The sequence below is a fragment of the Pteronotus mesoamericanus genome, unplaced genomic scaffold (genome assembly GCF_021234165.1).
Source record: "Pteronotus mesoamericanus isolate MK-2021 breed Mesoamerican mustached bat unplaced genomic scaffold, CSHL_Meso_final contig_22, whole genome shotgun sequence".
In the NCBI taxonomy this organism is placed as follows: domain Eukaryota; kingdom Metazoa; phylum Chordata; class Mammalia; order Chiroptera; family Mormoopidae; genus Pteronotus; species Pteronotus mesoamericanus.
The window spans coordinates 5,685,800-5,829,978 of NW_026555090.1; the positions used below are offsets into that span (position 1 = coordinate 5,685,800).

Genomic DNA, 144,179 nt, shown 5'->3' on the forward strand with positions numbered 1-144,179 from the left:
TTTAAAGGGAAGGGCAGATTTGGACTGAGAGAGGGGTGAAGGTAACGGGGAGAGCGGAAAGGAGGAGATGGGGTGAATTCCAGAAAGAAAGAAAAGTTTACTTGAACGACTTTCTTTCCTGGGGGGCAAAGCAGTGCATTTGTGAACTCCAATCAAACCAAAGGAGACGGGAAATTTAAATTAATATTAAAATAGTGAGATATCGCCAACTTGCAAAGCATACGAAATTTAGAGAAGGCAAAGGCAGGAAGGCATAGCTGGTTCTCTCCTCGGTCAGCTTCCATCAGTCCTTTTCTCTCTGCCTTGCACAAAGGCTTCCCCTCTGGGTTTGAAAATTGTATTTTAGCCCCCAAAGATTTGCTTGACAAACCTATGGCACACTTTAATTATTGTATATTTAGAATATCACTTGAAAACTGAAATAAGTTTAAGTGGAAGCTGTTAAAAGGAATTCATCTATAGTTCTATGTATATTTCCCTTTTTCTATTGATAGGAAAATACCTGTCAATTTATGGAGAAAGAAACAGATAAATAACTTCTAAAGCTGTCAGGCATTTAATACTCTTTATTCCTGTGTGGTTCATCTGACTAAAGTGCCTATATTATTGATTAAATTGTAAATCTGTTAATGCAACATTGATTCAGTGAAATATCTAGATTTGTTTCTTACACTGTCATCAAGAAAATTCTTCAGGAGAAAGACTTATGATACCTTTGCCGATGGCAGGCTGTCCCCCTTGCCCAGGATTTGTGGCCTATTTAATGCATGCCCCAGATCCAGGCTGACATCTGCAAGGCATGCCAACTCAAAATTGTTTACAGCTCTCACCCAAATGTCCTCTGCATGCCACCAGCCAGCATCACTCGCTTGAACAGTTCTGCTGTGTCACTATCCTCCGCATGCTAAGTGTCCAGGTCTCCACCTCCCACCCCTGTATCCTTCTAGAAGTCTCTTCAATCAGTGTTGCCCAATTTCCCTAGTGAAAGAATAGTCTGTAGTGCTTGTTAGAGAACTAGGAGAACCAGGGCCCTCCTTTGGAGATCCTTACTCAGCAGATACGGGCGGGCAGGGCTGGCAGCGTGCCTCGCAAGCGTCCCAGGCAAGTGCAAACAACAGAATTCTGGGGCATGTTGCCCAAGAGTGTCTTTGTGAGCAGACTCTGGGTGAGCAGGGGTCTGATGCATAACAGGGGCTACCTGTCCCCTGCGCCTTCTCTTGCGATGCTGTCTGTCCACCTTCAGGTGTTTGGGGCTACCTTGGACCTTTGAAACTTTGGGATGCTTATTTTCATGTTACTGCCATTACCTGGAATTCTCGGCTACTGTCTCCTGATATCTGGTACTCAACTCTCTCTCCTGGAGGTAGAAATTATATATAATTCTTAGATAGAAGTTTCATCATACACAGGTAAATAAAAAGAAAAATAAATTTAAGGACATCATACATGATGAAATACAGCTTTAATAATGATATTCTCTGGTATATTTTAGGGTATGCTTGCTTGACTCTTAAAAAAATAGAAAAAAACCCCACTCTGGATCCCTGAAACTAAAGAATGAGGAGACAGGATAAACTGAGATTAAAAGGGAGACTTTGGAGGACAAAAGAGGGTCTTGATGATAGAATCTTTAAAGAGTGATTTAAAAAATAAAAAATTCATTAGAAGCAGTAAAAACAAAATTTAGCCTCCAGAATATAGAATTGGAAAATAGAGAGTAAAGTCGTTATCCCAGGGTGGCAGGAAAAAAAGAATATGATAAAATATGACATGATAGAAATGGAGATCAAAGAATTAAAGATTGTGAGTTCTTCTCCAGGACAAATCAGACCAAATCAATAATCAATTTAAAATACATGAAAACTTTCTTGAGCTGAACAGAGCTAAACAAACAAAAGCACACATTCAGAATAAAAGGAGTAACAGATGCCAAACAAAATTAAGAAAAAGAAAATAGTTGGGTAAATCAGGTAGAAAAGAAAGGCTTTCTAAACATGATGAAAAATCAGCCTCAGACCATTCTACAACTTTAAATATAAATAATAAGGGACTTTTATAAAGTATTAAAGAAAAAACTATTTTAAATGTTTATTTTAAATATTATATACCTAATAAAGCTCTTTTTCCTGCAGAAAAGAAATATAAAGATTTTTTTTAATACTCAGGAACCCAGAAAACATTGTGTATTTATATTTATGAAAAAAAAAATCTTTTGGAGAACAAGTGAGAAATAAATAAGAACTTTTAAAAAATAAGAGAGTGTATATTGAAAAGTGAGTATTAAAAAAAAAAACATGTATGTCATTTGTTGTTGAAAACAAGGGATTCTATGGAAAGTAACTTCACAGGGCAACCTGATCATAAATTCCGAACTGGACATGTCAGGATGGGTATTCATGCCCCAGGCAGATAACTTCTTTAGTAAAAGGTTTATCTATGCCTTAAGCAAGCCCTGTCCATTGTTTCTCTGCATCTATGTGAGCACGCCTTTGAAATAAGCAATAACCATTCTTAAGAGAACACATCATCTTGTTAAGTATTCTGTAATTCAATCCCTCCTGCCTTGTTTTTTCCCACCTCTCTGCAATCTTCCTTACGTTTCCTCTTTCATCTCAAAGGCATAAAACAAGCTGCAAACTGTTATTTTCTGGAGGATTTGAGATCTTGCTCCCCTGCATTTGTCATGTGTGGCTCAGATAAACTCTTATGAAAATTCTCTACAGGTCTGGACGTTTCTTATGTCAACAGGTTAGAGAATTAAATTTGCATATGTTGGAAAGATGTGATATACATATATAACTTAAAAATTTCAAATAAGGTTTGACAAATGTTAATAAATTTCATAAGTGATCTTGACAAGTATTGAGAAGCTTCATATGTTTAATTTAAAATGAAAAATATTAGGGATGGAACTCCCATATACAATACCATCTGAAATGAATATTTAAAAATAGCAAAGACTATTTTTAGGGGATGTTAGATTAGACTGATACATCCAAGTTTATTTTTAAAATGGGCCCATGATCTGAAATTCATTTATGTATAAGTTCCAAGGGTTTTAAGAAAAATAACTTTAATGAATTAAGGGTGTCTACACTTAGTGATTATTAGATATGACTTAACCAGAATTCAAATAGTATAATTTATACCTATTTTCTTTCATTATGTCAATTTGGTGACATAAATTTAATGGAGTTAAACTTCAGCAACTCAAATTTGTAGGAGAAATGACAATGCATTTCAGTTATAAATGTTACTTGTTAAGGGATCCAAGTAAGTTGGAGGCACAGCTGGCAAAGTTAGTTCTACAGCAGGAGAGGGTGCTGGTGGCAGATGCTTGCTGCTCAGGGAAGTCACGTGTGCTAGCCAGATTGATAAAGAACATTTGCAAAAAAGTCTTCTGGGACATGCCTTTCGCTCTCAGACCACTGCAGGTGCAGTACAGTGGAAAATGTGCAGACAGATCTGGAATGCATCCCTATTTCAACCTATTCAACTTCCTGAACTCGGTCCAGCATCTCTAAAATCCTACAGAAGAGCTGAAAGGCTTAGCATTGATATAAACAAAGCGTCTAACACACAGTGAATACTGACTGCATGCTATAAGAGGTAATAGTGTGTATTAAAATTAATGTGCAATAATGAATAATAATTAAAAGCAAAAAAGGGCAGAAATCACATAGACTTAATATTTTGAGTTTTACAACCTTCCAGCTCTACCATTTTCTAGGTAGGTGACTTTGGACAAGTTACTTTATATACCTAACCCTCACTTTTTTAATCTACAAATTGAGGATAATATTAGGAGGAATGGTGGTGAAAAGAATTAGAAAATATATGTGTAGTGCCATTAGCTGAATGTGTGACAGAGTAAGTGCCCAATAAAATAAGAGGCCTGCCCTCGCGTATCTCTGTTGCCTCTTCTCCTTGATCCCTGCATAATACATGCCTATGTTTTTTATTCCTAGCACTTATTTAATATTTGAACTTATTTATTTCTTATATTGTTTTATATCATTCTTCATAGCGCATCTTTGGTGACAGCCAGAATTGCCCCTCTTGTTCATTACTCTATCTTCAGTGCCTTGCACGTGTAAGCTACCTAGCTGATGTTTGTTAAATAAACAAATTATTATTATTATTACTATTAATCTGGAAACACAGGACCAAGTGTGTACCTCGATTTTTCATATATTGTACCTATTTCTGTATTAAATTGTTTTTTTCAGAATTTCCACAAGGATTATTGTTCTTGGTATCTTAAATGCTAGCAAAAGATTTACATGCTCATTTGTCTAAAGTTCAACAAGTCAAAATTTATGTATGATGCTGTCTAGCCAACATAAAATAGGCCTTGACCTTCTTATACCTCTGTTCTTTAATAATAATGTCTTACATTTAATAACCGTGTATTGATGACAAAAAGATTCATGTGGGGATAGTTAATTACGGTGATAGGTAGATTTTGGATAAAATAGGAATATCTAGCATTGTTCTCAAGACATTATTGAACCAATCACTATACATATCAAAAAATTTAAGTGGAAGTTCTTTTTTGGTTTTTATGTTTTTGGGGTTTTTTTTGTTTTGCTTTGTGTTATTTTTAGAGAGAGAGAGAGGAAGGGGAAGAGAGAGAGACGTTTGTTGTTCCAATTATCTATGCATTCATTGGTTGTTTCTTGTAAGTGCTCTGACTGGGGATGGAACCCACAACCTTAGTATATAAGGACTATGCTCTAACCCAACTGTTCCCAATCTTTTTGGCACCAGACACCTGTTTCATGGAAGACAATTTTTCCATGGACCAGAGTGTGGGGGCAGAGCTCAGGTGAGCTTCACTTGCTCGCCCACCGGTCACCTCCTGCAAACTTCTCTCAGGGCCGGTCTCCTAACAGGCCACAAACCACTACCAGTCTGTGGCCCAGGGATTGGGGACCCCTGTTCTAACCAACTGAGCTACTGTGCCAGGTCTGGAAGTCTTTATTAAAAGTCTCCTGACATTAGCATACTCACCAGGAGGGAACTAGTACCATGAGAAGGAGAAAATGCACATAGGAAAGAAGTAGAAGGCAATGCAATTTTAAATTTGTTCCTGAAAAAATATTATTCAGTGACTGTCTCTTTTGGTCTTATCATGACCCAAATTTTTATAATATCAGATTAAGATTGGTGGTATGTGTTACCATGTTCTTTAAATTGGTTTTACCATTTTCACTGTATGAAACTCTCTCATGCCTGTTTTCTCCCATTCAGCTTAGATTCCATGGTTTTCATATAATCCATCTCTTAACTTCCTATTGTTGTTGTTGTTTACTTCATTCATGTTTAATAAATTCTACTATGGTTGGTCCCAAATCTTGATCCATTTCAGCCTACAGGCAAACAGCTAAACCTGGTTCAAGGAAATGTAACTATACTTATTTGTTATAGTTGAAATTCATGACCATAAATGCCAAGGGGGCTGCCTATACTCTGTAATCCTAGTAATATCCTAGTAATTTCACTTTCCTACTCTTAGAGAATACAATTTCACACCTTCTTTCCCTACCTCAAGTCTCCTTCATCAGCACCCTCACTCTGTCTTGAGGAAATCCAAATGAGCAGTGAAAAATTGGTAAGAGAACAATGTGTTGGATATAAAAGAAAGATTGACATGGGATGACTTAGGTGGGTTTGAACTGTAGAAAGTGGTGACATCAGAGGGAAAGATATTTCAAAGAATGCTGTGTTTCATCTTCTTACCACCAAATATTTGATTCGTCTGTATCTGTGCCTACATATTCTGCCTGTAAAATCTGCTACTGCCCAAGGCATTTCCTCCGCTTGGCTACCAGATCTCCTAATTTCTCACCTACCCAGGGACTTAGTTTCTATGATTATCTCCCTTGGACTGACTCATTCTCATCAACATAAAATATAACATAGCTCACCTTTCAAAACATTTCCTCCACCTTCCCCAGTTCATGAACCATTTCTCTATTACCTTTTCTTTGCCAACCCTCTCTCAAAGGTTTCCTATGATTACTTTGCTCTCTGTTAGATCCATTCCATCATGAAAAGAGACATGCTGCATGATATAATATTTCCTATCTGACAAAGATGAAACTTTCCCTAGACCCTACCAGTCGAATGAAATCATTCTTCTTAAGTTCAAGAAAAAGTCATGTCTGGTCAATTCTTACTCCTAACTCTACTTGACCAATAGCACCATCTGCGCCAGTTGACACAGTTGATGCTTCTCGAAACAAGTTCTTCCTCCACCTTACCATGCTAAACTCACTTTTCTCCAACCCCACTGGCTGCTGTTCCTCATATTTCTTTTCTGACTTCTCTTTCTTTACCCAGTCTTTACATATAGAATACCTCAAATCTCAGAGCTCGGTCTTCTTCGTTTTTCTATTTATGCTCTTTCTTCAAGCCATGATTGAATATATTTCCATGGCTTTCAATGATTTCAATAGACCGGTGGCTCCCACATTTTATCTTCAGTCCCAGTTTCTCCACTGAGCTCCAGATTTACATTATTCTATTTGACATTTCCATGTCAATGTCTAATAAACATCTCAAAGCTAGCATGACCGAAACTGTACTCTTGATTTCTGCTCCAGAACTATTATCTAATTGGTTTTCCTAAATATTCCCCATTTATATAAATGGCACAATCATCTTCTGAGTTGCTTAGACCAAAGACTTGGGGCCATCCTGGATTTGTCTTTTTCTTATACCCCATATTCAATCTTTCAGCCAATCCCATTGTCTCTACATTCAAAATACATTTTAAATATCACTTCTTATTATTACCTTCACCAATAACACCCTACTTCAGGAAGTCATAATTTCTCTCCTGGAAAACTGTAATAGCCTCCTTATTGGTATTCCTGCTTGTTTTCTCCACACCCTCCCCCCTCCTCCGCCAACAGTTATTCTCCATATGTCACTAGAGTGATCTTTTAAATATATAGGTCATATCATGTTACTCTTATTCAATATTCCTCAGTAGTTTCCCTATCACAACCAGAAAGGTCTCCATATTTCTTTTCCTGTCTTGAAATTCTCTAAATGATCTATCCATTACCTCTTCAGTGGCATGTTTTAATGAATGAATAAACGAATAAATATAAAAGCAACAGGATTTATGGTTATGAGCATGGGCTCTAATATCAGATTACCTGTGGTCATATTTTGGCTCCACTGAATAACAGTTATGGGATCTGGGGAAATTCAACTCTCTAAGGACTCTTCTGATTTTAAGTGATAGAAAATCATCTCAAGCAGCTGAACTAAAAATTCATTGGCCCATCTAATCTAGAAATTCAACAGGGTGATTCTGTCTTCAGATATTTTGGTTGTAGGTGCTCAGATATTATTGGGTATTTGTCTTATTTCTTCCATAAATCAGCACAGGAACCCTTATGTATTTTTTAATCCCAGGCAAACTCTATTCGCAATGGGTCAAAGATACGTTTTCATTTTGTTACATAGCTAAAAATTCCACAGAAAAGAATATTTTTTCTGAAAGTTTTAGCAAAGGCATGAAGGACTCTAACGGACTGGGTTTGGGTCATTTGCCTGGGTCTGAATCAATTACTGTGGCCAAATCCTGGCTCATGTGCCCACCCCTCTAATTCAGGCTGGATTCATGCTTCCCAAACCACACGGATTAAGAATGAGAGAGTGCTAGCTCCTTAAAGAGATATTTTGGTTCCCTGACATATAAAATGAGATAAAAGAGTTCTAAACTTATATATAAGGCTCACAACACAATGCCCAACACATAGCAGGTAATCATTAGTTAGATACAAATAGCACATTGAAAAGTTTTGGGATGTGGACAATGTCCTACTTAGATTACAAAAACTATAACCTTAAAAAAGTCTATCTATGAATAAGAAAAAAATAAAAACAAATAAAATATGGCCTTTATTCTTGCTCAAAATTCCAGAACAGCACAACAAAATTCATCTAAGGAAAGAAGAAAGGAAATAATCAATGAATCAGAAAATAGAAAATGAGAGTTGTACTATCAGTTGTTTCTTGGAACAACAGAAATAAATTCACATAGCCCTGGTAAGCTTAATTTTAAAAAGGGAGGATGAAACACAATGTACTAAATAAGAATTAGAATTATACTGTAAACATATAATATTTTAAAAATCATAATTGAATACTATGAATAATGTAAACACCTTGATAAATAGAATATTTTAGCATGTTTTAATGTTTATTAAGCAAATATTATGCAAATAAAACATGAATATATTGTTATTAAAAGAAATCAAGCAAGTATAGCAAAAACAAGAATGCCCTCTATCCCATATCCCTTCTCTTGCCTCTTCCTCTTAAAAATGACCAGTATCGAGAGTTGGGTGTTGTTTCTTTTCCCCACTGATTCATTTACATATTTGTGTATTTATGATTTCCACGTCACATGGGAAAATCTACATAAGGTATAATATTGCCCAGAGTGCTCTGGAACTTACTTTTCCACTTAAGCAAATGAGTTGATGATAATGTTGACATATGGATCTATCTCACCCAATTATACGGCCTCAGAGTGTTTTCAGGAAGGCAGCCTTTTAAATTATTTAACCACTTCTCTATTGATGGACATTTGGATGTTAGCCATTTTGCTAGGACAAACAACCTAAAAATCGAGCATCTTTGTATATACATCTTTAGGCACAAGTGCAATATTTCTTTAGCATAAATACCTGAAAGAATTTATCATTTTTGTTTTGACAGCAGATGGTCTGTCAAACTTGCCTTCCTTCAACACCGATATACTTTTCACATAACTCCTTTAGATTTTCTGCTGATTCCTGAAAATATTTACTATTATCAATGATTTTACTCTGCCGGTTGGATGATGCTTCCCAGTAATTTATTTTATGTTTTCACTGCTCCCCAGCAGTAATTTCTACTAATTTTCAATCAGAAGAGCCAAGCAATAAAGTTGCTATCTCATTATTCATCACTATAGACTTGAGAATATTCATAAAAATTCTCAGGAGTATGTCCATTCTAAAGAGTGGTTTCTGGAGAAATGAAGGCAGACATAGAGGCAGAATCACACCTTATTCCTGACTCTTTCTAATTGAATTAGGTTTCCCCTCTTTGTCTTTCTGTTTTTCTTTTTTTAATGATGAATTTTGGAACAGTAGAGAGGTAAATTGTTACTTCATTTTTACTCATTTTTTTTACATTCAATATTATTCTGTATCAGCTTCAGGTATACAGCATAGTGGTTAGAAAACCATATACTTGACAAAGTGTTCCCCTGATACTTCCAGTACCCACCTGGCACTGTACATAGTTATTACAATGTTAGTGACTATATTCCCTGTGCTCTACTTTGCATCCCTGTGACTGTTCTGTAACTTCCAACCTGTACTTCTCAGTCCCTTCACCCTTTTCACCCCGTCCCCAACACCGCACCTCTCTGGGAACCATCAGGCTGTGTTCTGTATCTATGAGTCCATTTATGTCTTGTTTGTTTGTTTGTTTGTTTGTTTATAGTGTCCTTTATATTCCACATGTAAGTGAAATCATATGGTATTTGTCTTTCTCTGACTGACTTATTTCACTCAGTGTAATACCCTCTAGGCTCATTCATGTTGTTGCAAATGGTAAAATATCATTCTTTTTTATGGTCAAGTAGACTTATGTACCACTTCTTTATTCACTCATCTATTGCTGGGCACTCCGGTTGCTTCCATATCTTGGTTGTTGCAAACAACACTGCAATGAACTTAGGGGACTACATATTCTTTTGAATTAGTGTTGTGGGTTTCTTTGGCTATATACCCAGGGTGCATTTGCTGGGTCATAAGGCAGTTCCATTTTTAAATTTTTGAGGAATCTCCATACTATTTTTCATAGTGGCTGCACCAGTCTGCATTCCTACAAACAGTGCATGAGGGTTCCCCTTTCTCCACATCCTCACCAACACCTGCTGTTTGTTGATTTATTGATGATAGCCATTCTGACAGATGAGAGGTGATATCACATTGTAGTTTTAATTTGCATTTCTCTGATGATTAGTCACATTGAGCATCTTTACATATCTATTGGCCATCTGTATTTCTTCTTTGGAGAAATCTCTATTCAGATCTTTTGCACATTTTTTAATTGAGTTTGTTTTTTTTGGTTATTAGCTTATTGTCAAATGTATTATTGGTGAATATGTTCTCCCATTCAGTGCATTGTTTTTTCATTTTGTTGATGGTTTCCTTTGCCTGAGGAGATATATAGAAAAATTTTGCTAAGAGAAATTTCTGAGATTATCTTTTCTAGGATTTTTATGGTTTCGAGCCTTACACTTAACTCTTTAATTTATTTTGAGTACATTCTTGTATATGATGTAAGAAGGTAGCCTAGTTTTATTTTTTGCATATATCTGTCCAATTTTCCCAACATCATTTACTGCATAGACTATCTTTACCCCATTATATATGCTTGCTTCTTTTGCCAAATATCAATTGACCATATAAGTGATATTTATTTCTCGGCTTTCTATTCTGTTCCATTGATTTGTATGTATGCTTTTAAGTCAGTACCATGCTGTTTTGATTACTATATCTTTGTAATATAGGTTGATATCAGGTAGCATGATGTCTCTAACTTTGTTCTTTCTCAAGATTGCTGTGGCTATTTGATGTCTTTTGTGGTTCCATATAAATTTTTGGATTATTTGTTCTAGTTCTGTTAAGTACACCATAGGTATTTTGAAAGAAATTGCACTGTATCTATAGTTTGCTTTGAGTATTATAGACAATTTAGTGATGGTAATTGTTCATATTCATGAACAGAGTATATGCTTTCACTTATTTGTATCTTCTTCAATATCTTTCTTCAGTGTCTTATCATTTTTTTAAATATAGATCTTCTACCATCTTGGTTAAATTTATTCCTAGGTATCTTATTTTCTTTGACCCAACTATACATGGGATTGTTTTCTTAGTTTCTCTTTTTGATAGTTCATTATTGGTGCATAAAAGTGCAACCGATTTCCGAATATTAAATATGTGTCTTGCTACTTTACTGAATTCATTTACCAGTTCTTTTAGTTTCTTGGTGGAATCTTTAGGGTTCTCCATAACAGTATCATTTCATCTACAAATAATGATAATTTTGTTTTTTCTTTCCTATTTGGATGTCTTTGATATCTTCTTCTTGTCTGATTGCTGTTTTACTTATTTCTTCAGGTATCAGGAAGGACATTTTCTGAGAAGAAATTTAAATCTGAAGACAGAAATCTAGTTGATGATTTTTCTATAAATGCAACATTCCTCACTGATGATATTAACTTTACTTACTGGAGTGTTTTTGCTGTTGTTATTTCCTCTGTTAGCCATTTCACCTACAGGTATTGATTCTTTTCTTAATGCAATTAAATATCAATCTTCTCTGGTGGTTCAATTCAGGTTAAGCCAAATGTCATTATTGATGTTTGGCTGTTTTGTAACTTACAAAAACAACCATTTCATATTTGGCAAGTCTTGTAAGTATCTGTTTTCTGCCTATGCTTTTCTCTGTACGTTGGCCACTGGTAGCAGTTAGGAGCTGTTTTTAGGTGGGGTATGCTGGCAAATATGAATCAGAACCTCAGAGAGCTCTCCACTGCTGGGCGGCACAGCAAGCAGTTGGGATGGGAGGGGTGGAGGAATAAGTTGAGTGTCACTTCCCATTCCACCAGGAACCCTCCTTGTGGCTAAGGCATTGGGACTACATGGGACCATTCTCATCTCTGCAACAGTTTTTTCCTACAGTATTTTGGACAGAACTTGCCTCCATTTATCTAATCTATTCTTCCGTCTTGCTTTCATGCATTCTGCAACATGTCTGACCTACTTGTTATACTTTTTCCTTTTTTCTTCTCTCTGTGAGGCAATGTATTCACTTTGAGTGGATGAAAACATGGGTGACTATGCTCAGTTTACTGTCTTGATGTAATTTCTCATGAATGATTTCAAGGAATAATTAAGAATTCAAGAAATGGTAGAAAAACCTGAATATAATGATCATATATTTTTAAATTGTCAGCAAGTACCCTTAAACATTTGGGCTCTAGATCTTAATTATTTTGTGCATAGTTTTTATATTACATTCAAGAAATATAGCCCATAAATTATTTATACTCTTGTAGAGCATGAAAAAATTGTAAAAATCGCTCATATTCTAGAGAGCTAGCTTAATTGTACTAAGAAACCTGATAAAAGTGAACACAACAAAAAGCTAGACTGTTTAATGAACATAGATGCAAGCATTCCAAATAAAATCTTAACAAAACACATAAAATAGCAAAATAAACTAGTAATAACAATACCACATTAACAAGGTAGGTAATGTGAGTGCACTTCAACATCAAAACAAATTCATGTATAAGTACCATAGACAAACCAAAGAGAGAGAGAGAGAGAGAGAGAGAAAGCAATTACATCAGTATATAAAAAAGGAATTAAGGAAAATCCAACAACTATTTATAATTAATATATATTCTTAATATCAGAAAAAAGTTAACTAATTTCTTAATAAGATAAAGACACCATTGTGGATAAAAGGATAAATGTCATGCTTAAAGATCAAACTATAGAAATATTCCATTAATAACATAAGGAGAAATGGCTATCTGATATCTTACTATTATTTTCCATAAATTTTACAGTTTTAACCAATGCAACATCACAAGAAAAATAAACGAGTTAGACATTTTGGAAAGAGGATTTAAAATTTTTATCTACTAGAGATTAGGTGATTGCCCTCTAAAAAAATTAAAACTAATAGGAGTGCCCAGCAAGTGTGCTAGTTATTAAATATACACAGAAAGTTTAATAGCTTGCTTATATACCAGGAAAATCATGAAAAATGTCACAGGGGAAGACTTATTCACAAAACAGTAATACATATAAGTCACTTAAGCATACATAGCAAACAACACAGAAATTTATAAAGATAAATATTTTTGTGTCATACAATAGAATAATTATATATAATAAATTATATAATAAACCATACAATGTCCTTTGAAGAGATTATATTATAATTATATAAATTTTTCTTTGAGCTATCAAAAAAGGTAATAAATGTCCAATAAAAATGTAAATAAAAATTTTAGTATTGATTTGGCCTAATAAGCCTACAACTTCTGAAAAATAAATGCATGAGAATAGTCAAAAAATTAGATACGGTAGTTCAGAATTTGGAATCCTTCAATAAAAGTATATAATACTCATAAATAGTATAATAATAATATGTGGTACTGATGAAAATGACAAATTCATAAAACAAAATAAAATGTTCCAGGACTGATTCAAGTATGCATCAATTTAAATATCTCAGTTGGTTGGAACATCATCCCATACACTAAAAGGTTGTGGGTTTGATTCCCAGTCAGGGCACATACATAAGCTGCAGGTTCAATCCTCCGTTGGGTGCATATGGGAGGCAACCAATCGATGTTCCTCTTCTCTCTCTCTCTCAAATCAATAAGCTTATTATCGGTGAGGATTAAAAATGATCATAATAATAAATAAAGTAAGCTAAACATGTCATTTCAAGTCAGCAAGGAAATAATAGGTATTAGGAAAACGAGTTTATTATTTAGGAAAAGAAAATTGTATGGTTACCTTACGACAAAGAGAGAAATTGATTAGGTAAGAAGTTTATTCAGAATATCTGTTTCTCGGTAACTTCCCTAGTCTTACTCATGGTCCCTTAGCATATTTAGTACGTTAGCTTAAATTTCCCTGTTGATGAACAAAAAGAAGAGCTAATCATATACAAACAAATAAGGGATTATTTTTTAAAATTACAGCTTTAGCCATGTCTAAAAATGTTTCTATGTGTAAATGGTCTATAAAAATCACATTCTTATATAGGCTGGGATTTAAGTTATTCTAAGCCCTTTAAAAGAGCGAAACCTGTGTTAGAGGTCAAGTTGTAAAAAGCTTGGAGTGAGCTTGGGCTTTTAGTGTTTAATTAGTAAAGATAAGCATTATCTTTGCAGCCCTAGCTAATATTATTCCAATAGTTAAAGGGCAAAATGCTAAAGAGAAGAGGTGGTTGGATGGATAAAATGCTCCTTTACCACCAGAGAGGTAACATTAGCAAATGTGAGAGTGTGTGTGTGTGTGTGTGTGTGTGTGTGTGTGTCCCCCTCTCCCCATCTCTCTCTTTCCCCCTTCCTCCCTCCTTCCTTTTTATCCCCCCTCTCTTCTTCCCCTCTCCTCTGGTTTCTCATCATGGAAAAACTGCAAGAATTATAGAGATGATCAAGTTTGCATGAAAATCAATTGCAGGTTTTTCCTAGGAAATGGCAAAGACAGATAATGAGAAAGAATGAGCAGAAGCTCCAAGAAGTTTGTACAAGTTCTAACATCTGAGGACACTTCTAGCAGTCCTACACATGTGAACAAGATACAACCCAATTGGAAAGGTGTGTTTACAGAATTCTGAGATGAAATAAGAGTCCCAATGAATCATGCTGAAAGACTTTTAAATATGCTGTTTCATTAAGGAGATGCCCGGCCTTATTGGTTAAGAGCATTGGCTCTGGAGTTTAACAAAGGTATGTTAGAGTTGATCCTCCTACTTACAAGCTGTGCAATTTGTCTACTTTGAGCCTCAATTTTTCCAATTGTCAAGTAATGGTAATAAAAGCTAATCTCAGGCAGCCATGTGAAAACTGACTGAGATCCTGTTTGCATGTCACTTAACACACAGTAACAGCTCATAAATGTTAGCCGTTAGCATTAAGCTAATTGCATTGTTACGTGTTTATTATGGTTTGAATTGTGTCCTCCCAAAAGGTGTTCAAGTCCTAATCCTTAGTACCTGTGAATCTGATCTTACTTGGAAATAGAGTCTTTACAGATGCAATTCAAATTAAAATGAAGTCATCCTGGATTGGAGGCCCTCATGAGAAACAGTCGCACAGAGAGGGCAGATGGCCATGTGAATGTGGAGGCAGAGGCTGGAGTGACGCATATCCAAGCCAAGGAACAGCGAGGATTGCGGCACCCACCAGCAGCCAGAAAGAGGCAACGAAGGATCCTTTCCTGGAGACTTTGGAAGGAGCATGGCTCTACTGACACCTTGATTTTGGACTTTCAGGTTCCAGAACTACAAGAAAGTAACTGTTGTTTAAAGCCACTCATTTTGTGGTGATTTCTAATGGCAGCCCTAAAAATATAACACAATGTGCTGCTGCTTGATGATATGATGGAAAAATCTATATTATTATGTAGGAAATGATCATTAGAACTAAAGATGTGCATTTATTTTACTGTTGTACTACACATTTTCATTTAAAAAAAGGATGAACTCATTTTGTTTCAGAAGTTCCAGTACAACTTTCAAAAAACTAGTAGATGAGAAAAAAGAGAAAAGATAGACATTAGTTTTTTGGGTTGGCATCATTTGTATTTCCCCGTGGATGGTAAAGACACAACCATGAAAAAAACAGTAGAGGATGGTGTATTTGCAAATTTTACTATAAGAAATTGAGCATTTATTTGACCTAACATCTCCATGGGGGACAGAAAATAAAACATTTCCTCTTTGTAGTCACTGTCTACTTCCTGTTCAGTCACCCACTGTGTAACATGCTTTTGCTTTTGTGTGCATGTGTGTGATTTTGTAGGTTATTCAGTATTTTCTTTCATCTATGTAATTTTATTTATTTTTTACCATCACCATGTATTTTACATGCTTTATGGACCAACTTGCTAAAGGTAAATTTGCTTAAGGGGAATATTACATAACCCGAGAAGCATCTGCAATGATCAGTCTAATTCCAGTTACTCTTCTTGGTCAGCTGTATTAGTTATATTTTTTCTTTTCTGTAAAAAAAAAATCAGTCACTAGCAGGAGAAATGACATGGGTCCTAAGAGAACCATCAATTTACATCTCTTGTCTAAACATGAAGCTATTTATGTTCATGTGTCTGTATGTTTATATGTGACATGCACATGTCTTATCTAGGTTTTCCAGTGAACAACAAAGAAGAGATTATTTGGGTAAAGAGAGTGGAAGAGATCTCTCATTTTGAATTTAAAGTATTAAATCTTAAAAGCCTTGTGAACATTTATTAATTCGACCAAATAAGACCTGTTTAGACTGTAAGAGATTAAATCACCCAAACTTTAAAACTGTAAGATTTAATTTTGACCAAGTCAATGGGCATTAAAAATCAGCAATAATGAATCTTGTACTCTTAGTTCTTTAATATTATGACTTAAAAAGCTATACTAAAAATAGAGTTAGCATATGACCCAGCAAACCCTCTTCTGGGTAGCTACCCAAAAACTTAACAACATTTATTCACAAAGATTTATACATCCCAATGGTCATTGCAGCATTATTCACAGTGGCCAAGACATGGAGACCATCAAGGTGTCCTTCGATAGAGGACCGGATAACGAAGATGTTGTACATACGTACTATGGAACACTAATCACCGGAAGATGGAATAACTGCCATTTGTGGCAGCATGGATGGACCTTGAGAATATTACGCTAAGTGAAATAAGTCAGTTGGAAAAATCTAAGGACCATATGATTTCAATTATATGTGGAATATAAAACAGGCAACAGTATGGTGGTTACCAGAGGGAAGCGGGCAGGCAGGTGGTAGAGGGTAAAGGGGGCCGAATATATGGTGACGGGAAATGATTTTACTTTGGGTGGTGGGCACACAATGTAATGTATGGATCATGTATGTTTCATAGAAAAGTGCCCTTGAAACCTATATGATCTTATTACCCAATGTCACCCCAATAAATGTAATAAAAAGAAAGCTATATGATTGTGCAGAAATCATATTACAACTAAAAAGAAAAATTAAAAAAGCATTTGTTGAAAGAAGTGGTATCTCTAGGCATTTTAAGGCATGCCTTGTATGTTCTTATGAGGAAGCAGAGGGGCCGACGCCTGCTTCCGTGAGTGCACGCACACGGATCTCCGGCTGGGGAACGAGTGTGCAAAAGGTAACCCAGTTGTGCTTTTGAAAACTGAGCTGAATTTCCATTTTGAGTGTCTGTTTTTCTAATTGTGACAGATGTAATCTCAGGCCATCCCGGGAAAGCTCAGGGTCTCCCCCGGCCTCTCCCCGCCCCCACACTGTTATCACTTCCTCTGATCTCTCTCCGCATCTCCCGTTTGGTCTTAGAGAATGCCGAGATACCATCGGGGATCCCACCCGCTGTTACCCACCCACGGGCATCCGATGGGCTGCACTTTTCCGACCTGTTCTCTGTCACTAGCCCTCTCCTGTCACAGCTGTGCCGTGGGGTGCCTGCGCCCCAGGCTTCCCCAGGCCCTGCTGTGTTCCCCAGACCCTGGGCCCTCGCCGCTGTTTCTGGGCCCCTTTCCAATGTCTCTGGAGCTTTGAGGAGCCGCTGGGAAGCAGCGGCGGGTGCTTTCTGCTAAGTAACACCGCGGCCCTCCCTCACTTCTCCTCTTCCGCTCTTCTGCCTCCGCGAGGTGCGGGATCTCTTTGAGGCTTGCCCTTCCCTGGGCCTCCCTGAGGCCTGGGCACAAGTCGCTTTTGTTTTCAGGTTCTTTCAGGCTTTTCGGCAAAGTCTAGGTCTCTCCTCCAACTGCTGTTGGATGTATGTCTTTGGAGTGGGAAGGATAGGAAGCACCAGAATGTCTCCACATTCCCTTGGACTCACGTTTTCCACAACACAAGGAAGAGAAGTTTTTAAATCTCGATAAAGGCCAGGCACCCAGGAAACTCAGACTCCCCTTCTTTTTCCCATCTGTTATTTATGCTCCACGTTCTTCTAACGTTCACCGAAAAGATTAACTTGTTTTATCTATTATTATAAGTATATGATATCTTTAAAATAAAACATGGTATCAATATTATAATAAAACAAAGGAAATTATGGACTCAGAATCCTCTACTTTCAAAAAAGAAACTGAGAAGAGAATAAATAAAATATTACATAACCCTCATGGATTCAACTTTTAGCTCTAGGTTACTAAAACAAGTTCCGTTTTTTAGCTATTAGTTCCTTTTCCTTTTGTTGCTTAATTTTTATTGCAGCCAAGAGATTTTGGAAACCTGGATTGTCAGTCTACTGGAAAATGTTTCTTGACACTTTTGTATGCTCATTTATTTCTTGATGAGGTATTTTTCAAAACCTGCACTTATTTCTTTTATATGTCACAGAATCTAAAAGAATTAACTCAGGGCAGAAGCAAGAAGCATAAGGAAATTTATGTAATTATCAACCTTTCCCATTATTTTTGGCCAAATCAATAACTCATGAAAATTGCCACTTGTCAAGACATTAGTTAAAACCCTGTCCCTTGGGGGATGTCGGGCCCTGGAGAAATAATAGAACGAAAGAGAATCCCAGGTAGTTGGTGAAATGTCCCCCACCCGGCCTCAAAGTAAACCTCGGCCTCCCTATGTGCAGCTGAGGCCTCAGCAGTTTCAGAAAACCTTTGTTCGCTGAGGTTCCTGACAACGGCAAGTCCTGTAAAGCTTAGGATTCTGCTTCTAATGCGTGTTTGTCAGAGCAGCGATGTTCCTGGATAGGGCAGGGATAAACAGGGTCTGTGGTCTGGAAAGCTTGGAAAACATCAGACTAAGCAAAATTGAACTGGTTTCTTTACTGAGAAGTCCCATCAGAGACTATAATGTGCTCCTGTTCATCAGGAACGCTCAAGAGGTAATATGCTTTTCCAACTTTACTTGGTCACAGAATACTTTGTTATGGAATATTTCCCAGGACTAGGGTTATCTTTAAGGAAAGTCTGGCCTCTTCCAGCACATACATGACAAGGGAAGACCTGAACATCCACTCAGAATGGGACCTGCCAAGCCCAGCACACCTGGCCTTCGCTGAACATTAGCCCCTGTTTGGTCCCTCTCACTCATTATCTTTTGTCCAAACTACAAAGAGTTTTGCTCACTATTATAGGTACAAACACTTCTTAGTATTGTCTTGCAATAACTTTTTGTTTTCTTTTGTTTCTCAACCTGAAACAACCACTTTGCTCATCTTCCTCTGAAAAAAAATCTTACTCCTTCTTCAAAAAAGTCCTTCCATTCCACTTACTTTGGGAAGTCTTAGTGATACTTCTGTTTTGTTTGAATTCTCGGTAACTCATAGCTTAACAATTAATACATTTTTAATCGCCATGTGACTTGAGATTGAGAAAATAATTCTGCCCCCACCATGAAATGAGTAAGAATCATATGTGACTTAGACAGAAAGCTACTGTGATCACAATAGCCACTGCTATCTCATTTAAAACCCAATCTTAACTTCTGATGAGCTCTGACTTGTGACCAAGGTTGTATCGCTACTTCTGATAGTGACTTGACTCAGCTTCCAAACACTCTTTCCCACTTGCCTGCTACCCACTAAACTCCATCTCTCCAGTCTCACTGGCATGTCCCTGTCCCCAACTCTATTTAGAGCTAGCACCAGCATCCTAACTGTAAAGGCAGATAAATAAAAAAAAAAACAACTAGCAAACAAACATCGGGCCAACTCTGAAAGGACCAATTCAATAGAAACCCTTGGAGTAGCTTTTGACTTTTCTTTTCCTCCATTTGCTCTTTCTACCCTATCATAAAGCTTTATGTTTCTCTTTTTGTAAGGTAGTTTGGATTTTCTCTGTTTGCGCCCTCTACCAAGGCCGCAGCGTGCCATTCTGTGATTTCACGGCCAGCGTCTCACCCCGGCCTCTCCACTAGGTTATCTGCTTCAAGCTTTCCAAACCTGAACAGCATTCGGTTTTCAAAGTAATTTTCCAAAATGATACTTTTATAATTCAAGGGGCTGAGAACAAGAAATCAGGCACTTGAATTTGAGATCTGAAGTTCTTGGACCCCAATTTTTGTCAGTTTTTGTTTATTTTAGTTATAAATAAATCAGAGATTATAGTATTAGGTAGTTTTATATGCCCAGTAGGGGTAAATCAACCTTCTCGTCTCCTAGTATTGTTGAGATTGAAATAAGTTCAGAGAGGCAAAAGCTTTCCACTCATGAATAATAAATCTTTTAAAACCCATATTGGAATTGCATGTACATGTAATTGAAAGCAATAGGTATATGTGTTGTATGAGTCATCTATTGAATTTCAAAGCAAACATTCCTTGTTTATAGTAAAAAAAAAATTAGTAATATGTTAAACCTTGCGTAAGGAGAATAAAAAGACAACTTAAGATGCCAGAGTTAACTTGCTGCATTTGAGCTAGTCTCTCTGAGTCAGGCTAGGCGGCCACAGTTTTGGCCGGGCTGACATGCTGGGGGCAGGAGAATAGATACAAGCCAGCAGGTGAGAGCAGGCAAGAGCTAAGCTGGTGAACATGAGCAATACAGGTTGAGGGCATTAATAGGACCACCAGTGGCATTATCTGACCAGGGGGCAAGAAAGCCTGTGTGGTGGAGTGGAAAAGCGGATCTGATGAAATCGAGAGAGACGTGCGGCTCTAAAATCCCAGTGAACACCGAAAATCACTCCAGGGTAGAGATGAATCCGAGATCAGACCAAGTTTCCTGGCCTCCATCTCAATTCCTCCCTCACCTGCATATTCCTGTGCTGATTCCATCCTCAGTAGACTTCACTTCCCAGAGAAAAGTATGGCCCCGGCAGTTCAGGCTTCTGTCCTGCCAGCTGGGCAAACGGAGGGCAAAGGCCAGGCTTTTCCAGTAATTGCAGCGCAGTCCTCTCATTGAACCTCTCAGCCTGGCTTGAGTTACTCATATTTTCTAAACTAGACCCTATGGACTGGAAGATGGACTACTTTGACAGCTAAAGCCAAAGGGTGAGTTTAAGAGCATCCAGGTTTTATGGCAGACATACAAGGCGGAGTGTCTGCCCAGAGGGAAATCCAGGTGTTGTTAGTAGAAGAAGAGCAGCAAAAATTATGGCTCTTCGCCAGGCTATGTATAATAGCCTCGTATCACTAGTCTGGCTCCTCAGCGTTTATGGCAGAAACACGTCTTCCCAGGACCCCAGCCATGTCAGAGGCAAACTTCATCTGGGGCAGTTCAGCACCATGTGAGTCCTCTTGACATAGATAAAGATGCTTCTTTTTCAAAATGCTGTCCTGCCATTAGACACAAAATTGTTACAATAAATCACAAGTCCACAATGATTGCCAAGTGAGCGATGTCTCCGGGACTTAATGAAGGTGAGCACAACGGGCAGAACCAAAGTAGGACCCGAAGGTTGAGAGTCTTTGGTTCTCACATCCCCTTTCAGATGAACAGAGGCATTTGGGGGAGGTTCCTTGGTCATTTCTTGACCACGGTTTATCCTTTTGGGTCTTCAGGAGAGTTTCTGGCAACAAAAGCTGATGCAAATCTTTGGAGAGAGAACTGATGGAAGCAGCAATGTTGGGTGAGAACATGGCTTCTCATCTGCTACCTTGATTCTCAGGAATGCTGAGTATCCTAGAGGAAAGACTGCAATGTGTAGTCAGACAGAAACTACAACATAATGTAGAAGCCCGAGACAATTTCCAAAGGCTGCTGAAACCACACTTCTGCTTCTAGGAAACTGTCTTAAGCTATTAGAGAAATAACTGAAACACTATTTTAGGGCCAGAATAAGTATAAGTGGACATACGGTCGCAGTGAGTGATTCGGCATTTACTGACTGCCTCTTGTGACTGTCACATTGCTGCTAGTCTCTTGTGACTCAAAGTGTCATGCTCCTTCAGCCGGTTCCTCAAGGTCCATTTTCAAATCCACCACCTCCGCCCAATCTGCCTCCTTAATTTCTAGCTAATTATTGATTATCCCATTTTCTCTGTCCTAGTATGAATTAGAGTCCTGCCCTCTGGCCTTGACACTTTCAGGAGAAAGCTTCTGCAGGAGACACTGTCATCAAAAAGCAAATAGAGTCATTTCAGCCTCCACAAATGTGTGACAAAAGCACAGACTGCAAAGGAAATCATACAGGGCCCTCTGGCCCTAGCTCCTGTTTCTCCTCCATTCCGATTTTATGCTACTCCTGGCTCCCTTCGAGGCCTCTCCCAGGCCAACCCACACGTCATTCACACTGACACACGAGCAGGTGACAACACACCATGCCCAGTCCTGTTTCTTGGCTTTTCTGTGCACTCTCTCAGGCTGAGTGTGCAGCCCCCCACTCTTCCCTGGGAGCACTATTTCATCCACAAATCTTTTACTGGTGTCCTTGCACCAGGTAATATGCTAGGTGTTCCAGGTGAACTATTTGTCTGAGGCTCCCTGGAGTGTACGTATAGCCTAAAAGGGAAGCATGGACATCACCTTACACCTATAATAGTGCACACCCTCCCAAAGTCTATAAGGAAAACCAGGAACTGTGAGAATCTATACCAGGAGACTCAATCAAACCCAGGGCAGGGGATGGGCAAGGAAGACATCTTGGAAGATGTGTTTTGAGCTGGTATCTGAAGGATAAAGGGATGCACACTCTAGGCAGATACACCGTGTGCTTCAAGACAGGAAGGGACAGGGCACAGCTGAAGCTAAATGTGAATCTGGTGAATGTGTAGTAGTTCAAGTCGAACATAATGCAATTATGCATTCCAAGGAATGTACGCACGTTTTGTCTCATTAAGATTATAAGCTCCTAAAGCCAGTGTTTACCCACATGCAGAACATAGTTTGCTTGCTCTTCCAGAACATTTTACTCTCTGAACCTTCTTTAGGGGGCTGGCCTGGGTACTTACATCAATGGGCTCCAGGTTCTCTGGCTTCTCTCTTGGTTTGACCCTGGCAGGAGATGGAGGCAGGGATGAGAAGGAGGCACCGAGAGGAAAGGACGAGGCAGCGGAGGCATGTGGGGTTGTTTCTTGAAAATACTGGGTTTCTAGGGTAAGGGAAGATAAAGTCCAGTGAAGAACCCAAAATTCTTTGAGCAGAACCATTCGTGAGTGCACATACATCAACGTTCTCATTATTATAGGTCACAAAAGAATGCATTGCATATTCTCCACATAGCCAGAAAGTCTTAGTCTTTTAAAAAAAATATCTATCTCTAATCTGGCTATAGATGAATTATATATATATATATAATTCATATATAGCTATATATAAATTATATGTCTATATATAAATCTTATTACATATTATATAATGCATACCATAATACATTATAGTATTTTATATATAATAAATTATATATTATTGGGTTGGTCAAAAAGTTTTTTTTCCTTAAGATGGCTCTAGTAGTGCTTAGTTGCCTTTAACTTCATTCAAAACATTTTTTTTAGATTTTATTACAACAGCTATCATACCGGCATCCATTAAAAAAAAACTTACCAAAATTGGTGAATTTTTGTGCAGCCATTTTAATATTGAAAACGGAAGAAAATATGCAACATTTTTGGTATATCATGCTTTATTATTTCAAGAAAGGTAAAAATGTGGCTGAAATGCAAAAAAAGATTTGTGCAGTGCATAGAAAGGGTGTTGTGACTGATCAAACATCAAAAGTAGGGTGCAAAGTTTTGTGCTGGAGATTTCTCACTGGACCACTGGACGATGCTCCGCAGTCGGGCAGACCAGCTGACGGTGATAGCAATTAAATCAAGACATTAACTGAGAACAATCAGCATCACACCATGTGGGAGACGGCCGACATACTCACAATATCCAAATCAATAAAGTTATTGGTAAAAATGAAAAAAAAAAGTCTTTCATTTTATGGGAAAAAACATATGAAATTTTTGACCAACTCAAAAATATAATAAAATATATTATAATTAATTACATATCTATATCTATCTTTATATACAAATGACCCTTGAACGATATGTTTGAACTACACAGGTTCACACATATGCAGATATTTTTCAATCAATATCTGTGCTGTTTTTAATTGGGGATTAGGAGTCTGTGGATGAGGAAGACTGATTATATATGCGTTGTTCTAGACTACTTTATGTAGGGTACTTGACCATCTGCAGATTTTGGTAACTGTGGTACTCCTAACTGTATTGTTCAAGGTCAACTGTATTGTTCAAAGGTCAACTGTGTATATGTATATGTATGTATATATGTGCGTGTATTTATGTATATATTCATTCACATACATACACACATATGTATATATACAGATATATAGACACATACATATATATGCACATGTATGTATATATATAAAATTTTAAAGGAAACTAACCAATATATTAATCATGGTCATCTCTAAGGCAATGAAATATGAAATTGTGAGTGTGCTTTGCTTTATGTTATGCTTTATACTTCATTGTACATCAAGTGTTTCAAATGAATGTGAATTACTGATTCTAGAAGAAAGCCATTTAAAATATATTTCTAACTTTAAAATGTAAGCACTCTGTGAGTGGGGATGAAGGAAGACAAGCGATCTTTTGTACAGCACAGCAGATGAGTTTATAAGATCCAGGGCTTAGAAGGATGTGTGGGTACGATACCTTGGAGAACACAGGAGCAGAAGTGAGCGCCCACTAAGGTGAGGCAAGGCTGCAGAGAAGGAAGCTGGAAGGCATTGAACATCACCCTCACCTCTCTCAACTCCAAGTACAAGACCAGCGTCTATGATAGCAAGAGCTTCTCCTGGCAGCAGCTAATCACTGGTAAGGAGTGGCTATGTACTCAAACAGGAGAGGACAAAGAGAAAGGGAGAAGCAGGGAGAGACTGACGAAGTTCACAGTGCTTGTTGATATTTTGGTAGGAATTTTTCTCCCTTCAAAGTTCTATTATAACGATTAGCTATGACTGCTTTCCATTCTAATAAATGCCCCTGAATGGATGAAAAGAAGCACTTTCTAAAGGTTTGTGGTGTGACTGTAACTAATGTTATCATGGGACTTCATGGAACTTCAATCAATCTCAATTTTTTTCATGATTAGACACAATGCCACATATATATCCCCCACTGGTTTTTGTTTTGTTTTTTCATTTTGTGGTGTGGTTTCTTTGGTTTTGGTTTTTGTTTCTGGTCCCCCCCCCCCCCGCCACCCTCATTCCTTCAGACTTAAAGGTGGTAAAAACTTCAATGCTACTAGTCCAGGGTTATTGAATTGTGCCCTGGTCTTTGCCTTTCCTACTACTTTGGAAACAAATATTTTGTAAACAAAGCTTTCAAGAATTATCCTGATTTGAATGTGCTACCTGTTTTCTGTTGGGATTCTGAGAGCTAAGCCCCCTCACTAAAAACAACATACTACCTGTACTGTCAAATACAGTGGTCACCAGCCACAGGTGGTATCGAGCGCTTGAAATGTGGATGGTCCCAGTAAAGAAGCGCTTGAAGTATAAAACAGCACTGGATTTTGAAGACTTGATATGAAAAGAAAGACCAAAAATGACCTCAATAATTTTTATACTGACTACATGCAGAAATCACATTTTTAGGTAGATTAGCTATATTACTAAAATTAATTTCACCTGTTTCTTCTTTTACCTTTTTTAAAGGTGGCTGCCAGAAATTTTCAGTTGTCTCTGTGGCTCCTATTTTATTTCTAATGTACAGAGAGGCCCTAGATAACAAGGGAGTAGTCCTGGGAACCATGTCTCCTACAGAATATGTATTTTTAATACCCACATAAAGGAATCACCTGTGCTTGAGATATGAAAGCAGAAACACAGTATCCTACCATGTGGGAGCTCAACAGGAGGTTGGTGACCACCACTTTCAGGGTGAGAAGACGGAAGCATGTTTTAAGCATTTACAGGACATATGCCTTCAGAATAACTTTACAATGATCTGATCTTTCTTTCTTTCTTTCTTTCTTTCTTTCTTTCTTTCTTTCGTCTTCCTTCTGGAACGCAGACTGAAATATCTAGAGAAGAAAACATTTAAAATATACTAAACCTCGAGTTAGTATTAAATCTCAACTGGTTTGTCGATATCCAATTCTAGCACACAAACAGGCATTAAAGCTTGGCCGGACTTGTTTGTTCATCCTTGTAAAAGCCCATTGCTTTATGGCATCAGAATCTAATAAGCTCTTCGCTGCCTTGTAGACCAGGCTGGGACTGGTACTTCATAAACATAAAACCATACCAGGCACTGAGTATTTATCCAGGGGGCACACATAGACCGGTTTCACCCAAGCAGAGCTAGAACCACGCAGGCCCCTTTGCAAGGTTAAGAAGGACTTCCCTGTCTCCACTTGGGTTGTCAAACAGAGCGCAGGAGAGGGGAAGGTTGCAAGTAGCAACACTGGGCAACAGGAGTTGCTCGACTTTCCTGCCACACTGGCGCTGCGCTCGCAGAGGCCCGGTCGGCGCCCACGGTGGGCGCAGGCAGCTGCCCCCACAGCTTGCAGGGTTTGGGGTGCGGCGGCCAGGTTACCGCCCACAGTGCGCGGCGCCCTGCCGAGACGCGGAAGGCAAGAAATCAGGAACAAATCGGATTGGAATAAGAAACCACCTCAAGCAGGTTCCACGGGCCACCTCCCTCCATTAAACAGCAAGGCGATTTGTATCCCTTCCTGACCTGCTCTCCCGGGAGCGCAGGAGGAGGATGTGGGGTCAGGGGAGGCAAAGAGAGAGAGGAAATCGCCGTTTAGGAGGGACACTTAACTCCTTCTCTCTCTCTCTCTCCTCTCTCTCTCTCTCTCCCCCCCCCCCCTCTCTCTCTCACATTTAAAAAAAAATTTCCTTTATCAAAAACTGGGCATATGGATTTGGAATCAGAGCTGATTTCTTTTTTAAATCTTAATTTCTCCCCTTGATTTACTGGTTTATTTCCTAAGAGGTTGTTCCTTTCCACGTCCTGGGGAACACTTGATCATTCTGAATTAACAGAGTGGAAAACAATCAAAAGGAACAACAACAACGAAACACTGCGGAGGGGAGAAAAGGCTCCGCTCCAGGGCCCTCTGGGCAGTGGAGTAGGTGCGAGTCGAAGCCTTTCCGGAGGAATTCAGTTCGCCGGAGACAAACGGGGGCGTGGCGTGCGGCCGCGTACCGGGAACTGCTGCCAACAAAACTTCCAAAGGTTCGGGGAGGTGGCCAGGGCTGGACGCGGGAAGGATGGAGCTACGGAGGCGGGAGGGAAGAGGAGCGCAGGGGGCTTGGAGAGGGACAGGGCTGCGAAGGGCTGAGCTAGTCCGAGAGGCTGGGAACCCCTAATCCGGTGAGTCGTCCGCTGGGTGGAAGTCAGGCCCCCGGGGATCCGGCCGGCTCTAGCTGTCAGTCAGACAACCCGGGGCCGCCGCAGCCCCCAGCTCCGCTGGAAAGGGGCGAGGCTGCCGGCCGGGGTAGGGGTGGGGGTGGGGGGGGAGGCGGAGTGGGGAAGGGGCGTCACCTCAGTCGCCCCCGCCCTCTCCGATGTCATTGGGCCGCCGCTGCAGGGTCCGCGCCACCTTTTCTCCATCCCACCCCACTCGTCCGGGGGCTGGTCTGGCCCGGGCCGTTGACGTCACCGCCAAGTTTGCTGCTCGGGGCGCCCCACGTGTGGCGGCGGCGACGGCCCAGGAGGCGGCGAGGGAGTGGCCGCGGCCGCTGACAGGTCCCGAGCAGCCCGACTCCACCGCGCCGCTCCCAGGTAGGGCGCGAGAGCAGTTCGGAGCGGCCGGGCGCGCACCGAGAGGGGCGGGCTGGGGGAGCGGGCCTTCTGGCTCCCACTCCCGCAGCGGGACTCCGGGGGACCTCGCATCAGTGCCGAGAGGGAGAGCCCAGGCGGACCAGGGGACAAGGAAGCCGGGGTAGAGAGGCACAGTCGCTCGCCGCTGTCTGGAGCGCACCGAGCTCAGCAGCGCCGGAGCAACGCGTCCCCTAACCGGGACGGAGCGAGGGATGCACGGTCGCTGAGCGGAGATCGGTGCCGAGTGGCCGCTCGGGGCCGGGACTGAGACGCACGCCTTTGCCACCCCCGCCAAGACCCCCATTTCTGCGACTCTGAGAGAACTGGGGCGCCGAAACCTGCCACAAGACTCAGGGCTTGGCGAATCTAAGACGATGGTTTCTTAAGCACAGCACCACATCCCCCTTCCCGCCCCCTAGACCGGAGGCAGGGATCCCGCGCCCGGTTCCCGGGGCTGCGTCTCCTCGAGGAGCCCCAGCTGCCGCCTCCCGGGACAGCTCGCACGGCTGCAGGGACGCACGGGCGATGTGGCCTCCATCCAGTGCGCAGGCCCTCCTGGAGGATGCCATGGCACCTGAAAGAGTCCCGGCCTAGCATGGCCCTCACGCTTCCCGACGTCGCCTCCGGCTAGGATGGCCCCTCCGGGCCCGGCCGGTGCCCACCTCGCCACGGCCGAGCCGCTGTCCCGCAGCATCTTTCGGAAGTTCTTGTTGATGCTTTGCTCCCTGCTCACGTCCCTTTACGTCTTCTACTGCCTGGCCGAACGCTGCCAGACCCTGTCCGGCCCCGTCGTGGGGCTGTCGGGGGAGGAGGCGGGGGCCCCAGGTCGAGGCGTCCTGGCCGGAGGCCCGAGGGAGCTCGCGGTGTGGCCCGCGGCGGCGCAGAGAAAGCGCTTCTTGCAACTGCTGCAGTGGCGGAGGCACCGGCGGCCCGCGGGGCGCGACGGCGGCGAGGAGGCGGCCTGGGAAGAGGACACCCCCAGCCTGACCGGGGGTCCCGGTGGCTCCGGGGCCGGGAGCAGCGTGGCCGAGGCCCCTCCGGGGACCCTGGCGCTGCTGCTGGATGAAGGCAGCAAGCAGCTGCCGCAGGCCATCATCATCGGCGTGAAGAAGGGCGGCACGCGGGCGCTGCTCGAGTTCCTGCGCGTGCACCCCGACGTGCGCGCCGTGGGCGCGGAGCCCCACTTCTTCGACCGCAGCTACCACAAGGGCCTCGACTGGTACCGGTGAGCGGGCGCGGGGCACTGGAGGGGCGGGCAGAGCGCGGGGCTGTTTGCGGTTGGGGGGAGAAAGGCTTGAGAGAGCCCATGTTGACCGCCAGTTCACCTCCTCCCCGTTTCATGCAGAAGGCGAAAGGGCAGCAGAGGTTGTCCTTAGCTTGAGGGGTCTCGTTTTCCTCCCTGCCTTTTTCTTTTGAGGACAGTGGATGCCGTCCACTTCCCAGGTGGGCGGGTGGGCAGTTTGGGCCTTCATGCTTTTTTCTTTAGTCCTCAGGATTCCCTTTCCTCCAAATATCAATCTGATCTGTTTCTTCTGCTCTGTGAGGGGCTCCTTGTTGTTAGCTAAAGGGAAAAACAAAAACAAAAACAAAAAAAAACTCTCCTAAATCAGAACCTGTTCATCAATTATTACTGGATTTATCCTCTTTCCCGGTCAGGCTGGGGGTCTCCTCTTCCCAGGCCGCCTTCTTTACCTTCTGGGCAATTCCCTGTGGTTAGTGCAGCCTTTGCCATCAGGTATTTATTTACCTTGACCCTTTGCCAGATAATTATCCTAGGTGGTAAGTAATATAGAAACTTAGTAAAAGTGTCAGGCACCAGAGTCTAGGTAGTTGGGAAATATATGTTGGAGCAAGTGCCAGCAACCGGTCACTGTGTTTTAAAGAAGGCTTCCTTGCTTGGCAAAGACTTTTGTTAGGGGCGAGGAATGAGTTTTATAAAGTGCTATCTATAATTATAGGGAAGAGTACCTTTTGTCTCTGGACTGGCAGAAACTTTCCAAAGCTCTTCAAACAATTTCTTTAAAAGCGAGGTAGCCAACTGAAAAAAAAAAAAAAAAAAAAGAAAAAAAGAAAGAAAGAAAGGGAGAAATATAGGGACCCTGGTTACAGTTTAGGAAACAAGTCTGATTTAGAGTTTAATCATAAATTGGCCAGTCTTCTCAAATTCAGCCCACTTTTAATAATAGAATCAGCTAAACTTTAATAAATCCCAGTATCACCTGGATTTTGTTCACCATAAAATACTGGCTATTTTTTTTTTTCCTCTGAGAAGAAGGAAAAATCACGTGGCCAGAATTTTCCATTTTATAGTTTTATCTTGTTCTTTAAATGTGCAGTGTCCTTGTCATTTTAACTGAAACAATATTACAAAAGTTACAATACAATTTAAATATATTTCAAAAGCCCACTAAATCAACCATGCAGCCCCCAAACAGAAATGGATATGATTTGACAAGTTTATTTACATGAGGGGTCAAACGCACCCTCAGATAGATTTCAGGAGCTGAATTTACAGTAACCCAACTCATGAGAAAACATTTGGTCCTAAAAGTCAAATTCAAACATTAAACCACTTTAAAACAGTAACTTTCCATTTGTTGGAAAGAAAAACAAACAACCTTTCCTTAATATAGAATATATATCATTTAAAATCATCAGCCTCTTAAAAAATCCCCTTGTGTTTCTGTCATTTATGTTGTATCCTCTGGGAAGTTCTTATAAAAATGACCTGTTGAATCTGAAAACAACAGGTCCTTCTTTTTCGCACAAAGGCAGCTCTGTTTTTTCCATCAAGGACACAAGAAAGAAGTGATTAAAGACCCCTAAAACTCTTATCTATAGCAGTTTGCATTGAATTCGGCCTCGTACAGTGCATAAGTGAACACATTTCAAGCCGACTGCCTGGAATATCTAAGACAATGTTTGGCTCTGAGGTGCTATTATTTGTGGTGAAATATTTAGTACTAAAACCCTTTATTTAAATTTTACCATTTAGACTTTATTTCCACAAAGTAGGATTGTTTCTTCTTATTCCAGAAATGAGTGTGTGAGGGCACCGTATATCTGGAGACCTGGATCTTATTTTCTGTGGACCTTTCTGGGTTTGTATAAGAGAAGGAAGGCTTCAAGGTAACTAGAAACACAAGTACAGAAAAACAAACAAAAAAAAAAAAAGGGAGAGAGAAGGAGAAGAAAAAAGTCACAAACATTTAGAGCATTCTCTCATTTGGAAACTGGATGCGTGCTGTAAAGTAAATCTTTCCTTGGATTGTTTACTCCAGCAGAGGAGTTCTATAAAGCAATTTATGGTGGTTACAAAAATAACTGCACAGTAGACTTCATGGTTTGGTGAATTTAATTTTCTAAGTGTTGGAGCAATGTCTTTGTTTTACCATTTGCAGTGGTTTTTTATTGGATGCATAAATTTAAGTTTAACTCAATTACATAGAAAACTCTTATTAAAAAAAAAAAATCCAAGCTATGGAACCTGGATTATGTGATTATTTAATGAAATTTTGCCTCAGTTCTCTTTCGTTTGGCCCTGAAGTTGGGGTTTGATGTTTGTGAGAAAGATTGAAGACCTTAGCCTTGAAAAAAAACTCCCACACAGAACGCCACTTCACTATTAAGTGCGTTTTAGCTGCTTTTATTTAACTTCTGTTTTAGAATGAGGGAGTCAGCTAGACTTTCTTGAGTTAGCCCAAAATTTGTAATATGGGGTTTATATTGCACATTTGTGGCCACACATGCGCATTCACAGACACACACAGAAAGAAAACCCCAGTATTTGCACCCTGGTGTGAATTATGTAAGAGAAAAATGTGTATAATATCCTTCATATGAATAATTTTTTCAACTTATTGAATTTGAGAGAGAGAGAGAGAGAGATATGAAGGGAGACAGAAGGAGAGAAACATTGATTTGTTGTTCCCCTTATTGATGCATTCATTGTGTCCTGACGAGGGATCGAACTCTCAACCTTGACGTGTCGGGATGACGCTCTAACTTAGCTGCCCAGGGCTAATATGTTTTAGATGCTCATTGACATGGGAAAATCATAAGTAAATATCTAGCCTTGGTTCTCTTTTGCCCAGTGAAATCTCATAGTCTGCGGCAATAGTTTGTTGTGGCAGTGCCCCCTACTGTCCTGACACAGGGACAAGTCTGCTGCTGTTAGGAAGTTTCAGGGAATCCCTTGGAGAACGAGTTTGAGATTTAGACATGTGTTGCCAGGATGTTTCAATAAACTTATCATGCTGGGAAAAACATAAAGTACTTCATAAACTGCATCCCAAGAATCGTGTAATCAACTGTTTCTTTGTTTGGACAAATTTGTAGTAAAGGCAAAGAAAATTAATTTATTTAAAAACTTCACAAAGGAAAATTTCTAATTAATTTAAAATATCCTAACATTAAAATAAATGAAACAAAGGCAAATTTTAATATGCCAGGAAATTGGTTAATGATAATTTAGGACGCGCCAGTGTAGTTTTCTGGATGTGAAACTCTCCCCTGATGGGGTTTAAAAAACATTCCGCATTACTTAATTTAGCAGACATGATATCAGCCCAACAAATGTCTGCGGCTTGCGTGTCATGGGAAAGCAGTCGTTTGCAGTGAACAGTCTCCACTTCCATTGTGTGCGTGGTGGGTTCATCAGCAAAACAGTTCCATTAGCTTCTAAACATTCAGGTCTTTTCTGGGAAATCAAGGCCAAATGCCTCTACTGTGTAGTTTAAGAGCAGGTGAGCTTAGAATTTAATAAGGCCTCCCTCTCTCCCTGTATATATCTGCACCAGAGAGAAGGTGAGCTTTTTTGTTCTTGTAAGACAAAACATACCTGTTTATGAAGTATTGAAAGATATGTGTGCATTTATATATGTGTATATACATATGGGCATGTGTATGTATACATATATACATATATACACATTTATGTATGTGTATACATATAAATGTTTGGTTTCTGTAACACTTTAACCCTGTATTTTGGGACAAGATAGTGAGTATTTATTACCTGATCTTTTATACTAGCACATTTATTCCTCACGTTTTGAGTTGTTTTCTTCAGCAAGACTGAACAATTTCAGCCAAGATCAGTATCACTTTAATTGTTTTACTCCATAGCATTCAGGAAGATCAAAGATTACTTACCTTGGTATTTAGGAGTTAGTTCTCCCCAGACTTCATCACAATTTGAAGTTTTCTGGCCTCTAGTGATCATTGCCTTGTTTTTCAAGTCCACCAGAGAGGCGGGCTGAACAGAGGAACTTTTGGTTCCTATCAGGAGGACCCGGCATTTCGTAGCAGCTGGGAGCAGCTGCAAAGCGCCCCCATGTGCAGTTTCCCACCCTCCTGAGCCACGAGGCCCTTCTGCGTGAAGGGTTGGAAATGAAATTTGAGCCAAGGGAGCTGCAGAGTCTGGCTACCCATGCTAGGTTATATGGACTGAAGTCCAAAGAGGTCTCTCTGTCCTTGGGGCCTAGTTAAGTTCATGGGGATGGGAAGAAGCGGAGGAGAAAAGCAAGAAGAAGGTGCTTTGGACACCGAGTTGGAGCACATGTCTGCAGGGGGAGAGGGTATAATTTCTCTCATACACAGAGTTCCTGGGAGCTCTCGGTGATGGGCCACTCCGTCCCCTGAGGGGCTGCAGACAGGCCGTGCGGAAGCTGTGGCACTGTCATTTTGTTTGCTGAATGTCTGAGCTCTGGGATCATCCTCACAGGAGACTGCCCCGCAAACAAGTCAAATTGCCTAACTCCTGTGCGTCGGTGGGTTGCATACCTGCACACCCTTGCGTGTAAGACCAGGCACCTAGTAGGAGGTGAAAATGATGGAATTGATAACAGGAAAGTTATTAAGTGGTTAGGGGACTTCTGAACAACATCTGACACCAAGAGTATAGAGCAGGCTTCGGGACTACTGAGTGCAGGCATTGAAAACAGTAACAACACCCTGGCTGGTAGCTCAGCTGGTTAGAGCATCATCCTGAGACTCCAGGGCCGCGGGTTCCATCTCCGTCCCCACAGGGTGCACACCAGAAGCCACCGATAAGTGCATGAATGGGTGGAACAGCAAAATCAATGTTTTTCTCTCTTTCTCTCTCTCTCTCTAAAAGGTCAATTAGTAACAAAACAACAACAAAAACCACATATAGCCTGGCCTTGGAATACTTCATGTGAATGCATGTTCCTTCATACCAATGAGATGTGTCATGTGCTGATATACTTTATGTCAAATGCGTAGCCATCTATGAGTGAAAATCCTCAACAATATCGTAATCTCCTGCCTTCCCCTTAAAAAAAGAAAACACTCTAGCCAAAATATTTGTCTCATATAAATAAGTCTGCTAGTTGGTTAAGAAAGAATATGTGCCAAATCCGAATTTTGTGTCATGAGCATGAGGTCAGCCTGTGCGGTTAATGACAACAGGGGCCAACCTTACAGAGACCAGATGCGCACAACATGAGGGGACGAGAGTCACAGAGCCAACAAAGTATGTGATGTAAACAACAAAGGCCTGACATCTCTAAGGGACGCATTTGAACAATTACAAATTGCAATTACCGTCAGTCAAATTGCTGGCCTGAGTTGGGAATTTTATATACTCAGCACCTTTCCTCAGGGAGACATCTTCCTCCACCAATAGTCACTTGGCTGCTAAAAACTGTCATTTCTCAGTTTGTTTCCCAATGATGTTACATGGACTCCGAGCTTTCAGAAATTAAGTGATGAGATACAGTTGTGAAATCGAGGTTTCTTATTAAATATGTCTTTAATAGATAATGAGAGGAAATTAACACCTAAGTAGAGTTTTTAACTCCCTGGGCTTTGTATTTATAAGAATGCCTTTAAAATGCTCGCCAGCACTTTAAATTTGATACAGTTTAAAAATCTCTGCAGGGAATACTGATATAGTTAATAAATAAACTTATGTGAAATCAGAACTTAGAAATCGAGGGAGTGCGAAGTTTGGTGAATGGAAGCGTCTTCCCCGTTTTTTGCCTCCCATGACGGCACCTCTGGCTTCTTGCATCACTCACGCGCCGTCATGACCGTCGTGCCTCCAACATTTACATTTATGCTATGAACATTTGAGGAACGTATTTCAGAAATTCAACTTTGGCTTATTTCAGAAGTTGTCAGATGACAGTAAATGTAAAAAGAAAAGGGGAAGTGTTTATTAAGAATGAAGTTTAGTACTTGACATTAGGCTTGTGATGTTCCTGAAAAGATTTTCAAAAACCTACTCACTGGCTCTTGCTAGCAGCCAACTTTGAGTATGACCTGTAGCGCCACCTTGTGGAAGGGAGAGTCAGCAAGGAACGGGAATGGCTAAATCAACTTTGAAAACCTCATCATTATCAGAATACATGTTTAGTCTCCAAAAAAAAAGGGGGGGGGAGGGGTTGTGTTAGGTAGCACTTACAGCAAGTAAGATCTGCTCAGTGTGGCTGAGCTGCACTTTGACTCTCTGCCTGAGCTCACTTTCTTGAGGTAGGGAGTTTATTCTTTGGAGAGGAATAAAAGAAACTTGCCTTCACAATAAATCTGAAAAGCAAGATATAAATGATTAGGAGATTTATATTAGAAATGCACATGACTGAAAGGAATGCCATATGCCCCAGATTAGTTTTTGTTAGTGTGTTTTGCCTCTGTTTCTGAAGCCAGCTTCAAATGAAAATACTTCCAGATGATTTTATTTCAACAAGCAGCCTTACTCCTTCCCCGTCTTGTACAGGCTCTGGAGGAGGGTCCCATGATTCTTAACAGGCAGCACACAGAAGTCTGTTTAACCCTTAACTACCTGAGCTACACTGTTGAAAACCCTGTTCACGCGGGGCAGTTTTTTAGGAAGGCGCTTTCCAAGTTCGCAAAGGAGGCCCCTTCCTGGATCTGCGGTCCATAGCCCGGGAAGGGAGATGCGGTGGTTGGGGCAAAAGTAACATGGGAGGAGGGGGAACAGGAGGGATGTTCCAGTGGAGAAAGCTGGCAGGCACGGCCCTGACCGCGGGGTGAGGTTAACACCGCCTTGTTACCCTGTCGAGGTGCCCTCCCCCCACCCAGGCGCAATGCAGTGAAGAGGGCACCTCCCCTGTGGGGGATTCTACCCCAAGTCCATAACCCCGCTCTAACCGAGAGAAAAGAGCCCAACCCAAATGGAGGGGCATCTACAAAACTCCGGACCGGTATTTTTGAAGAACGTCAAGATCATGAAAAACAAAGTACGACTGATAAACTGTCACAGATGGCAGGAGACAAACGAGACTAATCACTGGAGAGTAAGTAAAGTGTACCCTCGCCTGGATCCTGGAACAGAAAAAGGCCGTTCATGGAAAAACTGGAGAAATGCGAATAATGTGTGCAGCCTAGTTAATAGTATCCTACCGAGGTTAATTTCTTGGCCTTGCTCGTTGCACTAGGGTTATGTAAGACAATAACCTTATGAGAGTTAGGGCACAGTGGTATATGAGAATTCTCTCTGCTCTTTTCTTACAAGTTGAATACCTAAATTTATTATAAAACAAAAGGAAATACAGCTACGTCCACAAAGATGGCAGGAGATGCCCGCCTTCACCAAGGGATACGGGCTCAGACTGAAATGCTCTGCCGCACCAGCTCCCTTTTACTCTGCCATCCTTTTCCCTCTCCTCCGAAGGCCCCAGCACGGGCCTGCCAGCTTCGCCTCCGCTGCCAGCACCTGTTGCCTCCAGACATGCTGAGCTTTCCCTCGGCCGATTTCATAATAAAATTGGCTCACGGCTCCCCTCCTACTCTCTTGTCCCTGACACAGGCACAGAGATCGTTTTGTTTTTCTTCCTTCCTCTGGCAAATGTAAAGTAAAGAAGGTGTAAAAAATTGCCCAACCCTGCCTGAATCCCACTTGTGCTGGACAGCAAAAACCGATATAAGTGACAGGTTTCTGGGAACACAAAGAGCTGAAGTAGGGGTCAGAGGAGAACCAGGCGTGGGCATCTGGCTCTTTTGCTGCAAACATAGGAGGAGCTGTTGTCCAGGGCCAAGGAGCTGGTTGGTTATGGGGTGAAGAGATGGGTTCTTGGCTGTGGACGTTCCTTGTGGCTAAGACAACGCAATCCCGATTTCCTGGGCTGGCTTACATGTTGTCTCTGCTTAGCCTTGTGCTTTCACCTTTGGCTGAGCCACGGTGGCTTATGAGAACAGTCACAGGAGCAAAACCGATCTGGAGCAAGCACGGGGTTAAAGCACAAGGGAGGAAGACAGAAACCCTAACCCCAGGGTCTGGAGGACAGGGACCTGGACATCCTGGGTGGTTCTTCCTGCTGGAACTGCTAAGCCTGGGATGCCAGTGTTATCAGGCTCAAAGTTCCTGTCTAGGTGGCATGCTGGCGGTTTCTGCTTCTGTTTTTAAACACACAGTTGTGCAGCTGAGAGTCTGATTTAATGGAGTAATGAAAATCTGACTTGAAGCATTTCCTTTGATATTTTTAACAACTGTAAAAATAGTTTTATCCACATTACATTTTTACTTAAGCAAAACAGAACAGCACACAAACTACATCTTAAGACTCAAAGAATTTAACAGTATTTCCTATTAATCGTTGAGTCACTCATCTTTACTGCATCTGTTTTATGAACCGATTTCATGCAAAGGACAGGCTACTTATGCTAATGTAGATAAAGTTAATTTCTGTGGTTTAATACCATTCCCAACTTGTTGTTTAGTATTTTTCTATCTTAGTTGGTATACACCAACTAAGTGTATCTCGAACCATTTTTTTTAAATAGCAAAATATTTGAGACCTGCAACATATATTTGATAGAAATCTATCATTTTTGTCTCTATTTTATTCATTCTTACTGTTTTTTTTTCTTATTTTTCTGGTTTCTTAAAGGGTAAAGCTAGATGGTTTGAGATCCTTTTTTTCTCCTAACATAGGCATTTATTGCTATAAACTTCCCTCTGCCAGCTGCTTTTGTGGCATACCACAAGTTTTGGTATGTCGTATTTCCCTATTCAGTTGTCTCCAGATATTTTTTGATTTCCCTTTTGATTTCTTCTTTTGACTTGTTCAGGAAAATTCTCACAATCTCTATATGTTATCCTCACAATCTCTATATGTGAGAATTTTCCAGTTTTCTTCTTATTACTGATTTCTAGTTTCAAGTATCAAGAAGACACTTGATATGATTTCAGTCTCCTTAAATATGTTGACACTGGTTTCATGGCCCAGCATATGACCTGCCCTGGAGAATGTTCTGTGTGTTCTTGAGAGGAATGTGCATTCTATTGCAGTTGGCTGTAATGTTCTGTGTGCGTCTGTTAGATCCATCAGGTCTAAGGTATAGTTTAAGCCTGTGTTTCCTTATTGATTTTCTCTCTGGATGATCCGTTATTGTAGATGTGTAATAATAGCTACATTTGTTGATCCCTCCCTGTGTGTTGGATGATGTTGCATGGTTTCCTGTACAGAGTATGGATATTTTATTAATATGATTGATATTATTAGGTAAGCTCAAAAAGAGGAGGTAACTTGCCTAAGGTCACACAGCCAAATAAATAGAAGTGGTGCTGGACCCAGGTCCACCCACCTGCAGCATGCAAATACTTCACCACTGTGATATCTATTATGCCTCACCAAAACTGCCCATGTGGGTTCCTGCTGAAACAACAAGCCATCCGTGGCTCAGCGATGGTAGAAACTGAAGGGCCGTCCCATGTGATAGAGTGACTTGAGTATGTTGATTCTGGGTCTTGAACCTTCAGTTAAAAACAAGGCAACATATCAACATATGGCTGAAAAGTAAAATTTTTTAAGTAGTTAATAAATATGTTTTGTGAGCTGATTGGCCTATATAGAATAATTAAAGCCACTTGTTTTTTGTGTAATTTTTTAAAGTAAACTAATCACAGAACTCATCCTGCCGAGCATATCAGAAATCTTGGTCCCTTCAATGATTTTTTTTCCTCATCCATTAAAATATAACAATAATCATGGAAAAAATTCAGCTAGCAATTGGTCCAAATGAGCAAGCTGCTTCCTCCTAAATAGCTGCATAGGAAAGCCAAAATGTTATCAGAACTATAATCAGACAGTTGCTTGCTGCTCTTGGAATTGGGGTAGGATGAGTTGGTGGCTGTACCCCTTTGCTGCTTTCATCAACAACCTGTGCTCACTGTTCACTGTAGAAATCCCCCACAATCCCCCTGAATGTGGCTAAGTCATTGCCAGAGTCCATCTTTCTCACTCTTTTATGTTTGCATTTTTTGATTGACACTTTTTTTTATTCTTTAGATATATTAATACTCCCATTGAGGGCATGGCCCATTGTCACCTTCAAACCCTATTCTGTCTGTCTTCATTATTATTGTTATTAATGGCTTTCATCTAATTGATTTCTTGCCTGCTGGTCGTTATTAGTGCCAGGCCCTTTACTATAGCGGTCAGGTCCTTGACACATCAGACACAGCTCTTGATTTGGACTTCCTTTGGTTCTAGTCAGATGCAATCATAAGTTCTAATGGATGTTGGAATTAAAATGTACGTAAGAGCTTATCTTCTGCATGTGAACAAGGTTATCTTCTGCATATGCCTAGGTTAAGCCTAGAAATACACTTGACTTTTAACTGTGAGGCTACAGTGTAGCTGACAATACAGTATCTGGAGAATACAATTGGGAAACCAATTGCATGCTCTGAGTTACATGAATTTAATTTTGGAGGATTTGCACCAATGAATAAAAAATATTCCAGAGAATGGAACAAGTGATTAGCATTATTTTTTCTCCTCCCAGAACTGGTGAATTAAAGCATTGAACTGAATTAAGTTGGTGCTCAATTCATCTTTACATTTCTGGTTTTTTCCTAAATGTTTTCCCCAGTACGTTGATGCCTGCACATTTTAGAACCCCACTAGCATGATTGGCCTGTGGATCCTTGCGAGTAATTTGTGTTTTATGGTTGTTGCCTGCTTGTAAAGATTAGTGGGAGAAATCCGAGTACAGACAGGAAAAAGTTTGCTTTTTCTCTCTTGAGTGTTCAGGGTAGGAAGTAATCAATCAAATTATGGGAATAAAATTCCTTTTTCCTTTTTCAGAGTTCTTACTTGGATTAGCCCTCTCTTTTCAATAGAAAATATCAAAGTTGCCAGGCTGGTTTGAATGACAAAGTCAAAAATGATGTGTTTGCTATGGTCATAAATCTTTGCAGATTCTCATTAAGTTCAGGTATTTTAAAAAGGAGCTGGATTTAGCTGCAACTAAAGTTCCATTTCCAGAGCAAACTGTTCGCCTTACCACCTTTCTTACCCGAAGCCATATTTGCTCACACTCAGTGTTCAGAAAACTTCTGGCTGAGGGAAAATGCTGCAGCAATGAACTGATTTCATTTCACAAACAAAGCTTTTAAGTAAACAAAGACAGGCATCTTTTTTTTTTTAAATTTCCTGGTGGACTCTAATTATTTTTGTAGTTTCTTTCATCAGATGTTGTGGGTGGGTGGGTGGGTGGGTGTGTGTGTGTGTGTGTGTGTGTGTGTGTTTGTGTAAAGAAATAAAGGCCACTTGTTTTTCTTTCTAATGAGAACTTACTCTTTCTTCTTGGTGTAGGAGGACTTGGGATTACAACAGTATCTGTTAAAACGGCTTTCCCCAAAGCCAGAGGGTCTGCTAGAATGCCCTGCTAGGGTTTAATGATGGAAAGAAAACAAATTGGATCTGTTTTATATTTATATGGGAGGGAAGTCATGGGGAGTTAATGCACGTGATAAAAATTCTTGGGATTTTCAGGTGCATTTTTCCTGTGGCAAAGGATGGCAAGTTGGAAGTAAACATTGGATTGAGTACTTCTCAGCTGCAGCTGGTGGTTACCAAGTAAGGAAGCAGACTCATTATTGCCGTCCCTCTGATTTCTTTGAAATAACCCTGGCACAGTAATTAAAAATGTATTAAGAAATATCTAAAACAAAACAAAACAAAACACAACTCGGCATGGGTGAAGCAAATCATCCTTACCTAGGGGTGAGTAGCTGCTAGTTTATAACCTGCGGCTTGTGGCGAAGACCAGCGCTAGACAACAAAACGCTTGGGGACCAAGAGTTTTTCATTCTGTGAGTCACAACACATTGCTGTATAATGAAATCAGTTTTTTAAATAATGGAAGAGCCTGTAGTTGTATAAAACAGGAGAGTGAATCCTCTAGCAGAACAAATATTATCTTGACAAACATGGTTCTGCTATGTGTGTGTGTGCAGAAAGGGTTGGGTATAAAATGTATTCGTTAGAGTGGCTCCCAATAGTAGAAATGTTTGAAAAACACCAGCTAGCATGCACAGAGGGCCTGTTTGAAAAGACTAAAATGAACACGCCTCAGGGTCCCTCGAGAAGCTCAGTGTGAACATTCTGTGCTGCGGATTCTAAAGCTCAGTCTCTTTCAACCGTGTACCCCCAGGGCCTGGAGCTGTACCTGTCACATAATAGATTCACTATTTGTTTAATGAAAAAAATTTAAAATGACCTTTAGGGCAGAGGTCAGCATTTTTTTTTTCTGGAAAGGGCCAGATAGTAAATATTTTAGACTTCGTGGGCCATATGGTCCCCATCACAATTATTCAGCTCTGCTTTTATAGCAGGAAAACAGCCTTAGACAACACGTAAGTGGATGGGCATTGCTGTGATCCTGTAAAACTGTTTCCCAACACTGGCCTGCGGCTCACCGCGTGCAGACTTCTAGAGTTGGCTACAGGCCGTTTTCCCTTCTCATCTTGTTACTCTCGGGTGAGTATCCACCACCAGCATTCGTGGCAGGCGTTGTGAATGCATGAGGCAGGCGATCAGCCTCCCACTTGGAGATACGACTTGGAAATGACAGAACTCGTTGCAGGTGTGTGAGACGGGACAGTTCATCTCGGGGCTGTGTGGGAGCGACCTGTGGGAACTTTCTGACACCTGCAGAGTTGTTTGCGACAGTGGCATTTCCTGTAAAGGTGATTATGTGCTCCACGACAAGCATTTTACTTTGGAAAAGACACTACGTAAACACAAATCAAAGCAGTCTTTGGTCTTTTTTTTTTAAAAAGCTTTATAATTCATTGATATTTTGATACTCAACTTTGTACTTGGGTACATGTTTACTTTATAGATTTCCCCCTTCTTTTCCATGTTTCCTTTTGTCTTTTGGATGCTGGGGCATTCTGTGAAGCATTTGGTGGGAGTAATAAAGGACACAATGAGGTAATTCCTCATTATCTGATCCCCGTCCTGAGAAGCAGTCCCGCCATGTGGCTTAGTTCAATAGTCTGCCTTAGTAAGTGAGGACTGAAGCATCAAGTTGGGATCAAAGCACAAGGAAAGATCATTGAGGGGTTTTTTTTTTAAAGATTTTATTTATTTATTTTTAGAGAGAGGGAAAGGAAGGAAGAAGGAGAGGGAGAGAAACATCGATTGGTGGCCTCGTCTACGACCCCCGATAAGGGACCAAACCCGCAAGCCAGGCACATGCCCCAAATGAGAATTGAACTGTCAGCTCCTTGTTTCAATGGGACGACACCCAACCGACTGAGCTGCACTGGACGGCTCATTGAGGCTTATTAAATAGCATGTTTAGGAAGTGTGGACTTTATTCTAGAACAGCATTGTCCAATAGAAATGCAATGGGAGCCACACATCATTGAAAATTTTCTAGTACTTGCCTTTAAACAAGTGAGAATGAAGTGATGAAATGCGTTTTAATAATTTTTATGTGAGCCAGTATGAGTGAAATACTATAATTTCAACGTGTAATAAAAAATAAAACATTATCGATGAGGCATTTTGCATTTTCATACAAAGCGTTACAAATCTAGGAGGCATTTTGTACGTGTAGCATGTCTCAGTTCTGACCAGCTCTGTTTCAAGCGTCTCAGAGCCCCCCGAGGCCTGTGGCACCCACACTGGGCAGCGCAGCTCTGTCAAGAGGCAGGGACTAGGGAGGGCGCACGGAGACTTTCAGTTAAGGACTGACTCCCGATCTTCTCTGGTTCCTCTGTGGAAACCCAATGCTAGGTGACACTGGAAGGGTAGAGGTGACACTGAGCAGGGTGGGTGGCTGTTGAGGAACCTGAAGGAGAGATGATGGAGACTTGAACTAGAGCAGTGCGTAGGCATGGGGTGTGGGGGAGGAGAGGTTTGCCAGGCATTTTGGTAACAGGAGTTCTAAAATTTGAGGTGGAATGCCAGCGATGAGGAAAGCGGGAGACATTGGAAAGTGTTTCCAGCTCAGGTGTACTTACTAGTATCTGTGGCTGTGACAGGGCACAGAGAAGGAAGTAACAGGTGTCAGAGAGAAGAACAAACAGCTTTACTTTAGAGACGGGAAGTGGGAAGTGCATCAGGATCAGCTGAAACTCACCAACAAGGTCGGGGTGGGAACCTTGATAAGGCACGATTGTTGAGGTTGTGCCAGCCGCGACCTTAGCCAGGATGTGCAGGTGTGTGGCAGAACACAAGGAGAGGGCAGAAGGCGAGCAGGACCAGGGAAACATGGTTATATTCTTGCCTGAAACGGAGACGGTTTCTATAGGTTATGCCATAAAGGCAGAAGTGTTTAGAGGGAATTGTACTGATGTCTGTAATTTACTTTGAAATGCATTAAAAATGATAAAATGAATTGATGGATGGATGGATAAATGATAAAAATATAGAAAATATAAACATATATTTAGAATTTAGCCAGTGGGTGTATGGTGCTTGTTGCACAAGTCTCTCCAATTCTTTTCCACATTTCAAATTTTCGTAACAAAATGTCGGCGGTGGTAGGGAGGAGATGGCTTCAGGGCCAGCGGCATCAATTGCTACAGAGGGGTGAACAGAGGTGTCTTCATTAGGAAGCTATTGGTGACCCTGGGCCCAGGTGGGCTATTCTGGTGTGACAGAGGCCAGCCAGCGATGGCTGATGAGCAAATGGAAACACTTCACAAGAGATAGGGAATATAGTGAATGTTGGATCTCTGCTGCCTCCCTCTTCTCTGCTAGACTTGAGTTGACCAGTGAGTTCCTCATACCTGTCTTGTGACCATCGTGGCTAGTCATCCATGTGAGTAGAACTTCCCTCTATAGAAGGAGGTTTTAAATGCCTTTAGTGTGCTTTTGTCCTAGCTGCTGCATTTGTATGTCCTGTTTTCTGCACAGATAAGGCTGCATATGCATGGTGACTTTTTTTTTTTTTTTTGAGAGGGGAAGGAAGGGAGAAAGAGTTGGAGAGAAACAGCAACATGTGGTTGCATCTCACGCGCCCCATCCTGGGGACCTGGCCTGCCACCCAGGCATGTGCCCTACACTAGGAATCGAACCAGTGACCCTTTGGTTCGCAGGCCAGTGCTCAATCCACTGAGCCACACCAGCCACGGCTGCATGGTGACAAACAGCTTTTTAACCAGAAGCTTCTGGCCAGCCTTTTTTTTTTTTTTTTTAATTGCAGAGTATGCTCTTTGGATGGATGCTAAGTTTTCAGCATTAATTACTGGACACGATAATTAATGCTGTTGAAAATTTGGGGAAAAGTGTAGGGGCTTTTTTGCAAGGTGCACCTCACCAGGCAAAACCCCATTGTAAGTGTGGAAAGAAACATAAACGTGCTTCAAGAATCTCGGTCTTTCGGAATCTCACTTGAAAGGCCCATGAGAGAATGAAGAAATTTAAATGCTTTGTGTTTTCTCTCACGAACATTAAAATTAAAAAAGAAGTTTCAACCATTGAGTATTTTTTCATCAGTGATATAGTCTTATTTTTCCTCTATGAATGTCAAATATCAAAGATTCTTTCTTACGTTCCTGATATCTTCCTTTCCCCTCTCTGGAAATTTTGGTGATGACGAGAAAACACTAGAAAGAAAGAGAGAAAGACCTGAGAATATCAAACCGATTTATTTCTTTACTGTCTGACTCACAAATGTATTGCTCATGGGAAAAAAATTTGTAGTGTTTCTCATTTAGTTGATGGTGACGATTTCTCTCCAATTCATAGAAGCTCATAGAGAAAGGACTTGGACATGTCAAGCTGAAAGTTGCTTAAATAAGGGGACTTGCTGTGTCTGATGTTCAGGAATTATTTCCATAACATCCTTCTAGATTTAGTATTGGAATATTGCACACAGTGAACCCACACCGCCATGGCTGTGCTCCCCAGTTCTGCTGAGCTCTGCGGCAGGGGGTGGGCCTTGTGGCAGGTTAGGGGGTTTGTCTGGGCAGGATGAGTAAGGCGAGCAGACAGACTGTGTGACATCTGGAGGCTTGAGGAAGGAAAAGGCTGGCGGGCTTCCGTTTGTACAAATAACTGCATATTCACTTGGCTCAGCTAATACCCTGATTCAAATAAAGCTGCTGCCATGTTACCCTTGGTAGATGGGTGACAGAACTTTGAAAAGTCTCATTGCATGACCAGAACTTGCCATCATCACAGCAGAAGAGAACGTAGAAAACTGGAGGAAAGAGAATGCGAATCAACACCGAACAAAGAAACGGGTCAGAGGGCACCAGTACGGGGCCGAGAGACCCACGTGCCGCAGAGGCGGAGGGGGCTTTGGAGGCAGTTTCAGATCTCATTCAAGGTCAACCTCGTATTTCCCGTGGGTACCTCTGGAGACTTTCATGAGTCCTGACGTCCCCAGAGGTGGAAATGTTCCTACCTGCTCCTCCACGTCTGTCTCTCTGGTCAGGTCCTTTCTATGGCTGTGGGTTTCCAGTAAATTGCCTCAGACCCTAAATTTACTGCCTTTTCGGTTTCTACCATGATTTTGTTCATTTGATCTTTTTTTGATAAGAAACGCTTCCCATGTTTGCAGAGACTGAATAGCTTTGCTGTCTTTACAGGAATTCAGGTCATCTGCCTCTACAAGATTAACAAATGACAGAATCTTATGAACTGTACAGACTAACACATCATCAAAGTGACTGCCGGGGGCTACTCTATACAACAATGCTAGTTGAAAAATAAGGCATTTTGAAAGATATGACAGTATTTCAAATATGGTTTCGTAAAATAGAGTATTGATTTCTCAGGAAGAGGAAGCACCAAAATAATTAAATGATCTAATGTATGAGCAGTGCTATGCTAATGTAAAAGGTGAGTGTTATGAAATGCTTAGAAACCCATTGGACGTTGTATGTCTCATTCCATGGACAACCCCTTGATTGTTTAGCAAACTGTTACCAATGAATAGATTATATTTCAGATGTCTTCCTGCAAGCATGTTTCCCCTTCATTTATAAAAAAGCGAATATACTAATAGGTGAACTATTCGTATATTGGCTTGAACATGTGACTTATGTATATCTATTATTATAATATTCCAGCACAGTTTTAAAAGTTTGGGTGAAATCATTGTCCTTCAAAATGGGAAGTTCTTAAAAATCAGATAATAATTAGATATGTAAGCAATTTTAGTATATTGATTTATGAATGCCTATGATCAGAATTTTGTAGAATATACTAGCTCAGTTTTGAAAGCTTGGGCAAAATCAGTTTCCTTGAAAACAGAAAGTTCTTTTTCTTCCTCCCCACGGCCTCTAAAAATCTGAACTATTGAACTCAGATTTGAGTAATGATGTACTATACTTTGCCAAATGAGTCGTTTCCCCTTTTATAACATCCATCAGAAAGAAGGAAGTGTTCATTTAGACAAACTGTTTCCCAGGAAAGGCCTTTTTGGTGTTTGTTTAAGTCAAGGTAATTTTAAAATAGAAGAAAATGTGATATTGTTCTCAGGTGACATTTAAAAATAAAAAAGTTTGAGTCTCTGGGTTTTATCCTATTGGCATAGAGATGCTAAGGCAATAGTTAAAAGAAATAGGCATCTTCCATAATCAGAGAAAAGTTAATTTGGATGATTTAACAGCATGTGTTCATATAAAAATGACAGAATTGAGCTGTTCCACATATTTGCACTTTTCTTGGACGTGTCCACCACAAAATACAATATGCACTTTAAACCCATTTTTGTAAATTGGAAATATTTAGGCTCAGAATGGTATGACAGGATTTATTTTTATTATAATCAATTCCTATTTGAAATTAATGAAGTTTGTACTAAATCTCAGCCCACTGGGAAATGATCTTGTTTATTCTTATCCAAAATAAAGTACCTGATAAATAAGAAAAAGCACACTGTTATAAAGCCTCATTGTTAGCATTAGAAATGACCTCCAGGCCGTGTATCCCAGTACTTATCTGATAGACCAAAGTTTATTAAACCAGTTCCATAGCTATTCTGGTCGTCAAATAATGCTTTTGAGGTATGTCTTCACCACACTGATATAACATATGTAAAGACTAAAGTACATAGTCAGCCCATTGCTTCCTTTGCCTACTGGTTGCCAAGCAGATTTATATTTCTTTATTCTTTATTCATATGACTAGCTGTTTTGAGACAGTATACAGCATCTAGGCAACTTTAGAAATACGATTTTATTAGCTCATCAAAGTTTATATGTTAGGAAGACAGTGCCGTCAGTTCTGCTATAAGGCTTGCTTTAGAAAAGTGAAGCTGTTCCAGGGGATTAGTCTATCAGGAAATAATTTGAACATAATGGGAATTTTGCATTTGTTTATGTGTGTTTTCCTGCACAAGAAGCACTAGACGAAAGAAAACTGTACCCAGCTGAACCCAGCCACGCAAGAACAGACACACACACATACACACGTGCGCTTCCAGCTCCCAGCTCCCAGCTCCCCACCAGCTTCCTCGGCTCCCCACGAGTTACAAGTCACACACACACACACACACAGGTCTGGTGTCAGTTTTAGGTCGCATTTTGCCACACCCTCCTTCCACCACCTCCCAAGCTGCAAGCCTCCCGATGCCCACTTCCTCAAGAAAACTTGAGGGCTTTTTCAAGGTTAAGTGTTGTATTTATTATAGTATTTATGAATTTCATAATCATTTAAGGTGTGTGAAACTGTGCCACTATTGTTATTAGATTTCTACCTTTTTTTTAAAAAAATGTGCTACTGATGAAGTTTTTGAGTGTTGTATCCTAACTCTATTTTCCCCATAAGCCCTGTAATTTTTGTGTGTGTTATGCAATGTGATGATTTTAGGAATGCACGTGTTGGAGTTGTTAGCTGTGTATGTGTTGAGCCGTTACGGAAAATGCAGCAAGTACAGTGAGGACCTCACTTATAACCAGTTTGATGCACGTGCACCCAGGCATTCTGTGCATCACATATTTTCAAAACCCTGTTAACCTATTTAGGCTCAGGGCATATGTACAAGTTCTAATAATTGTATCATTTAGGACTGTAGTATAAACATTTTCTAGCTCCATTGTCAGGCCCTTTATAGATACTGTATTGACTTCTAAATCTTATTTTAAGAGTGTATCAAAACTTACTTATTTGGCCTTTAAGTACTTTTTACTTTGGGGCTATTGTAAATAGTACCTCGATGGATATCAGGTTGTTCAGAATGTATTCCCAGAAATAGAATCATAAGGTCAAAGGCTATGAATATTTCATACATATTGCTAAATTGATTTCTACAATGGTTGTATGATTTTATTCTCAACAGTACTGTACTAGTAGAAATGTGATAAAGTTTCCATGATTCTGAAACAACAAAGAGAAAAATTTCATTTGAATGGGAAAATGTGTCCAATTACCCAATTATTTTAATTTAAAATAAGATGCACAGTGAGCTAGGCATATGGGTATTTTAATATATATAGTTGTGTAATATGGTCAAAGAATCTCCAGCTTATCCAATATTAAAATGTTTTTCCAGGTATTTTGACATCAGACAGCTACATGTTAATCATATATTTTGTATATTTAATGTAAATGGAAAACTTGGGAACCCTAATAATGGAAAATCAATTTTACTTTTAATACATGAAGTAATTTGAATAATCACCATCTTGCAAATAATTATTTTTATTGACATGGCATTTGTAGTTCCTCTTACCCAAACATGACTTTATTATTAAGGTGATTTGGTGTCACATTAAGAATCTCGTTGTTGCCCTGGCCGGGCAGCCCATTGGTTGAAGTGTCGTCCCACGGACCAAAAGGTCGTGGGTTGGGTTCTGGTCAGGGCACGTATGCAGGCTGCAGGTTCAGGTTCTGGTCGGGGTTCATACTAGAGGCAACCGATGGATGTCTCTCTTACATGTTTCTCTCCCTCTTTTTCTACCTCCCTTCCCCTCCCTCTAAAATCAATAAGCATATCCTTGCATGACTTCTCAGAAGAAAAATGGTTGAGTAAAATGGCATATACGTTTTTTAAGGCTTTTGATAGATACTGCAACATTGCCCTTTGGAAAAATTGTTTCAAATGCTCCCACTGGTGGTGTGAGAAGGTTACATTTGACTGAACCCTAGATTAACAACCGCTCTGCGAAATCTTTTTCCATATGCATGACGAAAGCTGTTACCACCCTTTCCTGGGATCCTTGACGGTCATTGGACGTAAACATTGCGCCGAAGTGTGCCCGAACTTGATGCAAATGGCAATCACGCTGACTGCTGTAGAGAAGCGCTTTCTATAGAGGAGCCTGGAATTTAGTCCTGACTTTGTCATTAATTAGTACACTTACACCAAGCACTTGACTTCCTTGCAACTGAGTTTTTTTCATCTGCAAAATAAGAATATCAATTAAGTGATTTCGGTTAGAAAACTGTACCATTCTCTATGTACTGTGTCCTGTGCTGCATGAATATGGACTGAGGAAAACTTGTAGGTTCTCCTGTCATGGTGAGGAGTCAAGCTTTCAATCGTCTTCTCTCCCCGGACCAGACAGTCGGCTTTCCCAGGTCTCTCCACAGCCAGACCTGCAGGCTCTCCAGGGCGGCAGGCGGTAGAGAAGGCAGCCCCTCTGCAGAGCGCAGCTGGGAAGCAGCTCCAATGACCACTGTAAACTGAGAGTCCACCCGGCTTGGAGGACTCGGGACTGGCCACCTCTTTTCTAATCCAGGCCGGGCCGAATTGGGATGGAGAAACCTTAATTAAACAAATTAATAGCATGCAAGGTAGGCCATCCCTACCAAGCAAAAGCTGTTCCATCACCCAGTGCTACGCATGAAAATTGGAGATTAATGGCACTAGTCAGTTTGCTGGGGCCGGGGGTGGGGAAACCCAAACAAACAGACAACAAACACTCCACACATTAGAGTAGTTGCCTCTCTAGAAATGAACAACTGATTCTTAGGGTGACGTGCTAGGGAGGCTTTTTGTTTTTTTTTTTTAATTGCAAAATGATCACCACAATAAGTCTAGCCAATATCCATCACCATACATAGTTACACATTGTTTTTCTTGTGATGAGCGCTTTTAAGAGCTACTCGCCACAATTTTTAAAGTTACAATATTATTAACTATATTCACTAAGCTATACCTTGTATTCTCGTGACTTATTTATTTTATAACTAAAAAATCTTAATTAAAATGGGATGTTTTCGATACTATGTGCTATTAAAGGTTTGTGGACGTCTCCAGCGTGGCTGCCGTGGCTCGGAAGAGACGTCCAGGGATCCTCCGACGCGGCTTCCTTCGAGGGGTGGAGCTGAAGCCTCCTCCCCTGGAGCCTGGGCTGGGTCGAGTGACTCACTTGGAACAAATTCAATGTGGCAAAAAATGATAGAATGCTGCTTTCAGGGGTCTGTTCTAAAAAGACGGCGCTTTTCAACAAGAGTGTGTTCTTTGTCTTGGACGACTCGCCACGGGGAGTCAACCGCCAGGCTTTGTGAGTAGCCCTCTCGTGAGGTCCATGTGGAAGGGACAGAAATCTGCCGCCAACTGCCACACAGGGTCAGCGAGTTTAAAGCAGATCTTTAGGCCTCGCTCAGCCTTCAGGCAACTGCAGCCCCAGCTGACAACCGGCTCTAATCTTGAGAGAGACCCTGAGCAAGAACCACCCAGATACGCCGCTCCAGGACTCCTGGCCCTTAGAAACTGTCTGTTACTGAAGTGACTGAGCTGGGGAGTCGCTTATTATGCTAATCCTATTGGCAGCACTGTTCCTGGGGACAGTGCCGCCCAGGCCTCTGCGGGTGTCACACACCCCTGCAGAGCTCACTCACTCCCAGGCCTGGGCCCCGGCTCCCGAGACCCAGGGCCAGGAGGCTCCGTGTGGGGCCTGGGGATCCACATTGCTCACAGGTTCTCGAGCGAGGCTGAAGCCGCTGGCTTCGGGACACTCCTCGAAATGAGTCCTCCTCCTTCCGCTGCCTGGAACACCTTGCTGCCAACATGTGTCCACAGCAGAGAAGAGCTTCTCCGTGGCGCCATCCTAGGAGAACTTTCACGACTTCCCAATCCACCTGCCGCCTCCCTTTACTACCCAGCACTAAAGTTGGCAATGAAGCTTAATACCACAGGCAGTGAAAGCTTTAGAGGCTTCGGAACCAGCCGGTCTGCTGGGAGCCATTCCAGCGGTTAGTCTGGTTTCAGCTCATTCTTGCCCTGTACAACGTCCCTCCTTCCTTAGCGTCCGTTGGCAGGTCCCTGGTGGCCTTTGGTGTGGGCTTGTGCTGTGTGGGAGTCTCTTAGACAAACGTGGAGGGAGCTGACATCTCTGAATGCTGTTTAGAATAAGCTGTAAGCTGAAATGGTGGGAGCCATTCACACCCTGTCACACAATGGTTTTCCCTGACACATGCCACCATAATTCGGAGAGAGAGTGAGCCAACTCCCGCCCCCGCCCTGGTGTTCACTGGACGCAGACCGAAGCCCCTGTCTCAGTGGTTCTTTCTTCAAAGCGCACACCTACCTTGATCTGACCAGTGCGGAGTCATGTATAATGTCTTAGGGACTGGCAAATTATGAAATCAACATCGCGGCTGGGAATGCCATTGCCACGGATTCTCTGATACGACTCCGAGGGGTGGAGCTGAAGCCTCCTCCCCTGGAGTGTGGGCTGGGCTGAGTGACTCGCTCGTAACACATCCAGTGTGGCAAAAGTGATAGAATGCCGCTTTCAGGGGTCTGTTCTAAAAAGACTGCACTTTTCAGCGGGAGTGTGTTCTTTGTCTTGGGTGACTCGCCATGGGGTAGTCAGCCGCCAGGCTTCGTGAGTAGGAATCCTGACTGCAAGCACTATCATCTACCTTTCTGAGCCACTGAAAGATACTTTTCCCCCACAGCACAGGATCTTGCAGTTTGGTGGGGCATCGGGAGAGAATCGCAGTACACGGGAGCACACGCAGTGGCAGGGGAGGGCGTGCAGATGGTAAGCATCGGAGTATTTCAGAGCGGATAGCCCTGCGGAGACCTTCGTGGGCTGGGGCGGTGGGGGACACCTCCGGAAGGGGTGGATCGTAAAAATAAATAGGGTTTAGACAGGGAGACATTGAGAAGAAACTCCAGGGAGGGGCCACCCCAAAGTAGGGGAGAGAGGCACATTTGGGTGCTGCTGTGGGGTCATGGTAGGAGGATTCATTTACCTGGACTGGCTAGTTTGTCTGTGAGGAGTATTGTGAGGTAAAATGAGAAAGTAAAATTAGAACCTCACCGTGGGGGATCCTGAAAGTTAGTTAAAAGCCTAGGATTTTTTTTTTTTTTCTGTGGAAATAGGGAAAATTTTGAGCAAGGCAATGATGTATGCCCTTAAACGTTTTGGGAGGATGGATATGGCAGGGGGTGTAGACGGAACTGATCGGGGCGAAGCAAAGTGTGGGGCAGCGGGTCCTGCAGGTGGGAGCTCCGCCGAGGCAACGTCTGCGGCCGTTCGGGCCACAGCGGCCGGAGACCTGAACGGGCGAGACTGGCAAGGGAGAGTCATCGCAAGGCTGCGTCTGGTTGGTCTGGGAGAATGGAAAGGAATTAAAATGACTCTTCCCGAATTCATATCATATTAGTTGGAAATGTGTGAGACTGAGTATGGATAAGGGGACGCGGGTCTGAATGCACCGAGAGGTCAGGGGTGAGGCAGAGGTATGACACTCCAAATGTGCACACGGAGTCAATGATCTTGCCAGTGACAGAAACCCTAGATGGACTGAACTTTTAAGAGATGGAGAACGGATCTTGGCTGGTGTGGCTCAGTGGGTTGAACGCCAGCCTGCGAACTAAAGGGTTGCCAGTTCGATTCCTGGTCAGGGCACATGCCTGGATTGCAGGCCAGCTCCCCAGTAAGGGGTATGCCAGAGGCAACCACACATTGATGTTTCTCTCCCTCTCCCTCTCTTTCTCCCTCCCTTCCCCTCTGTCTAAAAATAAACAAACAAAAATATTTAAAAGAGCTGGAGAGTAGGCAGCTTAGAAGAAGCCTTAGTGAGGGTGTTGGGCCATGGAAGGATACTTTGCAGTGGATTCAGGGAGGTCAGGCAAGACCCTGGGCAAATGCATGTAATGTCATTGAAGCCAGGATGGCGATCACCTTAAATGCAGGCAGGAGGGAGGCTAGGAAGAGCCAAACTTTCCGAAGATCAAACAGGTTTGACAATTAGCAGGTCAGGGTGAGCAACCACATAGATGTTCAATATTTTGACTGCAATCCAGATATAAGGGAAAAACGTTAGTGGAGTGTGTTCTACTATTTCTCCAGGATCTCCCGAACTCCAGGACCATGCCTGGAAATCCCTTGTGCCCACTGGGATCAGGAGCTGAAATAAGCGTGATCTCATGGTGGAAAAGGGTCATCACTTCTCTGCAGTTCAATATATAAAATTTTCACTTAGGCTTTTTATGTCTCCCATACCCTTAATAGAATGGTTAGCTCCTTGAATCTGTGTTTTGCTCATTAAAAAAAAAAAAAAAAATTCCTGAGGTTTCTGGCCCAGTGCCTAGCCCATGGTAGAAACTCAGAAAATGACTGTTGGATTCCCCACCTTCTCAATCCTTTAAAATGAGAGAATGGGTCTAAAGGTCAGGCAAGTGAAATGACCTTTGCAGGTTAAAACACAGTCCGGACCTCTCCTCTGGGGAGCCAGCGCCTGTGAACAGCAGCCAACAGTTCAACAACAGCCAATTCAATTGGGAGCCCTGTGTCAACCGCAGAATCACCTTACACGAGCAGCTCTCTTATCCCTTCCGCTTGCTCATGGGCTGTCCTTAGCATCCTAACTTCTTTTAAACCTCCACTTAAAATTAGTCCCATAGTCCTTCCAGGAAAATTTCACAAGAAATAGTTGCCACTCTCAACCCCCCAGGAAGGAGAGTGCGTGGGGATTTCATGTCATCTCAGAGTGAGGGCACCTGCAGTCTGCCCTTGAGCCCACCGTGGGATTACTTGATTTGGGACTCACTTCTGTTCTCTCAAAAAAAGGGTTTGACTCTGTGTGTTCTGATATTTGGTTACCTTTTGAGAAATGTTTTCAAGCAGCCCATAGAGGTAAAGAACACACGGTAAGAGGGCGCAGTGAAGAAAGATGAAAATAATCTATGCAGAGGCATGTTGTCACTTAGGAAACCACTTTTCTTGTGAAGTCCCCTTTTGTTTTGTTGTGAAGTAGCATTTTATTCTGAAAAATTTCAGTATATAGTCAAACTAAAAGAAGTTTACAGTGAACACCCAACTACTTGCCCCCTAGAGTTTATTCTTAGCATTCCACTATGCTGCTATCATCACACATCTTTCCATCTGTTTATTCTCTACCCAGTGTGGATTCTTCGTTGTTTCCATGATTCCTCAAGAACTATGACTCTTCCCAGACTTTCCCAGGACTGTGGGAAAGTTAGGGAAGGTTGCTGAGTAACCATTGAGGCATCGGAGTCGGTGAATTGGTAACCAGTGCCATCTTGAGTGCCCTCTGAGAGAAATTTTCTTCCTGCAATCTTCAGAGTTGAAAATTTGCAAAAATAGTACCTCTGCCATACAATATAAAAATATGAAAATAAGGCGACTAAGGGGCTTTTTAAATGCAGAATTTGTAGATCCAAAGGAGCAAAGCCCATCAAAACTGTCCAACACAGAGTTTATATCCCTGTTCCAGTATTGCCACAATGTGAGGCACTTTTGGGGAGTTTTTTCTTTTGGAATTCCCTTCAAAACTAAATGTCTTACAAGAAAATTGGTTTTATTGCTTCTTGGTAGGCAGATACTGATTAGACATATGATGACCGCTCTTTAAAGCCACTCTCCACCCCACCTTTCTTCAGCCATGGCTCTTTCTCCCTACCCATGAGCCCGTGCGGGCTGACGTGGGTTTGTCGACATCTACGAAAAGGGTTGATAGCAAGCTTTTGCTGTGTCTCCCAGTCATGCCAAGCAACTCACCATCAAATGCCTCTGCCTCTCAGTCCCCTTTTCTGTAAAATATGGCCATGAGTCTTTGCCTTGCTTTAGGTAAAGGGTTCTTTGATGAAGAAAGAATAAGAGGCTTAGGAACTCAAAATTTTTTAAAGACATGAAAAACACATGGGGTACTGTGGTATTTAACTGTTTAAATAAAAGTCCTAAGGCAGAAAAATAGACTGAAAGGAAATACATTAAAATGTCTGAGTGCCAGAATTGTGGATGAGTGATTATGTCTTCTTCTTGTTCCCCAAATTATTTATAAGGTGTCATTACCTGTATCATGAAAAAAGTGTATTGGGATTTAGCACCTGTTGTTATCATTTTAGGACAAAAAGCAAGGAACAATTTTTGTGATAGATAGTAGAAAAAGGGAACAACCAGGCACTTGGGAGAGAAATGGAAATACCATAGAAATGAACCTTTTCTTTGCCTAATAGTAGCACTGACTGTTGATTTATACGTTCTATATGCTAAGAATATCCTTTCGTTTGCATCCCTGGGTAACAGCTGGGATCTCACAAATGTGGTGAGACTATTCAAATGTCAATAATTCTAGAGATTTTATCACGTTGGAGCTAGAGGTCAGATGAACTGTTGCGTAGCCGGCGACCCCCTATCTTTTGTGCTGTGTGACTTTCCAAGCGGGATTAGTGGCAACGCCCAGAATAGAATTTCCAGTCTGCCCAGCGAGGACACCACTTGCATGAACAGGAAAGTGGGAGGAGTGTGGAATGGCTGCAGACTCATTTTAGACTTTGAGAACAGAGAATGGGAAAACCAGGGAGGTTAAAAGCAGGGAGGTGGCCCTGGGATTCTTTAGGTTTGCTATTCAAAAGTTCTGTTTTAACTTTTTATCCCCCACTACCTTTCCCAGGAGACTGAATGCACATCAGATTTTTATTTCCAGTCTAGTCTCCAGCATTAAAGTTTCAGACGTTGATGGTTGTGGAAAACTAACATCTTAAAAATCATTAATAGTTGCACAGACCAGTGAAGATGGAAGGAGCTTGCAGGCACTGCCTGGGCACAGGAGCAGTGAGGATCTGATTCATTCTTGCATAGTCTTGAAACATGAGGTTTGTGTACCGGATGTTTGTGTACCACATTCCAGAGCTGTCTCTGCCGGCCGGCCTGTGTTGTGTGTGCCTGCGTGTGTTACAGCCGAGCGCTAGATGTTGGAGGGTTAGCTCCTCTGCTCCCACGATGTGATACCATAGAGCCTCATCATTTAAACCTTCAATTATCTCAGAAATACTTCCAGCAATGAGATGGACTGAACTGAGGAAAGATGGGATCTAGTTGCTGCTTCCCTCTGCCTGCTAACAATAAACACATAGGAATGTTGCATAAAGCATCCCCACCACAACAGACGCAAGTGCACCAAGCCAAAGTTCAAAGAAAGAAAGTTCTGCCAGAGCAGTAGGTGGAGGCTGAGGCTGCAGGAACCCACAGAGGGTAAGCCGGACAGGGGCCCTGCAGGCAGAGGGCTGGCATCCTGGAATGTGGGCCGTGTTCACCAGGGGAAGTAAAACCAGCCCGTCCATGCTGCCAAGCGCCTTGACAGACCCCATGCTCGTGACTTCATGGACAAGAAAACCTCACCTCCCAGGAGCAGAACGCAGTGGTGAAGATAACAGGATTTTGGACGAAATTTTCAAATCACCCGTAGGGAATTAAAACCACATTTCTGAGCTGTACGTTTGCATGTGGTCTGAGTTTATACTTCCTGTGAAGTGTGAGAACCACAAGCTTAGAAGTCAGCGTAAGGACTGGTCTCAGCGCCGTTGGCACCCTGGTGTCTTTGGCAGAAGAAAAACTGAAACCTGTCTGGATGATTTGTCATAACTTGGTTCCCAGGAGGCTTCCCCAGAATGAACAACCACAACTGAGGACAAGTACACAATTAGCAATCCCAGTCACGTTAAGAAAGAAATCCACCATGAAGGGAGGCAGCAGACCCAGCAAACTCCAAGACAGACCTACCTCAGAAACATACTCTGAAAGATAGATACTTCCACGCTTGTTTCAAATTACTAAAGAAAGAAAATGTAAAAGTCATAATGAAAAAGTACGACAGCAGAGAGAAGATCTGAAAAAGAACCAGCTAGAATGTGAAATGAAAAATACAGTTGGAATTAAAAACTCAGTGGCAAGGATAAAATAGAAAAACAGTAATAACTAAAAGATCAACTTGATAAACAGCAGAGCTGTTTCGCTGAGTAATATTAGCAACTCAGATATTTGACAAAATTACCAAAGAGATAAGGAGATGGGGGACTAGAAAAAGTGGATTGTAGATACACAGAATAGATGAACTGAGCCCAAGATATGTTTAATAAGAGAACATGGAGAACTCTCCGATAAACAAAGAGAGAGTTAACTACACGCAGGCTTCCGCGGAAACAGCTCCTAAATGCCATACTCTAGCAAGAAAGACTGAAGCCAGGAGGAAAGAGTGATGCAATAAAAGCAATGGTAAGCCAAGAAGTTGGTAAACATGCTAGTACATCTGAAGGAGCAATGACTATAAGATTAATAAAAGTAAGAAATCGGCTGGCTTATTAACGAAAACGAGAGAAAGGTGATATGCGGAGCAATACCGAAGTATTTTAAAGTCTCTTGATAGCCAGAAGGATAGAGATGATCAACTTTAGATTTTCTTGTCAATCATCATACAAAACATTTCAATGTAACCACTAAAAGAACAAAACTTCAAATTGGAGAGGTGGCAAACCAAAACACAGCTTAACTTGATCAATCCAACAAGACGATAGAAAACAAGGCCAAATTTATAAGTAATGAAAATAAGAGTAAATGAATCAAACTCAAAGATTCTCTCATTGGATAATTTTCTCAGAAAAATAGGTCTCCATCAAAAAGAACCTGGATTTTTGGAGAAAAATTATCACTCTTTTCAAACTTTCTCCATGCACTTCACATCTAATATCTCCACCAAGGCATAAAAATACATGCTGCTGTACACAGACAGAATAAAGATCTGTATATAGAAACATATTATTAACACATGTCCTGAGGTGCTGCTGATGGAAGAATTGCTTTTCTTGGATTAACATTAAAAACTTCCTAAAACCAATTCTAGACTCTTCAGCTTCCTACAGAGCATAGCAATGCAGATTTTTGGTCTGCATTGGCCCTAATGTTTCATTGTGTAATGAGATTGGGCCATTCATTCACTGGTAATTCAGAAAAACTGCATGTCTGGCACCGGTGCTAAGAGTTGCAATGTTGTGATTGTAGATTACTCTCTCGGAGTTACTTACAAGCATTCGCAAAGTTCAGAAACAGACTGAGGAAAGGAAGAGCTCAGGCTGTGTTCGCTTGGGGCAGGTTTCCAGGGCCGGCACCAGGGACCCCCGCCTGGACGTGGGCCCTTGGCGATGCTTTGCTGGGCTCGAGTCCTCTGGACTCCACCCACCTAGTCATTTCTAGTAGCAGAACTTGCCAGAGCCGATAAGAACCTTCCAAATCCCCAACCCGTCAAGGTGCTGTGGAGATGAAGAAACTAAATCGCCCCCACCCCCGATTAGCAGAAAAGCTGACGTCTCTAACATTTTCTCAGCCTGCCCATGTCCCACGTTTAGATGACCTACAAATGCCACACTCCACTTGCCATGGCCCCAGCTCCCATAAAGTCCCCGTGCCTAATGATCTGAGTGAGACAGAATGTGGGCCCTGAACCACACCCAGACCCTTTGGGTAATGCCTCTACTTCCTTGCGCTCTGGCTTTGGTTTCTTCAGTGCACTGCCGCCCTGCGGGGATGGCCGTGGGCTCCCTTCCCAGGCTCTGGTCCTGTGCTGGAAAGGCCCATCCCGGCCTTGCCCCCTCACACCCGGGACCCGGGCCGCCGCAGGAGGTAGGAGCCCGGAGTGTAGGTGAAGCGGGCTTCCTTCCCCTGCCTTTGTCGGTAGCACGCAGCATCGCAGGTATGTGTTTCCTCGCTTGCATTGCAGCCCCCCCCCCCCCCAGGGGCTATGGGATGTTGTTTAGAGCCTCTTTAGGTCTGACTTGCCTCCTTTACCACAACAAAGTGAGCAAACAACAGCTGGCTGATGTAACCTTTCAGGTTCTGTGTCCACTCCTGCTACACAATCCCCTTGTAAAAGAAGCTAGGGCCTTCCAGGCAGTGAACGTTACACAAAAATCATCTTTTTATGAACTTGAAGACTGTCCTGTCACAGTAAATATGAGATGGTTTACGGTCGCCAGCATGTCGATGGGCTTCATAAACCCCGACTCTGGAGCTCAGCTGGGCGCCTTGATATTTGACTCTGTGGATCGAGTTTGGCCCAGTGGAAATGTTTGCCAGCGATTTCCATCAATGTAGAAAAACAGGACTTATACAGCCCGTAAATCCTCTGCCTGGCCAGGAGTGGGGGCGGGGGTCATCATAGGGGTGGTGGGGCCCCGGGGGAAGACCTGAAGGCAGAGGGTGGAGGATGTTAAAGGACTTCCATCAAGATAGTGTTTCTTCAGTTTCTGAATCTACCTTTCACGCTGGACATTTTTACAGGGCCATTCAATCCTAGGATGTGAGGGAGGTCAGAGCGGGTGGGAGGGGCTGCAGTGTCAGGAATCGGATAGGGTTACTGTCCCCGGCCACCACACTGGTGACAGGATGTGAAGTGTTCACAGGGCGACCTGGGGTGTCCGTTGGCCCAAGTAGACGCGTTTGCTGCCTCCTGTTGCAGAATGAGCGCTCCTGGCCTCGGCCCCGCCAGGCCTCCCTGGCTCACCTCCTGAGGGGCATGGGCTGCGGCTGCCCTTCCCTGGAGATGGAGCCGGAGCTGCTACTTGCCTGCTCCAAACAAGACAAGGAGGTAACAGCCACCCGTCTTGTGTTCCTATTTTTTGGTACTTTGACACAGTACCAACACAGGCCTTTATTGGAGGATTCAGCTGCCCGTCAGGGACACCGGCATGTGCTGGCTCGACCATGGTTTTCTGTGTGGCCGGGCTCCGTGGCCCAGCGCGAATGCCGTTGTTGCCAAGAACTTCTGTGAGGAAACCACTTTCCGCCCCACCCAGACCCGCACACCACATGTCATTTGGCTCTTGGTTTCTCCCCTCCTCACCCGTGTTTGGGACATTTATGCCAGTGAAATGCACCGTTGTCTTGGATGCTCGCGTGAGCCCAAGAGCGGCCGTTGGCTGCTGCATCCATCCACCTCCTGCCAGAATTCCCCAGGGTCTCCAGCCCGGTGGGAGGTCTGTGGCCCCTGCGTTTAGGAAGGGTTCTGGCCTGGCAGTGTCTCTGGGTAAATGCTGGTGAGACAGAGCAGCAGCAGGGAAGGAGAAATGCAGTCCAGCGCTACCTCCTAAGGCAGGAGACTTCCACTTGCTGGAGGTGGACAGACATACCTAGCTGCAGCCAAAGCCTGATCTTATGTTCCTCCCAGCCATGGGGTCCTCGTGCTGCTGCTTATGTGAGTCACCTGGGGGTGCTTGTGCACACCGATGCCCTGGGTCTGTTCCAGGGACTCCTACTTGATTGGTCCCAGGTGGGCTCCCAGGTACCTGTGTATGGTTTAAAAGGTCCCCAGGTGATTCCGCTGTACACTAGGGATGGGGAACCCTGTCTAGATGTGGTATGAACAGAAATGAGGGCAATGGAAGCTGCTTGTTTCTGATCTTCTGGTGGCCCTTTGACACCTACGTCCCCCACAAGCTAAGCATTTTAAGGTTCTGTGTTTGGCTGGGTGATACTGCTGGAATGGAAGTCTGAATTTCCCCAACCTGCCCTCAACCCATCTGCTTGAAGAATGCCACGTTAAATTCCCAAACTTCAGCGTCTTTACTTTTTTAAAAGAAAACATTTGCCCTCGCTGGGCGGCTCTATTGGTTGGAGCATCGCCCCATACACCAAAAAGTTGAGAGTTCGATTCCTGGTCAGGGTACATACCTAGGTTGCCAGTTTGAACACTGGTCAGGGTGCATATGGGAGGCAACCAATCGATGTTTCTCTCTCTTTCTCCCCCTCCCAACCCCATTTCCTTTCTCTCTAAAATCAATGATCTCTCACATATTGATGTTTCTCTCCCTCTCCTTCCCCTCTCTCTAATAGTAAATAAATCAAATCTTTAAAAAAAATAAAATAAAGAAAATCAATGAGAGAGAGAGGGAAGAAAACATTTAAGAAGGTTTTCCTGTATACTAAGCACTTTAGTTCAATATCGCATTCTTTATTAGGCGCCTACCTATATTTCAGCTGTGTTTTGAGTAAAATGAAGTTATAATATTTAATTATTTAGCCATACTTGTCCATGATATTGAGTAATGGCACTATATGGCTTTGCACTGAAAGCGCTGAGGTCACATTAGCATGGGCATCATCAGCAAGGGCACCCAGACTGATGGTATCCCTGTACTCCCAACCGAAACACAAGCGCGTGCTATGACAGAAAGAGAAGAAAGAAGAAAGAAAGAAGGAAAGAAAGAAAGAAAGAAAGAAAGAAAGAAAGAAAGAAAGAAAGAAAGAGAAAGAAAGATTTCACTGTTAAGTAGCTTGAGTGATAATTGTATTATGATTACTTAGGAGAATGATTTTTGTTCTTCGAAAATCTACCCAGAAGTACTTAGGTGTGAGGCATCACAGTGCCTGCCACTGTATTGTGGTTCAGCAAAAGAACACATCTAGTTGCACACAGAGAAGCAAGTGAGGCAAGAACCAAAAAAACAACAGCTGGTGTATAGAGTGCACGGACAATTCCCTCTAACAATTTTTGTGACTCTCCTGTAGCTTTAAAATTTTCCAAAATAAAAATGTTCAGAATCAAGGCATTGATTAAAGAAAAGTTACTGGCCCAACTATAAAGTAACTCTGAAAAATGAATATTATCAATTGTATAATCTGAGCAAAATAAGTAAATGAAAATCTAAATTTATGCATTGCTTATCAATCTCCTTAAATTAAGGATGTATTATATTAAGGATATATATTAAGGATATTGTGTGCCTACATTCTGTTCCCAGAATGTAATGAAGAAAATACCAGCTGCTATCAGCTGCCCACTGAAGCTATCTATTAACAATGCGTTCATGCCTAGAATTTTTTAAGGGGAAGAATATGATATAGATAATAAATTGCTTAAAATATTTATATATGTATAATATATAACTATGCATACTATGTGTTACATAATATATATAATACAGTTGGTCCTCAGTATCCACAGGGGATGGGTTCCAGGGCCCCCCATTGATACCCAGATCTGTGGACTCTCAAGTCCCTCGTATAAAATGGGGCAGTATTTTATATAACCTATGCACATCATATAATATACTTTATTATACTTTAAATCACCTCTAGATTATTTATAATACCTAATGCAATGGAACTGTTGTATACATAGTCCTTATACTGTATTGTTTATGGGATCATGACAAGAAAAAAGCTGTGCAAGTTCAGTACAGACACAACCATAGGCCTAACTACATAGCACGTGTCAGCAACAATGTAACTTCTTTCTATCCGTGTATTTAGAACCCGCAAGTATGGAGGGCTGACCGTCTACGATGTATGTCCAGAAGGTATCCAGCCATGTAATATGCAAAACAGGAGGCATTTATTGTAGAAAGATACAAGACACAAGAGATACTGGACCCAGGACAATGACGCCTCAGTCCCCTTCAAAATAGGCACCTTGGGACCTCACACAGTTCTCCCAATCGCCATCAGCTGCCCTATTGTATTTTCCTGAACCTCATCAATGGTCTGAAGTCTCTTCCCTTTTAAAGGTGATTTTAGTTTTGGGAAAAGCCAGCAGTTTCAGCATGCAAATCTGGGCTATAAGGGGGCTGAGTCACCTGGGTGATTTGATGTTTCACCAAAAAACTGCATGAGGAGTGATGCATGAGTGGGTGTGTTGTTGTGATGAAGCTGTCAATCACCAGTAGCCTATAGCTGTAGCCTTCTGAATCATATGAATAGTTTTGGGGGAGGAACGTTCAAGCTTAACACAAAATTGGATGCAGATTCATTGCTCTACTCACTCAGTCATTTTGAATGTGAGAGCCACACAGTACACATGCTCACTCGGTGGTGTCTACCGCCCCCACTGACTAGTACAGTGAAGTCGTCACTGTTCACACACATGCGCATTCCAGTCCACCCTCCTTGGCTGCCAGGTTACATCAATGTTGCACAAGCTGTTCTCATTATAGTAACAATGGCTGGACTTTTTCCGGACAGACCGTATATATTATATATATTCTAATTTCACTTTTAGTTGTAAATGAAGTCTAGAACTAAGGAATTTGGACATGCAAATGTTGAGTTTCAAGATATTTGGGGGAGGTACTGTCCACAGCATGAAAGAGTTGTCCTTTGGCTCCCCTCGTGGGAGTGCCTGGCTGAGGGGCCGAGGGGCCGAGGGGCCGAGGGGCCGACGCACAGGTGCTCGCAGCGCACGGAGCACCTGGCCCGGGCTGCAGCGCCCAAGGCGGTGCTGTGCCACGTTTGCATCAAGGTACCACATGGGCCACAAAGGGGGTTTATAAATGCGCCATTATTTAGTGCATTTTCCCTTAAACTCTGACTTCCTTGCTGTTACTCTTCTCCTTAAGTTGTTTACTAATTTTTTCTTGTTCAACTTCTTTGCCTTTCATTTTACTTTATTTTTGTGCCATAAATTTTATGTTGTCTTGTTTTTAGGTAACTCATTGCATTCTGTGTTTATTCTTAAAATGTCAAAACATTTACCAGGACACATCACGTGTTTGTCCCTTTCCAGCAGTTTTCCTGTCAATGGTAAACTTTTTCTGCCCACGGATGCGGGATGATGAGAACGTTTTCTGGACGCCCGCCCAATCAGCTGCACCTGGAAGCTCTGTTCCTTGGTCCCCACGTCTGCCCTTCTCCCTCCTTGTTCTCATCTCTCAACGGTTTTTCTCCACAGTTTAAGGAGAGAGAACTTCAAGTTTGGCCTCCATAATGAAAATTAACTTTTTACTTGTGTGTTTGGTTTCTTTTAATTATTTTACCTATCCCCCTTTCATTTCTCTTCACATTTCCAGTTGCTGCTTCTTAGCCTGTTTTGTTCTTAGTATTTCATATTTTTTCTGATTCTATGAAGTCCATATTTAAGTTTTGTGAGCGTATGGACAGGTATCGCTTAAAACTTTGGGTTTTGTCTGTTATAAATCTTTTTTCCCCCTCTTTTTATTGTATCTTCTCATGTAGGGCTTTCTTTCTTTCTTTTAATTTTGTGGCTTCGCCTTCTAGAACTGATGTTCCTTGTTCTCTGTTGACTCATGCTTTACTTTTCGAGGTTTTATTCAGGTCCTTAATTTGCTCAAAAAATAGGGTGCGTGATTCATCTCAGATAAACAGGAGGCCCAGTTAATGGCAAATCCATTCTAACAAAGTGACTCAGCAACTGAGAGGACAGAAAAGAGCCCCCATCTCAGAGCACCCACCCGAGAAGTGTTCCCGGGCCGTCCCCAACCTCACAGCATGCGTGCAAATCCGCCAGGCTAGGTGGCTGCTCTCTACATGGGCTTTTGTGCATAAGGGGTTTTTTGTTTTTATGTGTTTTCATTTGGTGTGGCTGAGCTTTCTCTCTGAATAAATGATATGACTGTGTCTGACCTACTTCCTATGCTGCTATCTGCTTTTCCAGTGAAAATTTCCACTGGGGCACTATCGCCGCTGAGACTCTGAGCAGGTATCCATTTGTTTTATGGTTCCTCCTTGCTTTCTAACCCTTCCTAAATCAGCGGAGATTCAAGGAGTTCCTCTCGGGTTAACTACTCATCATACCCACTACTGTGTTAGGAGAGATACCCAGGTCCTAGGGCCCCCGGGGACAGACCTTGATTTGGGCTGTGTCTGCATGCGGAGCTCACCCTTCCTAGTTTTCCGTACCAAAGGAGGGAGTTTCACACGTTTCCTTTGGTCATTTTGCCTAAGACGGGCTGATGGATGAGAGAGGGAGGGATTTTAATGCAGTCAGAAGTATCTTTTACCTTCTTGATTTGCTCCTTCACTTTCATGCTTAGAAAACACTTCTCCAGGAATGAGGACATATCTAGCTCTTGTTTCAGGTTCTTACACATACTATTACATATTCAAATACACGTGTGGCTCTGAACATAGCTGGGAATTACTTTGGGTGTGGTTTGAGGTGCGGACAGAACCTTATTTCTTAACTCAAATAGTTAAATTCACCTTCTGATGAGTATAAATAGCTTTCTTCTGTTTGTTATTTCATCAAAAAGTACCACGTTTATGTCATAGGGGAATCGTGTCTTATTTGGATGTTAGCTTTTTAAACTCCATGTGTGAAGCAAGTTCTTCTGGAATCACTTCCCTGAGAAAGTCTTCAGTGAAGTCCAGGGTGCTGTGGGGCGAGGTCCTGAGGGGTGCAGTGGGGTTCAGTGCCCATTCCTTATTTCTAGGACGCATGCTCCCGGCTGAATGTCAGGCCAAGTCCCCTGTGTTATTTCAAATGTGTTCTCTCTATGGCCACGCTGAATCTGTGTAAGTGGAGTGGTGTTCAATATGGCACCCCTTAAACAAGGGTAGGTTACACTTCCCACCTTGCAGTTCCCATCTCCGTACTGCATGAGCCATGGAGTAGGTTTACAAGAGCAAAGGTTTGAGGAAGGCTCCCCAGAGTGAGGGAGGGGGTGCTGGCAGACAAAGCGCTCAGGACAGGCAAGAAGGTTCAGCCTGTGCTCAAGCAGTGATAGGTATTTCGGATCAGCAGGGATGTGGATCTCAAGCTGGGGAGGAGGGGGTGGTCGTGCTGAAGAGGTAGTGGTCTGGGACTTTACTGGGGACAAGGGTGAACTCCAGACTAAGATACTCATTCATTACTTGCTACTCAGCCAGGTACCACCAAATGAGTCTCAGTAACACCATCCTCACGGGGCTTAGGGAAGAGGGATTTGGCAGCACAGAGAGTCAGGGGGCTAGTTGCAGGTTAGGAAGGCGGAATGGAGTGTGGGGTGGATGGTACATGTGATACAGCTTCAAGGATGACATCGTACCCTCCCCAGCAGATTCCGAAAATCTGGACAAACTTTTCCCCTTCCTGCTTGAAAGACAAAACTTTGCCTCACCTCTCTTCTGAAGGAATGCTGAGCATGCTTCTAACTAGGTTGTCCTTGTCGGTGTGAGACTTGGCAGTTCCTAGGTCCCCCGTGCTCTGCAAGGAAGGCGCTCATCAGCCGTGGCGGGGGTGGGGGGTGCAGGGCTGGGCGCTGCACCCCAGGGACATCAGCTCCAGGCGGGGCCTCGCGCTGCCGGATGGGTTTGCCGCGGGTTTGCCGTTCCTCATAGTTATGATTTAATAAGCTTGATACACCGTACCCTGCTCATTGGCTGCTAAAATTGGAACCAGGAGAGCGGTCACTGACAGTCGCCCCTTTGAGCGCTGTGAATGCGGGGCTCGTGTCGTCCGTCCGCAGAGGGATCAGAGCGGCTCGCGCCGCTGCCGGACGTCGGCCGTGGCCCTTGCGGCCGGGCATGGGGCAGCTCTGAGCCTGGCGTGCAGGCTCGCTACCCAATAGGGACTTTTAGAAACAAAGCAAAACAAGATGACCAAAAAGAATAATGGTTAGGATGTCTTGCTCACACAGAAGTCCCGAACTCTGGTTAGTTCACCAGGGACGTCCCTTTTCCCCTTGAATCTCTGATTTTTGTGGCGGTCTCCAGCCTCCCTACTTGCTTGCAGTCCGACCTGTGGAACGAGTCCCTTATCATGGTGACTAATTTTCTTTGCAGATTGCTTCCTAGAGTGTTTATAGGAAAATCATTAGATTATCCATGTTCTAAAGTCTCTATCTGTAAGGGTTATCAGGGAATAAAGTTTCTTCTGAGTATCATTTTAAGGGGCTGTTGATACACATACAGGTAGTTAGGCCAAGAGCCTACTTACAGTTTTAGAGGGAAGTGCTTGAAAGGGTAGGGGGGCTGGGATGAGGAACTTAGTTTTTTTTGAGATAACAGTACTATTTCATGTACCTAGGATGAGCACCAGGGACATTCAGAACGGTCCGCATTAGCTGGCCAGGGGCACCTCAGAAGAAAAACCTTTAAAGCAAACGTAACCGAAAGCAGGTCCAGTTGCCTGCCTCTACGAAAGCCAATAATACTCAAGAGGCAGGTGCTGGTGTAAAGGAATGTGGTTTATTTTCAGGGACCGGCCACTTGGAAGAAGGGGACTCACGTCACAGAGCCTGTCTCCTCCACCTCTCAGGGGAGGCAGAGGTGTTTATAAGGAGGGGGAGGGGAACAGAGCAGAGACCAAGGGAGGGGGTTGCAACGTCCTCTACGCGCGGATGAGCATAGTCCATTCCGATAAGGCAAGTGACGGGTCCGTGTGTGTCATCCTGGTTTAGCCGTCCTGGCTTCCTGTCATCCTGGCTCCATGGATGAAAGTCAGCAAATCTCCTGGATCTGGGATACCTGAAGGTCAGTCTGTATCTTTTGAGCAGTTAGTTCCTAGGATTCTTACACAGACACACTGTTTATCTACAAGCTGCCAGAGTCAGCACTTACAGAAACAAGGTCAAAAGAATGGTGGGGTGGGTTCCATTTTCCCGCCATTACAATTTCCCACCGTTCCACCAGGAGTGCTGAGGCTAGGCACTTGCTTGGTGAGGTACCATCGAAGAGACTTGGGAGATTTGAACTGTTTTTCAGAATTTTGGTGCATGTACAAGTCTCGGCAACCCTGAAGAAAGCACAGGGAGAGAAAATCTAGTTTTCCCAGCTGGAGGAGGGCCCAGTGCCGGCGCTGAAGACCTCCTCCTCAACGCCATTGTGAACCCTGCAGCGGCCGCTTACTCTGGCTTCCCCACTGGTGGGTGCAGCCATGGCACACCCCTCCTTTCTTCTTGCGGCTTCTCCCACACAGGGTCAGTGGAGGTGCCCTCCTTGGTCACCCCTGTGCTGCGCTGGTCGGTCCGGGCGGCACCCGGCTCCTGTCCCAGGGACCCACAGTGCCCCCTTGTCATGCATGTTTCCCTGACCCCCGCTGTTGGAGCCAAGAAGAAGTTGAAGGGAGGAGGCGGCTCCAACTCCACACTTGAGACATAATCTAATCTCTTGTTTGTAGGATTCTGGATGTTGCACTCAGCTTTGGGCCACAGCAATTCTGGCTTCTTGTGTAGACTCTGTACCATGACAAAGAAGCAACAGGAATTTAAGTAATTGACTAGGGAAAAACCAAAAAGCCTGAGACCTGGGGATCCAGAAGTCCAAATGATACCGAAAGGCCACTTCTCTGAGGCCACCTCTCCAGGCAATCGTGCACCATTCTCCTCCCTGCTGCAGGGGAAGCAGTAGTGGTCAGTAACCAAGGAGGAGAGAACCGCTCACCTGGCTTTAGTCGAGGGTCAAGTGACTTGCCTGGGGTGGGAGAACAGAGGCTGCCAGGGAAGCCCCTGGCCGGAGTCTGAAGCTTCGGTTCCCCTTCTCAAGTCCAGGGCTGCTGAGGAGGAAGTTTTAGCTGTACCTCTGTTGTCTTAATTTGCATTTGAACAAGCCCCCCAGACCCTCCTGAAATGTTAATAACAAATGCAGTGCTGAAGAATCATGAAGGTAGATTTGGGCCCCACCCCTTCAGCCAGGTTCTGGAGAAAACACATTTCAGTACAGATGGGAACCCTTTTTTTATAAATAAATTTACAAATAAGGTGATAGAGCAAAAGCCAGCCACCTAAGAAGAGGCAGAAGGAGCCCCGCCCCCACCCCACCCGCACAAGCACTTTCGACATTGCCCTTGAGAAACCTTTCATGGGGAAGTTGTATTGATCAATGCTGCAATCGTATTTTCCCCTGACATACCTGGCACTTAGATTATAAGTACCATGGTCAGCCGAGGGAAAATTAAAGCGTTCAAGAACCAAATATAGCAATTGCTAGTCAGACGGCCATAAACGCCGGTCTAAATCAAATCAGTAAGTGCCCGTCAATTGATGTCTCTGTGTGTGGGAATAGAGAGCGGTTTAAGACAGGCTTCTAACTTCACAAAGTATGCAGCTTCTTTGGAGAGAATAAATTCAGACCTAAAATGTCCAACTGTGATTCTTGAGTTGAATAATATATAAAAAACATAAAAGAGAAAAAGGAAGCGCCAGAAGACAAATAGATCCTTACGATAAAGGATCATGGAGGAGATAGTTGAACCTTAACGGTGAAGGATTTGGTGTGATGAAGAAGGGAAGGGATGGAAATCTGAGAATGGGAAAGGGTCAAAGCATAGCACAAAGACAGAAGTGAATACGCTTTATTCAAACGATTTTTAAAAAGTCCCTCTTTTTTTCAGAGAATGAGATTCACGTCAGCCGAGACTGTTTGGTGGAGCCTGAACATAAGGGGCTCTGGCTAAGCAGGGGGTGTTATCCAGGAGCCCCTTGAACAGGGCCGGACGGGGTCAGGGGGGTGCCTCGGGACAGTGTGTCTGCGGCTGCGTGTGCCGCGGAGCCCCGGCCAGTGAGGACATGCGGTGGCCGAGGCACACAAATGGTGTGCAGGGTGATCCTGTCTTTACTTACAATGCTGATCATTAGTTTATGATGGAGATTTTTTTTGCATCAATTTTGATATTTTAAAAATATTGCATTAAAATCTTGTTTATCTTGGTGGCTGAATTTTTAGTGCTCCTTTAAATGTTGCACCTGAGGAAAACACCTCACTCACCTCACTCTGGTCCTGGCCCTGAGTAAATCCCCGAATTTGAGTATCTACATAGACAAAAGTTGACTTTTCACTCAGATAACCAACAATGCAGGTGTTTTGGGTCAGGTGACTCTGCTGCAAATGGTGGTTTGGGGACCCAGGTTTCTCACCTAGCACCTGCTGCGGAGCTGGCCCTGGGACCCACCTCCAGCCGAGCAGCCAGCAGCGGGGAGATCTCGGAGAACTGCGGAGGGAGGTTTTCACAGACCAGGAGGGAAGTGATGTGCGTCTTCTCTGCTCTCGCCCTGTTAGCTGGAGCTCAGGTGCCTGCCACCCTGCAGTGGGTGGGTGGGTGGCAGATAAGGCGTAGCTGGGTCCTCAGGAAGGAAAGGAACTAGGGCCTCTTTGTCACAAGTTCTGAAAAGAAAATTTAAACTTCCGTTCAAAAATTCGGTCTATTTAAACTAATGATAAGAAGTTCAATTTTCAGATAAACTTGTAAATGTTGCTTGCTTGTTGCACTTCCAGCAGATTCATAATACATGTTAGAACTGCAGGGATCTGAGAATAAACAAAACTTTAATTTAACCTTATAGTCCGGCAGAAGTAACGCCTGCTTGAGCATGGTTGGTAGGGTAATAAGATGTGTGTAATAATTTATAGCTTTAATTTGAACATTTGACCTGAAATGTCTTATGGTGTGCTTGCCTTTGATAGGATTATGTTACAGGCTTATGGTTTCATAATAAAAAGGAGCATTATTTGTGCTGGACACTGTATATGGCCATGGAATCTTCTTTTCATAGAATATCTATTAGTCTCCTGTGATCATCTTGGAGAATGATATATCTAGAGAAAAGGTAAATCTTGAGATAATTGATAAGACATGAATAAAAGTCCATTAACCATTAACAATTCAGTTATATTAGTTGGCAAGAATTTATGGTAAGCTAATATATTATAGTTTTGGGACTTTTTCCTAATAACTTTCCTAGAAGCTAAAAGGGAAAAAGCCTATGGGTCAGGAATCCCAAGCATGACAATAGGTACAGCCAATTGCTGAGTCCGTGTGTTGGTTGGAGAGATGAGTATGAGGAAGTGCTGGTGTGTCCAACTGTGGCGTCCAACAGAGTGAGGTGCAGCTGCTGTCAGAGGAAGACAAATGGATTTGGTTCAGTGTTAGGGAAATTTCCCTGAGGTCAGAGAATTGTTAAGTAGTGGTGAGCAGAAGAGATGTAGCCGAGAAAATGTGTCCTTGGAAAACAGGACGTGTGTGAGGGCTCGCAGGCAGAGTGGTGCTGGGCAACAGCTAAGTTGGTGCTTTGGTTTGCGGCTGCCACATGTGGAGGGGGACTGTCTGTGACGTCTTGGAAGATGACAGATGGAAGGTCGAGGTCATAGATGGGTACTTAACCTGAATATTATCTAGGATGTTGCCAGACATGGTGGATTTATGCTATGGATTGAATATCTGCTGCCGCCCAAATTCATATGCAATGATATTTGGAGGTGATTACAGTTAGGTGAAGTCGTGATAGGGGAGCCTCATGATGGGATTAATGTCTGAATCTGCCCTGTGAGGACACAGCAAGAAGGTGGATGTCTGCCGACCAAGAAGAGAGCTCTTACTACGCATCGTATCTGCTGGTGCCTTGATTTCAGACCTTCCAGCCCCCAGAGCTATGAGCAAAAAAATTGTTGTTAGCTACCCAATCTATGGTATTTCGTTCAGCAGCCTGAACTGATTAAGACAATATATAAAAGCAGTACAGCCACCGAGTCATTAAAGACCAAGGAATTGGCTGCCGGGAAGCATTAGAGTATGAAAACAAGACCTGGAATTGTTAGTATAATTAAATAATGGGGACTTGCAAAGGCGAGACCTCGTGCTAGATGTCGCGGGGGAGGGGGGGGAGGAATTGAACTGAAGACTCCTTTTCTTCCTCTGAGACCACTGGGAGTGGAAGATGGGTCTCTATGTAAGATACTTGGTCAAAGAATTTAATATGTTATAGAATACTTAATAAAATAGGAAATTCAGTAATTACTAAGTCTAATGTGTGTTCTGTGAGGGTTTCCTTGGCAATGTACAGAACATGAATCCACCAGTACAATATGTTGGCGAAATGTCGCAAACCATATGATCTTGGAGTTTCGTAGTGCTTACGAGCACATTAGAGGGTTCGAAAAGTCCTAGAGTAAAGGTTAAACACATTTATCTCAACTTTTCCAAACTTATTTGTCTATGAAATCCATTTTTTCATGGTACATATATTTTTATTTATTCAACACATACTTATGGAACGTCGCCGCTTGGTACCGTGCGATGAAAGGTTGGTGCTCTAGAGAGCGCCGCTGAGAAATGCTGGTTTTGCCCAACCCCTTTATCTGTCAGATGAAGGGGTTAAGCCTATGAATTGTCAGGTTTCAGTAAATAGGGGAGGTCAGGAGAGCGGCTGAGGAGGCAGGCAGTTTCCGTACGGAAGTCAGTGGGAAGACCTCCTGCAGGGTCGTGGGCACCGAGACGAGGGGTCTGGAAGGGATGGCTGGAATGAAGTGTGGGAGGCAGATCCATTTTTTCCAGGGGGTGGCATACGAAGATAACGGGATAAGACCTGAGGAAAGCGCACGCATCCTTGTGGTGAGGAGAGGGTCTGCCTAACGGACAGTCAATTTTATGGTACTGGAGGGGAAAGTCTGGTGGAAATGAAACAGGGAAATGCACATACATAATCCCCTGCTCAAGCAACCCCCCAGACGGACAGGAGGCTGGACCACAAAGCTTCATCCGATGCTTTTTGAGTTTTGTGCTAGGTGCTCTGGGTGACGCAGGCATGAGAAAGAGTGTCCCTCCTGTAAACCCACCGAGGAGGTGATGGGCGCAGCCTCATGTCCACGATCGACAGTCACTCGTCCCCAGCACAGTTGGGTTCTTTCAGAAACCACACAAGCTCTGGGCCCAACGGAGCATGGCAGACAACAGAAAGCCTTCCCCATGCAGAGAGAGGCTTGGCTCCAGGTGTAGATAGGGAGAGGGAAGGGAAGGTTTCCCAGATGGTGAAGGCAGATCATCAGAAAGAAAAATTCAGAAATGAAAGCTCCTTCATGATGATAAACAGACCCTGGGAGGAGTTACACACGGGCGTGCTCCCGGTGGGGCGAGCAGAGCGCTGGTTTCTCCTTCTCTGTGCACGCCCCCAACACGCTGTTCATTACGCGAACACTGTCTGGTGTCATTAAGATATCAGTGTTATTTAGGTGCGTTGCATTGGCAGTTTAATTAGGTCTGGGTAAGGAGGCTCGGTATTTATTCATGGGTGATCTCGGGGAGTTGTCAGACAGAGGTGCCTGAGGAATGCTAATACCCCTCAGCTTGCACTTGACACACACACGTGCCAGTTATTACCAAACTGATTATTTCAATCATTAGCAACACATACATCAGCCTCCTTCACCTGAGATTGCCACACGCGTTCATCTTTTCCTAAACAATTATCTGACAAGGGCACTGAGAATTGATGTTCTGTGGGGAATTGCCAACGTGGGTCAGCCACGAGAGGCAGGAGGCTGAACACCCCGTTCGCATCTCCGTTTCATTAATCAGATTAGGACAATGACCCTTCGAGGGAACACCATGTTTGTGAACAATAACCAATCAGGGTGCCTTTGTGTCGCCCATGGCAATGCCTGAATTTCTTTTTAGAGGATTCTGCTTCGCAGATCCCCTTGGATGACCTGCTCCTTGGCTCATCCTATCGCCCGCCTATTTATAATAATTACGGTTGTTCCCAGGATCAGGGCACGAGCAGAGACTCTCGGGTTGTGGAGGCCCCATCTGCTCCTCATTGCTCACCTGAATCAGAGCCTCCTGCCATCACAGATTCTCGGCACATGAGCCACACGGGACACACAAAGAAGCTGGGGCCGCGCCGGACGTTGTGGGGCCTGAACGCTGATGAGTGAAAACAGGGGCCAGAGCAGAGCCGCTCTCGGGCAGAGCCCTTCCCTCCAAAGGGTGACTCACGGGAAAGGCAGTTTTGCCCGATTACAAGGGTCATCCCAGACCCTTTTATTATGAAGGATTTATGTTTTGGTTTTTTTCTCATGCACAGCTTGTTCAGATTGCGTCGCACCCGTTTTGGAAAAGAGAACACTGTCTAATTTCACCTAGACTTTATGTTCTTTCCTTCTTCTGATGTAATACAAAGTTTCAGAGTTTGGCTTTTCATGCTTGGTTTTTAAGCGATCCCAAAGGGGAAAATATATGTATTTGCCTTTAGAATGGCTTCATTTGGGGGCACATGCAACATGGTGGTGGCGGGTGATGATGATGATGATGATGATGCTGCTGCTGCTGCTGCTGCTGCTTCCATTCATATGATGCTTCACTAACATAGTCCTTTTCAATTTTCACCAACAAATGGACTTGCTTTTTAAAAAAAGGTTTTGGAGACTGAGGTTAGGAGGCCTTATGCGGCTTTCCCAAGAGCACGAGCTGGTGAGTGGCAACCCTCTCTGAGGGGTCTCCTTAGTCTTGGCTTAACCACCTTAAGTCATACCAGAGTCAGAGCAGTCCGGTTTCTGTGTGATGCTTCAGGATGCTGGCACGTGGCTCCTGTGTGAGAGGACCTCACTCCCTTCTGGTGTCCAGCTCATTCTTCTTTTGAAAGGCTTTAAAAGGTAAAAATTCTCTTTTTTAATTGAGTCAGAATCTTTTAAATTTCCAGCTGGTTCTAGGTTTCCTCCTAAGTGTACAGAGAACAAGTCTGATTCTCTACATAGTGGCCTCTCAGATAAAGATGGTCATTATGTCTTCCGGAAACTTTTCTTCTTTAGGCAAATACTGGGCATTGAGGTCATGTGATAGTGCATTCATCTTCTAGGGGTACTGTAACAAACTACCACACATTAGATGGTTTAGACAACAGAATTCTTTTTTCTCACAATTCTAGAGGCTGGAAGTCCAAGATCAAAATGTCAACAGGGTTGGTTTCTCCTGAGGCATCTTTCCTCTGCCTTCTTGCATATCCCTGGTGACTCTGTTCTCGTGAGATTAAAGCTTACCCTTGTGATCTCATTTAACCTCAGTTACCTCTTTAAATGCCTCCAAATACAGTCACATTGGGGGGTTAAGTTTTCAACACATGAATATAGCAGGAGGGAGGGGAACAATTCAGTTCATAACATGTCAGATTAAGGGAAGGCCTCCATTTCTTTAGCATACCTTATTACATGTGCAGGAAAGAGAAAACCAGTGCCTTTCAGAAGCTAAGGAGGCATCTGGAGGCATGTGAAGGACCTGACTTGCATCCTCTTTCTTCAAGTAGCCTTCAGCAGTCACATCCCCGGAATGCGCTGTGCTGTCTGATCATGGTGGTCAAAGACTCACCCTAAGCTAATATTGAAACAGTCGAGCCTAAGGCAAGAGATATGATTTCACTGAGGGAAGAGAATTTCCAAGGAGCCCGAGTTCCTTGGGACTGGCCGGTCGGTAGCACGGGTACACAACGAGAAGATGCACCCTCTCAAATCTCAAGGAAACCAGACACGGGCTTTGTTTTCTTATACTATGTCTGAGAAGGTAGAGAGGGTAATTATATAAACTGGCCCCTCCATTCCCAACATGTATACCAAGAGTGAGTGAGACAGTGATGAATTACCCAGGATGAGGTTAGAATAATTTAATAAAAAGAGGTGGAAATGGGGTCTTTAATTCTTAACCTTTGGAGCTGTGGCTCAAATGTATTAACAGGCCGTGGATTAAGGAATCCAAAGTAAGATTACTCAGCATGCCCCATGAGTGAATCACTCTGGCACTTGGGTCAGAATTAACATCTGAGAATTCTTTAAAATTTTATGAGTGGGATTTTATTTTTTTCTCTCTGGCTTGACTTCTTCGTCGTTTTAGTCTCTTTATCTAGGGAGATAGGAAATGTTTGGCATCCATTCAAAACTTGTTCAAACCACAGGGTAGGACTATAAAGAAGGTTTTGGGAGATACACAGGGTCAGTCTGAATAGTTTATATCATAGCTTTCAGTAAAAAAAATTATTTTACAGTACCAGTAGGGAGAATTATGTCACAATATATAAGAAGAGCTAGCAAAGATTGGCAAAGTTACCTGTGTTCCCTTAAGCAGTAGCTTTCAAACATTTGATGCTCTTAGAACTCTGGGTTCAAATGAAACTTTTCATTAAAATCGAACAAAATGGATAAAAGGGAAGTTGTTCTGCTTAAACAAGAATGTGCAGTGTCAGGGACTCTGACCTCTCTGTTTTGCTCTTCTGGGTAGATCTTAATGGGAATGAATGCCAAAACCTTTCAAGAAGATAGATTGAATGTTTTTTCTCTAGGAGATTCTTATTCTAAAGTGAATTTCTCCAGTAAACCACAGAACATATGTGAGCAAAAGCTGATTATTAAGTAGTAAGTCACACTTCTCCTTTAGATTTGAGAAATATTTCAAAATTGATAGCTGGTCTTCCAACATAGACGTAGAGATTAAGGAAAGTAGATTTCCCCATAGCAGGAACATTTAAAATTCTTTGACTATTTGAAGCAAACTGATGAAAACTGGTGTATTTTTAACAATTGAGTATGCATTTTTTAATCCATCAAATCATACACATGTGAAAATGGAAGGGACCTTAGAAGTTGAAATAGAATGAGATAATTAGATAAAAGTACTTTGTAACTATAAAACATATTGCAAGGATAAGCATTAATGATGATGATGTTTACCCCCTTTCTTTAACTGGAACTTTAATATCCCTTTGATCTTTAACCCCTAAACCTTTAAACTGGAGCTCAGAAAAGGCAAAAATACCTTACTCAGTGTCAAGCAGTGAGTAGTGATGCAGATAACACTAGAACATCATTGATTGTTGCTTGGGAACATTTTGATCAGTTGTAAAAACCTAGTAATCAGAGGTCAATAAGAAATTCAAAATCAACCATTTGCTTTCTCTTCTGCAGAAATTTATTTCTTCTATACTTGAGATAGATCCCAACTTTGTGTTGGAACACAAAAGATAACTCTGTTAGTCGGGACCACAAGTCCAAAACATATTCATTGAAGGAATTCAGTTATTTACCTGAGCTCAAACAGAGGAGCAGAGGAGCACTCTCTCTTCATAGCTCTGCATTGGTAAGTTTGGAACATATAGAATGGACTCAGCTCTTACATGGTTGGCAGTGAGCTTCTAAAATGAGTGTAAAAGGTAAATATCCTACAAAATCAAAATTACTCTTGAGAATCCTTCAGGCTCTTGGAAGCTCAAAGACAAATTCTGTATTTTGTCTCTGGAGATTTGGCTGAGTTATTACTTTTCCTGTGATGTTGGAAGCCAAGGTTATTTTTTAGCTGAGTAAGGCAGCATGATTGTATTATATATTTTGGTCTTTTTTGTGCTTGATTGGTTGACTATGTTGAAGAATTGCATGTGATCTGATTCCACTGTGGTTTTGTGCGAGTGGTCACTGATGCATGTTTTATAAATTTCACATTCCATCTTTTACACATTTCATAATTTTATTCCATTATACAAGTTTCCTACTTAACCCACAAATTAACTAAGTGTGACACAACTGACATGTAACTCAAATAAATTTGAAATGAAGGTATAATAATATGTAGAGATGCTTAAGGGAAGAGGTGTTCTTTGGCAATGTTTCTAATCTGTAAAGGGAAATTATGGAGGGTAACCGTAAACTCCCTGAAATGACCTAGTACCCTCCTTTGAACTAGGATCTGGGTCTAGAAGAACATTGAGAGTTGGTATGATATTGTCCCCAATGGTGACCACCAGTGAGTCTTCCCATTCCTATTTGTGCATTCCACTTCTCCCATCAGGAGGTGGAATCTAATTATTTCCTTTTGGCTTGGATCTGAGCTTGCCTTGTGACTTGCGGTGGCCAGTGGAATGAGGCAGTGCTGTTCTAGTTCTGGGCATAGCCATGTAGAGGCTTGACAGCTTCTGTTTTTGCCCCTGTGGGCCAACCACCCTGCTGGAGGGAGAGGCCAGCCAGCCCCCAGCTCTTCAGCCACCACCACCAAGGGCCCAGATATGTGAGCAAAGCCATCTTGGTCATTTCAGCACAGCTGAGCTCCTGGATGAATAAAACTTCATGAGTCCAACTGACATCACATGGAACCAGAGAACCGCTTAGCTAAGCCCTTCCTAAAATAGAGAATCATGAGCAAATAAATGCTTTGTATTGTTATAAGCATTAAATTTTGTTACTTTGTTAGGCAACAGTAGATGACAGTAGAAAACAGTAGAGAACCCTGTCTTGATACTTTTCCTTCCTCCAAGTAGCCTTCTTGCTTTTGTGTGCTCCAAAGCGACCTGGATTTTGATGAAGAAAAGCAAAACAAAAACAAAAAACCAGGGACTTCCTCAGTGGTAAACCCTGCACAATCTTCGTTTCCACCCAGATAGATGATTGGGCTGGAGGGTCTGGCAACAGTGGTTCAATGCAGCTGTCAGCTTTGTGCGAGTTGTCACTAATGCATGTTTTACAAATTTCACATTCCATCTTATTTTACACATTTCATATTATTTTATTCCACATTTTACTTTGCTTCATTTTCATTTTTCATTGTAAAGGAAGGTAGTGACATTTGGCATAGAATTACCTTCTAAAGGGTTCAACACCTAGGGAGAAGGAGGCAGTGATAAGGATCAAAAGTGAAAAATTAGACAGTTTTAGGGTAAGGGTGGTAAATGAATTCTAGGAAAAGAAAGCACTACCATGAAAATACCCAGAAACAACTTCAGTGACTTGCAAAATGATGAATTCACTTCTCCTGGTGGAGTCTACTCAACGGCAATCTAGGTGGCTAGGAGTCAGTCACTTATTGAGCCATTTAAGTCAACTGTAAAAGAAATTTTTCTAGGAAAAATGTGGAATCCCCATCTGTAAGCATGAAGGTGACTCATCCACGTTGTACCACCATGAGCTTCATTTTGTGAAACACAGACGCTGGATGTCTGACCCGTAAGTAGGAAGACATGTCACTCTCGTTGGATTGAAAACACTATAAAATTGACACGTCACTTAAAATGCACATATGTAGCATTTACAGACCAAATACACATTTCTCAATAGAAAACACTTTTTAAAACCTTAGCAGGGCAAAGCCATCTGCTAAAGAATGTTTATCATAATAGTTGAAACTCAGTTAAATTCGGCACTGTTGCCATTTAAGAAAACACTGAAACCCGGATCTGGACCTCACAGAAATATTGACGGCATAACATGAAGGCAGAAGGAATAAAGGCTTCTTATTACTTTCACTACCTTGGAATGACCTTCTGGCTGTGAACTTACAGGGAAACGCTTTCCCCCTGCGGCCTCCCCACTCGCGCCGGTCCCTGTCCTGCACGAGAGACAGCGCTATCCTCAGATGACAAGTGTCTCGTGGAAATTTTATAAGAGTTTTCAGTGAGGCATCAGTTGTCTTTAATACTTGAAAGAAAATTGAAAGGAAAGATTCAATTACTCTCGTGAAAAATGAACCTTCTACGCAAGGTTTGGCCACTGCTGGCATGCTTGTTTTAAAACTGAATTATAGGGGCAATACATTTTCCAGAGACACCGGCATTAATTTTTCTCAAACCATTCAAGATTGGTAGGGCAGAATAGGAGGGAGGAGAAAGAAAATAAGATAATAAGGGTTTCACGTTGATTTATTCACTTTTGTGCAAAGGAATGGGGACCAGAGGGAGGCTGCTTCGGGGGCCTAAAGGAGAGACGGAGGAACTGTGGCGGGGAGGACGGGGGCAGCCTGCCAAATGGAAAGATTGTTGTTCTTAGGTGATATAAGATCACTTTATTTTTCTAGCTACTTTATAAAAATATATATGCATAAAATGTGCCATTTGATGCTGCCGGAGTGACTGAAGGCCACCCTGTTTATCCAGGAAACGGTTTGTTCCTAACCCGCTTGTCTGTTAGCTCATTCTTTTAATAAAGATAAACTGGGCAGAGGTGCAGCTATGATTCCAGTGTGTTTGAGTCTGGTCGTGCCGGGGAGATTGGCTCGCAGCCCGCGCTCGGCAGATGGATGGCTTCTGGAGGCACAAAGTCAATGCCACACACAAGTGTGTGTGACCTATCTTGCAGACCTAATGTCGGATCACTCAGAGTAGATGGGAGAAGTACTGCACCAGGAATCTGTGGAGCCCGCCCTCAGTAATTAGCTCCATGCGAGACCAGGTTCACAATTTGTAGCGCACAGTGCAAAATAAAAATGCAGGGCTCTTTGTTAAAAAAAAAAAAGTATTGAGAGTTTTGGGTCTGTGACATCAGAGGACGGAACAGAGGGTGGAGCCTTTCTAAGCATGAGCCCTGTGAGGCCGCACAGGCTTCATGCCCATCAGGCTCATTCTGGCTCCATGACTTTGTGACAAGCAGTTTCTCATTGGGAGTTGTCAGTCGCCATGTGGTCAAATGAACTGATTGGACATGAGTAGAAACGTTAACCTTGGGGATGGGAGTGAAACACCGGTGGAGTCAATCGAAACATTATTAATGAAATTCAAGCCTTAATTCCCAAAAACCACTCCCCATGCTGTTCTTCAAACCAGGTATCTGGGCAGTGAGGTCTGTGGATTCTCTCAGGAGCCAGGAAGTGGGGAGGAGAAAGCTTGTGGCCATTGTCTCATAAAGCAAAACTAGAACTTAAAAAAAATAAGAGCATCTTTTCTCCTATCTACAAAATAAAATCAAGTCCATTCGGTGGCATTAAAAATTAGTCTTTGCCTTTCTTCTAAAACAACTTAAACCTCTTTTTTGTTCCCACACAGAAATTTTATAAATAGTACATGCTCATTTATTTTGGAACTGACTCTTCAGGCAACATTGGCAGGTTTATCTATTTGAAAAGAGACCTTGGATCCCAGGGACTTCTGTAAAGCTTCTGCTCTGAAGTTGAACTTCTGGGTGATGACAAATGAGAATGGGATGAAGTATAATTTTTCTTGCTGTAACCATGAAAGGGTCACCAAACCTGAGCAGGGAGATTTGGATTGTGAGTTCTGAGAAACATCACTCTGTGCCTGGCAGCTGAAAGGCGAGTCATGCTGGTTCTCCAGGTCATTTAGGGAAGGTTCTGGAGTCGCCAGAAAAACACGCTGATATTTCAGTTTCTGGTCTTGATGAGAGAAGCTAATATACTTCTGCAGATCTGCTCTTTTTCCCATTTTCATGACCCAGAGAGTAGACAGCAGGACAGTAAAGCTATTCATTAGCACAGGGAAAGCAATTTGACATCAATATGCCATTTTGTATGAATGGGTGTGTCTCTGACCAATTAATGTTTTGCTTTTTTTTTTTTTCATAAAAAGGAAAAACCAGATTTGGAAGAACAGAGTTCTTGCAATATATTTGGCTAAATTTTACAGCTTTTTTTTTTTTAACTCATCCATTTAACAAATACAGTGGACCAGTTATTCATAGATTTGTATTTGTGAATTTGTCTACTTGCTAAAATTTATTTGTAACCCTAAAATTCATACTTGCAATGCTTTCACCATCATTTGTGGACATGCGCAGAGCAACAAAAAAATTTGAGTAACCTGGCACGTGTGTTACCAGCTGAGGTCAAACAAGGAAACACTCCACCTTCTGGTTTTAGCTCTTATACTGCGAACAAGTGTTATTTTTATGGTCTATTTAGTGCCTTTTTTTTTTTCTTTTCATTTTTGTGCTACTTTCTTTTTCTTTGGTGATTTCACTGTGTAAGCAGCCCCCAAGTGTTGTCTACGTCCCTAAGCTCAGGAAAGCTATGATGTGTCCTACAGAGAAAAATATGTGTGTTAGATAAACTTTGTTAGGCATGAATTATAGTGCAGTTGACTGAGTTCAGTGTTAGTGAATCGACAATGTATATTAAATAAGGTCTCTTTAAACAGAAACACCTGTAAAACAGGGTTATGTATTGATTGCTTGACAAAGTCTTGTGACCAGGGGCTGTTGGGAACCTAACCCTGTGTTTCCCCTAGGAACAACAGCTGAGTATTTGCTAATTCAGTATTCATGGGGAGGGGACTTTATAAAACATATCTACATTGAACAATGAGAATCAATTTTATCTGTTGGGACCCTGCTCTGTTCAACTGTCCTAAAGCTGCAAAGTTCAATAGAAGAATGTATCCCATCTTCAAGGAATGTATTTAATGATAGTAGGGACCATCTTTAACTACTACTTATCCCAAGCCCCTTACACAGTAGGTTCCTTAATTCTCTTAACAATACTGTAAAGTGGGCATTAAACCACTCACAGGAACAAAGACTTAAGTTGGCACAGCTACAAAGTGGCACAGCCAAGAACTGGACCCAATTTATGGACTCCCCAAGTCACGCGCTCCTACTCTCATTCTCTTCCATCTGCCTGGCCACGCGGACAAGAACACACACATTTCCACTGCTGGGATGAGGAAAAGAAGGTACCAAGATAGGTATTTTTCTCAAAAACACCAAGCCCATCTTAATTCCTCCCTCTTGCTTGCTTTGAGATATTTGTTAAAATGTTCTCAGAGAAGCTCTAGTAAAATTTACAGTTCTTCATATAAGTCCTTTTTATTCTGATTTGTTGCATTAAATATAACAGACATTTTAAGCAAGAAAAGAACTGTGTACATGAAACTATGATCTCTCACTACAATAAATATTTAATTTTTTGTTATCATTGTTCTCTTTGATCAAATTATAGAATCTATTCAAAGTTTTAGGAAGCTGTTTCAATGAAAGTAACATCTTTTTATCCCCATACAATCAGATTCCTCCAATATGCATTATTTTAACTTGAACCCTTTGCAATAGGTGTAATCTACCTCAAATGACAGGTACTTATGGAATGGTTAAATCCTGCCTTAAAAATGGACTTAATAATTATTCAGACTACTAGAGTTCCTATGTTATGTTCTTGTCTTTTCTTGCCTTTAAAGGTTTGGGAACACTTTTAAAGCAGGGTCTGTGTTCCCATCCAATCAGGACTTAGGACAATGACATGTTATTTTTTTCCTGTTTTCTTCAAGATAGCTGTAAGGACACAGTGACATAACTTATAAAAATCACCTTAGGTGGCACCTGGATTATAGTGGGGCTCATTAAATACAAGTTTATTTTCTCCTCCCCTTATTAGGCCATTTACTTTCTGGCCAGTGGCCAAGGCCATCTGTAAGGCCATACATGCCTATTTCACACCTTGTCTCAGGATTTCCGGAGAATGGTTGTCTTTGCCCATCTTGGGTATCTTGTCAGCAGATACCAAAGAAATTCTAAATTCTCTCTTAAACTCCGAATATCCAGATTCCTTTCTTGTGCTGTCTCTCTTTTGTTCCCTTTAGTTTTGACCCCTCAGGCTTTGGACTTTCCTGGAAAACTCATCCCCTCACCATATGCCACTCTCTCCTTGTTGCCAAGTCTTCTTTAACTTGCTCCTCAAATGCTGGGCTTTATTTCCAGAATTCTGGAAAGTTGGCTGCTGGGTTGTCTTTCTCGTGACTGCCTTAGGCCCAGTCGTTCGTTGCCAGCTTGCAGTTTGAACTTGCTGGTGGTCTGCTCCTGGTCATCTGCCTGTTCCTCTGCTAAACAGGAGAGTCTGTCTGTGGTCCCTCACGTTACATGATGACCAGGTCTTTTGCAAATGCCACTGTCAATGAGCATGTGTGCAGTGAGCCTTTGTGAGTGCACGAGAGATCTGTCTGTGTGCAGGGGACCACCTAAGTCCTGGTTCAGCAGTCCCGGCTCCAGCCTTAACGGCAGCTGCCAGAGAAGTCACTGGCGCACTGTGTCCGAGGCTCCTTGGCCTCTAAACGGGCTGTTTCCACTCTTGTGGCTGATTGTGCTTGCAAAGAGGCTGGATTTTCAACTCTAATTACAGCCGCTAATTCAGGCCTGGCCTTCTGATCATTCATCTTTTAAGTGTTCAGCTTCTGAATCCCATTTGGTTCCCCGTCCCCCTCTCTCTCCTACCACCTCCCCTTGATGTGGCCAGCATAGTTAACTGAGACAATTAGTAAATGCTGAATCATTGAGTCAGTGAATGAGGCAAGTGTCTGTGTGAGGTATACAACTTCCTGAGTGGGTTTAATGGAAGCCTAAAGAGATTTTTCACAGATTCATGGGTTTTCAAAGGAGAAATTTGCATATTAATAAGAAGCTGTTCAGACTGATTCGCTTAATGTGTTTGGAGTAAGTATAATTAAATGTCAAGGGAGATATATCATGAAGTAATGAAGCTGAAGCCAATTTATCAAAAATAAGGTCTAGGGAGAGACATTTCAAATAATAAACAGTTCTCTAACCTTCCTTTTTAAGGTGATTTGCTTAGTCTGGGCCAAGATTTACATGTTTTTTTGAGACTCAGTTCAAACAAAGATGCTGGGAACAGAGTGGGGGTTGGGAGGGAGAATAGACATTTTTCTTATTCAAGTTTATAACATTAAAGGAGCTCTTTCCTGTCTGAAACACTTTTAAAGGGGACAAAACCTATTTAGTCCTCCTCTCGCAGACAGTGGGATGTGGTTAGGGTGGGCACCCCTGCTGCGCCCCTACATGCACAGCCCGTCTGGTGAGAGGGGACATCCTAGGTGAGGGCAACTAGTCAGTCTGGAATTGCACCTCTACCGAAAATTGTGGAAATTTAACCCTGGGTTCTGGGGTTTGAAGAGTGAGCCAATTATGAGCAAGTATGTCTAAAGAGTTGGCTCGTCTTCAACAACTTCGATCCATGCTTCACTTTGAATTTGTTTAGAAATCATGAGAAAATTACAAAGCCTTCTTTTTATATTTTATCCCCTAAACATTTGATCGAATTAACTGAGAAATTCAGGCTGGGCAGTAGATGGATCCCCCTGAATTCCATTTGACACTAAAGTAACCTCAGGAATAGTTGCGTGACTAGATCACATGGAAACAGTAGCATCTCGATGCTGTTTATCGGAATGTGAAAGCCAGCAGTTCATTCCTGGGCAGACTGGAGTGAACAGGACCCTCACTGGCCCTCCTCAGAGAGGTCTCGGGCAGAGAGGAGAGACTCGAGTCAATGCTATAAAACCACTGGGTATAAGAGAAGAAATGCCTACGTTGTACTTGGTTATCACACTAACGATGAAAAGTCACATTTACAAAACTGAGAGATTGAGGAGTTCCTACTTGCAATGACTACGCATCCTACTGACTGTGGCCACCAGGACGATTAAACAAAGAAGGGCCGTAATTCAGGGATATAAGCTTCTGAAACTTTTGACTGATAGCAGATTCCCCCAAATTCCTCTAAGCAAACAAACCTTGAGAATCTTTGAAAACAATCTACTTTTCCCATATCTGAATAGATAATGTATATAGGGTTTCTTAGAGTTAGTCTTTGTGACTCAACAGCACTGCCTTTGAAATCTGCCTGCCCTGGGTTCAAGTCCCAGCACTCCCCCTCATCCTCTGGGTACTTTGGACAAATTGCTTAACTGGTCCACACTTCAGTTTTGCCATCTGGAAAGGCAGAGGTAATTTACGCCTTGTTTGGCATTTGTTGGAGTGGAGATGGAGTATGTGAACGATCTTGTTACGCTTGTTGTGATTTTGATCATTTGACTCATGACGTCATGAAGCCATCATTTTGGGATCCATCAACAGTGGACATGCTTTACACTTAGAGTGATTGGAGACATCGCACTCTGCGATTTTCTCCTAACTTTCAAAGGTAAAAACAAGAACTATATTTTAGATGGGATTGCATATGTCTGAGCAGAATCCCTTGGGAACTCTGTGTTGCATCTATTCAGAGCAGTGAAAAGAAGGGCATTTCTGTCCCTGCGATCAAGCCCCTGGTCATCCTCCTTTTCCTACCAACAGACTTACCTTCCTGTGTGTGTGTGTGTGTGTGTGTGTGTGTGTGTGTGTGTGTATGAACACAGATTACAGTTGGCAGTGTGGTTTCAAATATTCGTATCACTAGGACTTCTTAAAAAAAAATGTTGTCAACTCTTACTAAGTAATAGAATCTGTGTTGATTGAATGAGGGAGGGAGGGTGTCTAAAACGCACCTGCTTAGCCCACCTTCTCACTTCATAGGGCAACCCGAAAACATTTTCAAGCCTTCTCTAGGGATGCCTCCAAGCTAATGTGAGTGCATGGCTCAAAGGCTTGCATTTTCTCTAGCTGTGTTGGGCAAGTTTGCACCATTGCTTTAGTAATGCACAACTTTGATCATATCACTGAAAGTTAAAGTTAACATAAGACAATTGCACTGTGGTCACAAACTCTAAGAGAGCCTTATACAAATGTCCCCAAATTTGGCAGAGTAGGACGTTCTTTGTATAGATGATTGTTTCAGCAATCCAGCAAACTATAGGCCTTGAACTTGTCATTCATATGTTTACACTGTGTTTCCAGCTCTAAGTTGTTCTCTTTCTACCGCAGAAACATACACTGAATTTTCCCCAGTCCTCCTGGTCACACACATACACAGCATGTGGACTCTCCACCGCATGACCAGTTAGAAGGACCAGCCAATACCTGGCTGGAAACAAATGCCCTTCTTTAACTTTATTCTGAGTCCAGGGGCAGCAAGTCCATGAAGAAGAGATGAAAGTTTATAAAACCAAATGATAATTATTTTGTTTACTACTGTTTCATTTTGATATAAAATGTTTATGAATTCCTTAAAGTCAGCCTGCAAAATATATTCACTGTAATGTTACTTCCATGGTGTTAGGAAAGTAGGAGGAGTTTGTGTCAGATATGAATGGGAAATGAATTCAACAAATGTCAGTGGACTTTTTTACCATGGACTTTTAAGAGTTGTGTTTCTAAGATTCACTGTGACAAGTCAAATGGGTTTTGTCATGTGCAGTGTTACCCACAATGGAAAGCATCTGTAAAGACTATATGTTCCTTGGAACACAGATTGTGAACTGCTGTTTTTCATTAATTAAAGCAAATTGCCATTTATAAAAAGAAAACTTTGTTAGAATGGATGAATTTTGTTGGTACAATCTGATAATGATCTTAAGGAAATTCTTTTAGGATCCCATGAGCAGGTCATTTTCTTCTCCTGAATAAGTAGATGGCACTAAGAATATTAACTGCCAACTTCTTTCCTGGAAACACGGCCTTAGAGACTGTTTTACATGATAGATGGGTGTTACAATGTGATTGATTTTGTTGTAGCATGGGACAAGTTATTCATTTTCTCCCTAACAAATAGCAGGTGCTGTTCCTTCAAGGAAACCACCTACGTAGAATAAAATATCTTTTTTTAGGGCTGTCAAAAGTACTAGGCTATGGAATTTTCCACATTTTATTGCTTTAGGTGTCTCATTATTCTCCCTGGGTTACCATTTTCCTAATCAGAGCCTACAGACCAATAAGGCTGCATACAGAGGGCACGTGTGACAGCTGTGTGTCTTGGATCCTACGTTTTCCAGCTCTATCTTCCCGGGGCGCCCCCCGCGCCGCTGCATGCATCCACACGCTAGTCCCACTGATACCCTTGGCCCCACATACGTCACCTCCGTATTGCTGTGCCTTCACACATGCGTCCACCCCTCCACTTGAAAAGCCTATTTCCTTCTTTTCTACCCATTAAAACCCCACTCATCCTTCACAGTAAATTCCAGTTCCTTTATGACTTTGCCATGCCCAGCAGCTCCCTCAGTGGTGGAACTAACCACTGAACTCTGTTGTATGCCACTTGGTTATACAACGTAGTGTCTGTCATTCCTTGGGAGTTCAGGAAGCAGATCCAGAGGAAAGGTGTTTTAGAGAAGGCAGCCGGTAAAGAGAAAGAAAAGGAAGCTGATTGGACAGACCTGACAGTCGGAGCCAGCCCCTCCGGAGATCTGGAGCGAAGGTTGCCCCTCAGAGAAGCCCCAGCAAGGCCAGGCTGGGCTGAGTCACCACCGTTCTGTCATTGCCCAAGAGCCTCCTGGAACACAGTCTGGAGCACAGTCTGTGCTCATAGCTGAGATGACCCGCAGGATTCCCACAGCTGGAACCTACCGTCTGACCACACCTCCCACAGCTGGGCCGCAAGTCCTTCGACGAAGGGAGATCAGAGTAGCCCACTGCCTGTGCCCCAGCTCTGTGCCACTTGTCCGAGTTCTCATTCCTTCATCCACACACCCGGAGTGACAGAACTGGAAGGAACTTTGGAGATACGAGGTGGGGCCTCCACATTTGGCAGACAAGGAAACAGAAACGTCCATCAGCCACACTGGATTATGATTTCCCTCACACTGTGATCTGCGCTGAATTGAATCCCCAATCAGAATTGGCCGCATCTATCCATCCACTCCCATTTTTACTCCTTCGTTCCAGTGACATTCAAGTATCCATTTCTCTGGCCACCCAGGAGGCACTGCCTTTTCCTGGGGCCGAAGGAAATGAATGTTGGAGGATGTTGGTTAAAAAAAAAAAAGGAGGAAATTATTAGTGATATCGGACGAGGCCATAGTAGTTCAATTACACATTAAACAAAACCAGCATTGCCACTTCGAATATTAGGCTTTTGTGACTTAAAGTCTCCAAACAATTAGAGATAATGAAGGGGGGCTGAAACCCACAAAGGCGGACCGGCCGCAGCAATAGTTGGGAGCCTATGAACACATCTTTGTTTGTAGAAGGAAGAGAATCAATCCATGAGCAGAAGGGGAGTAAACCGCAGCAGAGTGTTTGTCTTCTGTTTATCAATCACTCTTCATAGAAGCTGCTTGACTGCCAGGCTGCCTTAGATGCGCTTCCCAAGGCTCTGCTCTCACCGGCTCTTGGCGCTGGTGGGCGGTGGGCCCACCGGCCCACAGGGGCCTGCTCCACTCCAGCTGTGACTGATAATGCCTTAATTACCAAACCCAAAGCCCTCAATGTCTGTCTTCTGGGTCCTGAGGGCTCTTGATTACTCAACTCCCTAAAAGGAAACACTTTCCACATCAATAATTAAACAGAGCAATTAGGGGAATATAAAACGTATAATTAGGCAGAATCAACTCTGTGTCCCCTGAGCACTCTATCTCTGTTTCTTTTTCATGCTCTATTTCCCCCCTCTCCTTCCCCTAAAGTGTCATTTTGTAGACATAGAATAGAACATTTGATAGGAAGCCTCTGTTCCATGTTTTTAAAACCCAGGCAGGAAAGGGGGGAAGCATTTGAGAAGAATGAAGGTGAAGAGGGGGCGGCGGGGAAGAGCAGACCCAGGCTGCCTGGCCCTTTTCTGCTCCTGGGGCTGGAGGCGGGAAACGGGATAGGCTGTCTCGGCTGGCACGTGCAGGTGCACAGGAAGTGTCTGGAAATCAGGTCCCCTGTCCCCAGTACGGTCAAGCGTGCAGCTGGAAGTGCCGTGTATGCTGGCCCTAAAGAGGCACCCTAAGGAACAGTCGCCACTCGTGGCCTTTTACTTCACGCTGACACATCTTGTGTCCTCAGGAGAAGAGGATCCACTTTTTTATTCTACTTGGAGGAAATGAAAATCAATCACAGGCTAACCAGGTATTATGAAAATTAAAGGTGTTTTCTAGTTCAATATGGTAATATAAACCTTTGCACGTAAGGCTCCCCTTTGCCCAAACCCCCAGTGAAATGGGCAAAGAAATACAACTAGCAATAAGAAAGCAGTATGAGTGATGGAACAAGAGCAAGTCACCATCCATGTACCAAAAAATAAATAAATAAATAAAAGCAAACTTCTCTAAGAAATAATGCAGGGAGATCTAGACTGAGGAAGGGGCCGTAAGGCCAGGGCCAGTGAGGAAGAGCTTGGCTTAGGAAGGGTGCAGAGGCCCACAGGGAAGCCCTGAGGCGGGTGTGCTGTGGGGCGGCGGCTGAGTGAGCCTGGATCTTGAGTCAACCCTGGGAGCACCAAGCGCCAGGGCTGAACGAGCTGCACTCACACCTGCAGGTGGCAGCTTGGGGCCCGGAGGTTCCCCACCCTCCGAGGACAGTGTGCTGTGTGTCAGGGGCAGGTGGGGCTCAGCACAGCTCCTTCAAGCAGCTCCTGTGCTCCCTCCCTCCCTCCTCCCCCTACATAGGCTATTTATTTCACTTCTAATTTGACAAAGGAAATCCCAGAAAATTCCTAACATTTCTTTTCTCCCTTCGTCTGGCCCTGACAGCTTTCAGTGGGAACTTGGAAAAATAAAAGTCATTTCAGCCCTAACTATGGACAAATACAGATTTACCTCCGGTGTCCTGTGAGGTCAGCAGGCAGAAACATGATCAAACCCAAGTGTGGGTCGTTCAGAAGAACAGGCCCAGTCAGAGGATTCGGGGAGAGCACCTTCTCTTCCTGCCCCTCCCTGACGCAGGGTTTCGGCCTGAAACAGGAGAAAACCAGAAAGCGCTCTCATTTGTTTTCTCAGCCAGATTTCAGTCTTAGATTAACTGAATGCATGCAAAAGTAATGAAATGGCCTCGACGGACCCCGACTCCAACCGAGAGAAGTTTGATCAAAGGATGAAAGGGAGAGGGGAGAAACAAAGCAAAATTCTACAATCATCTAAATGACAAAAACAGGTTTCCTCAAAAGAAGGAAAGAAAAATGAAATTGGCATCAGATGGCTTCCTCAAAATACTATATATCAGAAAACTTTAGCCTCTTATTACAGAGTTTTAAGGAGAAAAAAAATTGTGACTTAAGAATTTTTAACCATCCAAATGATCTCCAGTGGCTAAGGTAAAGAAAGCCAAGACATCACAAAAAATGAGTGAACTGAAATTATGTAGTACAAAACAGAATTAATAATCTGGGATGGGAATTGGTATTTACAAGAGGCATAAAAAGCAATAAAAAGTGTTTACAAACGTAAGCGCAGTCAGAGCTGACTTAGGTACATGGGTATGCACATACACAAACTCTCAAACTGAGAAAAGAAAGGAAATAGACTGAAGTGACAAAATTTACATCAGAAATGTAAAATTCAACATAAGAGACTTTAAATGAATGAGACTTTAACATCCTGTATATAACTGTGGAACAATATCAAAACCAGGAGATTGACATTGATATAATCCACAGAACAAGCAGAGATTTTTCTTGTTAGTATCACAAAACTGGTGGAACATTCTAATAAAACTATCTGAATCTTTGCCATAGCAATTAGAAGAAAAATATGCTTAATTTTAATTTAATAAATAGGTATCAGAAGGCTCTCTATTCTACAAACAGAAAATAAGAAGTCTTTTCAAAAGTCTGGAACATTTATAAAGATGTATATATGGCCATAAAATCATAGTAAGTTTTTGAAAGTTTAATATTAAACTCACAGTTTGACTAATTTAAGTAAAAATTTAATAAAGGAAAACTGAAATTTAGAAAACTACTACAGGGTTAAAAAAACTATTTTCTTTAAAACCCTTGAATTAAGAGGAAAATTAAATTGTCCCTCAGATAAGAATCAAATGATAACACTGCGTACCTGTTATAATTGTAAAGTCAGTGGTGTAAGTAGCATTAATTCATGTTCTCATGTATCTTAATATCAAGGTAGAAAGAATGAAAATTAGTAATGTGGATATTTAAATCTGAAACCAGAAAAAGAACAAGAAATAATAAAACAATGAGAATAGATATGGCAAAAAATATCAAAGAAATTAGAAAACATTATGAGAATGAATTTAAAGTATTTCCAAAGTAATTTATAATCTACAGAAAGACACAAATCACCAAAACTGTCTATAGAAACAAAGGGGATGTCAGTTGTTGAAAGACAATCCAAATTAAATTTAAAAACAATGAAACAAAAGCAGACAAAAGCTTTCTGAGAGAAAGCGTTAGAGATTTCCCCCTGTCGAGCTAGCCCTCTCCCACTCCCTGAATCACAAGGAGGCCCACCCCGCCACGGAGCGCGTGCATTCTGGGGGACGCGGCTCTGGCCCAGGACCCCAGCGATGCGCTGGGCTGCCCGGCCCCTCGCCCCGCTCCCCTCGCCCCTCACCGTCCTGACTCATCTCTTTGCAGCACTTCACCTTCGACACTGCTGGTTAGGACCACTTTTTAAAATGTTGTCCTGTATCCCCTGATTCCATTCTCCATGGACATCACCCTCCTACTTCACTGCCTTTTCTTCCTCATTTTACCCTGGGTGGGCCCCCAAAGGCCCAGGCCTTGTCTTACAAATTGTAATGTCCTTTGTCTTAATTAATTGATCCTGTCTCCTACTCAAGAAACTAATTAGACAGGTCGCTTTCTGCACAACTACATGGCCAGATCTCGAAATCACTTTTGAAAGGCAATATGTGAGGGAAATAATGGACAAAATTTCACTTGATCTTGGCTTGATTCTAATCTTGCTGCTGGACCCTTCCTCTCACCTTTGTGAACCTCCTTACTTGTACAGCTTCTCACTTTGGACTACACCTCCTGGGCCTCTGGTGCCTATTTTGACCCATATCTATTTTATTTCCAAACACTCAGCATTTGTACCTCACTCCAAAGGCTTTTTCTCAACTTGAGAACTTGCTCCACTGCTGCTTACAAAAATTCACCTCTGTTTACTATCGTAACATGGCCAACGCTAAGAGCACATTTTCTCTCCTCATTTGTGTGTGTGCACACACGCTCTATGAAGCTTGACTTGAAACTGAAGCTTTGGTACTGTTAAACATTATTTTTCCAGTCTTTATGTATTCATATTATGCATCCCTGAGAAGATACCATTCTTATATGACCTGATATTCAACTAACTCTACGTGATATGTCTATAAAGTGAAACCTAAATAGATGTTGTATAATAGATTATCTCCTGAAAGCGATGACAAACACTAAGATGACGAGGCTTGGATTCACATATTTCCTGCAGCATGCAGTAGAGACTCACTAATCTGCTGAATGACCCATTATGTTCTATTTTGATAATTTTGTGTTATCTGAGATAGAGGTAAATCACAATTGCCTTAATAAGATAGTGGTTGTGGAAATGAAACCATGTTAAATTAAAAACAACCAAACAAAAGCATGCCATAAAATATTGAGGAAAAATAGACATTTCTAAGTTGAATATAATGCCCATCTCCTAGCAATAGCTCAGACAAATCATTGGTTTTTGAGAGTCAAGATACTCTCTCAGTTATTTTTCAAACTCTTTTTTACTATGATCCACATTATTTTTATGCATATACATACAAATAAGTATGATATATGTGTTCATGAAAGAATACTTTCTCTTACCTTATATGATATTGTCTGATATTTTCTACTCCATCCTGTTTTATTTTATTCTTTATTTTAAATGCAGATTGAGATCTTCTAAAGCTGTCGTTCTCAGCAGGGGTGTTTTTCTGCCCAGGGACCTTATGTCTGGTGACATTTTTGGTTGCTGTCATGCCCTTAGGGGTCTGGGACGGATGGTACTGGTTTTTAGTGGGGAGTGGGCCTGGGATGCTGCTTAAACCCTGCAATACACAGACCAGCTCTCACGACAAAGAATTATTCATCCCCAAAATGTCCATAGTGTTGAGGTTGAGAAACCTTGACCTGAAAGGTTGCGCCCCCCTCAAACAAAGAGTTTGTGCCCACGGATCTCAAAAACACTTCCATTTCACAGTTACCAAAAAGGAAAGAACATTGTCTGTAATAATATGCCAATATTCTTATAAGAGGAATGGTAAGAATAATGTTTGTCTTTATGGTGACTCTACGAAGTAGACCCATTTTCTCTTATTATAGTGCTTGGTGTACTCTTTCTTCAAGTTTATGGCAATTTGTGAGACTTAGGTCTTGAGGCTGTCCAGGGCGGTTTGAGGTGAAAATGTTCATGAATGCCTCTTCAGTGTCCCTGAAAGCTGAATCAGCGCTCAAGGCGATTAGCGCTATTGGGGTAGAACTAATGAGCTTCGGGTGCCAGTAGCTGGTATTTGAGCTCAGTGGGACATTGGGACCCAACAGCACTCACCTTCTTTCCGACCTGCTTGGGCTTCTATTACTCTAAAACCCAGTAGTGAGAAAGCTGCTGAAATGGCCATTTATTCTCCATCAGACTAATTACTCACTTTCCCAAGATCAAGACTATACTTTGGAAAGGCTGAGACCTCTGAAAGCAGAGAACATCCTGCCTACTGGGGCAGGGAGTTAAGGCAGTTTTTGTGCCCCTCCAAAGAAATAGGCGATTAGCAAAGAATCTAAAAGCAGAACACAAAGTGGAAGGACTTCTAATGTAGCCTGTGGGCCAAGCCGGCCAAGAGCCAGTTGTGACTGGAACTGAGAAGCATGGCTTTGGGAGGTGTGCCACCGCAGGCAGCTGCTGCTGTGTAGGAAGCGGGAGCGGTAGTGGGACGGGCAGTGCTCAGCAGAGTCCACGTGAATGACAGAGAACTTGGAAGGGAGCACGTGAGGTTGCTTTAGGTTGGAAGGTTCCAAGTTGTCACAGTAAGGTCTCAACAAGCTTGACATTAAGGGTGATATTCTAGTTTTCTTATGAATAAGCCATACATTTTTTTAAATCTAAATGGAGATACTGTGCATATTCTTCAACATTCTTAACTATAATCACTATGGATTAGTTCTACAGACATACACTGGTTGGGAAATATTTTAGAGGTCACTCGGACCTGGGGTGGGGTCCTAGACGGTTGTTCCTGTTTGATTAGTGTAATGTCGGGTGAACTACTTCGTCTCCCGGCCAGGCTCTTGCAATGTTTACATGTGTCGTTGTTTTCCCTTGAACATACTATGGACTTAAGAGGATGGGTTAATAATGGAACTGTCCTAAGTACAGCAGATCCTGTTTATATCACCAATCAAGCAGACGTTAGAAAATTAAAGCATATTGGAGAAAGGGAAGTTAATGAGTCAAAACGTTTTAATTATAATGAATACACAGAGTGTCAATAGCAATAGCATATCAGTTCTTCACTGATCCTTTGCCAGGCTTCTTACTGATTTGAGGGTAGAAGTAGGGAGATGGTGGCAAATGACTGAATTTGATTTTTATAGCAAAGGTAGCTTGATTATTTCTATTGAAAGGATGAGGAAACTGAGGTAGAAACGTTAAGACACTTATGGGTCATATAGTTATTAGGAAGTGGAATCAAATACTTCCAGTCCCCGAACTTTACTAATTTTCATACTATTCTTTCATTCTATTCCAAGTTCTATGTTTCACACCAAAGGCTTGAGCCTCTGATATTTTGGATTTCTACAGCTACTTTAAATGCCTTATGGGCAATTAACAGTATTTGCTAAAGCTTAACGTAGGGGAAATAATCCAATCAAATCAGTAATAGTTTGTAATTATTTTCTTTTTTCAAGACTTGATAAAGGTTAAGCAATGACCACATCTTCTTCCAGACAGTTAGCATGTATGAATAAAATAACTCATGGATTTTAATCATCTGAACGTCCAAACTATATCAACTACAAGATGTTTAAGAGAGCATATGGCAGGTGGCTGTCACCGTGCATAAAAATAAACTCCTCCTCCTCATCCTCATCATCACCACACTGAGCACTTCCAGCTTCTTTGCTCATTTGTACAGCATTTCCAGTAGTTTTGACAGTTTCTTATTATGGCTTTCCTCGTCATAGTAGAAACAAGTATTTTCTTGATGACTGTACCCCCAGCAGGAGCCACTTGCATCTTTATCAAAAAAAAAAGCGGGCCGAAATCGGGGCTCAGCGGCTTGTTGACTGACTTCAGGCTGTCAATGTGGCAGACAGGAGCAAAAGCCAATCATTCTAAAAGTTTTGACAAAGTCAATAATGTAACCATCTAGACTTAATCTTAAAATCCTAGGCAGCTACTGGGATTAGGAACTATTTTCTTACCTAATCTATTTTTGGCATTTTAAGAATAAGGAAGGAAAATGCGTCAAAGCAGAAGTAACAATTCTATTTCCTAGAGGAAAGAGCAATAGTCTGTGTTTGGATACAATGTTGACCAATAATTCCATTCCATAGGTACATCTGTCCAGATTTTTGGCAAGCCTATATTGTATACAAATAGAGCATATTAATTATCTATGCCTAAAATAATGCTTCACACATTACAACACCTCAAAGACATACAATAACAGTCATTTATTGTACAAGTCCGCAAAGTTCAGCTGATCCAGGCTAGTCTGAGATCTCAACTGGCCTTGCTCATTGCCTCTGGTCAGCTCTGAGCCAACCAGATGTCTCTCCTGATCTTGGCTGGGCCTGCTCACATGTCTGGGGAATCAGCTGGCTCAAGACAGGACTAGGGTGGTCCTTGCGGGGGAGACTTGGGTGACTCAACCATTTTTTTTTTATCCTCCAGAAGGCTTGTCCAGACATGTCCTCATAGGGGTGGCCAGGCACAAGAGTGTGAATGGGATATAAGGTTTTTCAGGCCTCTTCTTGTATCACAGCTGCTAGTATCCACTGACCAAAGCAAGTCACATGGCTGAACTCAATATCAATGAACGGGAAAGTAGATTTTACTCGTGATGGATAATCTGCAAAATCCATGGTTAAGGGTAAAAATAGAGAAGGATGAAGAACCGGAGCCATCAACATACTCAGCATGCAGCAGTCACCAAAACATACGTCAACACGCGAGCATTGATTTTTTTTGCCTGTGTTTACAAATGTGAGGTAATATCCTATCATTGTATGGCATGTACTATTTTGAAGATGTTTTAAAACGTGAAACAGATATAAGTCAATGTTTCTAACTTGTTCCAAAATGCTCCATTGTATGAATATACTGCACCGGAAGTTTTTTACCTAGTCCCTTAATGATCAACATTTAAGTTGTTTCCTCTTTTGGGGGCTTTTGTAAAAGTACTACAGTGGACTCTCATTTACAGAAATATTTGTAAATGAGTAATATTTGTATTTCTGTATCTTGACCTGGTATTTCTGCCAACTGAACCCGTAGAAGTAGGACTGTGGGACCCCAGCAACACTGAGCCCCCTGCAGTTCCCTGAATACGCACCATCTCCCATACCTCCATGTTCTCAGTCTCTCCTAGGATTCCTCTCCCTCTCTCCCTCGACCCCGATAAACTGCCGTGAAACCCATGATAAAGGGTGTCCACATATAACATAATTGGTGACGGTTCCCCTGCCTCCATGTAAGACTCAGCCTGCCACATCTCACGTTTACAGTCCACGCGGTTGAACTGTTTGGGAGGCCGCTCTCAGCTCTACCCTCACTATCACTCTTGTCTTCACTCAAGCAGCGCCGTATTTATGAAGCCACCCCTAAATGTCTTTAGCAGATCAGGTGTTCCTTTTCTGAACATGACCAACGCTCCCATTATAGTAATCCTCCCATTGAAATACATTTGCCACTAGATAGTAAGATCCTTATGAGCAGGAACATCCTCTTTTTGTCCTTGTGATTCCGTTTTCTAATAAGGTACTTGGACAAAATTGGCATTCAATGAATGTTTGCTCAATAAAAATTTTATACTTGAGGTTAAAACCTAAAGGTAGGTATCTAATAATAATTCAATAGATACTTATGTGTTCATTCAATACATAGTTATTTATATGTACAGTGAATTGGGTATGTTTGAACTGAGAGGGTAAGGACAATGTGAATGTGTCTTATTGAAATGGGATGGTGTTTATAGAACATCAGATGAAATTTCAGGCTTTTTCCTCAGAAAAATGCATATATGTTCATTTTCACATTTTTACATACACAGACAGTGACCTCACTACTTCCTGACACTCATTCTTTGGGATTCAGATTAAGAACCGCTGCCTTCACTTGATGGAACATGGCCCTGTGTCAGCTGTACCAAGGACAGGTTTGGGAACTGTGAGCTTAGACCATTCATTATGACCACTCATCACAGTTCTTCATTCTTTTTTTTTCCTTTTTTTAATAATATTTTATTGATTATGCTATCACAGTTGTCCCAATTTTTCCCCCTTTGTCCCCCTCCACCCAGCACCCGCCACTCCCTCAGACAATTCCCCACACCACTGTCCATGTCCAGGGGTCATGCGTATAAGTTCTTTGCTACTCCATTTCTTATACTGTACTTTACATCCCCATGGCTATTCTGTAACTACCTAGTTGCGGCTCTTAATCCCCTCACCTCTTCATTCTTAACTCATGACAGCTGTGCAAGTTGCCAGACTCTGTCTTCTGTCATGTCTATGCCTTCATCTACATTTTACATATCTTGCCTACCCCTAAAATTATTTTAGAGACTCACATTATTTTAGGCTACTGATAATACCATATATGCAAATGTAAACATCTCCCACACATATGCCTCATGATTTATTTGACATGCCTAAACCATACTTCTGTGCAAAAACATAGATGTGTGATTTACTGGAAGAAAAAACATCACCAGATAGAAAATGTGACTTCAGCATTAAAAAAAACAAATTTTTTAAAAAATTTATTTACTTTTTAAATACATTTGTCTCTGCCTTCCCCCCACCTCTTTCCCTTGCCCCCTCCCACCTTCCCTCCCTCAGCTCTTCCCCTTTGGTTTTGTCCATGAGTCCTTGCTATATGTTCCTTGACTTTCCCCTTCCCTTCCCTTTCCCTGCCCCCGCCTTCCCTCTTGTCTCTGTTGATTTCTTTTCCTTTCAGTGTTGCTGGTCATATTTTCCTTGCATCTTTGCATTGTTGGTTAGGTTCCGCTTATAGGTGAGATCATATGGTATTTGTCTTTTGCCCCCTGGCTTATTTCGCTTAGCATGATGCTCTCCAGTTCCATCCATGCTGTCGCAAAGTTTAGTACTTCTTTTTTTCTTTCTGCTGCATAGTATTCCATTGTGTATATGTACCATAATTTTTTGATCCAATCATCTACTAATGGCCATTTAGGTTGCTTCCAACACTTGGCTATTGTAAATTGTGCTGCTATGAACATTGGGGTGCATAGGTTCTTTTGTATTGGCGTTTTGGTGTTCTGAGGGTATAGTCCCAGCAGGGGAATCGCTGGATCAAAAGGCAGTTCCATTTTCAGCTTTCTGAGGAAATTCCACACTGCTTTCCATAGTGGCTGCACCAGTCTGCATTCCCACCAACAGTGCACTAGAGAAAAAAATATACCATTTGATATAGCACAAAAAAAGATAAAGTACCTAGGGATAAATTTAACCAAAGACACAAAAGACCTGTATGCAGAAAACTATACAACATTGAAAAAAAGAAATTAAGGAAGACACAAATAAATGGAAGCATATACCGTGCTCATGGATTGGAAGAATTAATATCCTCAAAATGTCCATACTACCCAAAGCAATTTATAGATTCAACACAATCCCTATTAAGATACCAATGACGTATTTCACAGAAATAGAACAGACATTTCAAAAATTTATATGGAACCATAAACGACCCCGAATAGCCGCAGCAATTTTGAGAAAGAAACACAAAGTAGGAGGGATCACAATACCGGACATCAAACTCTACTACAAAGCCACCATACTCAAAACAATCTGGTACTGGCACAAGAACAGACCCATAGACCAGTGGAACAGAATAGAAAGCCCAGAAATAAGCCCAGGTCTATATGGACATCTAAATTTCGACAAAGGGGGCAGAAGCATAAAATGGAGCAATAACAGCCTCTTCAACAAATGGTGTTGGGAGAGCTGGACGGCTACATGCAAAAAATTGAAATTGGATCATCAGCAGACACCATACACGAAAATAAACTCAAGATGGATAAAAGACTTAAATATAAGTCGCAACACCATCAAAGTCCTAGAGGAGAACATTGGCAGGAAACTCTCAGATATCCCACGCAGCAATTTTTTCACTGATATGTCTCCTAAAGCAAGGGACATAAAGGAAAGAATAAACAAGTGGGACCTCATAAAAATAAGAAGCTTCTGCACGGCGAAAGAAAACATCAACAAAATGAAAAGGGAGCCAACCGTATGGGAAAATATATTTGCTAATGATACATCAGATAGAGGTTTGATCTCCAAGATATATAAAGAACTCACTCGACTCTACTCCAAGAAGACAAACGATCCAATCAAAAAATGGACAAAGGACCTGGGCAGATGCTTTTCTAAGGAGGAGATGCAGAGGGCCCAGAGGCATTTGAAAGGATGCTCAGCATCACTAGCCATCAGAGAAATGCAGATCAAAACCGCCATGAGGTACCACCTCACACCAGTCAGAATGGCCATCATAAACAGATCCACAAACAACAGGTGCTGGCGAGGCTGTGGAGAAAAGGAAACAAATTTTAATATATATTCAGATTAAATGTAATATCAGGATCACATTCAAAATAGTAACAAAAATAGAAACTATTTAGAAATAACATCAACAGAAAATGTACACATCTTGCCGGTAAAAAGTTCTACTGAAGCCTCGTGACCTGGGGCCAGGCAGAGTTCTTAGGCACAGCGCTATGATTAGCACAGTCATAAAATTGGACAAATTGGACTTCATAAAATTTTTAAAAATTGCACAGTTATAGACTGAGCAGTTAAAGGCTGAGCAATATCTTAAAAGAAAGACAAATACTTCACAGTGTCATTTATATGTGGAACCCTAAAAAAAAATGCTAAACTCATAGAAACAGGGAGTAGAAAAGAGGTTGCCAGGGGCCAAGTGGTGGGAGAGTTTGGGAAGTCGGTAAAAGGGTTTGAACTCTCATTTATAAAATGAATGAGTCTGAGGATCTCATGTATAATATAATTATTGTAATTGATAATATAGTATTTTATCATTGAAACTTACTAAGAGAGTAGAACTTAAATCTTCTCACAAAAAAAGAGAACCCCCCAAAAAGAAGTTCAAAGTTCAGTCTAGTATTAGTAGAAGAAAAAAAAGAATACTAAGACAAACTACAGGCTGGGAAATATTTCCAAATCCCGTATCCAATAAAGGACTTCTAGTAAGAATATATAAAGGGCTTTAAAACTCAACAGCAAGAACATAACCCCATTTTAAAAATGGACAAAAGGCTTTAACAAATATTTCAACAAAGAAGCAATTAAGCAAATGAAAAGATGTTCAATATCATTAGCCATTAGGAAATGTAAGCTAAAACCATTATAAGATACCTTGCTCTGACCAGTGGGGTTCAGCTGGGTGTTGTCCAGCAAAGTGAAAGGTCATCAATTCGGTTCCCAGTCGGGACACATGCGTGGGTTGCGGGTTTGGTCCCTGGTCAGGGCACGTGAAAGATGCAGCCAATTGATGTTTCTCTCCCTCTCTTTCACCCTCCCTTCCCCTCTCCCTAAAGATAAAATAAATAAAATCTTTTTAAAAACCATTGTACAATAACACTGTATAAATATTAGAAAGGCAAAAAATAAACCAAAAATGATATCAGGTGCTGACAAGACTGTGGATTAACTGGAACCATCACCATACATTGCTTTGGGGAACGCAAAATGGCACAGCCCCTCCTTAAAATCGTTTGGCTGTTTCTTATAAAGTTAAACATATAATTGTCAAATTACCCAACAATCCCACTCCTTGCTATTTAACCTAGAGAAACACAAAAACCTGTACCAAATGTTTATACAAGTTCTACTTTTAATCGTTGAAAACTGGAACCAACCTAATGGTCTACCAACATGTGAATGGAAAAACAAGCTATGCTCATTCATACAAAACAAGCTGTGGTACATTCTTATTGCTGAGTATGTGGAACACGACTCAGCGACAGAAAGGAAGAAGCTATTGATGCGTGGAACAGCTTGAATGGATCTCAAAGATAATATCTTGAGTGAAAGAAGCCAGCCTCAAAAGGTTATATATTATATAATTTCATTTATAGGACATTCTCAGAAAGACAAAATTATAATGACAGAGAACAGATCAACGTTTGCCAGGGATTAGAGGTGAAGGGAAGGTAAGAATATAAAGTGATAGCGCATTATTGGAGTGATGAAGTTGTTTTATATTCCGATTGTGGTTGGGGTTACACAAGTTTATGTACGTATTGACTCACATAGACCTGTACTTCAAAAAAGTCAATTTTACTACATATTAACTTAAATATAAAATAAAATAAAAGCTTCAGTGAGGCGCATTAAAGAAAATTTCTGTAAATGAAAGCCATATCAGATTGACAGGCCCAATACAGAAAAATGCCATTTCTTCCTAAATTAATCTGTACATTTTATGAAATTCCAATTCCAATGGAAGAAGGAGGGGGGTTTGATATAAATGCTTTATAATTCTTCAATCCATTTGAAAGAGAACACATTTACTAAAAACATTCAAGAATATAATAAATAGGCAATTTCATATTAGATTTAAGACATAATAGGACATTACAATAATTAAGAATGCTCTGCTAATACCAAATTAAACCGAAACACAATATAAGCACTTAATATACAAACATGATATAAAATCTTGACATACAAAATAAAGGTTACATAGGAATTTACTATATGAAATAGGGGGGTATCAATATTGGATTAAAAGAAAAGTTATCTATCAGCCTTTAAAAAGAAAAGTATTTAGAATTTAACCTCAGCAATTATCTAACATGAATTCCAAAATAAATAAAATTAAAGATGGATATTTAGTTATATTATATTAAAGGAAGACTTTGTTTAGAAAACATCATAAAAGAAATGTAAAAGTCATAAAGAAAAGGACTAATAGATTTAAAAACATACTCAAGCTTAGTGCAAAATTTCATGCAGATTTATTGCTCTACTTATTCAGTTATTTTGAATGCGACAGCTACACAGTGCACATGTTCATTCAGTGGTGTCTACTGCCCCCACTGACTGCTCCAGTGGACTTGTCATTGTTCACACATTTGCATTCCAGGCCACTCTTTTTGGCCAGGTTACATGGATGTCACACAAACTGCTCTCATTAGATTAGCAATGGCTCAACTTTTTTCGAACAGATCTCATAAAATTGCTACCATAACATTTAGTTTGAGTTATCTATATTTTGTATCTGTTTGTATCTTTCCTTTTTCTAACTTTGTATATTACTCTGCTTTAAAATTATCTTACACAGTGAATGTATTTCTGGATTTTGCTTTCTCAGCTAACAATCTGAGAGTCTGCCTTTGGGTATAAGTTTAACTCATTTATATCACTGTAATTAGTATAAAATTTGAAACTATATTTTGTTATTCTATGAAATAGTAATGATTAAAAAAGAGTGTTTCCATTACAAAAAAGATTTAAAAACATAAAAAATTAAAAACCATAAACAAAAAGGAAATGAGAAATAATAAACTCACATATTTGTTACATAAAAGAAAAGGAATAAATATAAGTAGTAGAAAAAAAAGCTTAAGATTAAAAAAAAGATATTCAGTAGAAAAATAGGCAAAAAATAATACATAACTAGGAAATTTCTTTAAAATTTAAATAATATATGTTACAATGCTCACTAATTTAAAATTAAAGTATTAAATGTTGAAGTATTATAATCCTATGTTTATTGGCAGTTACTATGCAGTATCATAGTAACTGCCAATACAAATCAGTATTAAAGAGCATGAGGAAACATATACTTTAATATACCGAATTAGAAATAAAAAAAATAATGTATTAAAATTCAAAGACAAAATTTACATACCTTCACAGAAGGCAAGCTTATAATATGATTCAAAAGCCTTTAAAATTTGCACGCTTTCATTTTCACTTCAAGGAAATAATTAAACATGTGAATCAAATTGCTTAACTTTGGAAACAACCTAAGTATCCAACAATACGGGATTCACTAAACACTTTTTGGCAGCCCATATAGTGGGAAACTGCAGTCATTTAAAATGAAGTTGACATGTAGTTAACATCAGGAATGTTGTTTCCAATTTATTCCTAAGTGCAAAAAGCATTTCAAAATAACATATGTACAAAATGATCTGTGTTTTAAATATTTTACAAAGATCTACATAGAATAGTCTGGATGAATATATTTTAAAATGCTACATTTGACTGCTAACTGGGCGATTTTACTTTTTAGAATCTTGTGCATCTTTGAACTTTCTCATTTTTCTATAATGAAACTTTTTCACTTGTGCAACTTTCAGTTTTTGAGACATTTCATTGTAAAAACCTCCATTTGGAAAGCAGCTCTTTTCCCCTATGGTGTTTTGTGTCCCTCTGCTGAAGAAGGAGAAACTCTTTTATGATGACAAAAATGTAAGGGAGAGCCTGTTTGTGATGCCTACGCTGTGGAAGGACCGCCCAGCCCAAGTGAACAGCTTCGTTCGGGAAGTCCAGCTCCCAAGTGCCCTCAGGCCAGCCGGGCAGCAGAGCCGCGTCCTTCTGCCTTCCTTTCCTTTGTGATGAGGTCTCTGAGCCCTGGTACCTTCCCTCCAGGCCCACCCTTAACACTGTCGGGTCTCCAGACAAGGGAGATGGAAGCCCCACATCTCACATGTCTAAACATTTAAAAAGTGATACATCAAGCTAATAAACTGTTAAATGAAATATATTCTAGTCTCCTAGTTGGGAAAATATTCCTTTATAACAACAACACAGAAAACTATGTTTAAATCTACTGTTTTTATATGTCTGAAAAATTTGGCAGCAAACCAAAGATGACTAGATTTAATTATGATTGCTCAGCTGTTGATGGGCCAGCAATGTTTGGATGAGTAATAAAGGAAAGACCTACACAAATAATGAGCTCACATACTGATGCAGTGCAATTTGTTTTTCATGCTCAATTTCAGCTCAGTACTAATTATGTTACAATCACGATTTTATATGAATTTTCTTCTGTTGACGATAATGATCTAAACCAGGAGTTGACAAACTTTCTGAAAGGGTCACGATAATAAATATTTTAGACTTTGCAAGCCATATGGTCTCTGTCACAAGTGCAGCTCTGCTGTTGATGCTTAAAGGCAGCCACAGACAGCACGTGAGCAGGTGGGCAAGGCTGTGTTTCCTAAAACTTTACTGATAAAAATAGTTGGACTTGACCTGTGGGCCATAGTTTGGCAACTCTTGACGTAAGGGATTTTTAAAGTGCAGTGTACAAATTTAGATGTATCCTCAACCAATCTGTAAATCAAAGTAGAAAAGTTTAAATTATTTCCATGTTTTTAGAAGTCATTTTTCTTCTGAAGTATTTCAAGCTATCCATCAACATCCGAAGACAAAATATAAATTATAACTAAGAAATATCAAAATTTGAAATCAGAATTCGAGCTTTTTATTCATTTTTAAAAATTGCAATTAAATATTATTGAACAGTTTCATACAATTTGACCTGTTTTCAGTTCTAACTTACAATGCCCATCGAGTTGCCAGTGGGAAGAATTCAGTATCACACATCCTCACCCATTTCATCCAGACCGACGTACTTGTACGTTTCCGAGGAGCGTGACCTCAGTAGCTTCACGGTGCAGGGTCCCTCCGCGCCCACGCGCAGCCGCTGTGAGTACCGGGCTGATGTGTGAGTGCCCCAGCACCGCGAAGTGGAATAGCAGCAGTCAGTAATACCAGCAAACGACACTTTTAAGAAGCCACTCATGCTCTTTGATACGAGGCATTCGGTAAGTTAATTTGTCTTTCCTCTGTGCCCACTACCCTCTGCCCCCGCCCCCGCTCTCTAAATCTCCCTCGAGCCAGAGAGATGCGCGCCTGCGTGTTGGCAGAGCCGCATACCCGTCTCCATTCTCCACCTTGAAGACAGGGGCAGAGGTTTGGGGAAGCACTTCCTGAGGCCGGAACAGTGTCCACCTCGAGAGCGGATTCTTAGGGTTATGGGCCGCACTGTGCCAGCGCTGGAGTGGCATTTCCTTTCATAAATGTGTGCGTGATGTGGGGCTTTCTAAGCTGTGGGACCTGGGGCTGGGCCCCTCTAGCCCAGGGGACTCCTGAAGCGTCTGACCTGCGTTCCTGCTGGAGTGATGGCTCCCCCACCCCAGCCCCGCCCGAGGGGTGCGGCTCCGCTGATGCTGCGCTGGGTCTGACCGACACTCGTTGACTTCCTCCCCACAGTTTGATTTGTCTGCGGGCCTCAGGTCAGGACAATGTCATTATTTTGGAAGTGTGTTTTATATCGAAAGAGTGAGATTATTTGGGAAGCTCTGTTTGTTGCTAGGGAGAGAGATCGTGTATCATTTTCTACTGCTCCAGACCGAGGGAGCTGCTGGGAGGGCGCTGGTAGCAAATTTCAGAAAGAATACCCAGGCAGCCCCCGGCCCCAGGCCTTGTAAAGTCACGGGGCCTGGTGGCTTTTCCTGGATGAAACTCAGGTATTGATTTTGCACGTAACTCTGTGTCCAGAACCTAATAAACAAACGAAACATCAAGGAAATGGAAAACAAACAAAAAAACCCACCCCTGCCCAAATGTAACAAAGAACCTCGCTAAAAGTTCAGGGCTTCCCTCATTGTGCCCCACACGCTTGTCCCTCAGCTCCTCCGCTTATCGCCAGCAGCACGTCTGCCCAGGCCTGGCACCTCCCGGCTGGCGCGCGAGCTCGCTCCGAAGCAGCTGTGCGCGGCAGCTCAGACGCCGATGGCACAGCTCTCGCACCCATGATTCATAAAGCCCGTCAGGGGTGGGGCGAGCGGTGAGAGGGGCTTCTCGGGGACATCGCCGCCGCCGCCGCCGCCGCCGCAGGGTGGGAGAGGTGCTGCCGTGGGCACGCGCTCGGCCCGCTCGCCCGGCGCTCCGCGCTCCTCGTGCGCATCGGAGGCCTTGCCCTGCGGTTACACGTGCCTGGCCGCACGGTCCTCCCCTCTCGCTCGCTCGTGCTGGATGCAGCTTTCCCCTTCCCGCGGCTCTGCCGGGGCCGTCTCCCTCCACAGGTGACCTTTATTTTTCAGGGATTTGAAATAACAAGGAGGCCCAGCCCGGCAGGTTTTTCGAGAAAGTTAGCCGCCTGACCGTCCGATCTTTCCACACCTTCGAAAAGAAGGCGCTGGATTAGGGGATTTGTTGGGATTCCTCCCAGTTTGAATGTTTAAAAAGGCTGTTGCTTAGGAGAACACAGTCCTCCCACTTTTCCTTTCTAACACCCATCTACTTTTTTTCTCCCACCTTCTTGGTCTCTTCTTTTCTCTCCCCATAACCTCTCTCTCTCTCTCTCTCTCTCTCTCTCTCTCTCTCGCTCGCTCTCATGTGCGCGCGCGCACACACACACACACACACACACACACACACACTACTTCTAGGGGTTTGTAAATGTCAGGCTTTAGCTCTAATTTAATTATATTTTATTTCTGCTATTCCCTTACCATCCTTTTACCATCACTAGATTTGGAATCATTCTTTATTTCTATTCTAACTGATTTGAGGTTTCTTCTCAGTTTTTAACACACCCACTTCTTCATTCTTGAGCTTTTATTTTGGCTCTATCTGTCATTCACTTGAAACTTCAGTGTTTGTTTTTCTCAAGGTAGATGCTAAGCATCACTGAAGGCTAAGATTTCTGAATCATCGCATCTCTGCAAATGTCTTTTTGCGATGACATCACACGAAGGAGAGCCCAGCTGAGTGCAAAGGTCGTTCCTCCCTTTCTTCTTTCATCACCACTGAGCATTTATTTCTAAAGTCTCAGGCCAAATTCCCCTTCCCCCGTTTGTCAGTAGCCTAGTCATTGGGTTATTTTGTTTGTTTTTCTCCATGAATGCCTATGAAATACTTTCTTTATTCAGAAGCACTAAAAAACTTGGGGATATTTTTCCAAGCGTGGATCTCTACCACAGTGGAGCAAGGGATTAGGCAGCCGGGGCACAGCTTTGAGGGGCTGCCTGCTCCCAGGGCCCTGCAGTGCTGACTTCTGCAAACCAGTGTCCAAGAGTAATTGCCCCTGTTTACCTTGATGCAGAGAGAATGCTTCAAATCCGGAGACAAGCCCCCTGTGGAGAGAGGTATGGCGTGCTCCTATCTTTTTCCAGGTGGTTTCCTAGGCTCCGATTGGCTCATATACTCTGACATTGTTAGGTTTGTCTCTAAATTTTAGTGTTTAAGGTCATTTCTCTTCTTTTTTTCTGGGTAACCTTTGAAATTTTGATGGGACACTGCAAGAAGCTCATTGGTTCCCAAGAGCCAGAGACCATTTTGAAACAGTTTGGGGATGATGTATATAGGGTTAGAAATGGTCATTTAAATCTTATAAATGCCTGAGTTCCCCAACAAAGTAAACATGAAAGGAGAAAATCAGAAGGCGAAGCAATGAGCCTTGTAAGATCCTGGTCTGTTTTTGCATTTCCTAAGGGTCCACAAGTGAGGTAACTTGTGGGATTGCTTGGGAAACAGTAGGCCCCATGCAAACATAAGCGCTGTTGCTTGAATTTATGACCCAAGACACCTCTGGCCCCTTCTCTTTCAGAACCACTCTTCTCTCTGACCTGGATGCAAATGTATTTTCTGCCCTTTTATGAGATTCCCCAAAATTATCAACCAAGAATCTTTGACTTTTCTCTCGTCCCCTGGAACGCCAAGGGTCTTTGTGTTGTGTTCTTGAAATAAACTGTCTTCCTCTGTCATAAAGCCCGGTGAGAGTGAGAACCATCTGTTTCTCTGTGTTTGATAGTTCAGAGATTTAAAACAAGTCCCTTAGCACCGGCTGCGGGGGCGTCTCAGGCTTTAGGTTTACGGTGTGACTTATCTAGACCATGGTTTGGCTTTTAGAACTGCACATCTAGATTCAGTCAGCGTGGGAGCTGGTTTAAAAACACAAGTCCTCTTCGTCCACGGAAGCCAAATCAAACAACAACTAAAGGGAGTTTTCTTTCCAGCTTTACAAGTCACGTTTTGAGCCGAGTCCCACGAACAACGCAGGAAGAGAAATGCTGCTGCGGTCGAGGTTTGGCCCGGGGAAGGCGGGCTGACAGCGCGGGGGTGGGGGTGCGGGTCGCAGCGGCTTTTCCTGCGCCAGGCTCCCGCTGTTGGGGAGCTGTGGGAACTACCTTCATGCTATGGTCATGAAAAGAACATGTTTTTCCTAGAATTTTCTGCTGCCAAAGGCTTCCCAAAAAGCTTTCAGAAACAGACACATGGTTCTGTTCGATTGTATAGGCTAAAAAGATGTATACATCTATGGGCCAGATTTACTTATTCCTCAAGGTAGACCACCTCTGCGTGACGACGCAGGGGTGCCCCTGGCAGCATGTCCTACTGTTGCAGAAGAGAGCTTCCGGAAAAGCCTGTCAGGCGTTTTACCTTCTTGCAACCTTCCAGGCAGGATGCTTTGCACACTGAGATTAACAGTGAAGGAGTGCCTTTAACTCTCACACGTTTTGACAAAAGGCCAAAGATGGCCAGTCACAACATCCAAAAGAGGGCCACTGGCCTTTCCTGGGTACTAGGGAGGCAGACAGTATATGTGCTTTAGAGCTGAAGAGACCTGGATTTTCTTTCTGTCCCTTTCGCTCATGACTGTGTTTCTTGGGCAAGTCACATTACCTCTTGGAGCCTATTTCTTCATCTGTGAAATTAGGATAATTCTAGATTTCACTGTTGTGAGATGCGGGGAGCAATAATACATCAGGTCTTCGTCTATGGTAAATGGTTAGTAAGTTTTCATTTGCTTCGATCTTTATCACCCTCTTCCTAAGGCGTCCGAACTTGAATTCCTGGCTACCCCCTGTCTATTATGTTTAATTTAGTCCTATCCATGCACTTCATCTTCCAGCTGTGACATCTTATTTTGATGTTTCAGGCCCAGAGGGAGCATGGGACAGAGATGGCTTCCTTACTCACTGTCGAATCAGTCACAGTGCGATCACTCAACCCGTGGACTCCCTGGTCTTTCTGCTCCCGCCAAGTGCTGGGGAAATGCCAAGTGAGCCTTCATCTGAACTGACCTCAGTACTTTCTCTTGGCATCCACTATTTGAGCTGCATCCTTTTAAACCTTATTGATTCTGAAATCAGTTCTGTTGACACAGAATTGTCTTGTCTAAGGATTTACACAAAATTATTTATTGGATTGGTGGAGTCTCACTTCAGAACAGAGCAGTGTGAGGCTGTGCAGAGCTTTAAATTTGACCAAGTAATAATTACTTAGAGTCCTGCACCATACATGGAATCTTAGAGGTGGAAAGGCCTTGGCCACATGGAGGACAAAAGTCTTATTTGCCTTATGAAGAAAACAAGACCCAGAAAACTAGAGTGATTTTTTTTTCCAAGATCACACAGCTTAACAGCAAAATCAAGACTGAATCCACATTCCTGCTCCCAGTTTTGATCTTCCTATAAAACTGTGTTGTCTCTATGGAGATATGCATCTGTGCCATGTTCTAGAATTGTTGTTATCAGCAGAGTAGTTCTGATCCAATGAGTCGATTTCTCACTCATGCGTAGAGACATTTTTGCGTTCCTAAGAACTTCAACTAGAATAGCATGTAGCCCACACCCTAAACAAACATGGGAGAGACCCTGAGTAGCAGCTACCTATCCATGACATTCTTTATGTTTCAGCTTCTTAAAAGCGTGTGGAATTCTGCAGAGCATTATGGTAAACAGTGTAACTGTAGTGTGTTACTCATGTAAATAAAGACTGGAAAATAAAAACTGTCTTAATTATAATTCTTGGGCAGAAATCCCAACTTTTCAAAATTAGTTTCAACTCCACCAAAAGAGAAGCTTACATATTTTTTTCCTTTTTTAGGGGGAGGAGGAAGTACTTTGTTCTTCAAAATAACTGTTTTGTTGCTTGACGTTGTTTTCAGTACAGTTTCTGCCAGTTTCCACCTTTAACATGTGCGACTGCCCCACTTTGCCCCCTTCAGGAGTCGGCTCTCCAGCGCCTGGGTTCCCCCTTGGCCGGCCCCCCTGTTCTCACCGCCCCCCTACCCCGCCGTCCGCCCTCTAATTCAGGCAGCCAGCTCCCCAGACCCGGCTGCTGTTGGAAGAGCTTCCTCAAGTACTTCACTCCCTGCCGTCCGTTCTTGCTTCATCCTGACTTGTGCTTTGCTTCAGATTTAACTTATTACTGAAGTTCAATGCACCATCATCTTTTCACTGTAATTTTATACAATTTTCCAATTCAAGCAAAGTCCTTCATCTACATTCAGCTCAGATTTGGGGTCTTTCAGGACCTTCACAGCTACCGTCTGGATAACTTCCTCACATTCTCATGTTTCCAATCTGTCCAATTTGCTCTAAGCCAACTGCTGTGTATTTGTTTCCTGTCCTCTTTGCTGACTTTCTCTTATCCAAAGCAACAGAAATCACCTCGCCCTAGGCTTTGGGAGGACCACCCATGGCCTCCCCGATATTGACTGGGAATTGCCCATGACAATAGCCACTGAATCTCACCTTTCTCATCAGAAAAAATTGGGAAGCGTATCTGCCTTATGTCTCTTATGGCTGTAAAGATAAATGGGAGTGTAATTGCTAAACTGTTGTGCAACCATAATGCATCCTTCAGGTCCTTCTGGACTCGTGACCACTCCCCAGAGACACGTCCTCTCGAATACGGAGGACCCACTGAGCCTGTAGCACCGTGAGAATCCACGGCCCATATGAGGGACAGGGCGAGGCCGCTCCTGTTCTCACAACTCACCTGGGGCCAGGGAAGCGGCCCCCCAGAGTCCACTGACTCCAGATGCAGCAGCTCGGCTCCTCTTCCTTTGTGACCTGAGTTTCCACAAACTGGAGCTGCAGTTGGTTTGGCAAATGCCTTTTTCTGAAATGCATGTTTTTCTAGGAGAATATGAAAAAATCGGCCCATTTATTTCTTGCAAGTGTTGTAAATGTTTGTTGAAGTATAACCAGAACCAGAAAAGGATACAAATCCTGGGGTACAGGTCAATGACTCTTCAGAAGCTGGGTACGCTGGTACAACCAGCACGTGGGTCATGGACTGGGATGGGCCCGTCCCTCCAGAGGCTCTTTAGGCACCAGTTCCTCCAAGGGTACCCCCTGTCCTGACATCTAACACTCTAGGTGAGTTTTTGCCTGTGGTTGAATTTTTTATAAGGGACAATATACAGTATATACATTCTTGTGACTGGCTGTGTCTGTTAACATTGTGAGCATGAGATTCATTCACAGATTTGAGTGATCCATGCCAATTCCGGATAGTATTTCATATACATGCACATGAAATTATATATTTATATATAAACATATATGTATATATCATAAAAAGTTACATATTTGGGTAGCTTGCTTTGGGGGCTCTCAGGGTTAACTAGGCACATTTGTGAACATGTCTTGGTGAACATACATACAACTTCTAATGCACGTAGCCCTGGCAGTGAAATTGCTGAGCCGTAGTTTATGCACATGTTCAACTGTGGTGGGTAGTGCCACGCAGCTCTCTAAAGTCACCCTGCGAGTTTGCATTCATACCCGCGCTGTGCCAGCGGCTCCCTGTCCTGGCCCGCACTGGGCAGTCTCTGTGGTTTCATGCTGGCCCCGCAGAGGGTGTGTCCTGTCACGGGACAAGGTTCATTGTATTTCACCTGTGTCTCCCTGATGGCTAATGAAGTTCAGCACCTTTTCACATGTGCAGTGACCATTTGGATGCTGTCTTTTGTGTTCAATATACGTTCAAGAAATTTTAGAAGTCTTTACCCCCACGAAAAATCAAGATATTCTCCTAGGTTTCCTTTCAAAAGTTTTTTTTTAAATTTTTTTTATTTTACCGCTTATATTTATATCTGCATGACAGCTGGAATTGATTTTTGTATATGGTAAGAGACTAAGGTTTATTTTTGTATGTGAATAACCAGTGACCAGGCACCACTTATTCAAAGGATGATGGGGAAGGGTGTTTTAGGAGGAAGCACCTTCAGAGAACCAGCAGCAGTTGCAGTGGAGGGGCGGTGGGGAGGGGCGAGAAGACAGAATGAGGGCAGTGGGATCAGGGGCAGGGGCCCGGAGCAGCCAGCGGGGTGAAGCCCATGAGGCGGGGTCCTTTTTTGTACTTCTTTAATGTGTTACACGCACACCGAGTGTGCTGTTGAATGCCATCGAGGGCGGTGGTGCAGCCGATGCTGAGGGGGCAGGCTGTTCTCTTCCCGGGGAGGCCTCGCCCCCCAGACTGTGGGTGGGCACAGCCCTGGAGGCAGCTCTGTCCCATCAACAATGTGGCTCAGGCAGCAAAGAACAAACTACTTACCAGGTCTGTTGTGGTTCCTACTTAGCCAAAACATTTCCCACACCATAGACAGCTGTTTCAATAACTGTAGGCCCGTAGAGACTTACCCCAGTGTGACTGAGCAGATCCAAGATAAAATCCCCAGGACAGTGTCTTGAATCAGATGGAAGTGTTACCGAACAGTTACGCTCTTGGCACAACTGTGCCACAGCTCCTTGGTAAAGAAATGCATCCCCCTTGAAAACTGAGCCCATCCCTTTCACACCATAACAAGCCAGTCTCTGTCCTTCCCAAGGACTTGGCTATGCCAGCTCATGGCTCTCAAACCAGGTATTGTCACTCTCTGCATGTCATACATAGAAGACCCCGAAAGGACAGGTGTGTGGATGTCCCGGGAACATGCCAGAGGGTCTGTCTCCTGTGGCCCTGGTTATCCGCACTGAATGGGATTCTCCTGGATGTGGGGAATCTGATCACCAGGCAGGACCTTCTTGAAAACAGTGCTCGGTGCAATCCCTCTGGCAATGGTCCTGCCAGCGCTCTGTTTACGATCCAGACTTCCCAACCCTTGGATTGACTTTTCTGGTGAGGCGAGTAAACTGAGATTTAAGAGGCTGAATGACTAGCTCATGGTCACCCCGGTGGGAGTGGGCCACAATAGGCCACACACCTCATCTTCCGGTTGCATATAGTTCCATGAAAATCTTATAAATTATGACATTCCCCTTTGGTTTAGCAAGAGGAAAGCAAAACCACAGCCTCCTTTAGTACCTTGTGCTAATGATTAGTTATCTTCAAAGCCAAAAAGATTCTTTTGTTTAATTAAATTCTATGGGTGCAGTTGGAGTTCTTGGGGCGTTCTTTTTTTAAAATGAATTATGGTAAAATCGACAAAACACAAAACTTACCATCTTAACCATTCTTAAGTATACTGTTCAGAAGTGTTAAGTGCATTTACGTTGTTAAACAGTTACTCTTCAGAACTCTTTTTAACTCGAAAAACTAAAATTATGTTCAGTAAACATCTCCGTATTCCCTCCCTGGCCCCCAGCCCCTGGCAACAACCACCTACTTTCTGTGCATTTGAATTTGACTCGTGTAGGTACCTCATATTTGTGAGATCATACATTATCTGTCCTTCTCTGTAACTGGCTTGTTTCACTTAGCATACGTCTTTAAGGCTCATCCATGTCGTAGCATGTGCCAAATAATAGTCCACTGTAAGGATATACATATTTGATTTATCCATCGATCCTCATATGGACGCTTAGATTGCTCCTACCATTTGGTTATTGTGAATTCTCATTGTGTTTTTTAGGGACAAAGAGCAAATGTGTATAACCCACCTTGAAATAATCCTTAACTTGCTTGTGAAATCCATTCTTATCCTTGTCTTCTCCAGGAGAAAACAAATAACTGCCTCTAATTTTTTCCTGCAATTTTGGTTTCTACTCATTTACCCATCGCCCTGCATATGATAAACATCTTCAAACACTTTTTACTATGTAGTGGTGAAATTGGAATAGCCTAGACTGTTAGCCGGGAAATTAAAGCCTCCGAGAATCTATCCTTCACGTCATCTAGTTGAATTTCTCACTCCACCCCCCGACCCCAAGTTTTTCTGTCTTTAGGCAAACATCCTATCCTTTCTTATTGCACAGACCTTTCTGCTCCCACAGCCTGTCCCCTCTTTCCACAAAGCTCTGTGACACTGGGGCAGTTCATTCCTCTCACACCTCAGGCCCAAGCCCCCACCCCGAGTAGAGCCACAGAATACACCTCACTCAGGTAAGGAAAGACAATTTCTAAGGTCTTCTGAACCCTTTGGAACACAGTATTCCAAACTGCATGTGCATTTCATTTTATGTGCTAGATGAGCTCTTTTCTGAACATTAAAATTCAAATTGCAATAAGAAAATGAATAAAGAAATTAAAAGGGAGATTGCTATTTTAAAGAAAACTGTTGTGAGTCCTTTTACAAATCAACCATTCTCTGCAATGTAAGTTTAATTAAGGATTTATTTAGACTATCACTTCATCCTTTTCAAAAAAAGTAGCTTGCAGTCAGTGTGTAGTTAACCCCGACTCCCCGCCCCGCCCCGCCCCGCCCCGCCCCACTGCCTGCTAACCCAGTCAGTTTTTCTCATCCTGGACATGACAGTAATTAATGTGTTTGTCTTCTGAAATTCTATTTTAGCTGTTTCTTCTTTTTCTTTTGCATAGCTGTTTTTGCTACTCTATTGAGATCATTTAAAATACGGTTTCTTTTTTCAGAGATATTAGTAGTATTTCCTCTGGCGCAGCACAATCTGCAGCTTTAATCTCTGCTGAAAGGCTGCTGGGGGTCTGCCTTCCCCCTGGAGACAGAGGGAAGTGAAGCTGAGATCAGCAGCCAGTAGCTCCCGAGGGAAGTATGTTATCTCTCATTTTACTGGCCAAAATATGAGGTCAAGAAGTTGAAAGTCAGAGATTCTAGGAAAGGAGGCAAGAATGCCGACTTTTCTTTTAAAACCAACAAAAGTCCTCCTTATCTCTTTAGTGATATCTGATGTTTACTTTCACAGTCCAAACCTTTTTCCCACATTTGATCAAGTTTCCTTCACTGAGATATTCCAACAATTTCTGGATAGATCTCCTGGCTCCTCTTATAAAAAAAGTGTAACCTAAGCTTCCAAAGTAGGTTGGCCCAGACAATTTTTCAAGCCCACTGAGGGGAGGGACACAGTGACAAAGCTGGGGATCCAGGTCTCCCAGTGGCACCAGGGTAGCTTAGAGAGTAATGACAACCTGTACCCCCTTGTGCCAACACTGAACACTTTACTTACCATTCCCATCATCTTAAAGTATAAGAGAATTGAAAAAATGGAAATAGGGCACATTAATAGTGCTTTTGAAAATGGAATTGCAGGGTTTTTTAAAAAAATAGCCACAGCTATCAGCCATCTAATGATCATTTCCCCCTACCACCAAAAATGTAAAGATAACTTGATTGCGATATTAAAGCAAGCAAAAATGGGAGAAAACTTGTACCATTTGCCACAGAGGTTGGAGAATTTGTACCAGATACAATGCAGATGTTAAGAAACAATTCCTATGATCTCTGAGATAGACTTCAAAGGAATACTTTTGGGATTGTGGGGAAACAAATGGAAAAGTTATGAATAAAACAAAATTGGCCACTAGTTATTATTTTTTGAACATGGATATAAGGCACATGAGATTTATATTATAGTTCTTTGTATTTTTGTGTGTGTTTGAAATTTTTTATAATATACAGCTAGGAAACAGTGGAGGTGGGACAAAATTATAGGAAGTCAATGAAGCAAACTCACATAACACGAAGTACATGCTTTTATTACAAAGGCAAAATAGAAATTAGTAACAACATTCCAGAGGAAAAAAACCCAGTTAACCATTGGAATTAAAAATAAAAACAAAGAAGCAATCCTGATTAATTCCTGGGCCAAAAAGGAAATAGCGAGTGTAAAATGCAACTCCTAAATATTCATGAAAGTACGAGAAGGACAACAGTACATATAAAAACTTGTGGAATTTGACTAAGTCTGTACTTAAGGGGAAAAAAAGCTTCAAAATGCTTTTGTTACTTGAAAAGAGAGATTAAAGATAAATGAACTAAGCATTCATTTAAGTAAATGGGAAGAATAACAAAGCATAACTAGAAAAAGAATAAAGAAGACATGAAAGAGCTAAAAGGGAAATCAGCAAATTAAAAAAAGATAATCTAACCAAGAAAGCAGAAGGAGAGGCAGAAAACACAAAATAATGGTTGAAAATAACTTGAACTCCATAACTCCAACTGGGCAATTTTTAGAAAAATATTCATTGCTAAAACTTACACAAGATGAGGTAGAATATGACAAAAACAGTAACCATAGAAGAAACTGAAAAGGGATTTGAAGATCCTATTTCCTCTGCCACCCTCACCTCCAACAAGTGCCAGGATTGGATGGCTTTGCAGGTGACACCCATCAGCTTTCAAAAGAACAGAACATTATTTTTCTACTTCAACTTTTCAAGGATGTAGAATAATATGAAACATTTCTTGGCTCATTTTGTTTTTAGAATAATTCACATTTTAACAATTGATTAGGCTACTCATCATAATAAAAACTACAGAAGCATTGCATTAATGAATACATATAAAAAACAAAAGAAAATAAAGATGAATCAAATCTAGGACTATATTAAAATGATAATATGCAATGATCAAGAGAGTTTATTCCAGGAATAAAAGTGAATCCTATATAACGATATTTATAAGTTTGATTCTTCTTATCAATGGATCGAAGGACAAAACACATATAGTCATTAAAATCCCCCAAATCCATTTATTTTAATATTGATTTGAGCAACATCTATTTCTTGTAAAACTTGAAGTTGGAAAAACTGCCTTAATATTAAAAATATATATGTATATATGTTTTTAAAATAAATAGTGGATTTAATGGTAATGCACTTGCTTGGAAGAGTAAATAGGTTTTATCTGACTGGCTCATGCATTTCAGCTGGCCCACACCCATCTGTTCTCAGTAGGAAAGCATATTTGCACTAGGTAGCAATATCTACTCTATCAAGATTCCAGTAGGATTTTTTTTTTAGCATGACGAAGTGATTCTATCATTCATCAAGAAGAATAAACAGACAAGACTCATCAAGGATGTCTTGAACAATAGAGTCAGTATTTACTTTGGCATACGTATACTATACTCTAACATGATAATGTTATAATTGGGCCAATGTAGAGAGGAATCAAGATATTTAGAATACTGTAATAATGGCATTTCAAATTATTAGATAGATGGATTATTTAATAAAGCCTTGTTTGTTATAGGAAAATTCAGAATTATAGAGAGAAGCATTTTGTATAATATGCAATGGTATTATGTTAAATATAATTGCTTTGTTTATAAGAAAACTACGGAAAGTGTTTGAGATATTTTAATCCCATCTCATAGCAGTGTAATTGTGTTTATTACAATATTCTAATTCACCTAAAGGATATTCTTAAGGTTAGTTTCTTGTAGCAAAAATTACGCAGCATTTGTTCTGTTCTGTGCCAGGCACTTTTCTAAGCTACTGAGGTATATTAACTCATTGAATCATCACAACAATCGTATGAGATCGACATTATTAGTATTTCCCGTTAACTACACGAGGCACCAGAGGTGCAGAGTGTTTATGCAACTTGTCCACAGCCGCCCATCTCCTAAGTGGCAGAGTTGGAATTGCAACTCGGAATCTCTCTGCACTCCCTCTTCTTGGAATGAGCCGTCTGTGTAACCCAGGACGGGTCGCCCAGTTTTAGAGCTCTAACACGCCTGTTTCCTTTCCCCAGGGACCTGATGCCCCGAACCCTGGACGGGCAGATCACCATGGAGAAGACGCCCAGTTACTTCATCACCCGGGAGGCCCCCGCGCGCATCTCGGCCATGTCCAAGGACACCAAGCTCATCGTGGTGGTGCGGGACCCGGTGACCAGAGCCATCTCGGACTACACGCAAACACTCTCCAAGCGGCCCGACATCCCCTCCTTCGAGAGCTTGACGTTCAAAAACAGAACCGCGGGCCTCATCGACACGTCGTGGAGCGCCATCCAGATCGGCATCTACGCCAAGCACCTGGAGCACTGGCTGCGCCACTTCCCCATCGGCCAGATGCTCTTCGTGAGCGGGGAGCGGCTCATCAGCGACCCGGCGGGCGAGCTGGGCCGCGTGCAGGACTTCCTGGGCCTCAAGAGGATCATCACCGACAAGCACTTCTACTTCAACAAGACCAAGGGCTTCCCCTGCCTGAAGAAGGCCGAGGGCAGCAGCAAACCGCACTGCCTGGGCAAGACCAAGGGCCGGACCCACCCCGAGATCGACCGCGAGGTGGTGCAAAGACTGCGTGACTTCTACCGGCCTTTCAACCTCAAGTTCTACCAGATGACCGGGCATGACTTTGGCTGGGATGCATAACGATATAATTTAAAAAGAAGAAAAAAAATCAAATATAATATATTTTTTTACCAATCGGTAGAGAAAAAGACAGTTTAATATGTGCCGAAAATATTTGAGTAGCTTTCTTTTCAATGAATGTTAAGAGATTGTCCTCACCTCTGTCCCCATCTTCCTGTTTAACTCATACCAAACACTTGGATAAACAAAAAAGAAAAACTTCACTCATCTAAATACTTTCCATTTTTAATTTTTATTTTATGCTTTATATGCATAATTAAAAAGTAAGAGCATCAGTTGCCATTAAAACTTCTAAAGGGATTCTGAGGGTAAAATCATATCTTCCTCCAACAAGGTCCAGATAAAATTGACATCTAGGCTTCCGTATTTCTCCCTTTAATTTTTGTCCTGTGCCACTTTTTCCTAAACTGTTTCCCGATTAATAATACTGTATGGTTGTACACCACTTCGGTTATCACAATGCTTTCAATTAAAACAATTTTTTTGATCCCTATACTACTATGTGGCATAGGAACATGGTACATAGAGATTATAATCCCCATTTTACAGATGAAGATACTGAGTCTCAGGGAGGATAAATAACTTACTGTAGGGCCAGATGGTGAATCCTGGACAAAATCCCATCTTCCACTTGTTCTTATTTCATGCCACTTTTTCCAGGAGAATGGGAAGGGACACCCCTGTGCCTTTAGAAATGGTTAGCTAGGTTAGAAAAATGGGACAGAGAGGGTTTCCTGTTGCTTCCTGAGTTCCAGGCTGGCCCCTGGCACCCAGTGCACGACACAGTGTGCTCAAGGAAGCCACTCAGACCTGGGCACAACGTCTCCGAAGGACCCAGCTCAGCTTGATTGAAGTTGAGAGAAATTATTAGATTCTTGTATGGAGAAAAGTTGGACAGGCACACTGGCAACAGGGCGAGGTGTAGTAGGAGCACAACTTACCTATTTGTTGTTTTGCCTTATTTTTTTTAATTAAGAAAAACCCATTCCTATAAGAACTTACACATATGAATCTCATTTCTATTTCTTTTTTAACAGAAAAAATCTGCTCCTCTTTGTAATGTCTCATTTCTAACCTTGGAACTAGTACTAAAAATATATCAGTAGACATGTTTCACAATGCCCTTATTTTTCGCGGGTGGAGGCCTGCCACTTTGACACTTTATTTTTCCCTATTTCCTTTTAATTTCTATTATAACCTAATATTCATTCATATTTGGAAAATATTCTCAGAAATGCAGATGGAGGTGAAAATGGTGGTTTTTCCTTTCCTCTCATCTGTTTCTGCCCATCCCCCACTTAAATAGCTCAAATAAATCAATCGTTTATTAAAAGGATTCCTTTCCTCTCCAAGTGGGCATTAACAAGATTAGCATTAATGGGAATTAAATTGGTTTAGAGAGGAGCACATATGCACGAAATATATAAAACATGTATAATTAGTCTGTCAGCAACATTTTATTACAGGTTTAAACCCAAGAGGAAACTGTCTCCTATCTCGTGGAACTTTTCTACATCTGCCAAAATTTAAATGACCAAACACTCTAGTGTTCTAAAATATTATTCTTTTTCTTCTCCAGTGTTGTCAATCAAAAGAAACTAGAGTTGTTTTAGATATGCAGTACCACTGTGCATTTGCCACAGAAGCTGCATGAGAAGTAAATATTTCTTGAGAAGCCTAACACAAGATTTAAACGAAGGGAAAAAAATATGTAAGATTCTAGATATTCCATTATGCTCCAAGTTTTTGGCTCTATTTATTAATTCCCACTTTCAGGAGTTTAAGGAAACCCCAAATCCAGGTTCCTCTTTCCAGGTGACTTCCTTCCCTTCCATGCCCTCCATTTTCCAATGCCACAGCTTGTTTTTATTCTAGAATTGTCACTACCAGCAACAAGATAGTCATTTTGAACTCTTTTCATCTTTTTTTCTTAACTTGTTTTGTTTATGCTTTCGATTCTTTTATAAGCATTTGCTTGACGTTATGCAAAAGTAGTTTGCACAAGGAAACAATTGTGTTCAGCCATCTTCCTCTTTTTTGTGTTAAGAAATAATAAAAAAAAACAGAATTGAGTGCAAAGAATCTCTCCGTGCATGTCGATTTTTTGTTCACATTTTTTTTTAAATGAAGGATTGAACAGCATTCCAGGAAAAACTTCTAACTTCTAAGATGTCACAGGGGTATTAGAAGTTATAGATCCCAGAAAAAAAAAAAAAAAAAGGTATCAAGATCTAGAGTCAGGACACTGTTTCCTCCTGAATAGGATCTGCCGTTCCTGCTGCTGTGCTGTATTTACTCTTGCTGTGCATGGACTTGACCTCAGATTTCTTTGTTCCTTTAGCTTCACCAAATAATAAATTTTGTCCTTGATTTGAACATCCTCGCCACCCTTCCCTGTCGTTGTCTGCTCCGCAGCCACACCTACTGACCTCTGTAGCTGTTCTAGAAAATGAAGAACTGTCTCTCCAGAGAACCACCAGAGGTCTGCAGCTTCATTCTCAGCAGTTTACATTTAAAGTGGTATTTACTGCGTATACATTCTCCAGACAACTTAGCAACTTTTAAGGAAAATTAATTTTATTCTAATAACCAGGGATTAATAGGCTTCTAGAGAATGGATGTTAATTATTCTAGGATTATTAACCCCGCTCTAAGTTTCCAATTTCAAAGACCTTTAAAGTTAGAATAAACCTCAATGGTAATTTGGATCACATGCCCATTTGGCATTTGAATTCTTTCTTTAACTGGGCACCAAAAACAAACATTGATGTGTCTGTAAATTCTTCACCCTTGATTTTGCAGTTGCTAATAGGCTAAGTTCCCTCCAAACACATTCATCCTGCTCTGTCAGCTGAGACCTGCCGAACCCGTTACCCATGAAAATACCCAAATTCAATGCCTGCATAAATAAATGTGTCTATAAAATAATAATACCTTAAAGTCATGCAGCAGATTAACCTTTCGAATGCAACATTTCACCTTCAGCCACCAGCAGCTCTCCACTCTCATTAGTTCCCTTTGCAGTTGAGGAAGCTACTCCTTAAGACAGTGATTCTCAGCAAAAGATGATTTTGCATCCCAAGGCCATGTCTGGAGGTACTTGGGTTGTCCCGAGGGCGGTGGAGTATAGGGTGCTTCTAGTGGGTGACACCAGGCATGCCATTAAACCTCTTACAATGCAGAGGAAAGCCCCATAGCAATGTCAGTGGTGCTGAGATTCCCAGAGGAAGCGGAAGTAAACTGGTCACAGGTACCCTGTGTGTGTGTGCGCGTGTGTGTGTGAGGAGAGAGAGAGAGAACTGGATCTAAAAACCAGATTCTAATTAATGCTTGACTGGTAATTCTTTCACTCACCACCCTACCTACATTTTTCTTTTGAAAATCCCTCTTTCTCTCTAACTATATAAGTGACTCCATTATAATAAACAAATCCATGTTTAACGGTGTGCTTTGCCAAGAGGAGTACTAAAGAGAAACATCAATGAACTGAGTTTTTACAACTGAGATACAGGGGCAGCTTGAAACAAATGATAGTGGCATTTCTGTGAAGTGGAATGAGCCAGTTTGGGGCTGAAAAATAACATTCCAATGAGACATTTGTAAAGGTGCTTTCAAGTTCCAGTCTTGCAGTTTCAATTTGACTCTATGACAGTGCCGTGACAGCATTTCTTGTCACCTGACATTACCCAGCGACAAGACACCAAAGAGAAGGGCTCCACTTCTGTTAAGCAGCTAAATTCAGAGGGATGTGCTGTGGTATTCAAATGGTCCTGAGTGACTGATTAATAGCCAAGAAAGGAGAATTCTTACCGATACATTTTCTAGAAACCCAAGAACTTGGTATACAATTACCACAGAATCAGGGAAGAGAAGAGCTTTTGGTTCCCAAACATAGAAATGTGAGGCTGAGATTCAACGGAAGTCTTAGTGCAGAAATGAAAGGCCCTGCCTCTCTGCTTCTAGTGTATCCTGTATTTACTGAGGAAGAAACAGACCTGAATAACCCAAACATCGTGCCCTGTTAGGGAAACATCAGCATGGCTGTAGAATTTCTGGCCCTTAAAATATCAACAGGAAAACACTTACAATCAGAGTCTCAGTTATATGGGTGAAAAATAGGGATAGGACAAGTTTCAACCTGTTTGTCACATCATGGAGTTCTGGAATGGGAGGCCTTCCCTCTTGAAAAAAGGTGAACTTGGGGGAATTACAAGGCAGTGCAACTTCATACACAGAGTGATAAAATAATGAATTTTAATTACATCAGAAGAAAATAAAACTGGAAATAGAAATTGCTTCTAATATTTGCATCTATGGTGGGATAGTTAGGATACTTAGTTGGTATGTTTCAGGCTATAACTCTCATTTTGTAGTTCTATTTCTGACTGTCGGTGGTGTTCTTCTAATAACTATGTGCTCAATAACCTACTCCCCTCTAGCTTTATTGCCCAAATAAAAGGTGACAATAAATAAATTGGAAGCATACTTTTTATCCCCAGATTCCTGGGTCTGAAACTTTAATGCATTAAAAGGATTAGATATGAGAAATGGCATCCTCAGTTAGCTCTGCCTGGCTGGTACATGGCCAGGCTAGATTTCTAGCTGGGTGTTAGCTGACTACTCCAAAGAGAGCTTTCAAGTTACTATCTGGTCCGCACATTGGCAAACTATGGTCCATGTGATTCGGGCCTCTTCCCAAAGTCACTTCATGGTAAACCTAGAATGTCTGCTGTGCCTGGGATCTTGTTTTCACTGCAGAGGAGGGATGTGGGTTTTCCCCTTCTACGTCCCATCCCCATGCTTCTTTCACTTCTTCGTGCCTCCTCTCTCCGCATCTTGCTGTGTCCAAGGATGCCCGGAATTCCAGCCTCTTCTAGCCTAAATTCTGTCCTCTCTTCAAATGCACCTGGCTCAGTGGTGTCTACTTCTTGCTTCAGACTCCCGGGGAACATACCTTGCAGCCCGCCTTGGGCCACTGTGCTCAACTTCGGCTCCAGGGAAAGCCATCTGATGAGTTCAAGCACACGCCCAGGCATCAGAGGAAGGCCAGGTGGGTTTCGCTTTCCCCAACAGCATTCACATTAGGAAAACGGGGCCCCAAAGATGGGTGAAATAGAGCATGAGAGCAGGGGCACATTGGTGACAGGGGACAGAGGTGGTGCTGGAAGGACCCTTACCAGGTTCCAGTGTCCCTCGCCTCTGCACTGCCCTGAAGAGCCAGGCTCAGCGACTTGACATTTCGCTTCTGGAAGGTTGTCTCTCTCTGTCTCCCTCTGGTTTGGGCAGGGGCATTTTCTCCCACCTGTTTCCCCATAAAGCCTTATCTAAGCTCAGATTTCTTTATTTCAAGCCTGCAACAGCTGGTCAACCAGAGAACAGTAGGAAGCAAGAAAATTGTACAGTTATTTTACTGCAATTTTTCAGAGGGAACAAGAGTTCTTGATTAGCTACCATCAGCTGATATCTTTGGAGCCAAACCTAGTTCTTATTTCAGACTATTTCATCTTACTCTTTCAATACCAGATCAGTTGTTCTTTGCTATGAAAAGCCCAACTAAATATTCTATGATAATAATAACTTACCTTTATATAGAATGACACAAAGCCCTTTTCTACCCTACTTAAATTTGAATCATTTTTCCCCTTTTTCCTTTCCAGATAAAAGAAGTTTTTAGTCTGTTACAGCTCTTTCCCACCCCCAACAATCTCCACACTTTCTCTCAACTGAATTGCTGACAGGCATCTATTCACCTTCTTCCTTTCCACCCTTCTTACTTCCACATCATTTCCCTTCTGAGCAAATTTTTACCCTTCAGTATTTGCCTGTATCAAAATCCTTATGCCAAAAGGTCATCTTGCAGCTTTATTTATTTATTTTTTTGTATTTCCCCTTTCTTTTCAATGTGTCCCATGTTACTTTTTTTCTTTTTGTAACCATCTGGCTCCACCATTACACCTTATTTTGCATTTCAAAATTCAGCCTTTAGCCTCCCTTCTTTTACCTTCTTTACCTTTTCTTAGATTGTGCCCTCACATTTTAGAGAAAGTTTTCTGTATAGAAAATTCCCTTCCCACTCACCAGCCTTCCAGCATGTGGCATTTGAAACATTTTTGGAAATGTAGCTTTCTTATCCTCTTTTACCTACTAAAATGCAAGTCCTCAGTGGCATTGGCTTCCAACTGTAAAATGATTCCGTATTGAACATGTCTGGCTCTTCTTCATCCAGCCATAAATAATGAGCTCTTTTTCAGACTCTTTGGCCCCTGCTATTTGATGACGCCATTAATAAAAAGTTCTCTATCAACGAAATGATAAACTCTGCTAGCCTGAGCCATATATAACGTCTAAAGGGAAAAATTGGAAGCAGATCTCTTTTTACCAGCCTCACCCTGTCTTCTAACTTACGCTGCAAATCTCCACATGGTAACAATGCCCAGATTCTGTTTCCCTCATCAATCCTTCAATGCTTGTCTCTAGGTCCTCCTCACCAGTTCTCTGCTTTTTCATGCCCATTCAGTCCTACGACGCCTTCCTTGTGTAATTGACTCCAGCTCCAATTTCTCTGGCCTGATCGCCGTCGTTTTTTACCATCGTCTCCCTTATTTCCTTAGTTCCATCATTGCCACTCTGCTGCTTTCTAATGTCTGCCCTGCCCTGACACCCTATCTTCTTCATAAGCAGCCCTTCTTCATTTCCTACATTATTTAAACCTTTTCTCCACTCGCTGTTTGAGGCCAGAGATAGAGCTACACTGATAGATAATATGATTACATATTCATTAGACTTACCACTTCATACTTATATATATTTATATATGGAAACCATGCCTTGTTCAATCCATCCACTTTCTTGATTCTGCTTCCCGTTTTGTAATGACATTTGTTCAATTCATCGGCTCTTTCTGCGCTTCAATGATGAAAACCCTTGTCTGGTGGATAATTTTGTGAATAGCCGTGATCTGGCTGGGAGTCATGAAGTCTTGCACAGATCATTCAGTACCACGGAAGCTCAGTTTTCTCATTCATTTAGAAAAAAGAAAATGCAGAGGGTAAACGATGCTGCCAGGCTCATTCCAGCCGAAATGTCTGGAAATGTTGTAGGGTTGAGGCTGTCACAGTATTTTTTTTCTGTCTCTTAAAATAATGATCAATCAATCCCTTTTCCTGTTTCCCATGGGGCACTGAAAGGTATAACGAAAATTTGCTTTTGTTAATGGAACGGGTGCGGGCTGGCTACCGCAGCGCCCCTGCCGCAGCTGCCAGGCCGGAGGCACGGCGCCCAACCCTGGCCAACAGGCTTCTCCCTGCCCCCGCCCCGCCCCCCCGCCCTCGTGCGCCCGCATTGTCGCTCCTCCTGGACTCTGAGGCCATATCTTTTCTGCATTCTGAAAAAATTCAGTTAAAAAAAAAGTCCTTAATAACAGTTTCTAAATTGGGACTACCTTAATCCATCCATGTTGGGCCCTTTAATTTACAGACTACCCCCCACCTCGAACAGTAAAATATAGCTATAAAAAAAAACTCATTCATTCTTGTTTTAACCATTACGTTCGTCATCACTTTGATCTGGTCTAGACAGACCATGTTTTTCCTTTGACATATGCTATTTTCTGTGAACTTTTATCCTCTGGTTTTTCCCACCTTCTGTACCATTCCCTGCTTTAAAAAGGAGGTAGAACCTTACTCTTTGAATCCTCATACTGAATGTGCCATTTATAATCCTTTGAAAATAGAGGCAGTGCTTGTTGCCTCTTTATCGGTCATGCAAATGCCGTCTGAGTCTCAGGTTTGCCAAAGATTGCCATCAAGTGACCAAAAAAGTTAGTATGTATTTGTGTGCAGACCTCTATGGTGTTTGCAATTAAATCCATTCGGCTTTGATTTCTGAGAATATACTTAGTTTTCAAGGTGTCTTTTGAACTCCATTTTTAAAAAAAAGGTCCTTTTAAATTTTGGTAAAATACACATAACATAAAATTTATGATGTTAGTCATTAAGCTTATAATTCAGTGGCATTCAGTACATTCTCAATGTCGTTCTGCAATCATCACCATACCCAACTCCAGAGCTTCTTCGTCACACCCTGTACCCACTAAACAATAACTCCCCATTCCTGCTGCTTCGGCCCCAGGAATCTCTATTCTACTTTCTGTCTCTATGAACTTGACTCCTCCAGGTACCTTGTATCAGTGGAACTATACAGGGTCCAGCACAAATAACGCCCCTTTCTATGAGCCGGTAATCTGTACCAACTCTTTTACTACAAAACCATGAACACGTAATTCTGTAACATAACAATACCACACTCAAGCACACCATGTAACATTTTAGGGGAAATGTTCAAATTGCTGTACAAGACATTCACATACCCTATCAACCACACTCAATGGCACTACTTCCGCTGGACCCTGTGTCATAGTTTTCCTTTTGTGTCTGGGCTATTTCACTTATAATTTCTTTTCAGATCGTCTACATTGTATGCGTTCAAATTTCCTCCATTTTCAAAGGTTGAATAATATTTCATTGTGTGTGCGTGTTTTATTTATCCATTCATCTGATAATGGAGACCTGGGTTGTTTCTACCTTTTGGATATTGTGAATAATGCTGCTATGAACACGGGAACACAAATATCTGCTATAGTCCCTGCTTGCAGTTGTTTTAGGTACATACCTCAGGGTGGAACACCTGGATCATGTGGTAGTTCTGCACTTACCTTTTCGAGGAACTGCCAAACTTTTCCACAATGGCTGGGGCATTTATATTCCCACCAGCAAAGCATGAAGGTTGCAATATCTCCGCATCTTCTTCAACACCTGTTAATTTTCTGGTTTCTTTCTTAATTTTATTTTATTTTTCATAATAGCCCCCAACAGGTGTGAAGTAAAAGGATGCTTCTTTCTGTTCTTATTCTTAACTTCCAAGTCTTTATTGCTGGCTACCCCTCTCCTTCTTCTTGTTAACTCTTCTCGGGGGCTTTTTATTATTATTATTTTTTTGAAATACACAGACCTGTTTCTCATTTCCTTGCCCTTTCTTGTCTTCCTTCCCCCTCCCTGTCCCTCGGATGATATCAGCTTTCCCCTTTTATTTCCACAACAGGAACTGACTAATCCTCCACCTTCTTCCCTTCCACTGCTTCCTCTGCCTTCTTAACCTCCCGTGCCCTGGAAGCCCTCCTGATCATCTGCCCCGAAAGCCTAAAGTGGCTTCCCCTGGATGGGTCCCCATTCACCCAGCTAGTCTGGCCCCTCTACGCGGGTGACTGCCTTGCGTCTGTGTTCTCCCGGTCCCGGGAAGCACGGGCCAGGGCATGCGCAATCAGAAGGCCACGCCCACGCTCGCACACAGCCTTCCCAGAGGCTGTATTTCATCTCACCGCGACCGGAGGGATCGCCAGACTCTGTTTTGCACGTTGGAGACACTTTTTTGATGGCATGTAACAGTCGGGTGACCCCGCCGGCCTACTCGGGACCTCGAGTGAATGTAGGCCTTTGCCCACCAACCATAACCACGCACGTTCCAAAGAGCAGACACGTTTCCTTTGCACCACCTGCCTTTGTCACATAACCTCTGCATCCACGTAAACTTCAGGGTGGCTTGTCAACCTCTCCGGACCTGTCAACACAGCCCAGGGTCTCTTTCCTCAGCCACCATTTCTTTCTTATCCTGAAGGGATAAGCAAAATTTAACCTAAGCCTACTTAGCTAAGACTACCATTAATAAAAACAAGTTGAGTCATTACTCATTGTTTTCACTTCAAAGAAATTCAAATGTCACCAAGAATGAAAGGATTTGCACGAATTCTTGTGGCTCTCATCTTGAAAAATGAGTATCAGGAAACATGCTACCAGGAGCAAATGCAAAACCACCCTGGGGTTCAGAGAAGAATCTTGCCCTCAGATGGGCTATGGCGGCCTAAACCTCAGCCAGGCAGTCACACCTCCGTAGGCCTCGCCTACATGGGCGCTTGGCTCAGAATCTGATAATGAGGCCCACCTTGCTTCTCTGCCACTAAGCGCCCAGCCTCAAGCTCTGCGCGGTGGCTGTGCAGCCTGCTCCCCCGGGGCCAGGGTTCCAGGCTGTCTGCCCCGCGCCCTACCGCTGCGGGTGCAAGGGAGGAGGCATGGCCAAACCCGACTCCGAGCCCCGTTCCCAATGGCTGCTGCCAGACCTCACTCTGCACGCCCGACCTGTGCCTGCAGGGCTCTGTCTGTGTTGTCACCTACGTGATGTCCTTGCTGACCCAGGCGACAGCCAGGAGATGCCTGATTCCAAAGAACATGTGGCTGTGGCCCATTAGGTCTTCACACATTTTCTAAAACAAATCTGTTTTCTTTCTCAATTTGAATGTATTCCTTGCGGGAATTTGAAGGGCAGATTTGCAGCTTTGGTTCCTTCTAATGCCGTTGCTATTCCCCGGGGCTGGGGTTCTCCGGCAGGGTCTTCTGGAAGAAGTCTCCAGCCCACCTGGGCACACAACAGCGGAGTTCTTTCTGTGGCCTCCTGTCTCCGGCCTTGAGCAGGTGGAGTTACTACGGAGGGAATGAAGCTCAAGCTTCAGATCCTTCACTGGCCTCAGTCCCTCCCAGGATCCTTTACCCTGTTGCAGGTTCATAGGTTTGTATTCTTCTCTTAAAGAAGCCCCTAAAGTTGTCTGAGCTTCAGGCCCCACGATACCGGTATTCACTTCTGCCTGTGTGATTCTTGGGGAAGACAAATTTGCCATATCGGCAGGATGCAATTTTTCCCCTTGCACCCCCTTCTTAATTTAGTGCATCCCAATTCCATCCTCCCAACTCCTCAGTTACATTCTCCAGTTTTGCTTCCCCGTTCTTTTTTTTTTCCATTGCTTTCAGAAAGAGAGGAAGGGATAGAGAGAGAAAGAAGGAGGGAGGGAGGGAAAGAGGGGGAGGAGGGGGAAGAGAGAGAAAGAAGAAACACGGATGTGAGAGAGAAACATTGGTTGGTTGCCCACTGCACCTGCACCAAGGGGCTGGCTCCCATGACCCAGGCACGTGCCCTGGCCAGGAATTGAACCCTCAGCCTTTCGGTTTTTGGAACTATGCTCCAGCCAACTGAGCCACACCTGCCAAGGCCTATTTTCTTCTTCTTATCTTGCACCTGGCTGATCACCATAACTTCCAAAGAGGGTCTTAAGGATCTGTGTAAATAGCCATGACACACCTTGCCATGGAAGAGCCCCCTGTCAGCCCCGTTTGAGAGGACTGGTAATGATGTACTTTAATTTTCACTGGTAAGGCCAGAAGAAACTAATCAGTACAGGCCAAAACCATTGGTGACCGTGGGCACTATCCATCTACTACATGGGTTACTACAACTCACAAAGCACCTGGCACCCTTCTGAAGCCCTTTCAAGCCTATTTTCTAACATAAATCTTCACTACTGAGAATCAGAGTCGATTACTGATTAAGAGCATGAGTATTCAGTTTGAATTCTAGGTTTGCCAATTTCTAGCTGTGTGATTCTGGGAAGCACATTCAAGCTCCCTGTGCCTCAGTTTTCTCACCTGCAAAGATGCCATGATAATAATAGCACTCAGAGCATGGGGTGAGTATATGGATTAAATTATTGTGAGAAGTCCTAATATAAGTGCCTGGCACATAGTAAGTAGAAGTTTCAGTTCTTATATTAGCTATTGCTTAAAAACTACATAGACTCACTCTCTTGGTTCTAGAAAATGACTATAGTTTGCATGAATATGTGCACATCCAGGCCTCTTTGCACAGAGACTATGAAATTTAGGATAATTGTAATTCATTTTTAACATTATTTTATCTTGAAATTAGAAGACTGCTCAAACACACACTAAAAGTTTCCAAATCCTAAAGCTCTCCAACAGCTAAGTAGAAATTGGGAGGAGAGAGGAGTCATTTAAAGGCCCTGATGGAGTCTGTGTCATTGGGCTGGAGGGAGACCTCATTTTAAGTCACCCAACAGAATGCAAGCACGTGGGCTCCTTGGCAGAGTGACCCATGGCTCCCTCCACTGCAGGGCGGTGAGGATCTGTGAGGAGCAGCCCCTCGCGGTCTCAGGACCTAGAGTTTGCTCTGACTCTACCTTGTGACTTTACATAAATGTTGAGGGGCTTTAAGCGTGTTGGTTTGCTCATCAGGGAGTGGATTACATGTTTTCGAGGATTCCTGCCAGCTCTAGGCAAATACAAATTAAAGTTTCATCCAGCTGTTCGCCTGGTGGGCCCTAGTGATGGCACATTTCAGTGGCAGGCCACCTCAGGCTTTGCAGAAGTCTCGGTGGCACCGACTACATTTCTTTGCTTTAGAAGTCCGTGTCCCTAAAGGTGGGATATTCCCACGTTCATCACTGAACACCCCTAACAGCACCTAAGTTCAATGACACTTTCTCAGTAATACCTTTGTAACCGCACGGTAGACTCTTCGGTGTTTAAAAAGTCCCTACCACGGGCACAGGGATCCGGTAGACGTCGTAGGCTATGCCGCATCCCACTTGTGCAATCATCTAGCCTAGAAACAACTTAAATTCACATTTTATACTTTCATCGGAAGAGGAAAAAGATGATGATGTGGAAGTTAAAAATATATTGGGTTTTTGTTTTTTTTTTCAAGAAACAAGCTTTAGGGAAAAAAGCTTAATAAGAGATGATTCATATACCAGCAAGGTTGTTGCTAAACTCAACAGCTATAAAAACTGGGTTAATCAAACTGGGATGCTCTGTCTATCAGAACGCTTGGAGGTCATGGCCTTAATTCATACTTGCAGTTACAAAACCTCAACATAGTGAAAGTGATCACTAGCAGCAGTTCCATAACATGAAGATATTTACCATGAAATAGGGCTTCTATGCTATGAAATGGAACTTTACAAGCCTCCCAGCTTTATAGACTAGGGTAAATTAGCATTTTATGTATCTATCAAATTGGTTAAACACTGTTAGCTTCCCTGCCTTTTCTTAAATTAAAAGTTGTAATTTTTCAAGGGTAAACCTGGGCTCCTTAGGGGTTTTTGCAAATAGATACTGAGATTCATAAATAACAAGCAAATGAACAGTTTCCCTTGGTGGCTTGGTTCAGCTCAGCCAATTGTACATTTTTGTTTATTTTCTTCACCTTGTTTGGGGAACAGAACTGAAAAGAGGTCACTTGTGGTGGTGGCCGTTGACTTTACACAATTTGTTTTCTCATGTTTGTTGAAGTAGAAATTATATTTATATATATGCTATATTAAGAAGGCACTCTTTAAAGTTCCAAGATTTTTGGCCATATTTGATAAGCATTAACGTTTTTTAAAAGCTATTCAAAGCTTCTTTAAAATATTCTTCTATGACTTAAGTCATCAAAGAGGGCAGGTTTTATGTACTCCAAGTCTTTGCATTTATTTTTAGTATTGCAAATTTTCCTCATCTGAGAGAACCCGTCAGTTTCTTTCTCTGAGGAAACACAGTTTCTTCTCTGTTTTATGTCCATCATTCTTGATTATTTCTTACAAAAGCTACTAAGTTCTTTTATTCAAAATGCTTCTCTTGGCATTTTCTTAATTCTGTAACTTTTCCACTCCAGTAATTGAAACTGGAAATTGTTTAATATATTAAATATAAATTCATTGTGACAAAACTACCAGGAAAATTATAAACAGTAACAATAAATTTAAAATTAAACTTAGAATGGACAAATCTCATTTAAATGTATTTATTAAATTACATCACTATACTGGGTTTTATCCTTTTTCTGTGTAACATAAAATATGTACATGTTTTCTATGATCAAGATTTAAAGAGTTTACAACATCTGTCCTCATGTAATATTTTCTTGGACATTTTCCCTTCAGTGTTATTTCTGTTTAAAAAATAAGTTTAATTTGTGTATTATATTTCACTTAATTAAAAACACCCATTTCATATAATACAGCCTCAGTTGTTGCCAATCACTGATGCTTATTTATAAAGGATGTTACTTAAGGACCTGAATGTTACTGATGGAGTAAGCAATACTCCAACATTAAATTAAAATAAAAATTGTTAAAACTTTAGAATTTATTATTTTTCTTCCTTAAAGTCAGCTATGTCTAAAAAAATTTTGTCCAAAAGCAAGGCATTGGTATGGTGTTGGTTTTCTGATAAAGCAAAAGTTAATATTAGTTTATTAATTATTATTATTTTTAAAAGATTTTATTTATTTTTAGAGAGGGAAAGGGAGGGGAGTAGAGAAGGAAAGATTAATGTGGGGGTTGCCTCTTGTGCGCCCCTTACTGGGGACCTGGCCCGCAACCCAGACATGTGCTCTGACTGGGAATCCAGCTGGTAACTCTGGTTTGCAGGCCAGCACTCAATCCACTGAGCCACACCAGCCCAGGCTAGTTTATTAATTATTTTAAAAGTTTCTTTTATTCTTTTGGATTTTCAATATACTTTTTAAACAGCTCTATTGACATACAAGTAAACATAATAACTGTAAATATTTAAATCATATATTTGATAAGTTTTGAGATATGTAAAAACCCATGAACCCATTTACCATATTCAAAATAAGAAATATATTCAATACTACAAAAAATTTATTTCTTCTTAGAGCTCTATAAAGTTTAGCTTTATATATCTTGAGATTCTGTAATTAGGTACCTACACCTAATTACAGATTATTTAAGATTATTATGTCTCCTTGATGAATTGGCATCTTTACCATTATGAAGTAGTCTTCTTTATCCCTGGTAACATTATTTTCTTGGAAATGTTCTGTGGTATTAATGTAGCCATTCAAGTATTAGTGTGGTAAGCTTTTTTTCTGCTCTTTTACTTAAGATCCATCTGTATCTTTACATTTGAAATACTTTTCTTGTAGGCAACATATAGCTGGATCTTGATTTTTTTTATATCCATTATGACAGTCTTCCTTTTAATTGAGGTATTTAGACCATTTACATTTAATGTGATTATTGATATAATGAGGTTTAAATCTATCACCTTGATATTTGTTTTCTATTTAGCCCCCTGTTTTTTGTTTGTTTCTTTATCTATTTCTGCCTTCCTTTGGATTAATTGACTTTCACAATTCCATTTTATCTCTTTGTTGCCTTACGGAACATAATAAATTCTGTTCTTATGTGAGATATGGCCCCAAAGTGGGATTGACACAATGTTTGGCCCCAATATTTCTAAAATAAAAAACAAACAACTATGCTTCTTCCACTTCATATCTAGCATTAAGTCCTACCTGTCACCTACTCACTGTGGTTTAAATGAGTGTGTATAAACACACACACACACACACTCACACACACACACACACACACACACACACACACTTTATTTCACAGGTTTCATTTTGCTCTGTGTGTCCCAAACTCTGTCCTGTTATCTCATCACTTTAAAGAACTCAGATTTGGGATCCGGGGAACTTGGGCCTCTAAGCTGACTTTCCAAGGTGCCTATTTTAGCTGCTTGGGGCTGCCCTGACAAATTACCACAGACTGAGTGACTTAGAACAACAGAAATGTCTTTTCCCCCAATTCAGGTGTCCAGAAGTCTGAAATCAAGGTGTTGGCAGGATTATTTCTTTCTGTATGTTTTGAAAGAGACTCCTCTCCTTGCCTCTCTCCCTGCTTCTGGTAGTTTTCAGAATTCTTCTCATTCTCGGCTTTGAGCTGAAATTTCTGTGTCTGTTTTCACATAGTCATCTTTCCTCTATGTGCCTGTACCCCTCTGTCTCTGTTTTCCTGTCCTTATAAAAACACCAGTTACTTGATTGAAGGCTCACCTTAATCTAGTATAACCTCACCTTTGTGAAAAAAATTATCGAAGTGAAGTAAAAATTGACATATAACATTATATTAGTTTCAGATGTATAACATTTATATATTGCGAAATGATCACCGTAAGTCTAGTTAACCTCCATCACCATACATAGCAGGATTTTTTTTTCCCTTGTGATGAAAACTTTCAAGATCTAGTCTCTGAGCAACTTTCAATTTAGCAATGCAGTATTATTAACTATAGCCACTATGCTGTACTTTACATCTTTATGTCTTACTTACTTTTTAAGTGGAAGTTTGTACCTTTGGCCCCCCTTTACCTATTTTGAATCCCCTAGCCAACACCCCACATCTGACAACCACCAATCTGTTCTCTGTAGCTATAAACTTTTTTGTTTGTTTTTAGATTTCACAAGCAAATGAGTTCATATGGTATTTGTCTTTCCCTAGGTAGCTTATTTCACTTAAGATAATGCCATCAATGTCCAAACACATGGTCACAAATGACAAAATTTCCTTCTTTTTATGACTCAATAATATATGTTATATATATAACATTCATATATATATATATACATGAAAATTTTCCTCATTTATTCATCCATTGATAGACACTTAGGTTGTTTCCATGCTTTGGCTCTTGTAAACAATGTTACAATAAACATGCAGTGTATATATCTTTTTTTAGTTAGTACTTTTGTTTGCTTTGGATAGATACCCAGAAGTGGAATTGCTGGATCATATGGTAGTTCTATTTTTAATTTTAGTGTTCTAAATAGTATGACCTCAAAAAACAAAAAGGGTCACATTAACAGGTACTTCGGGTAAGGACTTCAGAAAGGTACTTCTTTCTGGGGGGTGGCACAATTCAGTCTCAAGCAATCCCATAAATTCATGGAACATGAAACATTTTCTGATGTACACTGAATTTACAATAGACAGATTATTTCTCCTGCCTGGGTTTCATGTGTGCGCTCCACGTCGCTGCAGAACAAATTGCCGTGGATCTTTGTCACAGCTCTGGTGGGTCCGAAGCCCAGGAGAGCTAAGCTGGGTCTTCTGATCAGAGTCTCAGAAAGCTGCAGTGTCAGGCTGCATCCCCATCTGCACTCTTGTCTGAAGAAGAATCGGCTTCCAACTCACTCAGACTGTTGGAAGAATTGTTGTTTTTTTTTTTTTTTTTTTTGAGGTCACAGGACTGAGGACTCAGTTCTTGCTGGAGGCCTCTTTCAGCTCCCAGAGGCTGCGTTCAGCACCTAGAGGTTGTCAACCATTCCCAGAAGCCCTTACTATGTGGAGTCTTTCAAATGCGCCTGCTTACTCTATCAAGCCAGCAAGGAGAGTCTCTAGAGCAAGCCTGCCAGTAAGATGGAATCTTCTATCACGTAACATAATTACAGGAGTGACCCTCATAACCTCCGCCATATTCAGTTGTCTAGAAGTGAGTCCTGCCCACGCTCAAGGAGGAAGGTTACACGAGGCATGTAGAGGTGGGGGTCATGGGTGCCACCCTAGCATCTGCCACTTGTTCCCCCACCTGATGAAGAAGGAGATGGCAGTAGATGTGCACGAAGGTTCCCTTCAGCTCTAGCAGCTCAGTGCCTAGAGAGATCCTTGGCCCCGAGTTTACATCCCTGGCACCCCTCCCCCATCCATCACGAGTCACTGCTGACACTCAAACACAGGACCATTCAGAACTTCATCTGTGTTTGACGCAGACTTATCACCTACCTTTGCTGAGATCAGTAGCCATTCATAGGAAGGCTTTTCTAGGCAATACGTGGTTACTTTTAACTCCTAAACAAAACAAGAGCTTCACTCTTCTGACTGAGTAGAAAAACTTGAATTTATTTCACTCTTGACCTGTTTTTCTTTGGTACATTTTCTTGTGTAGTCTTTTGAAGAATACTTTCTTGGTTGATCCGAAGTCACCATCAAAACCCTGCTTCCGAAACGGTGAATTACAGAACTCTGATTTTGGCTATAACTCACTAATTGCTAAGCTATATCCCCATCACATTGAATTTTTTGCTGCGCTGCTTTGATCAGATCCCCTCTTCCTGTTCTCTGCTGTCCGCGTCCTCCTCTCGCATGCCACGTGATCTTCTCTGCTTACTCTCCTACCTTTTCCTCTTTTCTGCTCTCTTCTCCTGCTCTCCAACCTGCTCAGGCTACCACCAACACTAGTGGTGCCATGACTAGAGCATTCTAGTAAAAACAACAACAAAATAAAACACACAGGCCAGACCCTGCAGAGTCTGTTGTTTTTTCGGCCTCTTCTCATCTCTCTGTTTCACCTTGTTCCAGGACCTCGAGCCATCGGCCCACCCTCCTGTTCACTGTATCACTTATGGTTAAAAATGGATGCTTTCTGGGAGAGAAGAGCTCATAACTTACCCCATGTCCCCTGCTGAGCTGCCCCTCTGGCCACTATCCACACGCATGTCCAGCCCCTCTACACCGCCTCCTCCCCACTCTTCTAGTTCTTCACCTCCTGGGCCAAGTTGACTGAGCCTGGCCAGCTGTGTCCTCAGCCTGCTCCTCAGTCCCACCTCTTGCCTCATGGGTGAGAGAAAGACGTTCTCAACCCTGAGATATAGCGATACAGAGTTCGATCACTTTTACTTTGACATTTAAGTAAAGTAGTTCTGACTGGGAGCCAATACCTACTGAAACTCTTCTTGGAACCTCCTTCCTCAAAACATTCCTCAGAATAGCAGTGTTTGAAGTAGCTCATAGGATGGATGGGAGTATGGTTAGCGGGGCGGGGGCCGGAAACAGCACAGGGCTACCATAAAGCATGTATTTCTCAGAATATATGTCAATGAGTTAATTTATCATTTCGGGTCCCTACTGAAGCATCGACAGAGGTACTATGGTACCACTTGTGCGGTGGACATTGCTTGGCTCCCCTGTTAGGCTTTCTCCAGGATCTGTGGAAACATCGTTAACTGATGATAATACTCAGACCTATGGAACCCCAATTTCCCCTGAGAATCCTCCCTAGCCACGTGTTTTGGGAAGCTACTACCAATTAGTTGTAGGCAGTACAGGTGACAAAACCTATTTCTTGTACCCTATGGAATATAAAGGAATAAACAAGAAGAGAGGCTTGGAGAGGAAAGCGGACAAGGTCACTGGGATCTCACATGACAACTTACTCTTTTTGCAGCACATTTACCATCATCAGATTTTAGTTTCCTGATCCTAAAACAGAAACGCAGGCACCCAGGAGGTGTCTGGGTTCACTAAGATCACAGAACCAGGTTATAGCTATTTTAATTTGCTTCATTTTTATTTGTAAAATAGGAGTCGTGATGGCATCGAATCTGTAGAACTCTTATGAAGATTCAATAAAGTTCTGTGTGTTGCACTCTTAGAGTAGTGGGTGGTATGTGATAGGTACTTGCCAAATATCAGGCATCATTGATATCAATGTCAGTTATGGCCTGCAAACAGTTACCCTGTTGGTGAGGCTTGCAAGACACCTCTTACCACCAACACGGCCTTGCTGGGTGGCGTTTGGCCTCTGCTCCAGCAAGGAGCCCTTTGCCGGGAAACTGGTGGACTGGCTTCCCTCCGTGCTCTCCCAGCCACTGAGGAGGGGATGTGTCTGTGGGCCTCAGCATCGTGGGAATCACAACAAACCTCCCAAATGCAACCTGACCCGGCCCCTCGCTGTGCTTCCCGTTAACTTTTACTTCACCTCAGAAAGACCTTCCTGGGAAATGCGGTTTTATAAGTGTTGGAGGAATTTGTCATCGGGGACCTCTTTGGTTACAGAACTCAGGTGAAGTAACCAGGGCAGGAAATACATCTGTTCCGCAGCACTGGGCTGCCCCAGTGGGTACGCAGCGCTCTGACTTCGGGGGAGCGTTTGCACACCAGCATCCTATATCATAGCCATCTGCCCCAATAAATCCTGCTCTTGCTGCTAGTTAAAACCACCGGCATCCAGAGATGGAATGCTTGATTCATTAGCTACTGATGAGCCTAGCAATCCAAAGACCTGCCTTCTCTCTTCTGCTTCATTACATTCAAGAGCAATTAAGAGAAGTGATTTTTGTCGTCACACTCTTGGCAATAAAGGCAGTTGTAGTGGGTTAAGCAGTAGTAACCTAGAAGCAAAAAAGAGCCATAGGTTTCTATCACATTTTCAAGTTGAAATGAATGGTGGTCATTGTGAGAACCTTTTCACCTATCCGTGCTCCTCTCTTACATTCTAAAAGTAAAAAGAGAGGATAAACACACTGACCTTTCGTTCCTTCCATAGAGCAACGAAAGTGGGAGTAGTTCACCCTCAGAAACCCTCTTTTTCCATAATGGGTCATGCTTTATATCTAAGACGCTTAGAGGAAAGGTGCTATTGAACCTGACCCAGGGGTCAGAGGCCAAGGGATGGCCAACAGGCATGAAGGTGCCCTTCCAGATTTACGAAGGAATCTGGGATTTCAGCTTCCACACTAGACCCAGCAGACAACGTCATCCGTGGCCTCTCCCCTGGGCCATGCATTCAGCACTCCAAACGGCCGTAACAGAAAAAGTGGGATGATATAGAAAAGAATTTGGCCAATCACAGGATCTTTTTGTTTCTGCGTGTAGTCCAGATAAAAAATATTTGAAAATAAAAAATAGGTATATCTACTGCAATGAAACCAGTGACTCCAATTACTATCATTAAAAAGTATTGTTTCAACCCATTATTTCCACAACCCAAAATCAAAGAGATATTAATTTTTAAAGTTTTCTAACCACATAGAATTTTAAAGATAACAAAGCAATTTGATCCTTTTTTCAACTCTCTGGACCAAAATCAAGAATTTAATATGATTGGCTAGGGGCATAAACAAATGTACAGGACTGTCAAAGAAATGTTAAATGCAGTGCAGAAAATCTTATTTAATTTTCAACTTAATTTAATCTTACAATTCAAAGAGATCTTTCAGAGTAACTGTCCAGCTTCCTTAAGCTCTAGACAAAGCCCCAAGTGGTCACCTTAGTTCTTTTCTACACTGGTCGCATCCTGATTTCCTTGACCTTGTAAGAGAACAGGGGAGAAGCTCCCTCAGCCACTTGTACTCTATTGACTATTTAGAAGTAAAGAGAGGTCCTGGCTGGGCCCTCCATGAAAAAGCAAGAGCTTTTAATTTAATTCCCACAACTTCATACTCCATCCAATAGCACATGGGCAAAAACTTTTTTTGAGATGAAAAAGGGTCGAGAGGGAAGAACCCAGTATATCCACTAGGAAGTTACTGGATGCCGCTAACAATTCCATACTTCAGTCGCCCTTGGCTTTGACTTCTGGATGTTGTTAATCAAGACCTGTCTCCATGGACCCTGTAATCTGCCCAAGTAATGTCATTTGGTCTGACTTTCTGACTAACTGCACCTTTGCCTTCTTGCCCCGTTTCCTGACACACTATGGCCCTAGCTACAGCCTCCATGGTCCCCACGCTGCTCAAGCTATCTGCTCAGCTCCAGGTTTATCCTGGCTTACCTTAGAATGTGGTATAGAAAGAATCAGAGCATCCACATATAAGAACAAGAGTTTTAGAGTTGAGGAAAATAAATGAATACCATTGTATTGTGTAGCATACTGGGCTCAGCTCAAGGGTTGGCATGGAACATTCTTCCTGATATTAATGCAAACCACATGTGGTATAGACGGAGAGGGATTTGATCCAATTTATAGAGCCAGAGTCTAGGACAAAGAAAGCCCTGGTTATAGCAGTTAAAGGGATTAAAGATTGAAGGAATTTACTACACGCCAAACTCATTTTGATGAAGGGATGGCATGGGTTAGGGGAGGGAAAGTAAAGAACAAATGGAGGTAAGACTGTGAAAAAAGTGTTGCCCAAAGGGACCTGGAAAGAGATGAGAGAGTGAAGGCTGTGCGATGGGTAAGACTCTGCTCCTTAGTGCCTGTTGACAAAAGCTATCACAAAGGCTGTCTTCTCTAGCCAAAGGCATCGCCTCAGCAATCACAGAAGTTCCTGGTGGATAGAATGACTAACGTTTCTCTACAAAATGCCACCCGTGGGCAGGACTGAGGACATCTTGCCCAACTGAGCAAATTATGAAATGAATTTTTTCCAATCTATCTACACAATCATTGGAAGCAATAGTAATAATCCCTGTTAGGTGTGGGAGAGCAGCTATTTAACACTTTACTGAACACCACAGTTACCATTAGTACAGAAGTCTTGACCCTGGTAGATGTGTGCTGGTTTCTTCTGAGTTTTCAGTGGTTTATTTCTGGCTCCAAATATATACCCTGTACCCCCACCTCCCTGGAGGGTGCCTACTCTGTAAAGTATCACTCAGACACGGTCCCAGGAGGCTGTGCTCCAGTCCCCGGAAAGGTACCTTGCATATCCCACCTAGATTGCCTTCTGTGAACCTTCAGTGCCAAGCTCTCATTTAGCAGAAAGCTGAATAACAACCACCAGCAAGCCTTTGGAGAAACGACCCAATATCCAATCTTCTGCATTTGCTTTCCCACATATCAAAACTTATTTTTCTCCAGTGTGATAATGGCCTACATTCTGTTTATTCTCTTACCTTGATTTTCTTGATTTTCAACTATAAATTCTTATTTCAATTAACCTAATTCTAGTGTCTCTGAAGGAAAAAACTGAGCCCACTATTCTATATCATCAGTGAGGTGAAGGGTGTCATTAATGGTTGCCTAACTCGGGGCATTCTGCATTGGTTCACTTCCATGTCCTTTCCCACCAAGGGCACGTGTGAGGGGTTTTTTCATTGCTGGGACCTTGCTCCTCTCCACTGTCCTGGGTTTTCCCTCTGACCTGGATTAGAGCTTGTTCTGGGATGTTGCATAAGCACAGATGAGACAGGGACTGAGCAAAGTCCTTAAAGCCTAAACTCCCCTCTTGCTGAGAAAATAAATCTCAGCAGCAACCCCAGGAAGCCACATTTGAAGCAAAAGAGGCATTCTTGGAGAACATAGATAACATAGCCAGAGGGATACATTTCTGGACTCCACAAATCTATGATCACTGAGAACAGTTTTGCTTTAATGTTGTTTTTCTCTCTCAGTGTTATCTTTAATATTTTGCAGAATTGTCTTTCAAAATAACCACAAGATAGAACATAAGAACTCCTTCATCTTTATAGTAGCAAAGTATACCATTCAATTTCCACACCGAACTCCCTGACTTCTGTGTACAATTTTTAGTACAGCATTAGTACTACCACTTAACGAGTACTTGGATGAAGTTGTTCTGAGTTAAAAATGATTTAAAATAATATTTACAGCTAATGATAAAACTGCAGACTGCTCTAGAAGTTTCCACACCCAGAAACAACAACACAGCACAAAAGACATGGGCCAAAGGTGCCAAGAATGTCTTTAAGCAGATGAAACAGGGCTGCTACCTGGCAAAGGTGACAGTACATTGGGAATGATGTGGTTCCTTACTGAAGTGTTCCTGCAAATTTTGGGAAATTGGTCTTTTACATCATTTTTTTCATTTAATGTGATGTTGTATGAATAATGTCTCTATAGCACCATTTCAATTGGTATAAAATGCAACAGCCCCATAGTCAGTGCCCCAGAGACCAAGCTTGTGGTGAAGATGGGAGGCTCCCAGGCCTCCAAGCCAGCTCCCACACCTGCCTCTGCTGGACAGAAATGCCCTGCCCCGGGGGGCTCTGCAGGGTCTGCTCCTATGGGCTCCCCAAGCAGTGGGGCCTCTTCCTTCTTAATTATCCCTTTGGGGTCTTGGGAGCCTTGTCTAGTAACTCTCTCTCTCTCTCTCTGTCTCTCTCTCTCTCTCTCCAGGAAAATCTCAGTCTAATTTGGGAAAAATCCTTCCCTCTCTCACTTCACCCCCCGACCCCGACCCCAATCAAGCTATGTGCTTGTACCCAGGAATCCTATGCATCAGTTGACATTCAACCTCCAGGGCACACAGAGGGCTGTGGAAATTGGACTGGAGTCCTCACCTCCACCGAGGGGCAGTGATGGGAACATTTTCCTGAGCCTGCTGAGCTCCTGCCATGTGGGATAGTCCACCTCACTATGAATTGCTCAGAGGAATTGTAAATGAAGTCAGAGAGGGTGTAAGAGGGAGCATCCCCAAATTCTTCCAAAATCCTATCTGCAGGTGGCAGGGGGTGGGGCAGGGACAACCTCTAAAACTCTGTGTTTTTCCTCCTTTCCCTTCTATATTCCACACACACAAGCCCGCCACCCACCTTCTTGTGATTAACCATGGCACATCTATTGATTTGGTCTTTTTAAAAATATTTAAAAGATTGTATGAGAGAATCAAGGTGGTGGAGGAGTGAGTGTAAGTCACCCTGACCTCCTCCCAGGACCAATCTGGAATTACATCTAAATTGTGGAGAAATCACCTGGAACAAACAACTGAACAATAGCGAGAGAGGGGCCTTATAACCTTGGAGACAGAAGAATCAACTTTAGCGCAATTTAACTGTAGCAGCCATCTTGCTCAGGTAGAGATGACTCCCCTGAACAGCAGAAGCATGAGAAGACCCAATAACCCTGCCCCCAGGAGGGACTCTGCCCCACCCTGAGCTGTCTAAGCTGGACTGCTGAGTGCAGAGTGACTAGATTAATAGCTGAAAGAGATAGCCACAGACAGTAGATTCCTGGAAGTTTTGAACAGACTGCTTAAGGTCAGACAGGGTCAACAGCTGACATCATCAGAGGCAGATCCAGAAAGAATAAACAGCTGTCTCCTACCACGAAAGTTCACACCACAAAGTCAGGAAATCAAAAAAGATCAATTTAAGAAGCAGAAGCAAAAAAGAAGAGTCTCACAAATAATGGGAAGACAAAGAAATACCTCCCACTTGAAGGGAAAGGAGGAATCCCCAGAAAGAGAACTAAATGAAATAGACGCAAGTAAACTATCAGATATTCAGTTCCAAAAAACAGTTCTAAGGAAGCTCAATGAGCTCAGTGAGCTCAGAAAGAATTACAAAAAACTACAGGGAAACTATAAGGAACTTACTGCAAACTATGTCAGCATGAAAAAGGACATAGAAACTATCCATAACAGACAAGAGGAAATGAAGAATACAATTTCTGAATTGAAGAACACAGTAGAAGGAATCAAAAGCAGACTAGATGAAGCAGAGGATCGAATTAGCAAGCTGGAAGATAAGGTAGAAAAAAACTTCCAGAAAGAGGAAGAAAATGAAAAAAGACTCAAAAAGAATGAAGAGGCATTTAGGGAAATGCAGGACAACCTGAAACATAATAATATCCATATAATAGAGATACCAGAAGGAGAAGAGGAGGATGAAGGGATAGAGAAACTGTTTGAAAAAGTAACATTGGAAAACTTCCCTAATTGGAGGCCAGAAAAAGTCACACAAGTCAGAAAGCAAAGAGGGTCCCATTCAAGAGGAACTCAATGAAGCCCACTCCAAGACACATTATCATTAAAATGTCAAAGACAAATAGAGAATCCCAAAGGCAGCAAGGGAGAAAGAGGTAGTAACATAAGGGAGCCCAGATATGGCTAGCAGCTGACTTCTCAACAGAAACACTGCAAGTCAGAAGGGAGTGACAAGAAATATTCCAAAGAATGAAGAGTAAAGGCCTGCAACCAAGACTGCTCTACCCAGCAAGGCTCTCAATTAAAATGGAAGGTGAAATAAGGAGTTTCCCAGACAAAAGAAGGCTAAAAGAATACACCTCCACCAAGTCAGCACTGCAAAATATGCTAAAGGGAGTAGCTTTAAGATGAAGAAAAAGAGTCTGTGAATACCCAGTTCCTTTCACAGTTGCCAATATTTGATATTATCAATATTTTTAATACTTAATCTGATAGTGACAATGATGTGTTCTTTTAATCGTTCTTTTATTATTTGTTGAAAGTAAACCTGTTTTTGTATATTCCTTGCCTATTTCTATTATTTTTGAAAAGCTTTAAATGACTTTTTGGCATTCTTTATCCATTTATTGAATGAAGGTTAGTAGAATGTTTGTTCCTAAAACAAACAAACAAACAAACAAACTATTAACCCTTTTTTAGATGAGTTTAGATGAGACTTTCCCATTCTATTACTTGTCCTTTAACTTTTTTTGTATGTTTATTACTATATAGTCTTAAAATGTCCCAGTTTAATATTGACAATTCATATTGTCAATATTTTACTTTATAGCTTCTGGGTTTGAATATTTTACT

General features: G+C 42.1%; 1 protein-coding gene across 1 annotated transcript; it reads left to right on the forward strand.

Annotated features, from left to right (window-relative positions):
• Positions 1 to 28,167: 28,167 nt before the first annotated feature.
• On the forward strand, positions 28,168 to 118,257 carry HS3ST3A1 (heparan sulfate-glucosamine 3-sulfotransferase 3A1). The gene is made up of 2 exons (XM_054571217.1): positions 28,168 to 28,760; positions 117,626 to 118,257. Exons 1-2 carry the CDS (start codon positions 28,168 to 28,170, stop codon positions 118,245 to 118,247), a joined length of 1,215 nt encoding a protein of 404 aa, XP_054427192.1. The 3' UTR covers positions 118,248 to 118,257.
• The last annotated feature ends 25,922 nt before the right edge of the window (positions 118,258 to 144,179 follow it).

Bases quoted from the DNA above. Each gene is read 5' to 3' on its own strand.
- HS3ST3A1 (XM_054571217.1), top strand. From the start codon at position 28,168: ATGGCCCCTCCGGGCCCGGCCGGTGCCCACCTCGCCACGGCCGAGCCG. The intron at 28,761-117,625 runs GTGAGCGGGCGC...TCCTTTCCCCAG, and splicing joins AAGGGCCTCGACTGGTACCG to GGACCTGATGCCCCGAACCC.